This window comes from Lygodium microphyllum, chromosome 8, assembly GCF_053477565.2.
Source record: "Lygodium microphyllum isolate KBCC chromosome 8, Lygodium_microphyllum_v1.1.10, whole genome shotgun sequence".
In the NCBI taxonomy this organism is placed as follows: domain Eukaryota; kingdom Viridiplantae; phylum Streptophyta; class Polypodiopsida; order Schizaeales; family Lygodiaceae; genus Lygodium; species Lygodium microphyllum.
In genome coordinates, this window is record NC_141142.1 from 129,073,295 (window position 1) to 129,217,473 (window position 144,179).

The 144,179-nt window shown below is 42.7% G+C and overlaps 1 protein-coding gene across 2 annotated transcripts; it reads left to right on the plus strand.

Moving 5' to 3' along the window:
- Positions 1-7,599: 7,599 nt before the first annotated feature.
- On the plus strand, positions 7,600-98,237 carry LOC148032850 (P53/DNA damage-regulated protein). 2 transcript variants are annotated; one of them, XM_087683518.1, is made up of 4 exons: positions 7,600-7,643; positions 7,789-7,881; positions 58,398-58,647; positions 97,837-98,237. In XM_087683518.1, exons 2-4 carry the CDS (start codon positions 7,798-7,800, stop codon positions 97,980-97,982), a joined length of 480 nt encoding a protein of 159 aa, XP_087539644.1. In that variant the 5' UTR covers positions 7,600-7,643; positions 7,789-7,797; the 3' UTR covers positions 97,983-98,237. The 2 variants fall into 2 exon arrangements, with proteins under 2 accessions (XP_087539644.1, XP_087539645.1); XM_087683519.1 differs by lacking the exon at positions 7,600-7,643 and adding an exon at positions 7,648-7,666.
- Positions 98,238-144,179: the final 45,942 nt, after the last annotated feature.

Genomic DNA, 144,179 nt, shown 5'->3' on the forward strand with positions numbered 1-144,179 from the left:
TTTCAATCTATACCTAAATTGGCTCATAAAAGAGACAACATAACTTTTATCATCCAAGGTGCTAGTAGAGATAAGGCTCTTCGTGAGAGCCAGTACATGACATATATAACAAAGAGTGAACATGCTGTCTAAATCAAAACGTAGTTGGATATCACTAATACCAATTATCTCCAATGCCAGGTTATTATCCAAATGGACAGATCCAGTCATATTGTGATAGGAGTGAAACCACTCTCTATGAGGGATCACATGAAAGGAAGCCCCTGAATCTATCAACCAACATTGAGTACATCTTCACCAAGCATCAATTAGCTATGAAGCATTCAAAGAAGAAGCTATCAATATAAGATCATCAAATACATTAGGATGCACCACATTTATCCCCTCAATCTCGACACTAGACTTTTTAGGCACAATGTTGCAATCATCATTCTTGTCGTGCACTTTACCATTTTCCTTTTCCTTAAACTTGTCTTCGTGTATTTTATGGCACTATGGAAAAATATGACCTACTTTTCCACAATAATGACAAGTATAACCAGACTTATGGCCATGGGACTTACTATGAGATGATCCACATGTCCTAGACTGAGACCTATTAGATTCTCTACCATGACCATTTCCATGTTGTCGGCCTCTCGCAGTCAATGCATGTGACGTACAAGAAGCATCCATATTCTTTCTATTCACCTCTTTTATCAACAGGGCACTCTCAATATCTTGCAATTTTAGCCCATCCTTAGCATTGAGAGCCATACGAAAAGTGTCCCACGACTCAGGTAGAATACCAATCAAAAATAAAGTATACATACTATCCTTGAACTCAATCTCCTACGAAGCTAAATGGCTAATGTTGGAGTGAGACATTCAAGTGTGCAAACATAGAAGTCCCTTCCTTCATGCAAAGGCCAATCAACTATTTTAGCCAATGTATTTGAGATGCAGGACTTTGCTTTGCCATATAGATTTTTAATCTATATCCAAAGCTCATATGCAGTTTGATTTCTAGTTACAACATTGTAGTGAACCTGCTTAGAGAGTGGTAAAATGATTGTGGACTTGCATAGCTCATCTAGTTCATCCCAATCCTCGAATGCAATGTTTTTGGGTTTGGCATCCCCATTTTTGAGTGGTCCAACTTGCAATTTTTGCACTAAAACTTGCCACATATGGGTCTTCCAATAGCTGTAATTGGTCCCATCAAGTTTCTCAATATTAAAGATAGCACTATCTCGATGACAACCACTAGCCATAACGAGACCAAGCAAGTACAAAGAAGGGCAAGATAGCCTGCTATAATACCCTACAAATCAGCCCTAAAACCATTGCTAAATCGAGAAAGAGACTAGAGATACTGCCAAAGTAATGAACTATCCATAAACTGTGAGAAAAAGACAGTCAAGTCCAGGTGACTACCCTCAAAATAGAATACATAAACTAAAATGATAAGCTATTGTAATAAACTACTGCAATATGCTAACAACCAACTATGAGTAACCAAGAGGGAAGAAGCCAGGAACAACATACACTGAAGACTGTCACAACTACAGTGTGCCAAAAAATGTATATGCAATGGACCTAGACATCATGCATAGAGTAGGTCTCAACGGTAAATGAAGAGAACTGTCAGATGCATAATCCACAAGCAAAGGCTCAATACATAACCTAGAAGCATATAAATACCACTAACAACACCTTGACATACATGAGTACCAGGTCCAATCCAAGTGATCAAATCAGCCCATGATAGGGTTACTACATCCAATAAATATCAAGAAAATATGTACATATCACAATGAGTCCCGCTGTCTCACTGCAATAAGCTCAAGCTCAATTGCATAAACCAAATGATCTATACTACGTTCAAATGCCAATGTGGCTCGATACATAAAGCTAAGTAGCTTCCATTGAAGCAAAAGTTGAATGCCAAATGAGCAAGCAAAGCTCAAAACATCATGTGAATGACATCTGAGTGTCTAAGATCCATAGAGCATACATTTAGAAAAGCATTGAATGCAAGGAGTCTACAAGACTTTGACTGTAGCATCCAAGGACAAAAATGGCATCCAATTTCAAAGCATCCAAGCTCTAATCTCAGCTTAGGAGCATGTCACAAACATATCCATAGGCATACATGACAACCAAACTATTGGTACATCCAATATGTGGTATCCAAGTAGCTTCAAAGCATAATGAGCATGATCTTTATCAAACTTGTTCACTATGAATAGCAAGGATATGACAGTCAAAACGAAGTGAATACGAGCTCAATCCAAGCCTAAAAGCATTCTAATACATGTGTCAACTATTTCCAAGTGTTGAGCAAAACATTCGGGTATTAATGCCAAGTCCTAGAAGTATCAAGTGACAAGAGACATATGCCTTTCCCAGACAAATGGCATTTAGCCCTGTTATTACAACAATGACATCCTTGAGAAAATTGAGTCAAATGTGTGCTCAAATCAGCCCAAAAGCATAACCATACCATTCGGGCACCAAAATAACATCCATGAAGCATCGAATATGCATTATGGGATTTACTATTTGCTATCCAAACTAGAATAGTTGGGTTTTGTATGAAATAGAGAACAAAAAACTACACATAATCAACTCTGTGAGTGCTCAAATTTGTAGCTTTCATCGCACTCTTCATTTGTAGCTATAGAATGCATAAATCTAATGCCATATGCAAAAGTTATGGCCAAAATACAATAGTAATGTCAAGTTGCCATAGCTCTCCATGACTTCTGTGTAGAATGCTTTGTATCCACTCAAAATGGATAAAGTGGTGGTTGCTCAGCTCAATAAGCACTCAACAAGGCTAAGCTAAGCCTTGGGAAGCTCCTCAACAAGCATGAAGCAAGCTGGAACAAGCCGGAAGAAGGAAATACTCAATGCATACCTTAAGAGAAAGAAACAATGGCTACCATGAAACCTCGAGTTGAAGCTTTAAATCTAAGCTGAAGCAAAGGATAAAGAGGCTCCTCAAATGTTTGACTCTTATACTAGTTGAAGGGAGTGAGCTTGGAATGGAAGCATGCGAGTGGAAGTAAGAGCTATGGTGGAGAGAGAGAGAGAGAGAGAGAGAGAGAGAGAGAGAGAGAGAGAGAGAGAGAGAGAGAAGATGTGGGAACTCCATCAATCACAATGTGATTGGCCTTCCCTTTATTTACCACTAAAAGAATAAAGAATGAAGTGATAGTGATAAACGCCCCCCCTATATTGTACAAATATGCGGGTACTGTTAGTGTAGTAATACATGGGTGGCTAGGCATAGGTGCCTTTACCCCTAACATTACTAATTCAAAATGGGAGGCATCATCATCCATAAGAACCACAATCACATATTGGAGTAACAATGGCTTTCAAAAGGAAAGGACATGGAGACCAATTATATCCTTTCCAAGCAAAAACGGAGCTAGCGATTCCCTGTTGATTGTAACTCTTGCTAAGGCATTGCCAAAAAGTATTGATACAAACTTGATGAGTCTCCTTTCTAAACCCATGCAAGGAGGGATTACAAGATTAAATTCTATTTGAGCCTATCATAAGCTTTATCAAAGTTTATTTTTAGAAACTCATAGTCATGATTGGCTTTTGCACATAGTCTAGCCCTTCCCTCAAGTTTATGATTGTGTCTAAGATCTTTTGTCCTTTTCGAATCCATGCATCTACATGTATAATAAGCTTGCATGATAGAGATTTCGAGAAGATTCATAAGTTGACATTAAGCATGTAATCACTCTCTAATTTGTTGAGAGGTATTTGTTGTCTTTTCTGTCAACGAGTTTGACAAGCCTCTCATTGATTAGAGATAGCATAGTTACATAGAGGATTGCTTCTTTCCATACAAGAGGGAATAATGATTTCTTCATACATTTGGTAAATTTTGTTAGCTTACAAGATTTGGATTTGGCTAAGGAGTTTATGGTATTAGCCAATTCTACTCTTGATAGCAGCAAGTCTTATATTATTGGCTATGTCTAGTGCAACCACTACATCTAGAAAATCTAGTGTCCAAGGAATCAAACGTGTTGCTGGAGGCATGAAGTAGTAGTCATGGGTTGTTGCTAGGTTGTCCCCATGATTTAGCACAAATGATCCATCATTTTTTCTTATCATGGGAATTTGAAGGAATTGGGAGTTCTCTTTAGTGTGGGATGGTCCGTCTTTCCTACCCACCATTTCCTAAAATAGATTTGTAAGATTTCTACTTCAATTGCCAATCTAGCCTTCCAAGCTATAGAGCACATTGTGATTCATAGTCAAAGGTGGATGTTTTGTAAAGCATCCACCTCTATTGAGCCTAACAAGAAATCTAGGCCCATCATGGGTTATCCTAAGCACCCAACTTGAGCCTCTCAATTCCTCATGAGGTGTCAATCCCCTAAGAATCTTTGTGCCTAGATGACCACCCAATGCTTTAAGAGAACCCTCATGCTACACCTTTGATCTCAATTGATTTACCTAATGAGCAAGATCTTGTTGTGTCGTGCTTCAGGATTAGCAACCACAAGCCAAAATGACCGATGTTGCTACTCAATCTACGAAATGATTCTAGTCATAGTTTGTTTAATGGAGTTGAAAATTTGTTAGGACTCTCTAATTGCCACATGCCATGCCTTGGTAGGGTTTCCACAGGGTAAAGGTACTAATACTATGGCACCTAGCTTTGCCATCTCTAATCTCCAAAAGACACTAGTGATTGTGTGGCATCTTACACTAGATCTCGTTGCTTCTTCATCTTGTGTTTGCAAAAGAAAGGGTCAATTTGATGCTCTTTCACCACACAATGGATATTGATCTCATGCTGAATGAGTATTCGATGTTAAAAAAAGGGCATGTTGAAATGATATGCCTAGGAGCCTTTGAAAAATGTCATGTAGTGGCCAACAGATGAGAGAGAGGATCAAGCTCCCATCAAGCAATCAAAAGGTCTATTTGCTTTGCTACGCACCATTACAACAATTGCAAGTGTCATGTTATTGCCCCTACTTATAATAACAAAAATCACTATTACTAGGGGCCACTTTGGACATGGTTGAGTTGAAATAGGATCAAGTCCACATGGAACCATACTACTTTTAGGTGAATAGGAGGACAAACAAGTGGACATTTGTGATACCATTCTCATCATTATTCGTATCAATGGTAATATTAGAAATTTTAATATTATAATTATTTTAAACTTTTAATTAATAATATATTATTAATTACTATTCTATTATGAATTAATGATATTAAATAATATTTAATATTAATATTATGCTAATATTACAATACTAATATTACAACATTTAGTTAAAAATATAAATATTAAAAGTTCAAAATTTTAGTATTAAGACATGTTAATAATTTAAATATTAAAAACATTAAATATTTGGTGTAGGGTCTTGCATGTAACATACCTGCTCCTCGCAAATTCACGGCCCTTTGTTTCTCTTTCACGGCAATAATCATGTTTTACAAGTTATGATATAGTATTTGCAGCTTAAAACATGTGTTAGGGGCCACTATACACATTTACTCATGTGTGTGCACGCGTGCACACACACACACACACACACACACACACACACACACACACACACACACACACACACACACACACACACACACACACACATAGAGGAGGAAGGGAGGGATTGCTAGTGATTATACCAAAGGATGCACTACTGGTGGTCTAATCACATGAGTATATATATGGTTGTATTGGTAATTACATACCATAAATATCCAATTCTATTGAAGGTTTTTGTACTGCCTTTCAAGGATTCTAGAGAGTTACATGTTTCTTCAAAAAAGGTCTCATATGTATTACCATACACATATGCCTAACTAAAGCACATTATTGGTTACTTATGCTCATTGATAATTTTGAAGTTTGAATAATAAATTAGTTGTTTGCATTTTTTGTTTGTGTTGGTGTAGTGTGAAGCTCTTTGAGCTCTTACTCAAGACATAAAAAAAGCTTTTGAAATTTCTTTTTGGCAACCTTATGAGAGTCTATGAGCTTTGGTTCGATAGTATTTAGATCTCTTGTTTTTCGTTGGCTTTATGTGTTTATAGAGTCTAAAAGGAAATTTCAATGTTCTCTCGCAAACATGCATTATGCTTGCATATAGAGTCTAAAAGGAAATTTCAATGTTCTCTCGCAAACATGCATTATGTTGTTGTGGGAAATAATATGAGAGGGTGGTATATTGTTTGCATATTGCAAGAAGTAAGTTTAGGGTTTGGGGTATACTTAATGGGAAAGGCGTTTAGAAGGAGAAGGGAAGACAAACGCACGCGCGCGCACACACACGCGCACACACACACACACAGAGGAAAGAGGGGAATTTAAACACCATTACTTTATAGGTGCCCTAATGACTCGTGGTTCTGCAAGTCCTAGCATGAAGTGCTACTAACTAGTTATATTGAGAGAAAGATAGTATATACTAGCCTTCTATATGAGATTATTTGTCATAGCACAAATATTTACAAAGGGCCTTTTGGGCAACTAAGCACACTCGAAAGATGGGTAGATAACAACACATGGCCCAAGAAGCTACACACTTCTATCTTTTTCTTTCAATACACATTTTGTGTATGGATAAAGTAGTAAATTGAATTGAATGAGAGAAAGTTAGTGCATACTAGCTTGTAACAATAGCCTTCTTATCTATATCTATATTACTATATTATTTTTTGGTTGTACGTTTGGGAAACCTCAACCTCCAGAGGGTTTATTGAACCTACCCCCTTCCCAAACCTCCCTTTTAAAATTAAAACCTTCCCCCCTCTCTCTTTCCCCTTCCCTTTTTAACTAAACCCCCCTCTCTCACATGTGTAGGCTCTCTCTCTCTTTTAATTAAATCAAACTTTTTTTAACTAAAAAACTTCTCTCTCTCTCTCTCTCTCTCAGTTAGATTAAACCTTTTAATTTGAACTTCCATCTCTTTTTTTTTCTTTTTCCTTCTCTTTTAGTTAAATTCTAGAGTTTCGCAGAAAACACTAGGCCACTTCATAGGCGGCAACTTCGAAGCAACAAAGCAAAGTTGCTGTGCAGGGGAGAGAGAGAGAGAGAGAGGAAAATAGAGGTGAGAAAGAAAGAAGGAAAAGAGAGGAGAGAGGGGGGAGAAGAAAAGGGGGAAGAGAGAGAAAATAAAAGGAGAGAGATAGGAGAATAAAAAATTTAAAGAGAGAATGAAAATAGAGAAAGAGAAGAAAAAAGGAAAACGTAGGAGAGAGAAAGAGAAGAAAAGTGGGGAGAGAAGAAAAGGAGAGGAAGAGAGAGAAAGAATAAGAAAAAGAAGAAAAAAGAGGAAAAGAGGGGAAAAAAGAGGAAAGGAAAAAATATTTTTTAAATAAATATATTTTGATAAATTTTGGCGAGAGAGAAAGAGAGAGAAAATAAACTAAAATAAAAGGCATAAAGAGAAAGAGAAAGAGAAAAAACTTCACACATAGGGAAATGCGATGAGAGAGAGAAAGAGAAAGAGGGAAAAAAAACAAAAAAAATAAAAAAGGAGAAAAAAAAAAGGAGAAATGGATTGTTAAAGGAAGTTGCTCACTTCACTTGCCGTGCCAGAATGAGATTACTCGTCACAGCACAAATGTCTTTTTTGGGTCTATGAAACGGGCCGAGTCCCATCGGGGTACATCATATTCCTCTGACTTCGTAACATCCGTGCCTTTGCTTTCACACCAAATAGTTTAACCAAAAATCCTCGTACATTCGACGAATGGAATTCATCATGTTTCCTGTGGACTTTCATGCCGACTGTTAAGCGTAAATTGCAGGGGGGTTAGATGGACGAAGGTGTGCAGAAGTTAAAGGAGGATCTTGCGCAAGTTGAATATGAAGCAGAGCGTCTGCTGCTTGCACGCCAAGAGGTAGAGCCGACTCTTATCCGTTTTAGGAGTGCAAGAAGGAGGTACTTTAGCTGCCTGATTCGTTGCCCTATCTATCTGCTAAACCAAGGGGCAGGTCAATCGTGGCACATTGATGTTTTAGGAGCCCATCTAAATTAGTTTAATTTGCATATCCTTGTGTCATTTATCACCGCCAACATATGCGGAGGCTTACTTATGAACTGACCTACCTGTGTAGGTAACATGGATCTCTTCTGAGTTATATGAAGTCTCCACAATGTAGGTTAACATGGCCACTTGACTAAGCCGAAGCATGGTCTAGCCCTGACTGGTGAAGTGCTCATCTAGATGATGAAACTTGGATAAATGGCACACCATTGCATGCTCATGTTTTGTCATCATTTGCCACCAACTGAATACTCAAAATGCCCATCTCAAGGCTCACTACCGTAAATATTGTACTTGATGGGGGCCTAACTTTTGTACTCTTGAGATGTGTATGGCTTCCATACACATCTCAAGAATACAGAAAGCAGACAGAACACATAATATGACATCTGTGAGCTTGCTTTAGAGTAAAAATTGGCTTCATAGGCTTTATGCAGAAGGTGCTAGCACATCCCTGGGCAGCAAGCTAGTTGATCTAGCTCATGCGTTTTAAGGAGAAAATGGGTATAAACGGTTAGCAGGCATGCATGTCTTGTATGGTCAGCTTTTGAGCCTTAGTCTGAGACTTGAGTCAGTCAAGGACATTAAGAACTTTGACAGTGTATTTGTAGGTCAGTTCATTTGTCCTAGACACTTAAGAAGTTAGGGTGGAGATCTTTCCTTGCATTTGTCATGTGGCAGCCTGTTTTCCTCATTTCTGTGCAGGCATGTATTGCCATGGGCAGAATGGACATTATTGGCAAGGTAGGTAGCATTTAGTGCATTGCATTTGGCATTAATGACATTGTATGCAAGTCTGACTTGCATTAAATGCACTACGAGCAATTTCAGCATTTTGTCCTGTTTATAGCTCCCCTCCCGCTCCACTGTCTGTCACTCTCAGTTCTTGTGCCAGCCCTCCTCATTATCATCTTCATCTGCTGTCTCTATCTGGTGCGCTCATTGACGCAGCATGCTCCGTGGTGTGTGCAGGGGCTGACCAAGACCAGCCTTGTATTATCTAGATTTCTGTCAGTTTTGTTCCTTTGTGGTGTGTGCAGGGGCTGACCAAGACCAGCCTTGTATTATTTAGATTTCTGTCAGTTTTGTTCCTTCGTTTCACTGTGTTCCTCTGATTCACTTCTTCTCTATTCACTCCATGTTTATGGTTCCACAGTCTCACATGGTATTATTCACCTTGGTGGGAGCCAGAGTTGATTGAAGAGGAGCATTGTTTGCTGCTGTCTACTGCTGGTTGACATCATTGGGATTTTGATCAGTTGTGTTTCAAGCAGGGTGGCTCTTTTCTTTGCTGTGCTGATCAGAAACAGCCTTAAACGGGCTGTGTTTTCTGTCTCCTACTGACATGCGTTTTGCAGCAAGACACTCCCAACCTCTGCATTTACTCAATCGAACCCTCCCCAGCCTGCACAGCAGGCAAGAGGGACTCTTGCAGGTTGACATATCTTTTTCAGGTCCTTTTTATCATCAGCAGCATCATTTCTTTGTTTTTGCAGGTATTTTTGAAGGACTTAGATGGCATACGAGTACAATTGGTAGGATCAAGCGGATCAAGACCGCAAAGTCTGCCATAGTGATGACCAAGTCCTAGAAGACTAGTGTTCCGACTATTTTGGTTGTGAGGATCGTTGCGTAAAGTGTGCCAAGATCGAGACAGAGATCATGATGCAGATTGACTAGGCAAATTGTGATTAGGTTCCCTCCCGACCATCTTCATACCATGCATGCATTTGATTAATTCATCCACAACATCACCTTTGAGAGCCAGACAAAGAGGTATAGCCGGTTGTTCTGCCATAGCCACAAGCACCTTGGCTGCAACTTCAGCCCCCTTATGAGCACTGGCAGGTGTGGTTCTTGTACCCCATCTTAATTTCATCCACTCTCTCTTTAGAAATATACGTATTGCCTCAGTTATATTAACCCAATTTGATTTTAGCCCCATCTCAAAAGAGGCAGCTTCTAAATGATCAGTCAGCTTCTCCTACAAGACAAGATTTGTAGCCTTCAGAATCAAATCAATTTTCTGACTCTCCAACGATTGCTGATCATGGCACCATTTGTTCAGGTGCCCATCCTACCCTCTTTCCTTGCTTCTAAAAAGCTCAATGGGATGAATTATTGTCTTTGGTTGTGCAAGGTCGAATGCACCCTTGATACTTTTGACCCATGGGAGTTCGTTGTCCCTCATTATTGATGTTTGTGGATCCCCTATTTGGAGTGACCTAGGACTTCACAAAGTTATGGGCTCAGCTCAATGCTAGCCGCTTATTTCTCTTTTTGAGTTGTATAGATCTTGTGCTTATGCATGTAAGATGTATCCACATTGTTGCAGGGATTTGGACCCAATTGGTATCCTTATATCAAGTTTGGACTTTTAGGTATTAGATTACCATCGAGTTGAAGCTACAGCATCTCTTTATCATAGATTCCCCAATGATGAAAGACCAAATTAACAAGATGGAGAAAATTTAGGATGAGCTAGCATCCTTGGGAAAGATTGTGAGTTTGAAGGACCTTGTTGTGATGTTGTCACATCTCTTGTAACCAAAGTAGGATGTCTCTTATACAAGTCTTCTCACCTCTTGTACATGGGGCACTATCATTTGGGAGGAGCTCGTCCCTAACTAGAGCAAGATGTGCCTCACATGAAGACGGATTCTTGCGGAGGTAGTGCGTGCAAAGCTGTGCATTTGTGACACCATTATTGGGTAAAAGGACAATCCAAGCAGAATGGAAGGAAAAGTTCCAAGGAATTGGAGTCATCTTTTGACTTTGATATTGACATAGAGGTAAAACACAAAGGATATTCCAAGTGTCCAAACAATGGGAAGATCTTGCATCTCGAGGAGAAGTGCTAGAAGAAGTATCCTCACCTTTGTGCAAGAGTAAAGAAAGGAGTGATGACAAAGTACCTATCTATATGCACCATTATGATAGTGTCAGTTTTCCTTTACTTCCATCAGTTGGAGTTGCCTTCTTTGGCTATCATGTCTTTAGAGAGGCCTTGGCTGATCGACAACAATGCTTTGAGTCAAAATGACACCTTGAGGAGATTGGCTTGAGGATCTTTGTTCTCAAGAGGCTACACTCATTGTTGTTGATATTGTTAGCCTACCTTATTTTGTCCGTTTGTCATCTTCTAGTTGTGAACCGAGTTAGAGTCTAATAGGGACATTTGGAGCCCTGGTTGTGTCTTTCTTCTTAGTTTTGGTGTGTTTGTTAGTTGCGCTGCCCTCCTAGGGTGATAGTGATTTTTTCTTGCTACCTGAGTGCCATGTCAACATTTTCGTGACTTGCATTTAATGTAGTTAGCCGGCATTAGTTAGCGAGTTTTTGAGTTTTTTTGCTATATATAGTAGACGCAGTCAGTGTGTGTAGATCGTGTCTTTCAGGTTCTTCGTCATCGTCACCATCTCCATGACCTTCAAAGGTGTTATAATCATTATTCGGTCTAGTCCGGCGCCCTCATTGATGCCTTGGGCTGCATGTAGGAATCAATCCTTATTGTATTCAGTCTTCCTCTTTGTTCAATATAGATCATTCTTCTCTTTCTGCTTTCTCTTCTTCTCTTCTTTTATCTCCGTGTTTGTGATTCTCTTCTGTTGCGCACTCTCACATGGTATTATTGCCTACATGAGGACACAGTCTCTCAAGCCAATGAGGAGACCATACTGTTGCTAAAAACTCAAATTGCAGCCTGCTGTTCGCTACTGTAAACACAATTTTTTTGTGTTTGAGAGGTGACATCCAACCAAGCCGGGACATCCATAACTCTCTTCTTGCAGGTGTTGCTGATTTTCTCTTTGGTAGGGCTCTCCTACAACAAAATACAGCAGCCTTTGTGTATTTGGTGTGCGCAAAGAGCACTGTCTATTCTGCAGATAAGCCCTTTAGGGATTGTCCGCTGCTATTTTGGCCATCCGAGGTCATTTTAGGCCCCGTTTTAGACTCATAAGGTTGCGGATAGTAGTTTGAGGTATCCTGTAATTTCAGCGGTATACAGGTGCACAGGTTACAGATTTCAGATCTGTAAGTTCAAAGGTGTTTATCAACAAATAAACACAAGGTTTATCTGCAAACTGGTTGCAGATTGCATGTATTGTTGTGAAAAAGGCTGTCTGGTGTATTGTTGTGCACTGCAGGTCGAGGGTTGTAGAAGATTTGCTTGCTGTTTGGTATTAGTTTTGTGATAATGGCAGAGAACAGTGGAAATCCCATCATTGAGAAGCTCGACAAGAACAACTACCCTTCATAAAATTACCTAAGATGGCGTTTGAGGTGCTTGTTCTTTCTTCTTTATCCAAAAAGGACCTACTGGATGATTCTAACTATTCGCTTTGGTTTTGTAAGATGGAATGTGCATACTTGACACCTTCGATCTTTGGAAGATTGTTACCCTACCTATACCCTGTCCTATGGAGGATCCTTGTGAATAACAATGATGGATCGTGTAGGCCTACAGAATTGGCTCTACCAAGGGAGCCCAAGTGATTACCCCAAAGAGGACCAGGGTGCTTGTCGGTTGCCCAAGGGCCGCGACCAAGTCCTGCAAAGATGCACGGAGTCAACAATGGTTTTTGTTGAAAAAAAAAAAGATTTTAAAGGGCTTTGTGTTAAGTGGTTCACAAGATTTATCATTAAGTGAGGGTTTCAAATTAGTGTTCTTCCTATTGTGTCACTGTCACGAGGACGTGAAAATTTGATGCTTTGCTTATATTTAATTGACATTTGATTAAAGGTTTAATCAAATGTGCAATTAAAAGATGCACATATGTTGCACTTGTGAGGTGTAAGCTACTTTTTTACAGTTGAAGGCCCAAGGACCCTGTGAAAAAGATGGGTGTCAAAGGCAAAAATTGTAACAAGTTACACTTATTAGATTCTAGGTGAATTTTGGTGTCAGTTTGCCCCTAAGGCCATTAATTGGCCATTAAGTGTCAGTGGTGACACTAGGGACTAGGCATTAATTAATGGATTAATGCTTGTCCAAGGATCAATTAATGCATGGGACCACTTTGGTTGCAAAAGGCCTAGCCAATTAATTTTTGTATGGGCAAGGTCAATTTTCTAGGCATGGATTAAGGGCTGAATTAATTTTCAGAATTAATTAATTTTGAAAATTAATTAAATGATTGGAAATTGCTGAAAATGGATTAAGAAAGTTGCCACTTTGCAAACCTTTCCCATGCAAGTGGAGGAAAGGCTAAATAGGGCTGAAGGGAGAGGAAAATCTCGTTTTTTCATTTTGGAGCTGTTGGAAAGAGGTGTTGGACTGTTGCTGCCAGCTTTTGGGGCCATTTCCCAGTCATTGGAGACCATTTTGGTGATGGAGATTGCATATTCTTGACCTTGGGAAGCTGGCAATTGCTGCTGATGCACTTTCTCTTGAAGATCACAGTCTCTGATGCTCCTATTGTTGTTGGTGCATTTGTTTGGGGTTGGTACAGCAGGGCAGCAGCTGATTTTGATAAGTTCTTCGCGACAAATCTCAAAATTTTCTCTCTCTACAGCATTCTCTCATCTCAAAATTTGTTTGGGCTAGCCAAGGGTCAAATTGGAGAAGAAGTCCTGGGTGAATCAAGGGACAAATGACCCAAAAGGCTTGCTGGTCATTTATGACAGCAAGAGCAATTGGTTAGCAGGAGGAGATTGAAGAATCTCAAGTTGTACTCCTTCCAATTGAATGAAAGCTAAAGAAATACCGCAAGGGGCGCCAATTTTGGGGCCCACAGGGTGTCTACTATCCAAGAATGTTATGGTAAAGTGTGTAATTCATTTTAAGTGCATTTATTTATTGCTGTAATTAATTTTTAAATCAGGTTATCACCACCCATTCCAAGAAGGAAGGTTGGTTTCAAGGTTCCATTGCCGGGGTACATCAAATCTCTTGATTTGGTGGGCCCGAGGCACCTGATTGCAAGCCAAAGCTTTGTGCTAGTGTTGATCTTTGTGCTCAGCTAAGAAATTATAGCAAGATGTCTTCATACAGTGGGATGCAATCAAGCAGTAATGATGCCTCTCATGATGCACATTCACATGGGGAAGAAGGAAATGCAATGCGTGATCTTGGACAAGGCACGAATCATGGACAACATGCTGAAAATGTGGCTGAAGGCCAAGATGTTGGACCCTCAATGCAGAAAGAGGATGATGATCAACAAGGGGAAATGGAATTCGATGATGCATTCAAGAATTGAATGAGGGCAGCAGCCAATATCTTTGCTGAATTGGTAAAAGATCCTCGGTTTACTCTTTTTTTGAACACTCCTACGAATGACAACAAGGGCAAGACGAGAAAATCCTCTTCTAGAACTTCGGGATAGCAAGATGCACCGAAGAACAAGCCAAAGCCTTCTCAAGATGCTCATGGTGAAAAGCAGTTGGTGCCAATTGGGCAAGAAATGCAAATGCAAGTTCATGATGTAAATGCTAATCCTATGGTTTTTGGACAGCAAGGTTTGCATGAGAATTTGGGGCAGCCAGCTTACTTTGGTGGTAGCATAATTTTTCATGCTATGGTGGGTGAGGGTGAGCAATCGAATTTGGGAATGTATGGCACATCTCCCCATAACTTTCAGCAACCAATGCATGGCTTGCATAACCCAATGTATTCGGGTATGGCTCATGGAATGCATAATCCAATGTATGGCGGGATCGGTATGATACCTGGTGTGCAAAATCACGCATATGGGCAAGCATCGGTACCTTGTCGTGCTTTTGGGGCTCAAGGAAAAAGTGCTGGTTATGCAAATGCTTCGTTTAATGCTGGCTATCATGGAAATACAACAAATACACCCTTTTTGCAGCAGCTCGTATATGACAATTTGACCCCCATAGGTCCAGCAATGGACTATGATGAGGGAGGTAAAAGTATGAAATTTGAACCGTTTAGTGGTGCACAAGATAGGCTGAAAGCTTTGATTTTCATTCAACAGTTTGATGCAGCCTATTCCGGGGGAAACTTCACCGAATCCTCTAAGATTCGAAAGGCAACCACTTTCTTGAAGGGAAATGCATTGCAGTGGTGGTCCATGCTCTTGATGCAAGGTAGAGCACCATCAACATGGGTACAATTCAAGCAAATGTTTTCATCGAATTGGTTGACTAGTACCTTTGAGGTGGACATCATGACAGCTTGGAACAAGCTTGATGCAAAGGAATGCAAGAATTTAGAGCAATACAATAAGAAGTTTTGGGATGCATTGCTGCTCGTCACTTCTTATCGGTCAGTTCCCCTTCATGGGCAGGTGGAGAAGTATGTATGTGGTTTGCCTAAAGGAATCAGGGATTTTTCCATTAATCTGCTGTTTCAAGCATGTCTCAGCTTATAGAAACTGCTACTACAGCTGATACATTGCTGTGTGGAAAAGATGCCGGCTTTCAAGACCATGATGAGCCAAATGTCAAGGAAATGAAGGCTGAGAAAAATGGCAGATCTGAAAATCAGGCTGAAAAGAGGCAAAAACAGCAGCAAAGACCTTCAAAAAGTGTGGCAGAGCATAGAGAATAGAGGGCTGCTAATAAATGTTACATATGTGAACAGGAGGGACACATTGCTAGGAACTGTTCTAATCAACAAGCTGATAATGATAATAGCACACGAGAGAATCAGTGATGTATGGAATATCACACTGGGTTGCATGTGATGAAAGATCGGACATGCATTGTATGTTAGCAAGTGAAGCATGGTAGGCAAAAGATGCCGCAGTTTATTACAGCTTATGTAAAGGATAAAGTATGCGTTTCAGAGAACTTAAGGAACGTAAAAGGGAGTAGTTGATCACCATGGATGTGTTTTGTATTTTCCAAAGGGTGATTATATATTGCTGCGTTTTGAAAAGGCAAGGCTGACAAGATGAAAGGGCAAAAGCAAATGTATCCGAAGTTCAGAATGAAGAACAATGGACCTTTCTAGGTGTTAGAGAGGATCAGCGATGCGGTATATCGGCTGACATTGCCTCTACACTAGCGGATACACTATGCCTTTCATGTGAGCTTGTTGAGGCCTTTTTATGGTGATGTGCCTAAGGATGTATTTGCTGAAATTCAGTCCAATGTAGAGGAGCTGAATAAGATATTGGTATCTGAGCAGATTTTGGCACATAAAGAGAAAAGGTCAAAGGTGAAGCTTCCATAAGCTATTGGGTGAAGTTTCACAATTGTTCACCAGGTGAAGTTTCACAATTGTTCACCAATGGATGCTAAATGGATGGAAGAGGATGACTTGGCAGACCATCCTCAGTTGTTGCAGCTTTACCTTGATGCCTTTTAGTTAGAGCCGACTTTGGATCATGCTCTTTCAGGTCAGCAGGGCAAGGGTCTAGAGTACCACTTGATATTCAAGGGGGAGGTAGCACTTCCACTCCTCCAGGAATGGACTGCTCTCGTGTACAGTGGATCTCGGATGTATTCAGCATGCATCCAAGGTACTGTGTTGAAAGTATGTTTGCCATGAGGTCACTATTTAGTATATAGTCACTGTGGTATGTATGGAGATGGGTATGGTTTTCACTGCAACTCTGAAACTGTACATTTGCATTAAGTTATGATCATGAGAGATTGATTACCGAGTGCTAGTTTTCAATATATGATCATTAGTTTCAGTAGTATTTAGTTGGTTCTATGGACAACAGCATGTGTACTGAATGCCATTGACAATTCGGCCATGGTTTTGGCTCGCTTTATGCTTTACTATGGTTGTGTACATTGTAGTCAGCATTGTTGAGAAACAAAAGTTTGGGATGCATCCGATGAGTTTTTACAACAGTTTTGGACTATTGTTGAGCTTTATGCTATGTTTATGAGGCCGGAAATTTTCAGCAAATGGTGGGCATATGAGATAGTTAGCTAGTAGTGGCCAGTGTTGTGTTGACTATGATGCCTTGTGAAAATTCCAGTGCAGTATTGTTTACTTTAACACATTACAGTGCAATCGAGGACGATTGCAAGGATTTCAAGGGGGTGGTCTGTCACGAGGACATGAAAATTTGATGCTTTGCTTATATTTAATTGACATTTGATTAAAGGATTAATCAAATGTGCAATTAAAAGATACACATGTGTTGCACTTGTGAGGTGCAAGCTACTTTTTTACAATTGAAGGTCCAAGGACCCTGTGAAAAAGATGGGTGTCAAAGGCAAAAGTTGTAACAAGTTACACTTATTAGATTCTAGGTGAATTTTGGTGTTAGTTTGCCCCTAGGACCATTAATTGGCCATAAGTGTCAGTGGTGACACTAGGGACTAGGCATTAATTAATGGATTAATGCTTGTCCAAGGGTCAATTAATGCATGGGACCACTTTAGGTTGCAAAAGGCCTAGCCAATTAATTTTTGGATGGGCAAGGTCAATTTTTTGGGCATGGATTAAGGGCTGAATTAAATTTCAGTTAATTAAATGGCTAGAAATTGTTGAAAATGGATTAAGAAAGTTGCCACTTGGCAAAACTTTCCCATGCAAGTGGGGGAGGCTAAATAGGGCTAAAGGGAGAGGAAAATCTCGTTTTTTCATTTTGGAGCTGTTGGAAAGAGGTGTTGGACTGTTGCTGCCAGCTTTTGGGGCCATTTCCCAGCCATTGGAGACCATTTTGGTGATGGAGATTGCATATTCTTGACCTTGGGAAGCTGGCAATTGCTGCTGATGCACTTTCTCTTGAAGATCACAGTCTCTGATGCTCCTATTGTTATTGGTGCATTTGTTTGGGGTTGGTACAGCAGGGCAGCAGCTGATTTTGATCAGTTCTTCGTGACAAATCTCAACATTTTCTCTCTCTACAGCATTCTCTCATCTCCTTCAGTCTATGCTTAGCCATTCTCAGCCATTCGGAGGAGATCTTAGCCATTTTTGGTGGCCTGATCTGTAATTTCTGCAGTAAACCCTAATTTACAGTAGAAATTAGGGTTTAGCAGCCACCTTGGGATCCGTGCCAGAGATTGAAGGCTCAAGGGACTGAAATCAGCAGCTGATAACTGAAGATTGTTAAGGGATTTCAAGAGCGAGCCCATTCCAAATTGATTTGGGACAGCATTTGGCTAGCCAAGGGTCAAATTGGAGAAGAAGTCTTGGGTGAATCAAGGGGCAAATGACCCTAAAGGCTTGTTGGTCATTTATGATAGCAAGAGCAATTGGTTAGCAGGAGGAGATTGAAGAATCTCAAGTTATACTCCTTCCAATTGAATGAAAGCTAAAGAAATACCGCAAGGGGCGCCAATTTTGGGGCCAACAGGGTGTCTATTGTCCAAGAATGTTATGGTAAAGTGTGTAATTTATTTCAAGTGCATTTATTTATTGCTGTAATTAACTCTTAAATCAAGTTTTCACCACCCATTCCAAGAAGGAAGGCTGGTTTCAGTCACTGTGCCCTGAAGTACGAGAAATAAGTATAAAGAGCCCCATAACCTTCACAAAACAAGTAAAACAATCCCATACACTATTAGGGAAAGTACTTAGGATTCATAAGTATTGTATGTGTGTGAATCATACGAATAATAGAGGGAGAGATAGGCAATACGACGTGGGAGCAAGCAAGACAAGCAAAGCCAGCATGCAAATATAGGGATTTGCTTGTGGAGACTGCAATGTGCAATGGCATGAGTATGGTGGATCCGGAGTTGACCACTCCAAGGGTGACCGAAAAGGGATAGGGATAGATGTGTACAGATGCATGTTTATATGAACAGAATGTTGATGCATGGGGGAATACAAAGGGAGGTGTAAGGTTTTATGCTCGTGCAAAATGTGATGCAATGGTGCCACTTGGACAATGTCCTTACAGGGGAATCGTTCACTTGTCCAAGAGCCCTTTTATAATCATGCCATCTTGGCAGTGTGGGTAAAGTTACAAATGCCCATAATATACAATACAAAGTAAATAAATATCAAAGAGTGAAAAACTGTATGCATTATCATTGTCACTATCAAGAGAAGAAAACTACCCCCTCTCAAATTGGAAGGAGAAGTAAAAGGGAAGCACCCTTTGTTGAGAAACCCTTCACCCTTCACCCGCAGTTTGCGTTTTTGCGTTTTGCGTCTAGGGTTTGCAGCCCCAAAAAGGGGTGCCATCCTAGAGTGACTGTGCCTATTTATGGGCCACTCTCTCATTCATTCCTCACGGCTGATTCATTCAGTTCGTCACCTCTTTTCTCCAGCCTCTCCACTACCCTCACACCCCTTCAGGAGGACATTGCGGTTCGTGGTTCGTGGAAACCCTTTACCCTTCACCCGCAATTTGCGTTTTTGCGTTTTGCGTTTAGGGTTTGCAGCCCCAAAAAGGGGTGCCATCCTAGACTGACTGTGCTTATATACGGGCCACTCTCTCATTCATTCCTCATGGCTGATTCATTCAGTTTCGTCACCTCTTCTCTCCAGCCTCTCCACTACTCTCACACCCCTTCAGGAGGACATTGCGGTTCGTGGCTATCTTCATGATCTTCCTTGTGCTACGACACCCTTGTTCCCTTGTATGACATTCACTCCATGATTTAGATCTTCATCGTTCCATTCATCAGAGTTTCTTCTCTCTTCTCTTCTGTTCTCCATGTTTGCTGAGTTCACTCCGTGTTCCTCCTCACAAACCCTACTGTCTCGCTGGTATGTCATCTTTTGACACCCTCTTCTTGTTAATTAGAAGAAGTAGAGGAGGGTGTATCTAAGCCGATCCGTGGTAGAAGGTATTGTAGAATTGATCCATTGATCTCCTTAGCTAAAATATCTTCAAAATTGTCATTGGATGGCACAAACTCTAGGTGAATAGTGCCTAGCTCAACTTGGTCTCTGGTGAAATGGAAATGAACTGCTACATGTTGTGTTCGAGGGATAATGATAGGATTTCCCTTAAGGGCAATGACACTCTAGTTGTCGTAGTAGACAACTGTAGGCAACTCATAAGGAAATCGAAGTGTGACCAATAAGTTCTTTAGATAGATGGCCTTCGTAGTACCATCCCGAAGAGAGTTCGATTCTCTGCCTTGGCCATGGAAGCCACCACTACGGTCTTCTGCTTATGGCTAGCCCAAGAGATGGGTGCCGTGCCCAAGGTGGTATGGTAGCTTCCATGGGAACGCCGGATGTCAGGATCTCCCGCCCGATCAAAATTAGTGTATCCTTGCAAGCATAAACCATGGTTATATATTAGTCTATAATTATAGGTACACCTTAAATATATTGACATACGAAGACAAGCAATCCAATGAGACATTCTAGGTGCATTAAAATATTGACTAAGTAGACAAATTGAGTATGCAAGATCTGGCCTAGTATGAATCAACCAAAGTAATTTTCTTGCAATAGAATAACATGTGTGAGTATCAAAAGGTGTCAACCCAAGGTATCCTTGTGTAGATGGATAGTGGGATCAAGAGGCGTGGCCATTGGTTGTATTTGATACTATGCTTTGGGTAACTAGCCACTTATGATTTGTCAACTATGCAATACTGTTCCACCAGCTAAAGGGCATACTTTTTGTCACAACTCTATAGAAACAGAATTTGTATCCTTTTTCATTAATTTGTCTATATAATGATTTATTAAATTTGTTTCCTTTGTACTAATTAGATATAAAGAAAAGTGCATTGGAGCTAGCCATTGATGAGTGGTCACAGGTTATGGTGGACCCACGCGGTGGGTTAGAGAAAAGATAGTTCACACTTCCACCGATATGGCCCGATTGGGCACCTGTGACCAGAACTCACGCATATTAGGGGTAGACTTGCACACAGAAAGGGTTGATGCCTTGAAGTGTGGGCTAGATCCCCCAGAACAGACAGTTACAATCAACAAGATGGCATGATCATGAAATGCTTGTACAATGTGCATGTGTGGACTGAAAGCTTGAAATGCACATTTCTTTGCATAGGAAAGTCACATGAAGATTCTGATACCGTTTTTGCGATGTACACAGAAAAAGCTTTCATATGACACCCATATTGGGAGGGTCCCTAAATTTTAGGAGGTCCCTAAATTTTAGGAGCCTCGAATTAGCCAAAAAATGCTAGTCCTAAAAAATAGGGATGTCATTCTAAAAATAGTAATTTTTGTACTCTGACTGTGCTTACTAAATTTGGTTGTTCTATTCTTGACAGTATTTAGCCCAAAAAGGAAGGCCATAGAGAAGAGACAAGTGTCAAGACACTTGTCACACAAGTTTCCAAGTGTCTTACCACTTGTCACATCTCATGACATGTGGCTGGACACTTGTCTTGTGCTACTTCACTTTCCCCTTTTGTACTAGCTCTTCCCTCTCCTATAAATAAGAGCTCGTTTTTCTTCATTCAGTATCATTTTTCTTTGCTGTAAACTCATGTACAGCACCCACAGATAGCCAGAAATTGGCCCCATCCATCCCCATCATCATTCCTCACTTCTCCATTATCAAATTCCTCCATATTCCCTCTTCTATCACTGCTGTTTTACAGGACAGCAAGCCTGTAAATTCATTACAGCACCTCCTTCTCGAGCTCTTTCTTCCATTTTAGTAACAAGAAGCAAGCCCTATCCATGTACTGCTGATCAACAATGGAGAAAGGCTGATTTCCCCTCTTTCTTCTCTCATACTATAAAGAAATCAGTTCTTATCATTGCATAATAGATAATGCATGTGTGTTTGTACATCTTTGCATGATCTTGTGAGAGTGAGAATTACTTCTCCTCACTCTCAGGTTGATTGTAACTGAGCTCTTTCCTAAGGGACTTGGGTTGAGCAGAAATACTTTTTTTCGGGGGGGGGGGAGGGGTTTGCCCATCTTCAACCCTCAATCTTGTCTCTATTACTTTTACATTTTCATGGCTGTAATTTTGTGAGTAATTTTCATTTTCAGCTTTAAGTGTTCATTCTCTTTTATATTAAATCTCGAAAACAAGCGAATATCATAATTGTTAAGCATACTACGTTGTTCGGGGCGTTTACACTTTTGCTGTGATAGAAAGACACCTCTCTTGAATCTAATAATTTCCATCCCTAAGAAATAAGACAATAAACCTAAGTTTGTCATCTTGAATGTAGAGCAAAGGTTTGTATTAATATTTGCTATAGCCATAGAATTTGAGCCAATGGGTAATATCTCAAACATACAACATGATATAGCTAAAGCCCATGCTAGTGGTGCACACATGTAGATTTGGATCATAAGGGGTAGAATGGTATCCATGAGTCCAAAAGAACTCGTCTATCTTGAGGTACCAAGACCTCAGTGCTTGTTTTAGCCTATAAAAAGCTTTTTGTAAGCAAAATACCTTGTTAGTTTGGTTAGTAGAAGAAAAGTTGGGAGGTTGCTCCGCATAGACTTCCTCCTCCAAATAAGTGTTCAAAAAGACACTTTTGACGTCCATCTAATAGATTGGCCAACTATGGTGAGCGATGAGTGTAACCAATAAATGAAATGATGTCAACTGAGTGGTAGATGCGAAGGTTTCTTCATAGTCAATGCTGTGCTTTTGCCTGAAACCTTGCACTATAAAGGCGAGCCTTCTATTTGTCTAAAGTACCCTTAATCTTTAGCTTGGTTTTGAAAATCCACTTCGTCGCGATGATTGACTTGTGATGAGGACGATCCACCAAGGTCCAAGTCTCATTTCGATCAATACTATCTAGTTCCTTTTCCATGGCCTCATGCCATAACGGGTCTTGGAGAGCCTCTTGCCAACTGTAAGGCTCAAAATATGCAATGTAATCAATTGTAAACAATGATGCATAGTAAGCGTGAGGGGTGAGTTGAACAGACCTTCTAGGGTCCTTTAGAGAGGAATCCTGTGGAAGGATCCTCAAATCCCACATGGTACTAGCAAGGTAATGGGTATTGCGCAGGAGTCTTGGGAGTTGAAGGATTTGCAAGAAGGTTAGGAGTGGAGAGTAGACCTGGCTCAGAAGGCATGATCTCAAATGATGTGAGTGAACGTGAGGACGCAGAGTCCAGTGTAGAAGATTGCACTATGTCCCTCTCATAAAAAACGATGTCCCTCCTAACGATCATCTTGTTTGTTTGAGGATCAAACAAATGATAGGCTTTTGCTTTGAAAGAATAGCCCATAAAGATCAAGAGATCTGTTCAAGGGGTGAACTTTCCTATCTTGTTATCAGAAGTGTGCGTATAAGCATGACTACCGGAAACTCTGAAGTGAGAAATAATAGGTTGAGAGCTAAAAAATGCATTGTACAGAGTCTTTTAGGAACCGTTGTAGTCGAACATCGGTTAAAAGGATGTACATTGAAGTGTTAATAGCCTCGACCCAAAGGTGCTTAGGGAGATTTGTTGGGGAATAGCCCTCAACCATTCCTTAAGTGACGGCTCATAAAGAGAGTTATAGACAAGATGTCCTAAGCGGAAATGCCAAAGACGCTCAGAGTCCATAGGCTCTCCTGTAGTTGCCAAGGCGTGGAATGATGGAATTTTGAATCATCAAAATAGTCAGCTCGGCAAGAAAATGTGTCATGTGGTAAAGGTCTTTAGGCTATGCCTTGCCTCGGGTAATCACTAAATGAGTTTGAGAGTTTATGACCTCGACTATGGTTGCAGTGAAGAAAATTACTTGCCCCAATTGGCGAAGTTGATGAACAAACAATGAGTTGACTCCTAGCTAGTGGATATGATAGACATCATCCAACGAAGCTAGATTTGGCTCTGGTCAGTGGGAAAACTAACGTGACCTTAGGCCTAGATGCGAGGAGTTGTTTTTGATGTGGACACTTTCTGTTGCAAGGCTCAAGAAATGAAAATATTCGCTATAGGAGTAATGTGATGGGTAGCTCCATTATCCGCAAGCCAAACATGTGTTGAAGAGCTTGATTGTGACGAGTGGGCCTCTGTAGTCACCTCATTAGAAGGCAACTCACATATGTGAATGAGAGTTGCATCCGATGTCTCTAAGGAGACGATATGGGCCTCTGTAGACTAGTCAAACAAACCCTTTGGAGTTAAGTAGTTTGCCAATTGTGATGGCTAATTGGTGGCAGTGTGGGTTTGGCTGTGCCATTGTCTCTATTGGGGGTTGCCACCACCCTACTTTTTCTACTGGGGATTACCCAATTTGGGTGCGGAGGGTCTGATGTTTGGATTTTGGTTGTGTGCCTCTTGCCTTAGATTGACACTCATCGTCATAATGGTCAGTCTCTTGACAATGCTGACAATACCGATTCTTCTTAGGTACATTTTGCCATCTAGGTTTTAGAGTAGATTGAGCGATTCCTTGGGATTCACTAGTCTTGTTTTGATTTTGATTTTGATTTGAGTTTTGTCTGTTCTTGCCTTTTTTCCCCCTTTGAGAAGATGCAACAAGAGCCCCCTCTATTGAGGACATGTAATGAAATTGATCGAACAACTGTGTGTAATGCAACAATTGACACTTAAACCACGTAAAATGTGGGCATTTGAGGTTGTGAAATCAATTGCTACACAAAGTGGAAATATTTTCTTGGCAGCTTGTTAAGGAATAGGGTAACCTGATTGTTAGAGGACTTAGGAGCACCAATGGTTGAGAACTCAGTGAGGAGATGTTGATATTGAGTCAATTTGACTTTCAAGTCATCCTTGTCTGTGATTTTAAAGTTTTGGACCTCATGATCCAAATTAATGCGACAAGTCCTATCTTAAGCCGCATAGTGGTTAGTCAAATGTGCCCAACACTCGGATGCTAAGTCGAAATGTTGAAGTTGAGGGTAAAAATCAAGCAATAATCTGTGCATAAGCTCTACAATTAGCGAAGGTGTTACGAGCCTTCCATGAGTGAACGACCTCATATGGAACAAGTGCAGGATCAAGTTAGGGTTCCAACTTGTGTACTAAATCCGATAGGTTTTGAGAGTCTAAGACATGCCTCATTAAGTGCGGGATCAAGTTAGGGTTCCAACTCGTGTGTGGAATCAAGTTAGGGTTCCAACTCGTGTACTAAATCCGATAAGTTTTGAGAGTCTAAGACATGCCTCATTAAATTCGACCAAGTGGTATAGTTTGACCTGTTGAAAAGAGTCTTATCATCAAAAGCATGCTTGGCGGATGAGGAGCTAGAACCAAGAGGTGTCTGTGAAGAGGGAGAAGTGGGGTAAGATAAGGAGGAAGGGATAACAGGGGATAGGTAGAAATATGTTATTGATGTCCAACGAGTGCCGATTGTTGCGGAGGTACTAAAATGGACATAGATCCATATGATATTGTAGGTGGAGGTGGAGGCATTGTTGGAATTGGAAGGACACAACTGAGAGAGTTTGAGATTGAGCAAGAGTGAGTGTATGAGTGTGACGGCTGGAGAGAGTGTGAGCAGAGTGAAAGTCCGAGACAATAAGAGTGTACCAACAATGTGTTGGTACACAAAGAATAAAATGTATTTATACTTGGGGCACGTAAAGGTTGCGCTCACATGTACAGTGTGCGTGTACTATATACACAGAGTTCACCGGGCCTTTATATCCTAACAACCTCCCACTTAAAGGTCCGATATGAACCTCTAGCTAACCAACTCCCACTAGTCGACTGCAATGCTCGTGTTGAGCTTTGCTTAGACTTTTAGTGAGAACATCTGCAGGGTTATCTTGTGTTTTAATTTTGGTCAATGTGATTTGACCATCTTTCAGAATCTATCTGATGAAGTGATATTACACATCTATATGCTTTGTGTGTGAATGATACATGGCATTCTTAGCCAGATACACAGCACTTTGGCTATCACATCCCAAAACTGCAGTACCCATAGACGTGCCGAGATCATTTGCAAGTTTGCTCAACCATATAGCTTCCTTAGAAGCTTTAGTAGCTGATATGTATTCAGCTTCAGTGGTACCCTATGCAACAATGTTTTGCAACATGGAACACCAAGAAACAGCCCCACTAGCAACTGTAAAGACATACCCGCTGGTGGACCTACGAGTGTCCAAGTCACCTGCCATGTCTACATCACAATAACCCTGCAAACTAAGTGCACCTTGCCCATAGTAAATACTTTTTCTTTGTGTACCCTTAAGGTATCGAAGAATACACTTGATAGCCTTCCAATGTGCTTTGCCAGGATTTGACATAAACCTGCTAACAACTCCCACTGCATGAGCAATGTCTGGACGAGTAGCAACCATAGCATACATAAGAGATCCACAAGCTGATGCATAAGGAACTCCCTTCATAGCATTTGCTTCCACGTCATCTTTCAGGTTGTTGGCTTTGCTAAGCTTGAGATAAGGAGGTAAGGGTACCCCAAAAGGCTTAGCTTCAGCCATGTTAAATCTGTCCAGTACCTTTCCAATGTACTTTTCTTGAGATAAAAACAGCAATTTCTGCATTCTATCTCTACGAGTCCTCATGCCCAAAATATGCTCTGCATTCCCCAAATCTTTCATGGAGAAAGCTGATTTCAGCTGATTTTTGAGAGCATTCAAGCTAGTCTTTCTTTTCCCAGCTAGTAACATATCATCCACATACAAAACAAGTATTATGGGGTTGCCACCTGTATCCTTTTTCATGTACAAGCAATGATCTACATGGCTGCGTGTAAACTCATGAGATAGCATAAAAGTATCAAACTTTTTGTACCACTGCCGTAGTGCTTGCTTCAGCCCATACAGGCTGTGTTTTAGCTTACACACCATCTGCTCTTTTCCAGGAACTACAAAGCCCTTGGGCTGTTTCATTTAGATTTTCTCATCAATGTCACCATGCAAGAAAGGTGTTTTTACATCCATTTGATACAGCTCTAAATCCAAAACAGCAGTAAGAGCAAAAAGCACACGTAAAGTGGTCATCTTCACAACAGGTGAGAAGACCTTTTGGAAGTCAATCCCTTCCTTTTGTGCATAACCTTTGGCAACTAGCCTTGCCTTGTACTTGGGTTTCCCATCAACTGTCTTTGACTTGGTACACCCATTTGTTTGGAAGTGGCTTCCTTCCCTTTGGTAATGACACAAGATCCCAAGTATCATTTGCATATAGAGATTTAATCTCTTCTTATAGCTAGCTCCCACTTACTGCTGAACTCACATGACTTGGCCTCTTTGTATGTAAGAGGCTCACCCTCATCTGTAAGCATCACATAATGCAAGGAGGGGTCAAACCTATGTGGTTGCCTTCTTACGCGTGTAGATCTGCGTACCCAATTGAAAGGTGAGAAGGATCGAAGCTTGCACGTGAGCTATGGCGGGAGAGCAAGAGCAAGAAAGAGAGAGACAAGAAATGGGAACTCCAACAGTCACAATGTGTGACCGGGCCTTCCTTTATTCAAACTGTCACTAAAAGAATAAAGAATAAAGTGACGTGACGGGTGCCCGCCACCTGCAGTGTGCAGTGGCGGGTACTGTCAGTGTAGTAATACACGGGGCGGCACGGCGGAGGCGCCTTTACCCCCAACAACCTCCCACTTAAAGGCGAATCTGCCCTAGTGAGAGAGAAAAGAAAAAAGAAAAGACAGTACAAATGTACATAGGTACAAGGGATGAGGAAAGGCGACATCTCATCCAACGCCCATCAACCTCCTGAGGAAGGCAAAGCGCTCAGTAGTGAGGCTCTTCGTGAGCAGATCTGCAGGATTCTCGTCAGTGGAGATCTTGACAAGGTCAACAGACCTGTCCTCCACGACACCACGTATGAAATGATACCTCACCTCAATGTGTTTCGTCTTCGCATGGAAGACCAGATTCTTAGCCAACTGAATGGCACTCATAGAATCCGAATGCAGTGTAGGTGTAGCATCAATCCCAAGGTCAGCAACTAGACGGCCTAACCATATGGCCTCCGTGCAAGCCTCAGTGGCTGCAACATACTCGGCCTCAGTGGTAGACAAAGCCGTACACTTCTGAACCCTGGATATCCAAGAGACAGCCCCTCCAGCATAGGTGAATACATAGCCAGAAGTGGACTTCCTACTATCTGCATGTCCTGCATAATCGGAGTCAGTGTACCCCACGACCCCTGTATCCTGGCTGCCATAGCAAATACACATATCTGCTGTGCCCTTCAGGTACCTCATGATACCCTTCACGGCATCCCAATGTCTGCTGCCAGGTGTAGCCATATAGCGTACCACAACACCAACTGCATGCGCAATATCTGGACGAGTGGCTATCATGGCATACATCAAACTGCCCACGGCTGAAGCATAAGGGATCTTGGCCATCTCGGCCCTCTGCTCATCTGTCTGCGGACAATCGGCCTGTGATACCTTCACATAAGAAGGTAATGGACAGCCAATAGGCTTTACGTCCTGCATGCGGAAGCGCTCAAGGACTTTATGAATGTACTCCCGCTGTGAGAGATACAAAAGCCCCTGATGCCTATCGCGCTTAATGCGCATCCCAAGTATATGTGAGGCCTGTCCCAAATCCTTCATCTCAAAGCTCTTCTTCAGCTGAGATTTAAGAGCATCTAGCTCATCATGAGCTTTCCCTGCTATCAGCATATCATCAACATAGAGTACCAAGATAAGCAAACTGCCATCACGGGCTTTCTTCGTGTAAAGACACGGATCCATAGCACTCCTGCTGTAGCCCTGTGACTGCATAAAGGCATCAAACTTATGATACCATTCCCTAGGTGCTTGCTTCAAGCCATACAAGCTCTTCTTCAACTTGCACACTAGGTGCTCCCTGCCAAGTTCTGCAAAGCTCTTAGGCTGATCCATATAGATCTCATCATGCAAGTCCCCATGTAGAAAAGCCGTTTTGACATCCATCTGATATAGATCTAAGTCAAGCTGTGCAACCAAAGCCAAGACTAAGCGCAGGGTGGTCATCTTAACCACAGGAGAGAAGACCTCATCAAAGTCCACACCATGTTCCTGCTTAAAACCCTTTGCTACCAATCTAGCCTTGTATGCCGGCTTGGGGTGTCCAGGGGTACTTTTCAGCTTGTACACCCACTTGCATGGCAAAGCCTTCTTGCCCTTAGGCAAGGCAACCAAATCCCAAGTCTCATTCTTATGCAGGGAGTCTATCTCAGACTGCATAGCCCTCTCCTAGGAGTGACTGTCACCCCTGCGCATAGCCTTATCATAAGTGAAAGGCTCTCCTGCATCTGTAACCAAAACATAATGCATAGAGGGCTGAAATCTGTCAGGTGGACGTCTGTCTCTAGCAGACCGTCTCACCGCAGGCTTTGCTGCCTGTCTAACTGCCTGTTCAACACCCTGGCCCTGTGGAGAAACTACTGCAGGCTGTACTACTGGCTGTGCTGGAGCTCTAGGCTCCTCCTGAAAGATCACTCTGCGGATCTCAACCACCTTCTCAGGCTGCCTGTGCATCTTGTCTTCATGGAAGACGACATCATGGCTGCGTACTATTTTGCGCGCCTGCGGATCCCATAGGCGATAGCCCATCTCTCCTGACTCACCATAGCCAAGGAATATGCATTTAATGCTCTTTGGATCCAATTTACTCCTCTTGTCCTTGGGCACATGGCAGAATGCCTCACATCCAAAGACACGGAGATGCGCATAAGAGGGTGGCTTACCAGCCCAAACTTCCTCTGCAACCTGGAAATCCAATCCACTGGAAGGCGATCGGTTTATGACATGCACTGCCGTACTAACTGCCTCAGCCCAAAAGCTCTGTGGTAGGCCTGCATGGCTAAGCATAGAGCGGACACGCTCCTGAATAGTCCTGTTCATGCGCTCAACCAAACCATTCTGGGCGGGGGTGTAAGGGACGGTCAACTGACGCTTAATACCCCTGTCATCACAAAACTGCTCAAAAGCACGTGAGACATATTCTCCCCCATTGTCAGTCCTAAGGCATTTCAGCCTATACCCAGTCTGGTTCTCAACAAGAGCAAGCCAACGCTGAAAGACTGCCAAGATATCGGACTTTTGCTTTATGGGATGAGCCCACAGTTTCCTAGAAAAATCATCAATGAAGGTAACAAAGTACTTCGCGCCACCCATAGACATGCAAGGCATAGGCCCATAAACATCGGAATGCACTAATGCCAAGGGCTCACTCATGCGTGGCCTACCCGATTTCTTATGCGTAGACCTATTCTGCTTACCATAAAGACAATGATCACACGAGTCAAAATGTGCATAGTCCAAAGGCGGAAGATACTGCAAACCAGATAACATTTTCATTCCCTTCAAAGACATATGCCCCAAACGGGCATGCCAAAGTGATACATGTGGGATAGAGCCCACTGCCAAAACATGGTCTACAGAAGACCCAGATACAACAAGAGGATAGAGGCTGCCAGCCTTGGCGCCTCTAGCAAGCATAAGTTTGCCTTTGGTAATCTTCCAGGCAGAATCCCCAAAACAGACATGAAACCCTGCATCATCCAACTGTCCTGCAGACATAAGATTGCGCGTAAGCGCAGGTACATGACGTACATCCCTAAGTAAAAAGGAACTGCCAGTGGAAAACTGCAACTGAATATCTCCACAGCCCACAATATCAAGAGACCTGTCATCTCCAAGTCTGACTGATCCAGATACAGTACGGTAAGAGTGAAACCACTCACGGTAAGGCGTCACATGGAAGGACGCACCTGAATCCAATAACCAGCACTGTGCATACATACTAGGTGTCTCAGTCAAGTGTGAAGCATCAGAAGAACTAGCTGCAAGTATGAACTCATCACTACCATCGGAATCCTTGGTCTGCATGACATTAATTTCTTCAATCTTGACGCTGGACTTCGCAGGTACTATGCTGCGATCAGAGGACTTCTCCTGCACTTTATCTTTCCCCTTATCCTTGCGCTTCTCATTGCGCAACTCATGACACTGTGGTCTAATATGGCCCTTTTTCCCACAATGATGACAAGTGACATTTGCATTGCGCCCACGCGACTTACTACGCGACTTGCCACGAGATTTAGACTGACCCTTCTGCGAGTCACGGCCTCGGCCATTACCACGGTCATACTTGTCATTCCTGCCTCTAACTGTCAAAGCATGACTACCATGAGAGGCATCCAAGTTTTTGCGATTCACCTCTTCCTGAAGAAGAGCACTCTCAACATCTGCCAATTTTAGAGTAGCACTAGAGGCACAAAGAGCAGTGCGGAATATATCCCATGACTCATTCAGAGTCCCAAGTAAGAAAAGAGGAGTTACTTCCTCTCCAAAGGTGATATCCTGCGAAGTCAGGTTCTTCAGTATAGCATGGAACTGGCTCAAGTGAGCAGACATAGTCGCATTATCCTTCATGCGCAGATCCATAAGTTGCTTCAACCAGTACATCTGACTCGCCGGACTTTTCTTATCATAAAGATTCTTGATCTTATTCCATAGATCCCATGCACTCTGTGCTTCCTCAAATACATTATAATGTACCTGTTCAGTGAGAGAATACAATCGTGGACTTGCATAGCTCATCAAGTTCAAGCCAGTCGTCATTGTCCATAGTTTCAGGCTGCTCCCCACTCAACCGAAGTGGCTTAATCTGAGATTTCTGCACCAAAACCTGCCATATTTGACTCTTCCAGTAAGAGTAGTTGGTACCATCCAACTTTGTAATGTTAAAGATGGCACTATCATGTGAAGATGACGCCATTATGCAGGCTGGAAATGCCCAAATAGTCCAAAACTGCTTGCTGTTTTACTGCAGAAACTGCCCAAAAATGACCAAAACGGGGTCCAAAGGGCGAGCAAAGTGTGCCAAAAGTTGCTGCCCACTTAGTACTAGGTGCGGTACACCAAATCAGGATATTTCAGCATGAAAAGTACACCTCAGTCCACCAATAACTGCTTGCTGTAATAAATTGCAGGTATGCAGTCTAGAGAGCAAACTGTCCCAAAATAGGATCCAATGTCAAGCAAACAATGCTAGTTCCAAAGCCGGCATGAAATGGACATAAGCAAGGCCAATGACAGTGAAAAGAACATGAGCTCAACACCGAAGCATGTCAAAATAACATCTGCCAGTGAAAGGCACACCCCCAGACACTCTAGGCAAAGTGTTCCTGTAACTGCCAAAACCTGACACAAATAGGTGTCTGCTCAAAGAGAGAGATCCAAATATGAGACTCAGCTCATAAGCATCCTGTGAACCAAGAGTACATCAATGCATATCCATAAAGATTGGAGTATGATCCCAAAGTCTCAATGCGTATGTAGCTGCTCAAGACATAAACTGCTCCAAATACATGTAAGTGCTCCAATAGCATGCAACTGTCAAAGGTCAAGCAAGCATGTAAAATGCTCCCACTGGCACAAAAGGCGTACAAAGCGAGCTCAGAAGCTCAAACAACCCAAGAGAAAGCACCAGTGATAAGTGACCCTGCCAATGCATCAAGCGCATCCAAGAGAGCATGACATACATGAAGCACCGGTCGTATGAACCATGAAGCAATACATAAGCCCAAATAAGCTCTCGGTCAACTCAATGACATCCAAATAGCAACCAAGATCAGTGATCAAGTAAGCCAGGAATGCTCAAATACATCCAAATCGCTCCAAATGTCGGTATGGCATACACGAACCAAATAGCATATGTCACGAACCAAAGCATGTAATGCAAAAGCCTAACTGTCAAGCACAGACATGAGGCATAGGCGGTCCACGAGCATGCCAAGTCGGTCCAAATGCCAGTGAAGACGGAGCTAATGCGAAGCTCAAAAGCATCCCATAATCTCATACATATGCTCCAAGCCGTCCCCAAATGTCAGAGACATCATGTCAAAGCTCAAAGCATACATCCGGTATCGGTAGGTAAGTGCCAAAGCATGTAAAGTACCTTCAGCCCACTGTTATTCCAGCATGTATTTACTGTTTTAAACAGTAGATTTCAGCCCCGAATTCAAGCCAAAATCATGGTCAAACCAAATGCATACATCCCCAATACATCCGGGTAGGAAGTAGACCACATATGGGCATCAAACAAGGTAACCGGAGTAGAGTATAAGCATCAAATGCCAATGCCAAGTGTGGCTGCCCTGTTTCCAGCACTGTATAACAGTAAATAACAGTCCTAAATCAGCCAATATTTCAGGCCAAAATCATGGCATAATCATGTGCATACATTCCCAAGGCACTAGGCATCATGTAGACCGCATACGGGCATCAAATAGCACAACCGGAATGGAGTATAAGCAACAAATGCTAATGCCAATGGTGCTGCCCTGTTTTCAGCCTGTTATGATAGTTTATGACAGTCCCAAATCTGAAGAGATCAGCCCCGAATGATCAAGACCAATGCCCAAAGCTTGAATGACATCAAACATGAAGTCTATAGCCCTCTTGATCAAGGTAGAGAGCAAGAAGCAATGGCCAAGTGTGGAGCTGAAGTAGATGAGTGCTCACAGCCTGGAAAAAAATGATGCAATCTGCCCTGTTGGTGCTGAACTTGCTGTTGCTCCACATGGGCTGAAAAGGGGGTAATGGGGGGCTCAAGAAGGGCCTATCAAAGGCCTATGACAAGCCTCTTTGAGCCTTGATAGGTGTAAGGCACAATATGACGGGAATAAGCTTCAAGGGTTTGAAGCCATGGCTGCCCTTGCTGTTTGCAACCTGTAGACTGAAATAAAACCCTGAAAAAATGATCAAATACCTCAATATCAATGCCTTGAAGGTGCCTCAATAGGCCGGAAAGGTGCTCGGGAAGCCGGGGAGTGACGGGAGCTCGGGGAGATCGGATATGGCTGCCGGGATGGAGATCCAATGCGTGAAGGGAGTTGATGCGAAGGTAGAGAAGCACCGAGTCGAGCTCGAGCAAGAGAATGCCAAGCTCTGATACCAGTTGAAAGGTGAGAAGGATCGAAGCTTGCACGCGAGCTATGGCGGGAGAGCAAGAGCAAGAAAGAGAGAGACAAGAAATGGGAACTCCAACAGTCACAATGTGTGACCGGGCCTTCCTTTATTCAAACTGTCACTACAAGAATAAAGAATAAAGAATAAAGTGATGTGACGGGCGCCCGCCACCTGCAGTGTGCAGTGGCGGGTACTGTCAGTGTAGTAATACACGGGGCGGCACGGCGGAGGCGCCTTTACCCCCAACACCAATGATCAACATTGTCAAGAATTGGGTCTACATCAGGAGGTATATTATTTTCGGCTTTCATTTGCTGCTGTAAACCATTTTCAGCATGCTGTTCATGCTGTACAGTACCTTCATTTTCATTTCCAGCACTTGCATTTTCATAATTAGCAAGCCTATCTTGCTGTCGATGACCTCCTTGTGCTTCTATTTGCTGTCCATCATCATCTGGCTCAAAAGTAACCGGCTGATCATCAGTTTCAGCCTGTGGTACAACACCTTGAGGCTCATTTTCTGAAGTTATGGGTGGCTGCAAACTCTGAAATTTCACCTTTTTCAGATCTTCATTAGAGGCTAAAGAGCCTTTCAGCAATTTTACCTCATTAAACACAACATTACAACTGCGAATAATTTTCTTGGACTGAGGTAACCACACTTTGTAACTAAATTCACCCTCATCACCATAGCCCATGAAAATGCCTTTGGTGGATTTTGGGTCAAGTTTGTTCCTCAGCTCATCCCTAACATGTACAAAAGTATCACAGCCAAATATACGTAAATGGTCATATGAGGCCGATTTGCCAGACCAAACCTCCTCAGGGATGCCATTGTTTAAGGACCTATTTGGAGAGTTGTTGCAAATGTGAACCGCGGTTTTGAGTGCCTCCCCCAAAAATGCATGAGGGAGATTGGCAGTGGACAGCATGCACCGCACTCTTTCACATAAAGTCCAGTTATATCTTTCAGGCACCCCATTTGAAGAAGGACTGTAAGGGGCTGTAAGCTCCCTCTTAATACCGTGTAAGTCACAAAATGACTTGAATTCAATCGATGTGAACTCACCCCCATTATCAGTTCTCAAGCATTTCAGCTTTCTATCTTTTTGAGTGGTCACAAATGCATGAAAAGTTTTAAAAATAGCAAACACTTCACTTTTCTTTTTCAGCAAGTATACCCAAATCTTCTTGGAACAATCATCAATAAAGGAGAGAAAATATGCAGCACCACCCAATGATTTTAGGGGCATACTACATACATTAGAATGCACTAAGTCCAAGACGTTGGACTTACGAGAGACACCAGAGTAAAATGAATTTTTTATTTGCTTTCCAAACTGACACTCATTACAAAAATCAAGTTTAGAGCCTTTTCCATCAACCCTCTTCAAAGAGGTAAGAACATCAAGCCCTTTTTGGCTCATATGGCCTAATCTCTTATGCCATAACTCCAAGTGGCTGCAAATTTCAGCAACTACAAGAAACTTGCCATTCAAGGCTTTACAATGCAAACGATACAATGTGCCCTTCTTGGTTCCTTTTGCAATCAGCATGGAACCCTTTTTTACTTTCCACAAACCACCACCAAACAGTGTGGTGTAGCCATGCAAGTCAAGCTGACCAATAGATAGCAAACTCTTTTTAATGCCAGGCACATATCTGACATCTTTCAACACAAGCTCTTGACCATTGTCTAAAGACAACTGTACGGTGCCAATCCCATCAATGCTGCAAGCATGGTTATTTCCAAGGTACACCTTTCCATAACTACCTGCATTGAACATAGCAAAACACTCCAAGCAAGGAGTTACATGGAAAGAGGCACCAGAGTTTACAATCCAAGTCTGAGTGACACCATCATCAACTGACAAGAGTGCATCAATCACATCAGCCTTGGTAATCTGCATATCGTGCATGTGACATACAAGGGTATCATAATCAACTGCACATAATACATCAGCCTCTGTATCTGAAAGCTCCTCTATGACCACACTGGAGGCCACATTGGCCTTTTCTTTGCCTTTTGATGTCTCCAATGCATCTGTCTTTTCTTCCTTCTTCTTTTTATCTCCTGCATTCTTCTTTCTCTCTTGTTCCTTCTTGTAGTACCTGCAATCAGGTTTCTTGTGGCCCTTCCGACCACAATGATAGCAAGTAATGTCATTCTTATCCTTTCCTTTGCTCTTGCTCCTGTTTCTCTGCCATGCATATGCATTTTTCTTTTCAGCCCTGCCTTTTACATTATAAGCTGAGTTGCTGCCTTCTCCACTAGTCATACGTTTAATTTCTTCATTTAAGATAGAACCCCTCACCCCATCATATGAGAGATTGGGGTTATTGCTGAGTGAAACCACCAAGGTCTCCCAAGAGTCAGGCAGTGTCATAATCAAAAAGATCGCTTTCAACTTATCATCAAAATCCAAATTTGCATCGTTAAGCTGATTTAGAATTCCTGTAAATGCACTCAAGTGCTCAGCTGCAGGCTTTGACTCATCCAGTAGCATATTCACCAACTTGCGCATTAAATGCACCTAATTAACAGGTGTGGTGATCTCATAAGTAGTCTTCAGCTTCTCCCATATTGCATAACCTATGTCAAAACCCTTAATGTTTGTCAGAATGTCATCAGTGACACCCATCTTTATGTAAGCCACAGCCTTTTTATTCACTCTGGCCCAATCTGCATCAGACATTAGTGCGGGTTTATCTTCCTGCAAAGCATTCTCACAATCCTTCAGGAACAAAATGCCCTGCATACGGTCTTTCCAAAGGTCAAAGCCATGACCATCAAACCGTTTGATCTCCATCAAACTCTTGATGTTTGAACTAGAAGAAGTTACAGCCATTTTATCATGAACACAAGAGTAAATGCACTAATCTGCGGAAGCACAAGCTGAACCAGCAAAGTACCTTGCTGTTTTTCCTCAATCAGAAATAAATCTCTGCTGTTTATATACTAACCAGCCACTGCACGGACAAAAGATGCAGAAATTTACCAAAATTCTGTGCAAATCCCCAAAATTTCAAGTCCAAAATTGCATGAATGTCAGTCCATCTGACCCAGCTGAGTAAAGCTTTGCCAATACATGAAAAGCCCCAAATTTCTCGGATCTAATATCATGAAATTTTACCCAAAAATGTAAATTTTTGACAAAATGGGCAAAATCCCCAATTTAATTGAGGTCACCGCTTGCGATGTCTGCAATTTCTGACTCAAAAGTCATTGACAGGCATGAATGATGCCAAATCTGGGAAAAGCCCCAAATTTTGTGGCCAGATTTGGACAGATTTTGAAGCTGTGCCTCTGGTGTGTGAACTCCCGCCAAGGAGGAGGGATTCAAGAAAAGATAAAAAAAAAAAGTCTGGGATTTATGAAATGATGAAGGGGGGGGTCTGTTGACCCTGCCCTGTCACGTCTGACGTGGCACTTGCCCGCCGGTGCCGCTTGCCTGTCGCCCATCATGTGACCTTTGCGCCCCGTCACGTTTGACGTCGCACTTGCTCACTGGCGCCGCCTGCCTATTGCCCGTCACGCAACCTCTACAAGTCGTTGTGACTCCTGCCAGGTCTCCGCGCTACCAGTCGCTTGCTGCTCGCAGAGGTTGCTGCCTGTCGCCTGCGCAGAAAGTCACTTGCTGGTCCACGACATGAAAGCTCAGTCGCCCACCTGCTGGTTCACGACACAAATGCTTAGTTGCTCTCCTTTTGGTCGTTTTCGACTGGTAAGACGTTGGAAAGAGTGCATAGAACCTTAGGCCTTTGATACGAGTTGTTGGAATTGGAAGGACACAGCTGAGAGAGTTTGAGATCGAGCAAGAGTGAGCGTATGAGTGTGACAGCTGGAGAGAGTGTGAGCAGAGTGAAAGTCCGAGACGATAAGAGTGTATCAACAATGTGTTGGTACACAAAGAATAAAATGTATTTATACTTAGGGCACGTAAAGGGTGCGTTCACATGTATAGTGTGCATGTACTATATACATGGAGGTCACCGGGCCTTTATATCCCAACAGGCATTGGGACACGAGCCTTGTCCAAATATCAACTAGGACACAACATCATGACCGGATGGTCCACTAGGTAATGCCAGAGAGGCAAACTGCGGTACCAAACAATTCACACTCGAGTATGTTTTGGGATGCACTTCAAAGCGATAACTTAAAAGTGTGTATGGGAGGTTGAGTCTTTGTTATAGGTACACCACCCGCAAATGGGTATGTAGAGGTCCTAAAGGCTGTGCCTAAATGTGCAGAACCCCCCGGTGTGGTGGATAATGTGATGCACTTAATGGAAGCGGAAAGGAAGGTGCAACAAAAGATGAGAGAGGAATGGGTGGTAGCCCAAATGGATTTGTGATGGATATTGTTGTGGGAAACATAATTGGTTTCTTTTGTCCATTAAATGCATTAGATGAAGATGCACCTACTCCAAATTGACCATGAGAAATAAAATCATTTGGAGGAAAAAGAAGGGAAGGAATACTTACAAGTTTTTCTTTCAGCTTCTTATCTAGTTTTGAGTTCATAAAGAAATACATGTGTTTCTCATTTCTCAAAAACCAAAGGTTGTTTTGAAGAGTCTCTTCTTGATGAGCATCCTTGAATCCAATAGAAAATACATAATAAGTTGACATAGAATTTGATATAATAGGATTCGTACCTGGAGTTGGAGAAAAGATATACTATGGAAGTGATTTGTAATTCGAGCCAGGTTCCACTTGTGGATGCTAGTCTGTAGTGGAGATTTCGAAGGTCTTGCAAGATCATTAGTTCTGTGCACCGAATCTAAAGGAGAAAACTCAGGCTTACCTTCAATCTCCAGTTGAACCCTATGCATAGGGATGAGATCATACTCAGTGGTAGTGTAGAGCTTAGAGGTAGTGCGAGGATCGAGAGACACAATGCTTACACATAGCAGAGAGATAGAGAGTGCGAGAGAGTAGAGCAGAGAGTGTGCACGATTTTAGGTACAATGACGAGTGTACCACTTTAGGTTTTTGATAGATATATATATGTAAGTACAAGTGCTAAGGGTGTGTTCACACTTGAGCACATTTAAAGGCACGAGGGCCTTTATTCCCAACAACCTCCCATCTAAAGGCAATGTACCTTAAGAGGAGAAAAGAATCAGCTAAGTCTAGGTATGTACAAAGCTGAAATACATATATCTATCCAACTCCCATCATTTGTCGGCAGTGAGCAAACTGCTCTGTTGGAATACCCTTCGTGAGAAGGTTTGCAAGATTATCATCTGTATGCACTTTGAGAAGCTCAATGCTCTTGTTGTCAAGTACATCTCTAATGAAGTGGTACTTCACCTGTATGTGCTTTGTCTTTGCATAAAAGATAGGATTCTGTGCTAGCATGATAGCACTCTGACTATCGCAATGAAGAACAGGTAACTAACTCTGTGATGCCAAGCTCTCCCACCAGACGTGAAAGCCATAAAGCCTCTTTGCATGCCTCAGTGGCAGTCACATACTCTGCCTCTGTAGCAGACAATGCAACACACTTTTGTAGCATGGAGATCCAAGAGACTGCTCCTCTTGTGAAAGTAAACACATACCCAGAAGTGGACTTTTTGCAATCCGCATGACTAGCATAGTCTGCATCCGTAAAGCCAACAACAGATGCCTTCTGCTTTCCAAAGCAGATGCAGAACTCCTTTGTGCCTTTGAGGTATCTCATAATACCTTTCATTGCAGCCCAATGCTTTTTGCCAGGATTTGCCATGTACTTGCTAACCACTCCCAATGCAAAGGCAATGTCAGGACGTGTAGCAACCATAGCATACATCAAACTGCCAACATCTGAAGCATATGGTATCTTGGCCATTTCAGCCTTCTCATCATCAGATGTAGGGCTGTCCTCTGCACTGAGTTTCATATATGGAGGCAATGGAACCCCAATTGTTTTTCCCCTCTCCATATTGAAACGCTACAAAACCTTGGAGATATACTCCTGCTGAGATAGATAGAGTAAGCCTTTTGATCTATCTCTGAGTATTCACATGCCAAGAATGTGATTTGCATCACCAAGATCCTTCATGCCAAAGCTGCCATAAAGACTTTGCTTCAATGAATCCAAGGCATGAGTATCCCTGCCAGCAATCAACATGTCATCAACATATAAAACCAAGATAATCAGGCTGCCATCCGCTGCCTTCTTGGTGTACAAGCAGTGATCCACTTGACTTCTATAGAAACCTTGAGACTGCATGAATGTATCAAACTTATGATACCATTCTCGTGGTGCTTGTTTCAGCCCATACAAACTCCTTTTGAGTTTACATACCATCTTTTCTTTCACCTTTTCAACAAACCCTTTAGGCTGCTGTATATATATGTCTTCATGCAGATGACCATGTAAAAATATAGTCTTTACATCCATCTGTATGAGCTCCATATCTTCACCTGTAACCAAGCCCAAAATGGTTCTCAATGTAGTCATCTTGACTACAGGAGAGAAAATCTCATCAAAGTCAATTCCATGCTCCTACTTGTATCCCTTTGCAACCAATCTTGCTTTGTACTTTGGTGAGGAACCAGAAGTGACCTTCATTTTGCAAACCCATTTGCATGGAAGTGTTTTCTGCCCTTTAGGCAGCTGCACCAAGTCCCAAGTGCCATTTTTCTCAAGAGTTTCCATTTTTGACAACATGGCTTTATACCATTTCTTGCTGTCCTGTCTGTCCATTGCTTCCTTGAAGCAAGACGGTTCACCACTGTCTGTCAACTTTCATTCCTGTTTGACTCATGTGTTCCAACCGGCCATGCCACAAAGAAACACTTGGCTGCTCGGTCACGGCAACAACATGGTCACACACACTAGATACATAAAGTGGATACAAAGTATCACTCTTGCAACCTCTGGCAATAACCCTAGATCCCTTACAGATCTTCCATTTTCCATCACCAAAGGTGGTATGAAAACCATCATCATCTAGCTGCCTTGTGCTAATCAAGCTCTTCTTGAGCTGAGATATATGCCGTACATGTTGAAGTGTGAAGATAGAGCCATGCTGAAACTACAACTGCACATTGCCAATACCTGCAATGTCACATGCATAGTTGTCCCCAAGATGGACAACACCATGTCGACCCCCTGTATAGGCAGAGAACTACTCACGATGAGGGGTGACATGAAAGGAAGGACTTGAATGGAGAATCCATGTATGCATGTCATCATGTGTATTTGCAAGTAAAGCATGTGCACCAAAGTGCGAAGAGACAAAGAGTACGTCACTCCCACTATCACTGCCATGAGTGACTACATTCATCTCTTCAATTTTGACACTGCTCTTCTTAGGCTGTCAGTCTTTCTTCTCTTCCTTGCTATCATTTGTCTTCTTGCCCTTTTCTTTCTCTTTCTTCCATTTGTAGCCGGCACGTTTAAAGTGACCCTTCTTGCCACAACGATGGCATTCAACATCTTTGCCACGTGATTTACTGCATCCCTTGCTATCATATTTGCCTTTCTATTGTGATCTGCCCCTAGTATGCAAAGCACTGGAAGACTTATTGGATGCATTGTTTTGCCGATTCATTTCTTCTATGAGTAGAGCACTCTCTACATTAGCATACAAAAGGATCACATTAGAATTGCTCATAGCAATCCTGAATGTATCCCAACTCTCTGGTAGAGTGCAAAGCAAGAAAGTAGCCTTAAATTCCTCATCAATCATGAACTTCAAGGCAAGGAGCTGGCTGAAAATAGAGTTAAACTTACTCAAGTGAGTAGACATTGCTGTACCCTCTTTCATACGCAAATCCATAAGCTTTTTCAGTCAATACACTTTGCTTGCAGCACTCTTCTGTGCATACAGTTCTTCCAGTCTAGTCCAAATAGCATATGGAGAATCCAAACCTTCAATGTTGAACAAGCCATCAGAAATTGATAGCTCGATGGTTGAGCGTGCAAGCTCATTTAACTCATCCTAATCGTCCTGCTCTATATTTGCGGGCTTTGCCCCTTGTGTCTTAATCGGCTTTGCTTGCTTCTTTTGCAACAGGATATTGTAGCACTGTCTTTGCCAAACTGCAAAGTTATGTGCTTCTTCAAGCTTCTTTATGTGCATGAAATTACTACTGTCACTGCCGCCAGCCATGATTTTCAGCCCAAATGTGACAAAAAAATCAGCAAATGCAGGCCCAAAATTGTCACCCAAGTGACCAAGGTACAAACAAGTACCAACCAACAATAAATGACCACATAGAAGCAAAGATTTCAGATCTGTAATTAAATTTTCAGAAGCACCAAACCATGTGCTACAGCATTCCACAATTGATTACAGCTGTTCCAAGGACAAACGCATCACATTACATGAGAAATCCCAAAATTTAGCTGCAATTTCTGTTGTACATGTATCCACGGGCATAAAATTTGACATGTATGGTCAAAAGCCCCAAAATTTTTGTGCTCAAAGCATCAACCACACATCTGCATTTTCTCTGTTATGCATAGAACTCGCCAATTCTGCCAAAATAGAGCAATTTCAGCAAAAACCCCAAATTTTACAAGTGTTGGATGTCCAAATTGCATGGAATTGAATCTGCATGTACATAAAATGACCTAATGGTGCACAAATTTTGCCCAAACTACAAAAGCCCCAAATTGCACGGGGTCCAATGTGCATCAATGTCAAGAAATTGGGTAAGTTTCAGCCCAATTTGTGCATGTACATGAAAAGCCCCAAATGTCGGAGACAAAATGTCACAAATTCCTGCAATTTTTGAGACAAATTGTCTTGTCCTGCATCACAATTCTCAAATCCGAAAAAAGCCCCAAGTTTTTGGGCCAAGATTGCACAGATTTCAGTGAAATTGACTCATCCAAGAAAAATCTCACTTGCATTTGAGAATCCCCAAAAAAAAATTTCTGAGACCTGCGCATTCAATGTCTACAATTTCTGGTCCAGAGAACACTGCAATGTGTGTCGGGTACAAATTTGGGAAAACTCCCAAATTTCAACATAGAGATTTGCCTTTTGTGCTTGTATGCGCGAACGCCCACAAAGGAAAGGGGGCAAAAGGGGTTTAAAAAAAACGACTGATTTTTGAAAAAAATGTGACAGGGTCGGTTGACCTGCTCGCCTGTGCCGCCACACGCTAGACCTGTCCCGTCGACTGCTGCCTTGTCACGCACTGGATCGACGTGGACTGGTCGCCAACTGCTGATCCGTTACGCACTGCTGCACTTGATTGCTTCACGCCTGCTAGTCGCCCGCTGCTGCCCGTCGCTATCTACTCGATTGGTGCTCGCTCTGCGTATCAAGTTGTTGCTTGCTCGCCCAACCTGTCGCACCACTGTCACACTCGTGTGACTCCTGAAATGCCACTTGTTGGTTTGTCGACTGTCTCTCCTACACCTGCTAGACACTGAGGACTGTTGCTCGTCGAGTCCACCTGGGACTCCTACAATACCTGAGCTGTCTCTTGCCCGCTCTGATACCAGTTTGTAGAGCTTAGAGGTAGTGCGAGGATCGAGACATACAATGCTTACACACAACAGAGAGACAAAGAGAGCGCGAGAGAGCAGAGTAGAGAGTGTGCACAATTTTAGGTACAATGAGGAGTGTACCACTTTAGGTTTTTAGATAGATATATATGTGTAAGTATAAGTGCTAAGGGTGTGTTCACATCCGAGCACATTTAAAGGCACGAGAGCCTTTATTCCCAACAACTAGTTTGTAGAGCTCAAAGGTAGCGCGAGGATCAAGACACATAGTGCTTACACACAACAGAGAGACACAGAGTGCGAGAGAGCAGAGCAGAGAGTATGCACGATTTTAGTTACAATGACGAGTGTATCACTTTAGGTTTTTAGATAGATATATGTGTAAGTACAAGTGCTAAGGGTGTGTTCACACCTGAGTACATTTAAAGGCACAAGGGCCTTTATTCCCAACAGGTAGAAATCTGATACGGTCTGCGGACTCCATGGTAGTCCGATGGTTCTCTGCCTAGCCCACTCCTGATCGTTTCTGTCCATGTTTGGCCATGGAGACTGGAGCAGTGGTGTGAATATGTTTGAAGTCATTTGATCCTTTTGTTGTTCCTACTTTTTTAGCACAAAGTGTTCATGCCTTTGGTCATTGCAAAGCTGATCATAAACATTAGTAAAGTGTGAATCAACAACATATTGCTCTTTCATGGCATGCAATTCAGTGTGATAAATCATCTTGACTGTTGAAATTTGTGGCTTACGTGACAATGCATCAGCCACAACATTATTTTTACTGTTAGTATGTGTAATCTGAAAATGAAACATAGAGAGAAAATTTGCCCATCTTATATGCTTCTCTGACAACTTGGTTTGTGTTAGAAAGTACCTCAAAGTCTGATGGTCTGTTTGCACTGTAAAATCAATCCCCAACAAATAATGTTTCCATGTAGATAGTGCATGAATTATAGCCAAGAGCTCTTTCTCATAGATTTGCAGATTCTTTCTTGTACCATAGAGAATTCGGCTCTCATAAGCCACAACTTGGCCATCCTGCATAAGAACAACCCCAATGCTGTTACCACATGCATCGCACTGAACTAGAATGACTTCCTTAGATCGGGCAACACAAGCACAAGATCTGAAGTTATTTTTTCCTTCAACTTTTCAAATGCTGAAGTTTCCACTACTATCCATCTATAGGGTACATCCTTCTTTTGCAAAGCATGCAATGGAGATGCAATTTTAGCAAACCCGTGTACAAACATCCTATAGTAGTAAGAACATAAATCCAAGAAGCCGCAGATATCATGCACATTTCTCAAAGGTGGCCATGATCGTATTGCCTCAACCTTTGTAAGATCCATGCGAATACCATCAGCAGATAAATTATGTCGGAAAAAGTGGATTTCATGTAAAAATAATTCACTTTTCTCGTCATTGATAACCAGTCTATGCTCACATAGTTTATTGAACACAATGTCTAAGTGTCTTCTATGCTCTGCTGTTTACCGCAGCACAGAGGAGCGGGAAATGGAAAAAAGGAAATAGCAAAAGGCGTAGGACAAAAGGAAGAAAAAGGCGCCTTAACCGGTAACCAGACCCTGAAAAAATTAAAAGCACGGGCACGACCCTCAGGAAGTCTTAGAGTCGCCCAAGGAAAGTAAAGGAGTAAAAAGCGCATCATTAAGTGTGAAAGCGCTCCCGAATGCTTGTAAAAGAGCGCCAGGCTCACTCCTGTGCAAATTGTATGCATTAGTTGGGAATAGGATAGATTAGAACGGTGGGAAATGAGAAATGGGCCTAGGCTAATGGCCGGCCATGTAAAAAGGGGAAAAGGGGATGACTGCCCAAAAGGGATTTAGGGTTTTGTATATAAAGTTGAAAAGTGAATGAGAAGCTCATTCTTGTGTGTGGCCAAAGCTTCTTCTTCTTCTTCTCTTGTTTCTTGCCTTCTTGCTTGTGCTTGAGAGAGGGATTGAGAGAGTGTGAGGGAGTGAGGGAGTGATTGTGTGAGAGTGAGGGATCTTGGAGAAGAAGCTCTCCATCTTCTCTCTTCATCTTTCCCTCCTCTCTTCTCTTCTCTTGTCTCGCGCGTGGCTATGGAGGATGAAGCTCATGGGAGAGGGATTGAGGTTGCTTGAGCTTGCCTCAAGGATCGTGGAGCTACCGGTGTGCAAGAAAGAGGAGGGTACTCGATCGAGCATCAAGGTAAGCTCACTACACCCGTAAGGTAGGTATTGTGCGTCGGCTATGTGAGAGGTAGCCATGGCCGCTCGGTTCGAAACACTTGAGCAATAAGTGGTTCGTAGGTCTCGGGGTAGAGCTTGTAGCTCCCCTTCATTTTGGTTCCGTTACCAGGACCGACGGAATCGAGCCTTGAGCGCCGCGCGCATCAAATCGAGCATAGAAGTAGGGTTTGCAGCCCGAACCGACGCTCGAGATAGCTAGGAGATTTAGGAGGTTTTAATCCGTGAAACAAGTAAGTGTTTTGGTTTGTTGGAAGCATTAGTGTAGGACTACCATTCTGCATCTCTGTTTTGCATTTTGGCTGCACTAGATTAAGGTTAGATTAGGTTGAAAAAACAGAAAACAGAAGGTTTTGGCTGCTGCTGGAAACAGGGAAACAGGAGACCATATTCAAATTTCTGGGTAAAACAGGGAAAAGGGAACTGACTTTAAGGTTTTGCAGTGCTAGGAAAGGATCTTAAGAGGCTTAGGAGGCCAGGGCAAACCTCATTTCACTGGTTAGCTTTGAGAGAGAGAGAGAGAGAAAGCTTCTGGTTGCTAGGAAGAGGGAGTGCTATCACGATTCTGGGTGCCATGGATTTGTGCTACTCCAGGTGAGTCTGGTACTTCTTAGTAGTGCCCTAATCATATCTGGAAAGTTTCTTGTGATTGTGTATAGCAGGCGTCAAGTGGGATCAAAACGCGTCGAAGCACGTTTTGGCAACTATTGACCTACCATTCTCGGATGAGGAAGAACTATATCGGCAGGCTGCTAAAGCCGCAACCATGCCAATTGAGGAGTCAATTGTGCCACTCTGCATGATGGCAGGAAGCTCACTCAACCCAGGCAAACCAGCCTCGTTTCCATATCCCCAACAACAAACTAGAGCTTCAGGAAATCGTAGAGTATCTGACCAATAAACTGGAAGGCAACTTGGCTGCTAACTTAATACCTCTACGTGATCTATTAGCTAAGCCAGAATGGAAATGGACCAAGGTCCACGACCTGAATTTGTTATATAACTGGGTTTTAGTTACTGATGACAAGGAGACGGGAGAGGAAAGCTTAGGTGATGATGAGCAGTCAGAAGGACAAGACTCTGATGACGAGGAGTATGAGGACTGTCGCTCTACGGGAGAGGCGAGTGAAGAAGAGATAGATACAATAGAGTATGACACGGAAGGAAAAGCGATAGAACAAATCAGGGCAGACTCGAGGCCTAGGAGAGGAAGGACCAGTCAGAACGAAAAAGGAGTCATGCGAATGGAGTGTGACAGATCCTGGCTAGAACACATAGGAGCCCTGGATTACGAGCAAGCCGGAGTGGCACGACCATGGGTAATCCCAGTGCTCAAGATGGATGCACCTACTGAAGTACGACTCCCCGGGGAAACACCCTCCTCAAGTGAGGGATGCGAGTTTAACTCAGAGTCGGAAGTCAGCACTGAGAGTGATCCCGAGACACCACAACCTTCTAAAGTCAAATGCACCAAGGGAGACTTGCCAGTCCACCTAAGGCGCAGGAGACTAAAGGAGAAGGCGAGGAAGCTAGCAAAGGACTCAGAAGCAGAAAGGCAAAAGAAACCGCAGGATCTACCCAAACGGTTTACAAAATTTAAAAAGGGTGACAGAGTGGTGATTCTGCTAGGTGCGAAAAGACAAGGCCAAACTAGTGAACCGATCGAGGGACCCGTCAAAGTCAAGGAAGTTAACTTGGCTGGGGAAGGTGAAAAGCCAAGACCTGTATTCATTGCAGATGACTTGACGGAGGATGAGGAGACCAAACTTTGCACTCTTGTAAGAGTACATTGACGTATTTGTCTGGACATTGGATGAACTTAAGGGAGTCGACCCTAGGATTGTGACTCATAATATCCCAATGGTCCCTGATGCAGTGCCAACGAAACAACGACCTTACCCCATGAATCCCAAACGCGCCCATGCAGTAAAAGAGGAGATTGATAAACTTATGAGGGCAGGATTCATATATGAGATCGAGCATACGGACTGGGTATCACCTATCGTGATTGTCATGAAGAAAAATGGAAAAATCTGAGTGTGCGTGAACTACAAGAAAGTGAATGCCGCTACAAAGAGGGATAACTATCCTTTACCTTACACCAAGCACATGCTTGAGAGGGTAGCAGGTAATGAAGCCTAGAGTTTTCTGGATGGTTTCTCGGGCTATAATCAAGTGCAAGTGTACCCCGACGACAGGCACAAGACTGCCTTTGCCACGGAATGGGGTGTATTCGCCTACATTGTCATGCCTTTTGGGCTGATGAACGCACCTGCGACTTTTCAACGCCTAATGTGCACTATCTTTAAGGACATGCTTAGGCGCGAACTGGAAGTATTTGTAGAAGACTTATGCGTACACTCTAGTTGGGCCGAACACTTAGAGAAATTGAGAGCTGTCTTTGAAAGGTGTAGGTTGTATCACCTCTCGTTGAACCCCTTAAAGTGCCAGTTCTGGGTGAAACACAGATGCATCTTAGGGCACGTAGTGTCAAGGAACGGCATTGCCACTGACTTTTCTAAAGTTAGAGTCATTGTTGACATACCACCACCCGATAACTACAAGGGAGTTCAGTGCTTCTTAGGATACACTGGATATTATCGACGCTTTGTACTAAATTACGCACTAATTGCAAGACCATTGTACAAGCTGTTGATAGTGTTCGAGTGGACTGAGGAATGCTAGTGCGCATATGAGGAGTTGAAAAAGGCTCTTACTACTGCACCAATCTTACGAGCCCCAGACTGGAACATAACATTTCATGTATACATAGACGCCTCTAAGTTCGCTATTGGAGCCGCACTATGCCAGCCTGGTGAACATAACTTAGATTACCCGGCGAGTTTTGCCAGCAGGCAGCTCACAGAGACCGAGATGAACTATTCCACGACAGAAAGGGAGGGGTTGGGCATGGTATTTGCAGTAAAGAAATTTAGGTATTACCTGTTGGCCACTCCCTTTGTCTTCTTTGTTGACCATCAAGTCTTGCTATATCTTGTGAACAAGCCTTGTGCTATGGGACGCATAGCTAGATGGTTACTCCTTCTATTGGAGTTTGACTTCTCTGTGGTTGTACACAAAGGAAAGCAACATTACATGGCTGGCCACATGTCCCGCATACCCACAGGAGAAGCCGCTGGACAAGGCATACTTGGCGATTTACCGGATGCTCATCTCTTTAACCTGTCTAGCGAGAGAGAATTGTTTAAAGCTGATCTGACGCCGTATTGGGCCAATGACATAGTGCAAGTGTTAGAGAGCAGACTACCTGAGAGACCCATTGAGAAGGCCAGGCTGAGAAGACTTATCCTGAAAATTCAGCCATACCAAGTGATAGCCGGCCAACTCTACAGGTTGGGACAAGACGGTTTATTGCGCAGATGCGTATGTGAGCACGAGATGCATGATGCATTGAAAGAAGCACATGGCGGAATCGCTGGAGGACACTTTAGCGGGGACACAACAGCCCGAAAGGTGCTACAATCCCAACTATGGTGGCCCACCCTTTTCCACGATGCAGCTAAATTCGTAAAGCACTGCGATGAGTACCAAAGGACCAAAGTGCCTATGCGGAAAGACAAGATGGAGTTGACTCCTGTCATAGCCCGACAACCCTTTGAAAAATGGGGCATCGATTTTATTGGGCCTATCAGTCCTGCGGCACAATATTCCCAAGCTCACTACATCATAGTGGCAACCGATTATCTAACGAAGTGGGCAGAGGCATGAGCCACGAGGAAGAATGATGCTAGAACCACTGCAAAGTTCTTGTGGGAGCAGGTCATTTCACGGTTTGGCTGTCCAATCGAACTTGTAAGCGACCAAGGCACGCACTTCATTAATGAGGTGATTTCCCACTTGCTCTCTACCTTCCTAATAATTCATTGGAAGTCCTCTCCCTATTACCCTCAGGCTAATGGCCAAGCCGAATCCACGAATAAAATCTTAGTCAACGTGCTTACAAATGTAGTGTCTACTTCAAGAAGTGACTGGGACAACAAGCTAATGGCGGCCTTGTGGGCCTATCGCACAGCTTATAAAACGGTTGTAGGACAGACGCCTTTTAGGCTGACATACGGAACTGAAGCCATTTTACCCTTAGAATTCTTCATCCCTAGCTTAAGGATAGCAGTCCAGGAGCGTTGGGAGGGAAGAGAGGCTTGGACCAATCGCTTAGTGGAGTTAGAGCGCCTAACGGAGACCCGACTCCTCGCTACTCACTCTCTGATTTGTGAGAAGGCTCGACGAAAGTTGTGGTTTGAGAAGCATGTCAAACAACGAGACTTTGAACAAGGGGACCTTGTTCTGCTATACTCTGTAAAAGGACATAAACAGAAGATGAAGTTTCGGGGGCTAGGGCCTTTCAGAGTACGCATGATTGGTAGAACAGGGAATGTTGAGTTAGAGACACTTGAAGGCGAAGGAATAGGCTTTTTTAATGGCAGCCGCATAAAGAAGTACTATCCTCATTCCCATCCATTACATGAGCCACCCATGCTAGAACCCCCAATGAACGTCTGCATGGCTACTATAACCGACCTTACAGATCAGGACGAAGAAGCAGTGGCACCGGCGTATCTACGAATCACAATCACAGCAGGAGCGACGTATTCTTTCGATGCCTTGATTGATGAAGGTGCCGACTACAACATCTTGACGCATGACCATTGGACACGCATTGGTCAACCGAAACTACAGCCCACTAATGCCAAACTCACCCTGTTTGGGGGTAATGCTTATTCACTCCTAGGGAAGTGCAAGGTAGTCGTTTCTATGGAGTCTGAGAGTTTACCAGCTTTCTTTCATGTGTTGCCTGACACTAAAGGAGCCGGTAATATGTCACTATTAGGTCGTACTTTCAAGAAGCAAACGAACTGTAATGTGGATTACAACCTAAACCGCATTCATCTTGCTATAGGCAATGTGCGTATAGTGACGAATTTCAACAAGGGCTGTCCTGACTCCTCCACCATTCTGAAGCCATCGGTAGAAACCCCTACGACCACGCTTCAGCCCAAGTCTAAACAGAAGAAAATTAAGGCCTCATGCCAGGGTCTCGACCCTAGGCCCAAACCCACTAAGAGTGCTCACAAGGCCAAGGAGTCCAAGCTTATATGGGTGCCAAAACGGCAAAGACCACATCCGGGTAGACCACCCAAACGTGATTCTAAACGCCAAAATAATCAGCCATCACGGCCTAAGAGGCAGTCTAGATGCTATCGACGTAGACACACAAACACGCCGCGATGGATCCCCAAAGATCTCTTGCGAGCACAAGGATACTACAAGGGCAACCCCTGGATTTGGGTGCCTAAAAATGGCAAGTTTAAAAGCTCATCTACAAGCAATCTCACCCCAGTGAGGGAGGCTTGCACACATGGTGCCCAGGGCATAGTCAGCAAACCATTGCCCGCTGTGGCTAGTAAGCCCCAGCTCATCTACCGACCAAAGCAAACGCCACAAGCCTTAGACTTACCTAATCCAGAGAACTTAAATACCCCCATGACTGCTCACTCAGAACCCAGCACAACTCCCATGCCCCCAGAGCTTTCTACAGCACCTCAAAGTGCTTCGGAGTGCAAAGCCACACCTGTGACACCAATGATGGAGTCACCACTATCCAGTCCATTTTCACCATTCCCACCAGCAGGTCTTAAACCTTCCTACGCGGTACGACCTTTCCTTTCCTTGGCTAAAGACCTTGCCGCGACTTTTGGGGATGACTTAGTAACCTGCATCAAGATATTGGACAAAACTTTCACTACATTCGCTAGAAGTTATGAGAGGCTAGACCTAGGTCTTCTTGACAAAACACTTGCTTCGGATGTTCGTGCATTACCATGCACTTGGGAAGAATACGAACTTATGACCACTAAATTCCCCAAAATTGCTGCTGAACTGATAGCAAACGACGAAATCTCAAAGGAGCAAGCTGCCCTCAGAAGACTAATTACTTCATATCATAAGCCTCCTCGTTCTGTTCCTGAGCACGAGTTGCAAGAGCTCACGCAGATGGCAAGCTCGCCTTCCACGTTCTTGCAGCAGTGGTTTGCTCTGAGAATCCAATGGGAGAAAAAAGGTTGCCGGATAATGACCAATGCTGAGCAACGCAGGGCAGTTAAAACCATCGAATATGACTCTACTTATGTGGCACCTATCTCATTTAGGGTTTTGGCCATCACCCGCAACCAGCATTTAGACGACCATGTGCTCGCTCACCCTTACATTGACCAATTCCTTACGGAAGAGGAATTACATGTAGCAAGCCGTCTTAATACTGGAGATCTCTTTCACGATGTCTTGACCTATATCTCTCAAGTCTCCATCCAACCATTTGCTCTTGATTGTCATGCCCAACTCGAATACAATCCAAGCTTCTATGATTGGTTATTGGCTAAGTAAGTCAATCCACGAAAAACAGCATTTGCCTCGTATTTCCTGTGCTAATTCTAGGAAGGATTCTTTGAAAGATCCAAGACGGGGGGGGAGCAATGTGAGCAAGAGCAGAGCAAAATGAGAGTCAGCAAAATGAGAGTCATGCCATCTAGCAGAATGTTATGATTAATTGAGTTTCAATGGAAGATACTGCAAAGGGAAAACAATAGCAATTGCTGCTGTGAGTCTGTCTCTAAAATTCAAGCCTCTAAGCAAGTATACCAATTTTTGACACATACATTTTTCTCTCAAAATTGAGTTTTGTTAGAAATAAGCCGATTTTTAAGCATTAATGTTGGCATGGTGTGTTGACAGGTAACCACCATGGCAGGACAAGACAAAGGGGGAAAACTCCCATTTTCTGAAGAAGAGATGACCAAGTTCGGCATCAGCATCGAGACACGAGGATTTAGTCAATTCACCTTCAAGCACACGCTAAACTTGGATGAGGCCATCTTGGAGGAACCTGCAGTCAAAGAATTGGTGGACAGATGCCACCTCCACAAGTATGTGGAAAAGGTGGGGCAGGCCATGGATTACGGCATGTGTGCTGAATTTCTGAGGAACTTTGACAAGGGCAGGAACTGTGGCACTGTCACAGTGAGGACAGGGGAGCAGGAAAGAAGAGTTGAAGTGCCCCTCAATGCGGCAATCGTAAAGAAGGCCTTGGGGCTCGTACCCAAGAAAGAGAGGTGGCCGAGAAGGGATGTTTACGCCATGTTGGGGGTATAGAAAGAAGAGGTGCACACAGTGGATGGAATCAGCTTGGCTGACATCCCGGATCCAGTAGTGAAGGTGCAAGCGAAGATGATCCACACACTCTTCTCGGGCCAAAGGTACAACGCATTGATGAACAGGATTGGGGTCCTGTTGTTAGAAAGCATCGCAGCAGGAGTCCCTGAGGAGGTAGACTGGAATGGGTTCGTGCAGAAAACCATTCAAAGCTCAGCTGCCCTTCTCACTCCAGCGGAAGCACCAGCAGGAGGAGAATCCCCTGCCTCAACAGCACGCTCCACAAGGAAGAAACCTGCCTCAAAGGCGGCCACAATTAGATATGGTGGTGTTTTGACAGCCATCATAGATGAAGCAATGAAGGATGCTGGAGTCATGGAAGAGCAAGCTGCACATCAAAGCCCACCTCACCACGGAGGAGAAGAATCAAGTGAAAGAACGATAAGTGACAAGGAAGAAAGCTCTCATTTGCTTTCCCACGCTCTCTGGACCGGGCCCTGCCTCTAGGAGTCTTAGCCAAGATCAAGGATCTGGCTAATGAACTTGCAAACAGGTGGATTGAAGAGAGGAGCCTGATAATGACTAGGTGGCGACAAGAACCACAGGATTACTAGGAAGACAAGGTCAATCTGGTTCCCAAAACTGTCCAAGGCTACGAGGCACAGCCGAAATGGCGGAGGAGGATTTGGGACATCAATTTTGATGCATGGACCGCCTTTTGTAGTTCACTCCCCGAAGAGCGCAATGATCCTATCTACATGCCCTACCCCCGTAGGCATGGAATGGACTATGTTAGAGACTTGCATGGGGATTACGACTTCCCAAAAATATATAATGTAAATGCTAGGAGCCCTGAGGAATGCTTAGTGTTTAGGTTAGAAGATATACTTCCTTCTATAAATCGTTTTCTTGCAGACTTCTCTTCCTGCCCAGATCCAGCATTTTTGACCACTTGTAATTACCTCCGACTTATTAAATTCCTGCTACTCCAATCCACTACATCCTCCAAAGACAAGGAATTTTTGCATGAGTTGGACATGACTCCATTACTGCAACTTCAGGAGCTTCGTTGCGAAGGTTTAAATGGCTCAACGGATTTCATGTTGCCAATCATCCGCTTACTGATGGCTGCCATGACTGAACCAAATCAAGCAGAAGGAAAACCCAGTGATGGATCTGCCATTGGCATAGATCTTGGAACCTCATCGTCCAATGATCCATGCCCAACGCCTCAAGATCTACGGATCGCTTATTGATTCCACAAGTCTGAAGATCTTCAACTCAAAACTGAAGACCTTCTACTCAAAGACAAGGATCTTCAATCAAGACAACGGATTTTCAATGCAAACAGCGTTCGGGGGGTTTCTCCAGAATAAATCCCTCCAATACCATTCTCCTAAGGGATTGCTTATTGATCAAGCGTTTTTGTTGACCAAAGGATAACCGGCTACCTATTTTCCACCAGCCAATTGGAACCTCTATCAGCCGTCGCAGAATGGGAGCCTACTGTGTGTGAAATCCCGAGCATTTTCATGAAGTCTAAAGCACGCCGGAATTTCTCCTGGTCATCGTCATCAAACTCCATCACCTCTCATTCACAAGCATTTGTGTCATCTACCCACCAGTTCCACCTAGCAACAGCATCATCTATCCCACTACTTCCCACCACAGTGCCATGGAACTGGCACTTGGCTAGGAGGGGGGTAATGTTTACCGCAGCACAGAGGAGCGGGAAATGGAAAAAAGGAAATAGCAAAAGGCGCAGGACAAAAGGAAGAAAAAGGCGCCTTAACCGGTAACCGAAGAAAGAGGAGGGTACTCGATTGAGCATCAAGGTAAGCTCACTATACTCGTAAGGTAGGCATTGTGCGTCGGCTATGTGAGAGGTAGCCATGGCCGCTCGGTTCGAAACACTTGAGCAATAAGTGGTTCGTAGGTCTCGGGGTAGAGCTTGTAGCTCCCCTCCAGCTGCCTCATTCTTTGAATAGACAATCATGTCATCAAAGAAAGTGCCCATAAATCCTCTATGTGGCCTAAAGATGTGATCCATCATTCGATTAAAAGTGGTAGGAGCATTTGTAAGTCTAAGAGGCATAATAAGAAACTCATACAACCCAAAAGATGTCCTTAAAGTTTCCTTAGGCGCATCTTCCAGCATAATGCGTATCTGATGATACCCACTTTTCGAATCTATACAGCTGAATATGGTTGCTCCCTACAATCTATCCATAATATCATCGATCTGAGGAATTGGAAAGCGATTCTTTATCGTGATCTTGTTCAGAGCATGATAATCAATGCACATACGCCATGAACCATCATTTTTCTACACCAAAAGCATTGGAGAACAAAAAGGAGATGAGTTGGGCTGAATTGGTTTTTTTTCTAATAGCTCATTCGCTTGACTCATAATCTCTTGTTGGGTTGCATTGACTTTGTAGGGTGGCTTATTAGGTGGGCTATTTCCAGGGATAAGATCTATGCCATGATCTTCTGGCCTTTCAGGTGGTAGTTACCGTGGAAGTGATTGAGAGAAGCAATCAACATACATTTTCAGAAATGATATGTGATCCTTTTTGAACTTAGACATGTTTCCAACATTCTCACTATCATCTTTATCCTTAGTAAAAACCAAGTACGTTGAAAGATGATTTTTCACACCTTAGAAATGGCAATTTTGCAGATACAACAGGGATAGATTCACCTCTCAACTTTGCATCAAGTGTGATTGCCTTTCCCTTAGCTAAATAGCGATCTTTTTGCACTTAGTTTGTGACCAGCTTGGCATCACATTTGCAGCAGTTAATGACTAGTATTCAAATCAATTTATGATCAGATTATGCTCAGTTTTTAATGGTTTACAGCTGGTTCCATTGACAATAGCATGTTAAGAAATGTGATTGATAGTTTCAACCATGGTTTATGCTGAGTTAATGCTTTACTGTGGTTGTGAAGTTAGAATAGTTTAGAAGCATGTGTTATGGATGCATCCAATTGGCTTCTAGCAATAGTTCTTGACCGATTCTTAGTTTTATGTCATGTTATACTAGCTGCAAATTTTCAGCAAGTTTTGGGCATATGGCATAGTTAGACAATAGTAGCTAATGTTGTGATTGTGATGCCTTATGGAAATTCCAATGCAATATGCTTTTGCTTTGACACAATGTAGTGTAATCGAGGACGATTGTAGGGATTTCAAGGGGGAGATTTGTAATGGGGATATGAAATTTGTGAAATGCTTTAATCTTGCTAGTAATATTTGATTAAGTAATTAATCAAATGTGCAAGGTTGCTAGGCACATGTGATGCACATGGCAATTATTTCATGGTTAATGGCCAAGGACCCCGAGGAGTCAATGGGGATGGCAAAGGCAAAAGTTGTGACAAGTTATGCTAGTTGGGCTTGGATTGTCAGTTGGTGTCAGTGTTAAGCCTAGGACAGTTAATTTGCCATTAAGTGTCAGTGGTGACACTAGGGACTAGGCATTAACTAATTGATTAATTGCCCGTCTAAGGGTCAATTGTGGTTGGGGACCACTTTAGTTTGCAAATGGCATAGCCAATTCAATTATGGATGGGCCCAAAATCTAATTTCGGGTAGGGTAAGAAGGGATGAAATTAATTTTCAAAATTAATTAATTCTAAAAATTAATTTTGTGGCTGAAAGTTGCCAGAAAATGGGATTAGAGGGATGCCACTTGGCAAAAATACCCATGCAACTAAGAAAAGCGTTTTTAGAACTGGTGGAGAGTCTTTTAGTGCATCTAACTTGTGTGAGAGAGGAAGGAGTAGTTGCTGGTTTGGTTTGCAACCAATGGAAGACCTTTGGGGTAGTCAACAGTAGGGCAAGTAGCCTTGCCAAGTGCAGCCGACAATAGCTAGGGGTAGATGACAATATTCAATGCTCTCCCTAGTAGTAGATGATAACATCTAGGGTTGTTCTAGGCAAATAGCAGCCAGTTTTTGTGTTTTTACGCTTGGGAAATTAGGGAATTCTCTCTTTCCAGCATTCTCTCACCTTCTCTCAGAAGGTTTCAACATTTCTTAGCCATTTGGAGCAGATCTTAGCTAGATTTGGTGGATAACATGGGAAATTCTGCTGTAAACCCTAAATTTCTGCAAAAATTAGTGTTTAGCAGCCACCTTGGGACTTGTGCCATCAGTCAAGGGCATCATACACTAAAATCAACACTTGAAATTCAAGTAATTGTCACGGATTTCAGATGCTTGCTCATCCATTATAAATTGGGGCAGCATTTGACTAGTTTTGATGGTTCCACTAAAGCAAGTCTTGGGTGAAAATCAAGGGGCAATTGACTCAAATTGCTTGCTGATTGTTTGTGCAGCAAGGGGCTTTTGGATCAACAAAGGAGATTGTGGAATCTCACCTTGTACTCAATCCATTAGCAATGAAAGTTAAAGAAATACCAAAAGGGGCACCAGTTTTGGGGCCAATGAGGTATCTAATATCTAAGATTGTTAAGGTAAAGTGTGCATTTCAGTTTATGCTCATTTATTGATTGCTGTAAGTGTGTGCTTAATTAGGTATTACCACCCTATCCAAGAAGGAAGGCTCGTTTCAACTGCCATTGATCAGCCCAGTTTGGACAGATTCCACACTTTGATATGCATTTACAGAAGTTGATTGCACATAGAGGTTGCCTACTGCGATTCAGGATTCATTCAGAGTACGACACACTCTCCTATTTATCTCTACCCTCATCCGCTTTGAGACATGGAGGTTTGAGGTCTTGTATTCACTTTGAATAGCACGTTTTTAGCATTCACTCTTTCATTTTGAGTTACTCTTCACCTTTGAGTTCTACTACCTATCACTATGTTTTGTTGTACACTTTGTGTTCATCTTCTTTGCTTGAGTAGTTCTTATACATAAGCAAAGAGAGGACAGATAGGTTGGTAGTTGGGGTTCTAGGTGGGGCTTAAAGTATGACAATGCAGCAGTTCATTATGGTGGTAGACTTCATGCATTTGAAGCTGACCTATTGGAGCACTATGCTTATCCTTGTGTGGTAGAGCCCTGGTGGTCATTTAGGTCTTCGATATGGCATGTTTAATTTTACTTCTTGTTGGTGCCTTTCAGTTTCTTCTACAACCCAATAGCATTGTTTGGTCTAGTGTAAATGTGTAAGTTGAGACTGATTGTGTATAAAGAAAACTATTTCATATGTATTATTCAACTATTTCACTTTGCATATAACGTTTCAAGGCTGAAACCCTTCGTAGTTACATTGGATCCCATGAGAGTGTTCACCTTTGTGTCGAGCTTTGGAGTTCCACTACTCACTCTATTAGAGAATGACATGATTGGTTAGATGGTGATTCACTTGATTTGGATCTCAGATCTTCATGCTGTGAGATGACACCAATGTTGGAGTTTATTTGTGCACGTGTCCCAAGCAAAAAGAAAAAAGAAAAAAAGGAAAAGCAAAGAGAGAAAAGACGTGAAAAAGAAGAGCTGCATTGGGGGGATTTCCATCATCTCGATGTAGGTCCATCTTTGTTATTGATGAGCAGCTACCTTTACACCCTAGCTGTGCTGTTGAGCCTTGTAGCTTCTTGATTTTCATTGACCAACATAACTAGCCATTCTTTTTATTCGCAAAAAATAAACAATTCTATGCTTAAAAGTGTGTTGTGGTTGAAGTCATGTGGTTGAAGTCATGTCTGCATCCTTTCCATCACTGTCGTTTCTTCTTAACTTTGATAGCTCTAATTTGATATTCTTGCTAACTAGTAAGATATCTGCTAAGTTAGGAACTAAAGCTGATTAATATGCTTCCCCAGAATTTCTTATATTGTGCACTTACCTCATTAATATGCTTTTCTCTTGAATATACAGCTGATCGAAAGTGACAAGGCACGCAATGGCAATAGAGAAGCTCTTACAGCCCTTCGACGATTAGCTCGAACCTCACAAAGTAGTGTCCCGATGGTTCATGAGTTTGCAGATGACTCCATAAAGGAGGTGAAAGAAGGTTGTCGAACTTGTGGTGACTATGATGGAGATGAAGCTGTGTGGTATTTATGTCCTGGAGGTGATCTCTTTTTAAGCCTCCCATTTCATGGGACACATTCAAAGCTTGAGAAAGGTGAGATTCACATTTACAAATCATAGCTTATAACAGTTTTATAGTTTTAGGTCAATATGTTCCTAATGCACCTGAATCAAATGGTTATTATTACTTTATGTGTCAAAAATGGTTGGAGAGCGGCAGTTGGCATAAGGAGTTACAGCTCCTTGTGAAGTTTACCAGGTCGGCCGCATTAAATGCCGCCGACTGCAGAAAATTGCTGTCCGACTAGACAAAACTGCTGTCTGACTGTACCAGCGCCATGTGGCATCTTGCCGTACTGCTGATGTGGCATCCTGCTTTGTCCGTACGTTGTTGACGTGTCCTCTACACTCTGCCGTACTGCTGTCCACAGAGAAACCCTAAACCAGCTTGTCCAGGGGATGACTCTACCTCTAATACCCCCTCTCAGATCCTGGACGAGGCATCAGACTAAGGGATCTGGAATGTTGACGAAGTAAAGCCTGGGGAAGCGCCTTCGTAAACAAATCTACAAGATTATCCTCCGTCTTGCAGTACTCTACATCAATGGTCCCATCCAAAAGCTTCTCCCGAATGAAGTGATATTGAATCTCAATGTGCTTCTTCCGGGCATGGAATACAGGATTCCGCACCAAGGCAATGCAACTCTCATTGTCGCACTGCAGAAGAGTAGGACGAGTCTGGGGGCAGCCAAGCTCCTCCAACAATCTCCGAAGCCACACAACCTCACATGTGGTGGAAGATGCAGCCCCATACTCCGTCTCAATAGAAGAAAGAGCTACTGTGGGCTGCTTCTTGCTACTCCAAGAGATAACACCTGTACCCAAGGTAAAACAATAGCCTGTAGTAGACCACTGGTGGTCCACATTACTAGCCCAATCCGAGTCGCTCCAACTTGTAAGAACAAGATCTGAAGCATCTGTACCTGCGGGATAAGAAATCCCTAAGTCAGAGGTCCCTCTCAAATACCGAAGAATCCTCATGGCAGCCTGCCAATGCACTTGTTTGGGTTCACTCATGAACCCTGCCAAAAGACCCACAGCAAAACAAAGGTCAACACGAGTGTTGAGAAGCCAAATCAAGAACCCAATCAACTGACGGTAGCGGGAAGCATCCGTCACGGGAGAATCTGAGTGTGAAGTGGCCTTCCAGTTCGGATCCATAGGAGTAGTAATGGGCCGACAAGTCTCCATCTCGAAAGTTACCAAGAGCTCTTGAATATACCTTTGTTGAGAGATGAAAATCCCCCTATGAGATTGATAAATCTCGTGACCCAAGAAAAAATGAAGAAGCCCCAAATCCGTCATCTCAAATGTTTGATGTAAAGCTGTCTTGGTCTCTCGGACCTTCTGTGCACAATCCTCTGTCAGAATCAAATCATCAACATACAACACAAACAACACACAACCTACCTCGGAAGTGTGCACATAAAGCTGTGGATCGGCCTTGGAGCGTCGATATCCCAACTTCGACTGAAGAAATGAGTCAATCTTCTCGTTTCATGCATGTGGAGCCAATGATCAGACTGCAAAGCCTCCTTCACTGAAGTGGGCTCACGATTCTGCATAACACGGGTCAGCAAATAATAGTTAGATCAAACAAGCTCCGTAGAACGTGCCTAGTTCCTCCGCGATCTCCGCCGTCCATCTTGTGGTTCCCACTCCTGAGGGACTCACGGGCCCAATGAGGAGAATGCCAGACCTCTCCTCGTTGCTTTCTATCTGCAGAAGACTTGGGAACATCCACCGATGGTAGCTCCTCGGGGGTGGCCGATGGAAGTGAAGACTATGAATCAGAAGAAGAATCTCCATCAAAAGACTCTAGCTTCAAAGGAATTGTCTCGGAAGCCCAACTCTCCCTTGGATCTCCAAGAACACGGTGCTCCTCACTCCTCTGTGGTCGGAACTTCCATGAACCGCACATCTCGGCTCGTGTAGACATCTTGCTTGACGAGATCAAACAAAAGATAACCTTGGGACTGGGAGCTGTAGCCAACAAAAACCTGTCGTCGGGAAGCCACCTCGAACTTGTCATGCTGCGTCTTCGGAATGTGCACATAAGTATCACACCCAAAGATCTTGAAATAAGAGACATCAGACTTAGTCCCGAAGTAAGCCTCAAAAGATGTCAGGTGTCTGTCGGTGCTTCATCATGGTGTGCGCCATCTTGATCACACTTCGGTTCTTCCGCTCCAAAATGCCATTCTCTTAGGGAATGTTGATGTTAGCAAATTGCTGGTGAATGCCCCTATCTGCACAAAAACGAGTAAACTCATTAGACATAAATTCACCTCCCTTGTTTGAATGCAAGGTCTTCAGTCGCCGGCCAGAACGGTTCTCCTCAAAGAGAAGCCAATCCTTGAAGTGAGAGAAAGCCTCCAACTTCAAAGTCAAGAAATAGGCCCAAGTCATCCTGCTGTAGTCGTCTATGATCAATATGAAGTACAAGCTCCCCTTCAGGAACTCGGTCCTCATCGAGTCACAAAGATCCGTAGATACAAGCTCCATGGGTGAAGTAGACCGTCTCGAAGCTTTGTTGGGAATTGCATCCCGATGCAATTTCCCACGAATGCAGGAGACACATGGTTGATGGCTCACCACTATATCCAGCAAACCTTGGACAAACGATCCTCGTGACGCCTTCCGAAGGTACTCATAGTTCAAGTGGCCAAACTGAGTATGCCATAGCTCAGTAAGAGGTAAGAAGAAGAGAGGTAAGAGCTGTAGAAGACTTTAATTTGTAGATGCCATCCTCCTCATACCCTGCAGAGAGAACCTTCCTCGATCCACAATCAAGGACTCGAACAGCATCACTATCAAACTCCACCAAGAGGCCAAGAGCACAAATCTTATGGACTGAAAGCAAATGATACCCCAAGCTTGGCATATGCAACACCTCGGAAGTGTGGGTACCACCACATCTATCTGGAATAAGCTGCATCTCACCCCGCGTAGCAATAGACACAAAAGAGCTGTCTCCAATGAGAATCTGCCCACGCGAAGGTCGCAAATGGGCAACACTATTGGAAGAAGGAGTCATGTGCTATGAGGCACCACTGTCCACAATTCACTCTTGAGCCTGGGGAGCTATCATCGCAGCATCAGAAGTCTTCGATGTAGAGTCTTCAATGACTGCTAAGTGTAGAAAAGCAGCTGATGAGGGTGCAGCCACCGCTCCAGAATCCTTCGTGTCCTTCTTCTTGGTGTCCTTCTTGTCTTTATCGGGGCATTCCTTCTTCCAATGACCAGTCTTACCACAATATGGCAAGTCCATTCCTTCTCCTTTTCCTTCTTGGATTTGTTATCCTTCTCCTTCTTCTTCTGGTCCTTCCCCTTCTTCTGAGAGGCTTGACCAACCAATGCCTCCGATTTGGAAGCATTTTGTCCCTTCAACTATTGCTCTTGGTCCAAGACCATAGGAACCAACTCTTCCCACCGAAGAGTCGACTCCCGCCCTGAAGCAATAAGGGCGGAATAAAAAGTATCGAATCGTGGTGGCAACTGGGATAGTAAAGTGATCGCTATGTCTTCGGAGGAAATAGGCTTCCCGGCATTTTGAACCTGCATCTGAAGTTGCCGAAGCTTGTTGATGTATTCCTGAAGCGAAGAAGACTTATTCATAGACAAGGTCCGCATCTGCACCTCCAAAGAAACCCTCTTCATCAGGTTCATTCGATTGTACATTTGGTCGAGCTCCAGCCATATCTCTCGAGCCTTAGTTAACTCCATGTGAGCTATCGTGGCTGTAGTGCAAGACAGAAAAAGAAAAGAACGTATCCTGGCATTCAGTTTGTCCCAATGAGATTGGGCCTTAGTTAACTCCACACGAGCACTGGAAGAGAGTTTGGACTCATCTAGCACTGAGGGCCGGTTGATCTTCTCCAACACAAGCTCCTCCAAATCATAAGACTCCAGAATGGCCAACATCATTATCCGCCAGATGCAGTAATTGTCACCATCAAGCTTCTGATCCGATGGAAGAGCCGGTAGGACAAGCACCTTCCTATCCATGATCGCCTGGAACTCCAAAACAGCTTTTGAAGACATGGTTACCTGCAATGCTTGCACAAACGCAAAAGCAGCCCCCTCTGAGTGTGTAAATGCAGCTTGGTAGGGCTGTTTCCGTCTTTGCCCGTACCTTCTTCACCCGCCGGAGGTGATGAAAATGTAAAATCTGCAATGGAAGACCTAAAACGCAGCCTTCCTTCCCTTCAAACAGCAATAACCTGCAGCAAATTCACCAATTAGACTCCTTTCCCACACGCCCACGCTTGCTTCAGCCTTGAACCGATGCGCAGCCCTCCCGCTCGCCCTCGAATCCTAGAAACACAGCCTTGTGTCGTGCTGAAATCTCCTCTTCATATAGGTTTAGCTCTCAGTCAGTCCATCTTCACCACTCTGATACCATGTCAAAGTGCAGCGATGCGGAAGTGTAGGACAAAGGCTGAGAGAGAGTGAACACAGAGAGGAGAGAGAGAGAAAAGGAGATAGTGTAAATGCAGAAAATCTGCAGTGTAGTTTGCTGTATAACAGTGCAGAATATACACGGGGGCAAAGGAAATATCTGTGTGTCTCTCCGACTTGATGACCTCGATCTCTGTCAGCCCGAGCACAGTCTGTCTCAGCCAACAAATCTCAAGATCAGAACCTGAACCAATGAATATTCTGGAGTGTGCCACAAATTGGCTATAAATAGCCAATAAATAATAAACAACACCACCAGGTCAGCTGCATTAAATGCAGCCGACTGCAGAAAACTGCTGTCCAATTGTACCAGCGGCACGTGGCATCATGCCGTACTGTTGACATGGCATCCTACTTTGTCTGTACGCTGTTGACATGTCCTCTGCACTCTGCCGTATTGCTGTCCACAGAGAAACCCTAAACTAGTTTGTCCAGGGGATGACTCTACCTGTAACCGCGGGTGCCCATTACTGTCACTTCATTCTTTATTCTTTTAGTGACCAATGAATAAGGGGAGGCCAGTCATACATTGTTACCGTTGGAGTTCCCACATCTTGAGAGTCTCTCTCTTGCTCTCTTGCTTAATCTTTCATAGCTTGCACCTCTCTTGTTTCTACTTGCTCGTGCTTGCGCTTGAGCTCTTCCTTCAATTGGTATCAGAGCTGAGATCGAGGAGCTTCACCTGTCATTGCTTCAGCCCGGTTCAAATATTGACAGCCCATCATTCATGGAAGCTATGGCTTTAGCTTCAAAGGTATGCACTTGATCTTCCCCACTTCTCAGCTTGACCAAGGCTCTTTTAGGGCATTGTAGGGGCTTCATTGAGCTCCCCTTGAGCTTCCTTGTGCCACATCTACTCCATTTGTAGCAGCAACAATCCCAACAATAGCAGCGTGATTTGCGCTTGCTGTTGTTGGTCCCATTTATGATATGGTTGATCTCTCCCCAAGCTCCCGAACACTCTTGGCTACCTTGGCAATCATCTTGAAGCTCCCTGGCATTGGCATTTGTCCCCAAGCATTGTTTGTGAGCTCCCCAACCTCTATGCTTATTGTAATATATAGTTCACAGGTCTAGGACAGCATACTCTAAGTGTTTGATACTTTTTCATACTCCGTTTGATGCCTATTTGGTACTAGGATTTTTCAAGGTACAAGTACCTTTGAGGTGGACATCATGATAGCTTGGGAACAAGTTGGATGCTAAGGAATGCAATATAATAAGATGTAAAGAAATAAGGGATTTTTGCATTAAATCCACCATCTCTAGCACATCTTAGCTCATAGAGACTACTACTATAGTTGATGATTTGCTGCGTGGAAAGGATTCAAGCTTCTTAGAGAGTGGGGAGAAGCCGAATAAAAAGTTGTTTGAGATTGAGAAAAGGGGCAGATCTGAAAATCAGCTTGAAAATAGGCAAAAATAGCAAAGAAAGGGCTTGAAAACATTAGCACAACATAGGAAATTGATAGTTGCTAATAAATGTTTTATTTGTGAATAGGAGGGTCACATTGCAAAGCACTGTCCCAAAAGGCAGTAAGTTGGAAAAATAGAGAACCATGGAGATCCCAAGGGAAAGAAGTCTAAAACATTAGTGGGATTGGTGCCTGATATTGTTAGTAATCAACCAATGATGATGCTACGGAGTTGTGCAGAGCATGGGACAAAATTAGATTTCAGCTTGCATTGATATTCTTTGATAATGGTACACGAGCCAACTTTATCTCTATAGACATGGTAGCTCCTCTAAGTATTAGAGAGGATGGAATGAAACCCATGGGGAAAGTTAGGATGGCATGTAAAGGCCATGTAGAGTCCGTTACAAGCTTTGGTTGCATATACAAGGATATGTGGACAATAAAGAGTTCTTCATTGCTCCACTTGAGAGTTGTGATCTATTGTTTGGTATGCCATGGTGTATGTATGCAGTGATTGATTCTCGTGCGTGTAAAAGAGATCACTATTTAGCATAAGGGAAAGATACTTGCACTTGATTTAAAGTTGAAAGGAGAACTTGTTCCTGTTTTATCTGCAACTGCCATTTCTAAAGTAATGAAAGATCACCTTTCAACATATTGGCTTTTACTAAGGATAATGTTGATAGTGAGAATGTTGGAAACATGTCAAAGTTAGAGAAAGATTGCTTGTCATTTTTAAATGTATGCTAATTTCTTCTCTCAATCACTTTCAAGGCACTTATCATTTAAAGGGTATGAAGATCATGGCATAGATCTTATCCTTGGAAGTAGCGCATCTAATAAGCCACTCTACAGAGTCATGGCAGTATACTAGGAGGAGATTATGAGTCAAGTGAATGAGGTGTTAGAAAAAGGGATGATTCAATCCAATTCATCTCCTTTTTATTCTCTAGTGTTTTGGGTGTAGAAAAAGGATGGTTCATTGCGTATGTGCATTGACTATCGTGCTTTGAATAAGATCACGATAGAGAATTGGTTTCTGATACCTTGGATCGATGATGTGATGGATAGATTACAAGGGGCAGGCATATTCAATCATATTGATTTGAAAAGTGAATATCATTAGATATGCATTAGATTGAAAGATGTGCCTAAGACAGCTTTTAAGACATCTTTTGGGTTATATGAGTTTCTTGTTATTCCTTTTGGACTTATAAATGCTCCTTTCACTTTCAATTGGATATTTTCTTTGATGACAAAGCATTTGGACATTGTGTTCAATGAACCATGTAAGCATAGATTGGTTATCAATGATACGAAAAATAAAATTTTTAAACATGAAATCCACTTTGTGGGGCATATTGTAACAGCTTATGGTATTTGTATGAACCTTGCAAAGGTTGAGGCAATGCGATCATGGCCACCTTTGGAAAATGTGCATGAGATCTCTAGCTTCTTGGATTTATATTCTTACTATAGGAAGTATGTACACGGTTTTGCTAAAGTTGTATCTTCATTGAGAAAAATGTGCCATTTAGATGGACAACATTGGAAATTTCAGCATTGAAGGACAAGATAACTTTAGATCCTCTACTTGTGCTGCCTAATCTAAGAAAGTTATTTGTGGTTCAGTGTGATGCATGTGGTAACAACATTAGGCGAGTTCTTATGCTAGATGGCCGAGTTGTGGGTTATGAGAGCCAAATTTTCTATAGTATAGAGAAGAATTTACAGGTCTATGAGAAAGAGCTCTTAGTTATAATTCATGCATTGTCTAGGTGGAAACATTTCTTATTGGGGGTTGATTTTACAATGCAAATAGACCATTAGTCTTTGAGGTACTTTTTGACGTAGACAAAGTTGTCAAAGAAGCATATGAGATGGGAAAATCTTCTCTCTATGCTTCATTTTCAAATTGTACATATTGATGGTAAAAAGCGACAAATTTCAGCCCTCAGCATGGTTTATTTGTTATTAGCGGCCATGATCGTCATGCCTTGTCATCTCTTGCTTGCATGCCTCAGTTTGTCAGATGAGGACTTTAGGAGCTTTGACTTGTTCGTCACTTGTTTTGACGGAGGAGGTAGCTCATTCTAGAGCAGTTAGTTTATTACTTGTTAGTGCATTATCTCCTACAATCGGGATTTTGTGTGCATTTCCTGGGCAATTTTTGCACATGTCAGTTTGTCTCACTTATTAGATATTGTTTACTATTTCTAGGATTTTTTTGAGTACATTTGGCATTTTTACCAGCATTAAATCCTGGTTGGGAGAGGAAGACGTCGCGAACAGATTGATGCCCACCCTCTTTTTTAATTGAAAAAAAATGGTGTCCTCATTATCTCCAAATTTGGCAAATCAAAACAGAAAAAAAATCCTAAAATCTCCCTTCTCAATCTCAACCAGAAAAAAAAAATCCTAAAATCTCCCTTCTCAATCTCAACCAGAAAGCTCTAGCAATCTCCCCCTCTTCTTAGTTCGACGAGAGGCTTGGACTGGTTGGGACCAGCATTAAATGTTGATCGGCCACTTTTCTGGCCCCGATTGCTGGTCGACCAGTTTTGGGGTTATTTGCTATTGATAGCCTTTCCCACTCACTTGGATTATCTTTCTTGTTCCTTGGCAGGTGCATACTCCGACTCTGCTATCTTCCTCTGTCTTCGGTGTTGCCATCATCACCAGCTTGATGTGGTGGCCTCAATGATGCTGTGGGTTGCGTGCACAGACTAATCAATCCTCCTTTTGCATTCAACATTTGTTCCTTGTTCAGTGAAGATTTCGTTTTTTCTATCATTGCATATTGTTTGTCTCTCTCTTGTCTACTAGAAGCTTTCGAGGTCATTCCAAGAATGATAGAGGATCTCGTCGATAATAGAGTCTCTTTCTCTATTCATGTTTCTTCTTCCATTGCGCACTCTCACATGGTATATCGCCAAACAAGAGGACAGAGCGGAGATTGTTGAAGCCATGGCTACCCCAGGCTGAAAATGCAATCATCAGCATTTTCATTTGCTGCAAACGCAGCTTCCTCTGCATCAAGTGACTCCTTTTGATTGTTGGTGACAACTCTTCTTCCCCATGCGAACAAGTTTTTGGGTAGGTGAGAGCCTATCTTGGCTAGGCGGGGCATCACGCAGTACTTGTAGTTGATTTCTCTTAACTATTGAAAATTTCAGACCTTGTGGGTATCTTGCAGGATATTGAAGATGTCTTAGAATCAGTTTTGTAGATTTAGTGATATAGATGAGGAGCATTCTCATCACTCCTCCGAAGGGCGGCGAGATTATCACGCAGATTGTGAAGATGGAGATCATCTGGGCTGTTTGTTTGGAAACCCTCTCCTCCTTGTTCTCTCCATGTTTCACAGAAGGCCCATTCTACTGGCCTCAGAATGCTGTCTATGGCACTCTCAATATAGGTGCATGTACTTCCTTCTTTACCCAAAGAAGACCGACTTGATGGTTCAAACTACTTGCTTTGGTTATGTAAGGTGGAGTGTATCCTTGATATCTTTAATCTTTAGGAGTTTGTTACCCACCCTATTCCCTGTCCAGTGAAGGATTCCACTGTGGGATCATTGATAGATCATGTGGCCTTATGGGATCGGCTCAACTCTAGAGCTTGATCTTTCCTCTTTATGAGCTTATAGGATTCTATCCTAGTGCCTGTTGCAGAAAGCAACAAAAGTGTGGACAAAGCTTACATCTTTGTACCATCAAAAGACATTTCCCCATCGGATTACTCTTGAGAAGAAATTACAGATGCTCGCTATTGATGATTCTCCTTTCATGAAGGATCATATCAACAGGCTGGAGGATATGAGGGATGAGCTTGCATCCCTTGGCATAGTGATCTCTTCAGAGGATATTGCCATGACTTTTTTCACTTAGCTGCCATCTCTCCGATTTGATGTCTTCTACATCAACCTTATTACATCGAGAACCTGTGAGAAGCTTCTATGAGAGGAGCTTACACTGTTTGTTTTGGAGTATGAGGAGCGTGTTAAAGAGGTAGCAAGTGGACTCACCTCCATCAAAGCTTTTGTTGTAAGTTCAGGAGGTGGGAAGAAGAAGAAAGGGAAGTCAAAGGCTAAAAGGTAGGAGAGTTCTTTGGGCTATGACTTCGATTGGGAGAGGCCTAAGTGCTCATATTGTGGGAAGGGGACACATCCAAAGGAGAATGTTGGAAGTATCTTCACCTTTGTTCGGGAGTGAAGAATGGAGCTAGCACATTTGAGCCTTTTACATCTACTCGAGTAGTTATCCATGAGTGTGTGTTTCTTCATATTGTTGACTTGGAGAAGCCTTTTTCCATGGTCGCCTGGTTTTCTGAGGGGGCTTGGTTGGTTGATAGTGGAGCTTCTAGTCATATGAGTCTACAAGGTGATCTATTGCAGGATCTATGCCCTTCTGTGGGTTTAGTCATTGTTAGTGACATTGTATCGGTGCTTATCAGTGGTGTTGGCACTTTGCCTTTGTTTCCTGATTGTGCATCAACCTCCCTTTCATAGACTCTTTTATTAAGCTAAAAATGTATTAGCTTTACTTAAACAGCCCCAAAACTTACTTAATTAATGAAGAAACCTTGTTTATTTAAAACTAATGCAATCCTTTCTGTATCCCATAAGCACAAACCTACTTGGGAGGGCCCAAAACATTCTAAATACGTATGCTGCCCTCCATTCAATCTTCAATCTCGTTTTTGAAGATTTCAAGTGTTTCAGCTTGTTGCCCACACCCTATTTGCGGAGGACATCTCAGAAGCTGTCCATTGTTGTTTTCATCAGTTGGTGCTTGATTTCCAGCCCTCTTCTCGCAGTTTGGAGCTGATCCCAACCAGGAAACTGCTGTTCTTGCACAGACTTGCTGCTGTACTGCCTACCACGTCATCTGCAGTTTGCATTTGACAGCTTTCTCTCTCCTCCAGCTGTCGCCCAGCTTCTGCAGAGGTTGCCGCCAGGCTATCTTGGCAGTTTTCTCTCTCCTACAGGCTGTCATGCTTGGGTTTTTAGTTTTTCTCTCTCTTGTAGGTGCGTCTTTAGTCTCTCTCTCTTCTCATTGCTGTCTGTATCAAATCCAACTTCTCACTTCTGCGTTTGTTGGTGTTCGACATCCGGAGGCTGTCTTGTTGTGATTCGGGATCCGTTCGGAGTACGACACACTCTCCAGCTCATTACTCTTGCCCTCATCCTTGAGATGCAGGAGTTCGAGGTTCAATATTCATTCACTGCATAGTGTGTTTGCTGCATGAGCATTATATATTCAGCAGTTATATCACTTCAGTTGTTTTCTGTGTTCATTGTCTCTGAGTTACCCTAACCCTAACTGTGTTCTTTTATCAATTAGTGCTTTGTCGTACGATTGTTATTTGTGTTTCTATGTCAGAGTATTTTTTTACATCTTTATGTTTCGGACTTGGGCTTTGCACTCCTCTCAGTTTATGGCCTTATTAGGCTTGGTACCTGGGTCACCTTCACTGAGTAGGCTGTTTATATTGAGGATTATTTTACAGGGACTACTATGGCAACAAGCTGGCAGGAGTGCAGGCTTTGTAGGCTTCATTCCCCTTTCCTTATGCAAGGTTCTTTGAGGTAGTTGTCTGTTGCTACACCCATTTCCGCTTGTGCATCATCTTTTCCACAGGTTTCTTTCCATTCCACACCCTCTCCTCTGATGGTTCCGTCGTTTCCCCCATCTCTTTCAGAGGGGGACGATCTCGGTGATGTGGCTGTGGATTCCTTGGCCCCTAGTGTTTTAGAGGGGGATTTTCAGGCTTGTGAGGAGCTTCTTCATTAGCAGTCTTTATCCAGCAGACTTCATCGACATTGGCATTTCTTTGGCCACCCTAGGATCTGTTTCTTCTTTGCCATTTCACCACATCCAAGATTTGAGAGAGCGTATTAGCAATCATCATTGTCATCTCTTGTCTCTCCTGCCGATGAGGCACAAAGTAGCTTTTGATCATATTGATGAATATGTGCTTGATAGAATTCAAAGGCAAAGAGAAGCTAATCAAGTTCTAGACTAAATGCCGTTATGTCTTGCTCCGGAAAATCAATAAAAAGATGATGCCCAACGAAGAATAGAATCCCATATTGACTCTCGTATGATGGGTGAAAGTCTCGAACTACATCCGCCTAATGCTCCTTCTAATGAACTTTGTGAATGGTATTACAGAGATCAAGCTACTTTTAACAACAAGCTGCTTACACTCTCATCTTCTGATGAAGATGGTGACAGTGTTGCTGATGAGGATTTTGTGCCTATTAATCCTCATAGAGCGAATGCTTCTCCTGATACCTTACTTTAAGCTTTGCTCAATGCACATGAAGCTATTGCTGTAAGTACACTACCTTCCCTTCCCGTGAATGCTGGTAAGGCTAAAACTGCTATTATTGTAAATGCATCCTCCTCCTATTCAAAACCATCATATACAAATTTCTATAAGAAAATAGGTGTCCCTGAAAAGGTTGGCTCATTTCCTATTTGGTCCATAGATGGATAATATACTGAGAAGATTAAACTACTCATTTACATGATGTATGCTTATGTGGGACAAAAAATCCTTGACAAGCCACAAACCAGTCGCATTGACATTCTGAATGCCATGACACATGGTTTTGTGGGTGGACTGAAACAATGGTGGATCTCTATCCATCCTCAAGTCAAGCTTGCAATTGTTGAGCATGCTGATCCTGTACATCTCTTCTTTGAATTGCTCCTTGGAGAATTGGTGGGTAACAAATTGGATGATGTACTGGAAGCCCATGAAGCTTTCTTTAAATCTAAACTTTGTGATCCCAGGCAATAAAAGGAATATCTCATTTACATGAGAGATATTTCATGTGAAGGTTTAGGTGCCCATGACAACAGTATGAAGGAACATTTGGTATGTTCTTTGCTTGAACCCATTCCTTTCTATTGCAAACAAAGAATGAAGACTAAAAATAGAGATTTCATTGATAGTCTTGGTCAAATCTTGCAAACTATAGAGCAGATTGTAAAAGAGGTACGTCAATAGCAAAAAATGACTCAACTTAATTAGAAGTTTCCACAGTCTGCTGTCTGTAAATCTGCCACTAAATATGAGGTAGATTTTGGGTGTAAATAATGTGCTTGCTCTGGTGGTGGTCATGGCTATAATGGATGACATCGCTCCTACGGCTCCTCTAGCTATTCCAGAGGTCGTATATACTATTTCAATTGACAAGACAAACAAGAGAATGATCATCATTCTAGAAGATCTCATTGACATTCTCACAGACATGGTAAGAATAGAAATTCTCCTCATCGACATACTGCTCATAAAGCTCAGAATACTGGCCAAGAATAGAAGAAGGATCTCAAATGCTATATTTGTGGTAGTACATCACACTTAGCTAATAAATGCCCGAAAAATAATAAACAACAAACCAATTATTGTAGTGACGACTCCTCGTCAGTGACTGTTTCTACTTTGATTTTGACACTCCTAGCTCAAGTGACAGTGAGTCAGACTATGATACCGATACCTCCTAGTATACTGTTGACACAAGTTCTGCATCTTAGGCAGAATCCCAATCTGAGTCTGAGGCTACTTCTGTCTCTGCTAGCTCAGACTTAGAAACAAACGTTTCTACAGGTGGAGGATCTTCTTCTCGAAGACACAAGGAAAAGAAAAAACAATTTGAATCAGATTTTGATGACTCCTCTATTGATAATGGTTCTTTTGATAAAAAGGCTAAGGATAAAGTACACCAAGAATTTTTTGGTCTATCTGTCACTTGTTTTCACAGAGGCGGTAGCTCATTCTAGAGTGTGAGAGGTAAGAGGATGCAGAGAGATCAAAGCTTCATTGAGAGTACAATTGATAGTGAAGAGAGTGTGTGTAAGTGAAGACATGACTCCTAATACAATAATCTAAGAGTAAGGTGCAAGTACAAAGTACAACCCCTTAAACTTTAGGGTTGCTAAAGTGTGTTCACATCCAAAAGGTATAAAAGATGATAAGTGCCCAAACTATGTAACAAAGGCACATAAAATAAAAGAGAATAAATTTGGAGAAAGAAACCTCTTGTAAGGAGAGTAAAAAATGCCCTAGTGTCCTACGGAGGATCACTGACAATCCTTTGTGAATGTAAGCGCGAGTCAAACCCAAGAAACCCCTTTGGAGTGAAGAGTGATCAATATACAAGGATGGTCTACCAAAGGAGATCAAATTTAAAGCATTGTAGAATGCTTTAAAATTGTCACGAGGAAGAGCTTTGGTGAAGATGTCTACCATATTATTTGTGGTAGGATAGTAGACAAGGCTGATATCTCCTGCATGTAGCCTCTCTGACAAAGTGATAGTGGATCTCGATGCGTTTCGTGCATCCATGAAACACTGGGTTCTATGCCACTGCAATGGTACTCTGACTGTCAATAAACAAAGGAGTAGGCTCCGTAATAGATACATCCAAATCAGCCAACAAATGTCTCAACCATACACATTCAACTGTGGTAGTGAAAGCTGGCTTGTATTCAGCTTCACATGACGATGTGGGAACAGTGGATTGTTTCTTGCTAAGCCAAGAGATGCAAGATAAGCCAAGAAAGAAACAATTACCCCTGGTAGAGTAACATGAATCAAAATCACCAGTCCAATTTGAATCACTGTAAGCATGTAGTTGCAGTGGTCTCCCCTTGATATAAAGCAATCCAAGAGTCCTAGTACCTTGCAAGTAATGAAAAACACACTTCACAGCTTGCCAATGTGACATACGTGGTTGGTGCATATATTTGCTCTGGGTTGAAACTGCAAAATCAATGCCTAGCCTTGTGCTGCATAAATAAATGAAAGTTGGCTTGTAGTTAGTTTCACATGACGATGTGGCAATAGTGGATTGTTTCTTGCTAAGCCAAGAGATGCAACATGAGCCAAGAAAGAAACAATTACCATTGGCAGAGTGACGTGAATCAAAATCACCAGCCCAATCTGAATCAATGTAAGCATGTAGTTGCAGTGGTCCCCCCTTGATATAAAGCAATCCAAGAGTCCTAGTACCTTGCAAGTAATGAAAAACACGCTTCATAGCTTGCCAATGTGACATGCGTGGCTGGTGCATATATCTGCTCAGGGCTGAAACTGCAAAATCAATGCCTAGCCTTGTGTTGCATAAGTAAATGAGACATCCAACTGCAATAGCATATATATGGATATCAAACAAATCACTGTCATCGTGCAAGGACAGCTTGAGTCGAGTTTCCATTGGTGTACAAACTGGCTTGCAATCTTGTAAGCCAGACCTCTCAAGAAGTCTACCAATGTATCTAGGCTATGACAATCCAATGCCTGTAGCATCATGAATGAACTGAATGCCCAAATAATAGTGAAAGGGCCCCAAATCTAACATCTCAAAAGTTTGCTTCAAACTTTGTTTAAGTTTTGAAATGGGATCAGCATGTGTCCTTGTGAGCAGAATATCATCGACTTAAAGACATATGACCAGCAAGGATCCCCACTCTTTACATACGTAAAGTGTAGACTCAGATGAGCTGTTAATGAACCCTTGGCTGAGTAAAAAGGCATCAATTTTTGCATACCAAGCTCAGGGAGCTTACTTCAAACCATACAAAGCCTTTTTCAGCTTACATACCAAGTGTTCGAATCCCACTACTGCAAAACCAATGGGCTGTTGTACATACACTTTTTCTTGAAGTTTCCCATGTAAAAATACAATCTTAATATCATGATGGGCAGCCAAAGCAACCATAGACCGAATTATAGTCGTGTGAGATGTAGGAGCAAATGTCTCCTCATAGTCAATGCCTTTCTTTTGTGCATAGCCTTTGGCTACAAGTCCGGCCTTATACTTGTCAATGGATCCATTTGCATTCCTTTTCAGCTTACAGACCCACTTTGTATCAATGGATTTCTTCCCAATAGGTAAGGTCACTAAATCCCATGTTTGATTCTTTATGATAGAATCAAGCTCAGGTTGCATTGTTGCCATCCAATGCACACACTATGTTGTGCATTCTCAAAACATTGAGGCCCCTCATCATCAAGTGTATGTGTTGTCATAACAAACTCCATGGTATGTGCACCATCATGTAGATGAGCTTGTCTTCTAGTACGACCAGCAATAGGAGGATCCAAATGACCATCTTTCATAGTCTACAAGTACCATCTAGCCATCTGCCTAGCTTCTTGGTTGTGTACAAGCTCCTGCTGAACTTCAAATTCAACATCTTGTTGAATATTCAGATCAGCCATAGATTGATTTTCTGCATTACTCAATGGAGCAGCTGGCTGAACATTATATTCACTTGTTGAAGCTGCAACTGTATTACTAAAAGAAATGGGTAGCAGCTCTTCAAATACATCATTGGTAGCTTGATATGTATCAAAACTAATAGGGATAATTTTGATTTTCATAAAAAACCATATCCCTACTGACAAATACTTGCTTAGAGACAAGATCATACAATCTATATCCTTTGCTCTCATTGCTGTACTTCATAAAAATGCATTTAACATCCTTGTTGTCCAACTTCTTTCTTAGTACCTTGGGAATGTGAGCATACGCAAGATACCCAAAAGTATGAAAAATATCCAACAGAAGGTTTTCGGCTGTTCCAAGCCTCAAAAGGCATGATATTCTTTAATGCCTTGGTAGGGCACCTGTTCAAAAAATGGCAAGCACACATAACTGCTTTCATCTAAAAACTATGTGGCAAACTCTTTGCTTTCAACTTACATCTGGCCATTTTCATGAGTGACCGATTCTTCCTCTCTGCAAGCCCATTCTGTTGTGGAGTATAAACAGTAGCATACTGATGGACAATGTCTTTCCACTTCAAAAAATGATTTAGCATGAAAGACATGTGTTATCCCCTTCGGTCCGAAGGGAGAGTCTTAATCTTGTAGCCAGATTGATTTTCAGCAAGTGCCACAAAAGCCAAAAATGCATCATACACCTCTGACTTTTTCACCAAAGAGTAGACCTAGCAAAGACAAGTAAAGTCATCAATGAAAGTGACAAAATAGTAACCACCACCCAATGACTTTGTCTGCATAGGGCCACATACATCCAAATGCACAATCTAATATTTGGTAATTGCTCTAATAGCAAAACATTAGGAGGAAACGAAAAAGAATGCATTTTTACCAAAATGCATCCTGACATATATGCTCAGGAGGTCTCTCCAAGAGAGGTAAGCCATAGTATCTATGTACGTTGCATAAGCATCAAGCTACCATAGTTAACATGCCCCATGCGAGCATGCCATAACTTTGCCTATGACATAGCGGAAGTAACAGTAGATGCTAGATAGACTGACTGGTCAACTAAATAAGCATTCAACTCATATAGTCCATGACTATGTAGGAGTAGATGCCAGATAGACTGATTGATCAAATGAATAAGCATCCAACTCATATAGTCCATGACATAAAGTGCCAGTCAAAACCAAAGTCATGTGTTCTTTATCTTTGACTATACATCTATCATCATCGAATGTAACTTGTAGATCACACTTTGCCAAAGAAGAAATCAACAACAAATTCTTCTTTATGTTGGGCACAAATAATGCATCCTGCAAACGGAGAATAGAGCCATCAATGGCTATCAACACAATCTCCCCAATACTTCTAACAAGGTATGATGCATTGTTGGCACACTGCATAGACTTGCCAACAGGGTTGCAATAACAAAGGAAAACAAATTTTCTGCGTGATGTGATATGCCTAGAAGCACCACTATCAGAGAACCAAATGCTCGCATCTTTAGTAGAGCTAAATGCTCTATCAGCCCAAGAAGAGTCATAACTGCAAGTGTAGAAACAATAGTCACGGTTTGCAATAAAAGACGCAGACTCAGTAGCAGTACGTGTATTAGAAATAGATATCCGACTCCTTCTCCTTGGCCATGCGCTTCTTATATTCTGTGATTTAGTGATCTAGCTTCTTGAAATAGTGACACTTGCTTTTCTTGGCTTGCATATCCCCTTGTTTCTTGCTATTCTGTGAATTACCTGAAGTCCTAGAGCTTTATGGAGCATTTTTAGCTTGGCTTCCCTTGCCCTTCTGCCTTGCCATAAAAGCTTGCTCAGAGGCTATTACATCCATCCCACTATTCTTTCTTGTTTGCTCTTCCTCTAAAAGCACACTAACCAACTAAAGAAAAGAAATTGGTTGTAGAGAAATTCTCATGGTGAGACTCAAGGCTATATGAAAGGCTAAATACAAGGGCGGCAATGAATTCAAAGTAGTAGAGATCAATTGCGTATCTAAATAATACTCATCTACATTCATAAGCAGCTCACACAAGTTTTGAACTTTATTGATAGAATCACCTTTATCCATCTTCATAGTCTCAAGCTCTTTCTGTAAGAAAGTGATGCGTGTCTCATTTTTTCTAGCAAACATCTGCTCAAGGGTTAGCTATGCTTTTTGTGAAGAAGTTGCAGACCGAATGTGGGGGATGATAGATTGCTGAATTGGCAATGCAATTAGCGATAATGCTTGAGCATCCTGTGTGTCTCAAGCCTTTTGGGTTGTTGATATCTGAGGCATAGTTGCCTTAGTATGTTGTACGGACAAGTTTGTACGGTCCGAACCATACGGTACCGTACAGTACGTATTTGTACGAATTCGTACGACTTTTTGGGCCTATTTGGGCCACGTCGCTTGTGCCACCTGTATCTCACTTGCCGCGTTTTTTGCACCCCCGCTTTTACTCGCTTGCCTGTGTGGCACTTTTTGGGGGGTGGGAAGCCTTGGATACCTCACCCCACCCTCTTTTCCAGCCACGCACTCCCCTCCCCAGCCCTCTTTGGATTCCTTCTAGCTGGCAGCCCTCTCTTTGACCGTCGACCCCTCTTTGACTGTTTGAACTTTGACCCTTCTCTCGTCTACAAAAGGTGCTCTTCTCCTCCATGCTGCCATACCAATTCAGCAAGCACTTGTGACTTACCATTCTCATCTTCCTCTCTTGGATCTTGTCACTTGATTCTTGAACGGACTTGTGATTTGTCATTCTCGAATCTCACCTCCCATCCCCTCTTTCCCGCACCCTATCGAAGCATTTATCATTCTCAAATCTCATCTCCCATCCTGTCTATCCCGCACCCTATCAAAGCATTTGCCATTCTCATCTCCCATCTCCTCTTTCTCACTCTTGCTCTTTCAACTTTACCCCAACCCTCGAGCCCCTCTCTCAACTTTCAAGAGTCAAGACTCAAGTATCTCTCTCTCTCTCTCTCTCTCTCTCTCTCTCTCTCTCTCATTGGGTTAGCTTGTACTGTTTTGTGATGTGTTGGGTGTACCCTCCCTACTTCCGTCTTCTGGGTCATTATTACTCAATCGGTCGCATCCCATAAAATTTACCTCACTTATTCAAAAAAAAAAAAAAGAGTTCCATGTGGTTCCATCTGCCTTTGTAGGGCTTGGTAGGCCACTGGGTTGTCGACGTGCACCCTTTGTTCGATGCCCTGTCCTCCTTGGGGTGACTACTTGGATTCCCTTGGTAAGATAACCATCGCCTCTGTAGTCTTGGTAGGCCACTGGGCTACCGACGTGCACCCTTTGTCCGATGTCCTGTCTGCTTTGGGGTGGGACGCCTTGGGGTAAATAAGCATCACAGTGGTTGGCCTAACCTTTCGGCTCAGTTTTGGGCCTAAGAGGGGGTGTTGAGCTAAAATATGCATTACTTGCTGATTAGCCTCTTAAACAGCCCCAAAACACACTAAAAAATGCTATTTTAGAGTAAAACCCTAAAACGGGGAGCGGTTCAAGAGAGTTCAGTGGAAACCCTAAAATGGGGAGTGGTTCGAGAGAGTTCAATGGAAACCCTAAAATGGGGAGTGGTTCGAGAGAGTTCAATGGAAACCCTAATTTTTGCGGCGCCCTTCCACATCTATAAATAGACAGGCTGCCCTCATTCAGCCTTATTCTGTCTGTGCAGGTTTCTCACTCCATGTGCAGGTTTCAGCCATCAGCCTCCTCCCACGTGGCTGTCCAGCCCTCGAGACTGCTGCCACTCCATCTGTGTTTGCTCTTGTTGCTGGCGCCTTCATCCATGTTGACGCTAGCTGCTGGCGACATCGTCATCTGCTGCGATCTGATCATCTAGTCTTCGCCAGCCACATTAGACACTTTTTCAGCCTGCTGTTTACAGCAATTGTTTACAGCAGACTGCGCGCAGTTTCCAGCCTCTGATCAGCGGTACATTGCTGTGTTTACCAGTTTCTAGCCTCTAGACTGCTGTATTTTGGTGATCAGCCTGTTGCCATTCACTATTCAACACTCCTACACTCCGATTGGTGGTCATAGACTTGGGATCTATGTCCGGTGGATGTCACACTCCGACATTGCTTTGCCCTTGAGCACACTGTACACTCTCACATTCATTTATAACATTCATTCACTTCAGAGTTGTGTTCTCTCTCTCCCTTCTTCTGTTTGTGTTTGAGTTTCTGTGTTTGAGTTTTGAGTTTTGCATTTAGGGTTTGAGTTTTGCTCTCTGTTTATGTGTCTGTCTCTTTGTGTTTCTGTCTTGGTTGTACACTCTGTGTGTCCTCAGTGCAAACGCTAGCAGTTTTTTACAATAACTTCCTAAGAAAATTAGGATTTGCATACTTTGCCAAAGATCGGGCCATATGGATGAGGTGTATTGTACTGAGGCCCAAGGTCTTCTTTTTAAGAAACCTCACTTGACTACTATGATTGCCTCTCCTTTTGTTGGCCAGTCTAGTGGGGCTATGTCTCTTGCTGTTGCTCCATTTGCTCCTTTTGCCCCGAGGGCCATTAAACATGTAGCACACAAATAGCCTCAGCAGCCTATATCTTTCAGTACTCTTGAAGGATTAGTTGATTGGTTTGCTAGCTCCTTACCCATTGCGCTCTTTGTATCCATTCCTAGGTCATCCTTTGCATCTAGGACCACTTTCCCCCCTCATCAAGTATTTCATTGGCAGTAATCTACTGATGGGATGCATGCGATAGTGGCTCCATCCTCAGTTTTTACTTCTTTAGTATTTTTTGGCATTCACTCATACATCAATACTCATTGCATAGTTTTTTCATGAACCTCTCATTTTTATTTTGTTTTGCTTTGGAGCATCTCACTATTGACCTTTTTCAAGGTTTTGTATTTCAGTGTAGGGCTAATATGTAGGTTTGCACTGGTCCATCTTGGGCCGGCCATCTTGGGCCAGAGACATGGGGTGTACACCATTCCTTTTGTGGTTTCATCTTCCTAGGAGATTTGCTCTTCTACTAGCATGGAGGTTTCCCCTCTTGAGATGGATTGTGTAACATGTCTCTCGATGCTATCATGGCAGTGACTTCTACCTTGCTCCTTCAGTCGGGATGCTTCATTCTCATCTTCATCTATCATCATGGTTCTTGGTACCACACGAAGACCGACATTTGGCTCCTCTTTTCCCTTCGGCATCAACATTCAGGATTGAGAGGGCGTTCCTACCCTTTCATGGTATTCTACAGGTTTTAGTACTTGTCTTTGACATTGGCCTTCCCCTTCCTGTTGTACCTTCTTCTTTGTATTGCATGGTTTCATCATCTTTGTAAAGGGTGCTCGAGTAAGTGAACAATTTTCCCATGAAGGACACTGTCCAAGTGGCACCTGTTTCATGCACATTTTTATCATGTAGTATACTATGCATCTTATTGTGCAAAGTACACGGTAGATCTTAAGCTATCTCCCTCAACGGTTCTTCACTACCACCTCACCATCTTTCATCACCCTTTTCTTGTCATTGATACCCTCGAGTGGTTAGGATAGCTTGATTGTTTTGTGGTGTGTTGGACCTAACTATTTCTTTTCATTCTAATTTCTCCCCATGGAACACAATTACTTGAAATGTTGCAAATCATATCTATTCTTAAAAAAAAAAGTTAAGAATGGTTCCATCCATCTTTGCAAGACTTGGTAGGCCATTGGGTATCTGATGAGCACCCTTTGTCCCATGCCCTGTCCTCTCTAGGGTGACTACTTGGACTTCCTTGGTAAGATAACCATCACCTCTTTAATTTGGGTAGGCCATTGGCAATTGGTATGCACCCTTTGTTCTTTGCTGTGGCTACTTTGGGATGGGATACCTTGGGTCAAACTGGGCTTGAGGTTTTTTTCTAGTCTCTTCTTTGTTCCATTTTGGAGCCTTAGAGGGATTGTTGAGCTAAAAATTCATTACTCTCTGATTAGTTGTTTAAAATAGCCTCAAAACATTCAGCTACCAGTTGTTCCTTGCAGTTTGCTCATCATCGACACTTGGATCAACTTGCGGTTACAACTCCAAACTTGGTGACAGACCGATCTCCACTTGGTGATTGTAGCAGCTTGCATTTTTGTAGCTGATATGGTTCCCTGCATCATTCTCCACTTCCTTTGCCATCATCTTGTTCTTCTATTGCCTTGGTGATCAACGCTTTTCAATTTCTTACACTTTGAAATCTTTGACGTGGTTGCAACACTCTAGATCCATCTCCGGTAGACATTACACTCTAACATTCTTGAGCTCTACCCTTTAGCATGTTGTACACTCTTACATTCATTTACTTTGGAGTTTTTCTTCTCTCTTTTTCTTTCTTTGTGTTTTTTTTTTCTGTTTGAGTTTTAAGTTTTGTATTTAGGGTTTGAGTTTTTCACATCATTGTTCGAGTCTTTGTATTTTAGTTGTGGTCATATTTTTTGCGTTCTCTCAATGCAAATCCTAACATATCTTCACATCACCATGTATGGTAGCTTATTTTGAGGGTTATTGCCAACTTCCAAGGATAAAATTTATGGCATGATCCTTAGGGCTTTAAGGCGGTAAGTTCCCTAGTAATGACTATGAGAAGCAATCAACATGCTCTTTCAAAAATGTGATGCGATTTTAGTCTAACTTAGATAGATTGCTCATAGTTTCATTATCACCTTTGTCTTTTGCAAATACTAAGTGAGCTAAAAGGTGATTTTCATTACTTTAGAAGTAATAAAAGTGGTTAAAATGAGAACAAATTCCCCTTTAAGCTTTGCATTTGAAGGATGTACTTTGCTCCTGTGTTGCAGAGTGACCTCTTTGACATGGGTGTTACTCATTGCATATGCATCATGGCACAAAGTCATACCAAGCAATACATCATAACCCTCCAAAGGTGCAATGAAAAAGTCTTCGTTGTCCACATAGCTTTGAATGTGCAAATGCAGCTTTCTAATAACCTCATAGCTAGATGGTCCTCTACTTAGCGGGGTGGGTGGTGAAGTGTTTACTAGTGGTGGTGGTGATACACTCACCTAGGATCCAATGTGCACACAAGAGATGACACAAGCCATATCCACGAATATAAAGGGATTAGACATCTTTTGTCAGAGTGTTTGATCTCAAATATTTAACCAAGTGGAAGAATTGCTAGGATTACTTGGGAGTGTCTACATTCATTGAAGAGTTTTCCCACTTCATTTCTAAGGATATTGTTGAGGACAAAAATCATTCATAAGGGGGGAAGTGTTACATCCTTAGACATCCGGATGGGTGCTAATAGTATTGGTCACAATGGCTATGAAGCAACTAGTACATATGCACCAAGAACACTTCAGGGTTAGGGCAACTGACCCTATTTATAAGACTCAAAACCCTATTGCACACACTATTTTGTGATCACCGCTCTTGGACTCTTGGCCAATAGGCCAACGTGTCCATGTGCCAAGATGGAGTGGATTGGTGGCATGGAATGCTAGTTCTTGGGATGTGTCCATGACACAAGAGTGTTGTAAAAGAAATCTCTAACATAAAAACACAAATCTAATCGTATGACAAAGAACAAATTGAAAAGAACATAGTTAGGGTTAGGGTAACATAGAGACAATGAATATCATAAATGAATGAATCTATATAATACAATGCTCATGCAACAAATACACTATGCAGTGAAGGAATAGTATACCACAAGCTCTTGTGTTTGGAGGATCGAGGTAGAGGTAATGAGCTGGAGAGTGTGTCATACTTCGACGGATCTTGAAATGCAGCAAAGCAATCTCCAAACAGCCTGCTAATGGTGCAGGATTGCTTGGCGATAGCAGCAACTGAAAATGCAGCCCTTTGGTGGGTGTGTAGGCGTTGGTGGCAGCAGACCAGCACCTAACGCAGATTTTGGCAGTGCGTATGGGTGCAGCAGCAGCAAACGCAACGTGTAGGCTGGTCGTCAGGCTGTAATGCAGCCTTTGGGACCAGCACCTAACGCAGATTTTGGCAGTGCGTACGGGTGCAGCAGCAGCAAACGCAACATGTAGGCTGGTCGTCAGGCTGAAACGCAGCCTTTGGAGGAGCTGGCAGCAACAACTTGTAAGAAGAAAGGAGAGATCGAAGCTCAGCTGAGAGTATAGTTGATAGTGAGAAGAGTGTAAGAGTGTGATAGCACGACACCCAATGCAATAGTTCAAAGTGTATAGTGCAAGTACAAAGTACAACCCTTAAACCTTAGGGTTGTAAGAGGGGGTGTTCACACCCAAAGAGTGTAAAACACGATAAGTGCCCAAACTTTGTAACATAGGCATGTAAAATAAAAAAAATAAATATGGGGGAAAAAACCTCTCGTATGGAGAGTAAAAAGTGCCTCAGTGTCCTACTGAAGATCGCCGACACTCCTTTATGAGCATAGGCGTGAGTCAAATGCAACAAAACCCCTTGGAGTGAAGAGTGATCTGTTAGAGATCACAGCCTGATCAGGTGCAGCAGGTGCAGTCGGACAGTTTCTGTCCTTGTGCAGTCGGACTGCACAGTCGGACTGCCACGTGGCAGTGCGACTTGTTCAGACAGTCGGCTGCATTAAATGCAGCCGATAGGCTCTTTCTGCCGCCCTGTTTTTTTGGCTATAAATAGCCGAGGTTTTCAGCAGTCTCCTATACTTCTCTACTTGCAGATCATAGACCGGTGGCACGCGCAGATTCCATCTCTGTTCACAGATTTCAGATAGGAGACAGTATACAGCAGATCTTCATCTTTCACTGTCTCTTTCTCTCTCTTCTCTCTCTTCTCTCTCTGCGTTCTCTCTCTCTCAGTCCTACGCTTCCGCACCGCTGCACTCTGACATGGTATCAGAGCAGTGTTAAAGGGATGATTGAGCGCAGAACCAACCTGAAGAGGAGTTTCTATTGCAACACAAATTTGCGTTTTCAGCGTTTGAGGGCAGACAGGAGGGCTGCGCCTCGGAACAAGGCTGAAGCGAGCGTGGGCGCGCAGGAAAGGAGTCCAGGTGGTGGATTTGTTGCTGTTTACTACTGTTTGACGTGGAGGAAGTTTGAGTTTTCAGCTTTCAAGTGCAGGTTTTGCTTTTTCATCGCCTTCGGCGGGTGAAGAAGTTTCAGGACGTGGAAGAGCCTTAGCAGGCTGAGTTTTCACAGTCAGAGAGGGCTGCTTTTGCGTTTGTGAAGGCATTTCAGGTGACGATGTCTACAGAGATTGACTTGGAGTTCTAGACGATTATGGACCGGAAGGTGCCTGTCTTACCGGCTCTTCCCGCAGATCAGAAGCTCGACGGCGACAACTATCGCATCTGGCGCGTCATGATGTTGGCCATCCTTGAGTCCTATGATTTGGCGGAGCTTGTACAGGAGGAGATCGACTAGCCCTCGGTAAGAGATGAGTTCAAACTCTCTTCCGAGGCTCGTGCAGAGTTGACCAAGGCTCAGTCTCACTGGGACAAACTGAATGCCAGGATTCGTTCCTTTCTTTTTCTATCTTGTACTACAGCCGTGATAGCTCACATCGAGCACTTGACAGTGGCTCGGGAGATATGGCTGGAGCTTGATCAGATGTAAAATCGGATGACCCTTATGAAGAGGGTTTCTTTGGAGGTTCAGATGCGGACCCTGTCCGTAAACAAGTCTTCTTCGCTGTGGGAGCACATCAACAAGCTAAGACAGCTTCAGATACAGGTTCAGAATGCGGGGAAGCCGATTTCCTCCGAAGACATGGCGATCACACTCTTGTCCTAGTTGCCGCCACGATTCGGTACATTCTACTCTGCCCTTATTGCTTCGGGGCGAGAGTCTACTCTTCGTTGGGAAGAGTTGGTTCCTATGGTCTTGGACCAAGAGGAACAGCTAAAGGGACAGAATGCTTCCAAGTCGGAGGCGCTGACAGGTCAAGCCTCTCAGAAGAAGGTGAAGGACCAAAAGAAGAAGAAGGGGGATAACAAGTCAAAGAAGGATAAGGACAAGGACAAGGACAAAGAATCCACATGTCATATTTGTGGAAAGACTGGCCATTGGAAGAAGGATTGCCCTGACAAAGACAAGAAGGACACCAACAAGAAGGACACAAAGGATTCTGGAGCGGTGGCTGCACCCTCATCAGCTGCATTTCTTCATCTAGCTGTCATTGAGGACTCTTCACCGAATGCTTCTGATGCTGCGATGACGGCTCCCCGACGGAGTAAGATGCAGCTTATTCCAGATGGACGTGGTGGTACCCATACCTCAGAGGTCTTGCATGTACCAGGATTAGGGTATCATCTCCTGTCAATTCATAAGATTTGCTCCCTTGGACTTTTGGTGGAGTTTGACAGTACTACGGTGCGAGTCCTTGATCGTGGGTCAAGGAAGGTTCTATCATCCAGATATGAGGAGAACGGCATCTATAAATTAAAGTCTTCCACCGCCCTCTCTACTCTTCTTCTTACCTCTCAGACATAGTCAGAGTTATGGCATGCTCGGTTTGGTCACCTCAACTATGATTATCTTCGGAGGGCGTCACGTGGACAGCTTGTTCGAGGGTTGCCGGATATAGTGGTGAGCCAGTAGCCATGTATCTCCTGCATTCGTGGGAAGCAGCATAGGGATGCCATTCCCCACACAGCTTCGCGGCGGTCTACTTCACCGATGGAGCTTGTATCTACGGATCTATGTGGCCCTATGAGGAACGAGTCCTTGCGTGGGAGCTCGTACTTCATGTTGATCGTAGATGACTACAACAGGATGACATGGGCCTATTTCTTAGCATTAAAGTCAGAAGCTTTCTCCCACTTCAAGGATTGGCTTCTCTTTGAGGAGAACCGATCGGGCCGGAAGTTGAAGACCTTCGGATCCGACAAGGGTGGTGAATTTGTTTCTAATGAGTTTGCTCGGTTTTGTGCAGATAAAGCTATTCACCAGGAGTTTGCCAATACCAACACTCCTCAAGAAAATGGCATTCTTGAACGGAAAATCTGTAGTGTGATCGAGATGGCGTGCACCATGATGGAGCACCGACAGACCCCTCAGGTTCTGTGGGCCGAGGCTGTGGCTACTGCAGTCCACATCCTTAATCGATCCCCCGCTTCGGCCGTTGATGGGATGACCCCTTTTGAGGTTTACTTTGGGACTAAGCCCGATGTTTCTTACTTTAGGGTCTTTGGGTGTGATGCCTATGTTCACATTTCCAAGGCTCACCGTGATAAATTTGAAGCAGCTTCCCGAAGACAGGTATTTGTTGGCTACAGCTCTCAGTCCCAAGGCTATCGATTGTATGATCTCGTCAAGCGGGATGTGTACACTAGTTGCGATGTGCGGTTTGTGGAGGTTCCGGCCATACCAACGGGTGAGGAGCATCCCGTTCTTGGAGATCCAGGGGAGAGTTGGGCTCCTGCTACAGTTCCATTGGAGCCCGTGCCTTTTGATTATGATTCTGTTTCTGACACAGAGTCTACTGTTTCACCGGTCACCCCTGAGGAGTTACCACCGGTGGATATTCCAGAGTCTTCCGCTGATGGAGAGCGACGAGGGGAGGTTCGGCCTCCTCCTCGATGGGCCCGTGACACACTCCGTGATTCAGGGATCGAGGGGGTTTCTGAGGAGTGGGGACCGTAGGATGGTTCGCAGCGGTCACGGCGGCACCAGGCACATTCTACGGAGCTTGTTTGCTCTATAACTATTGTTTGATGACCCGTGTTATGCAGGATCGAGAGTCCACCTCCCTGAAGGAGGCTTTACAGTCCGCACCATGGAAGAAAGCTATGGAAGCCGAGGTGGAGGCTATTGAGAGGAATGGCACTTGGTCACTCGTGCCCCGCCCCCCGAATAAGAAGGTGATTGGCGTCAAGTGGGTCTTCAATACCAAATACCTTAGCGATGGTTCTTTGGATAAGCACAAGGCTCGCCTTGTTACTGAAGGTTTTGCACAGCGCCCAGGGATTGATTGTCATGATACTTTTGCCCCCACAGCTCGTATGGCGACCATTAGAGCTGTTCTTGCCTTGGCTGGCGATAGGAGATGGCCTGTTTACCAGTTGGATGTGAAGTCGGCCTTCCTCAATGGTGATTTGAAGGAGGAGATCTATGTTGAGCAGCCTCCTGGCTTTGGATCTTCAGATGGGAAAGTCTACAGGTTAAAGAAGGCCTTGTATGGTCTCAAGCAGGCTCCGCGTGCATGGAACGAGAAGATTGATTCGTTCCTTCAGTCTCAGTTGGGATATCGGCGTTCTAAGGCCGATCCGCAGCTTTATGTTCACACTTCCGAGGATGGTTGTGTGCTTTTTGTGTTGTATGTTAATGATTTGATTGTCACAGATGATCATGCACAGCAGGTCCAAGAGACGAAGTCCGCTTTACATTGGACGTTCGAGATGACGGACTTGGGTCTACTCCATTTCTTTTTGGGCCATGAGATTTATCAGTCTCAGAGGGGGATCTTCATCTCTCAGCAGAGATATGTACAGGAGCTCTTGGTGTCTTTTGCGATGGAGGATTGTCGGACCCTTTCTACTCCTATGGATCCGAATTGGAAGGCCACTTCCCATTCAGCTTCTCCCTTGGCGGATGCTTTCCGCTATCGTCAGTTGATTGGTTCCTTGATTTGGCTTCTCAACACTCGTGTTGATCTTTGTTTTGCTGTTGGGCTCTTGGCAGGGTTCATGAGTGAACCTAAGACGGTGCATTGGCAGGGTACTCAGAGGATACTTCAGTATCGGAGGGGGACGTCTGATTTAGGGATTCATTATCCTGCAGGGACAGATGATTCAGATCTTGTACTTGCAGGTTGGAGCGACTCGGATTGGGCCGGTGATGTGGACCACAGGCGGTCTACTACAGGTTACTGTTTTACCTTGGGTGCAGGTGTTATCTCATGGAGTAGCAAGAAGCAGCCCACGGTAGCCCTTTCGTCTACTGAGGCGGAGTATCGGACCGCGTCTTCCACCACATATGAGACTGTGTGGCTTCGGAGATTATTGGAGGAGCTTAGGTGCTCCCAGAATCGTCCTACTTTGCTGCAATGTGACAATGAGAGTTGCATTACCTTGGCACGGAACCCTGTTTTTCATGCCCGGACGAAGCACATAGAGATCCAGTACCACTTCATCAGAGAAAAGCTTCTAGATGAGACCATCACTGTGGAGTACTGCAAGACGGAGGACAATCTTGTAGATTTGTTTACGAAGGCACTTCCCCAGGCTCTACTTCGGAGACATTCCAGATCTCTCAGGCTTCTGCCCTGCCCAGGCTTTGAGAGGGGGTGTTAGAGATCACAGCCTGATCAGGTGCAACAGGTGCAGTCAGACAGTTTCTGTCCTTGTGCAGTCGGACTGCACAGTCGGACTGCCACATGGCAGTCCGACCTGTTCAGACAGTCGGCTGCATTTAATGCAACCGACAGGCTCTTTCTGGCGCCCTGTTTTTCTGGCTATAAATAGCCGAGGTTTTCAGCAGTCTTCTACACTTCTCTGCTCGCAGATTACAGACCGGTGGCACGCGCAGATTCCGTCTCTGTTCGCAGATTTCAGACAGGAGACAGTGTAGACTGCAGCGGACTTTGAGGTGAACAGCAGGTTGCATCGTCGAGGTGGAGACTCGCAGTCCAGCGCACTGCGCCCGTGTATATATCTGCATATCTTTGTATTTAGCACACTTTATACAGCAGATCTTCATCTTCCACTGTCTCTTTCTCTCTCTTCTCTCTCTGCGTTCTCTCTCTCTCTCTCAGTCCTACGCTTCCGCACCGCTGCACTCTGACATGATCAAGATACAAGGGTTATCCACCAAAGGAGATCAAATTTAAAGCATTGCGAAATACTTCAAATTTGTCATGAGGAAGAGCTTTGGTGAATATGTCTGCCACATTACTGGTGGTAGGACAGTAGACAAGGCTGATATCACCTGCCTGTAGCCTCTCTTTGACAAAGTGATAGTGGATCTTGATGTGTTTCTTGTGTGTGCATGAAACATTGGGTTTTGTGCCACTGCAATGGCAATCTGATTGTCAGTGAACAAAGGAGTAGGCTCCGTGATAGGTACATTCAAATCAGCTAACAAGCGTCTAAGCCATACACATTCAACTGTGATAGTGAAAGCTGCCTTGTATTTAGCTTCACATGACAATGTGGCAACAATGGATTGTTTCTTGCTAAGCTAAGAGATGGAAGATGAGCCAAGAAAGAAACAATTGCCACTAGTGGAGTGACAAGAATCATAATCACTGGCCCAATTAGAATCATTGTAAGCATGTAAGTGCAATGGTCCCCCGTTGGCATAAAGCAATCCAAGAGTCCTAGTACCCTACAAGTAACGGAAAACATGCTTGACAGCTTGCCAATGTGACATCCGTGGCTGATGCACATATCTGCTCAGGGTTGAAACTACAAACTATATATTTGGCCTTGTGTTGCATAAGTAAATAAGACATCCAATTGCTAGAGCATATGCATGGATATCAAACAAGTCACTGCTATCATGCAATGATAGCTTCAATGTAGGTTCCATTGGCGTACAAACTGACTTGCAATCTTGTAAGCCAAACCTCTCAAGAAGTTTACCAATGTATCTAGACTGTGACAATTCAATGCCTCTAGCACCATGAATGAATTGAATGCCCAAGTAATAGTGCAAAGGTCCCAAATCTGACATCTCAAAAGTTTGCTACAAATTTTGTTTGAATGCTGAAATCTAATTAGCATGTGTCCTTGTAAGTAAAAGATCATCAACATATAGACATATGACTAGCAAGGATTCCCTCTCTTTACATGCATAAAGGGTAGACTTTGATGAGCTGTTTATGAACCCTTGGCTGAGTAAAAAGGCATCAATCTTTGCATACCAAGCTCGAGGAGCTTGCTTCAAATCATATAAAGTCTTTTTCAACTTGTAGACCAATTGTTTGGATCCCTCAACTACAAAACCAATGGACTGCAGTACATACACTTCTTGAAGTTTCCCATATTAAAATGCAATCTTTATATCAAGTTGATGCACAGTCCATCCATAATGGGCAACCAAAGCAACCATAGACCTAATGGTAGTCATGCAGAATGTAGGAGCAGATGTCTCCTCATAGTCAACGCCTTTCTTCTGTGCGTAGCCCTTGCCACAGGCGTGATCTTATATTTGTCAATGGATCCATTTACATTCCTTTTCAGCTTATAGACCCACTTTGTACCCATGGCTTTCTTCCCAACAAGCAAAGGTACTAAATCCCATGTTTGATTCTTTATGATGGAATCAAACTCAGCTTGCATTGCTGCCATCCAATACACACTATGTTGCGAATCCTCAAAACATTTAGGCTCCTCATTATCAAGTGCATCTGTTGCCATAACAAACTCCATGGTATGTGCACCATTGTGTATACGAGCTTGCCTTCTAGTACGACTAGCAATAGGAGCATTCAAATGACTATCTTTCATAGTCTGTAAATACCATCTAGGCATTTGCCTAGCCTCCTGACTGTGTACAAGCTCTTGTAGAATTTCGAATTCAGCACCTTGCTGAATATTCAGATCAGCCATGGGCTGATTTTCTGCATTACCCAAAGGAGCACGTGGCTGAACATTAAGTTCACTTGTTGAAGCTCCAATTTTATCACCAAATGAAATGGGCAGCAGCCCTTCAAATACATCATTAAGCTACCATAGTTTACATGCCCCATGCAAGCATGCCATAACTCGGCCTATGACATAGTAGGAGTGAGAGTGGATGCTAGATAGACCAATTGATCAACTAAAAAAGCATCCAACTCATATAATCCATGACATAGAGTGCTAGTCAAAACCAAAGTCATTTTTTCCTTATCTCCGACCATACATTTGTCATCATCAAAGTTGACCTGCAAACCACACCTTGTCAAAGAAGAAATAGATAAAAAATTCTTCTTTATACCTGGTACAAACAAGGCATCTTGCAAGTGGAGAATAGAGCCATCAATGGCTGCCAACACAATCTTCCTAATGCCTTTCGTAGGGTATGATGCATTGTTGGCACACTGTATAGACTTGCCAATCGGAGTTGCAATAATAGAAGTAAACAAGTCTCTAGGAGATGTGATGTGCTTGGAAGCACCATTGTCAAAAAACCATATGCTTGCATCCTCAGTAGAGCTAAATGCTCTATCAACCCAATAATAGTCATAATTGCATGTGTAAAAACAATAGTCCCTATCTGTAACAAAGAATGTGGGCTCAGCAGCAGTAGATAATGCTATGTGCTTTCTACATTAATTGATGTAGTGTCCTGGCTTTTTGCAATAGTGGCACTCGCCCTTTTTGGCTTGCGTACCCCCTATTTTTTGCTACTTTGTGAAGCACCTGATGTCCCAGAGCTCTGCGGAGCATTTTTTGCTTGGCTGCCCTTGCCTTTCTACCATGCCATAAAAGTGTGCTCTGAGGCTATGACATCCACACCACTATTCTTTCTTGTCTTTTCTTGCTCTAAGAGCAAACTGACCAATTGAAGGAAAGTAAGTGGTTGTGGAGAAATCCTCATGGTGAGGTTCAATGAGTAAGTGGCTGTTGAGGAATCCTCATGGTGAGGTTCAATGCCATATGAAAGGTCAAGTATGAAGGCGGCGATGAATTCAAGGTAGTAGATATCAATTGCGCATCTGAGTAATACTCATCTACATTCATAAGTGGCGTGAGCCCATGCAAGTCTTGAATTTTATTTAGATGATCATGCATAGAATCACTCTCATCCGTCTTCACAATCTCAAGCTCTTTCTTCAAGGAAGAGATGCGTGTCTTGTTCTTTCCAACAAACATCTACTCTAAGGTTAGCCATGCTTCTCGTGAAGAAGCTGCAGACCGAACGTGAGAGATGATAGACCGTTGAATTGCCAATGCAATTAGCGACAAAGCTTGTGTATCCCGTGTGTCCCATGCCTTTTGTGCTGTTGATCTCTGGGGAGTGACTGAGCTGGAGCGGGCTGAACAGGCTGAGTTGCCTGTTGTCCATGTCCTCTTGGAGTAGTAGTAGTAGGAGCCACAACTCTGAGCCTAACTTCTTCACCATTGACATAATTAATCCCAAAGATTCTTTGCAATCAGCACATTCTTCGTCATAAAGGACCATAGGGAATAGTTGTTGCCATCCAATCTATCCTCCTTGGACACATGTAAATACATCACCTTCTTGATTTGCCATGATAAATATCACTGATCAGAGAGCAAAAGAGCAATATTTCAAGTTGGACCAACTTGGAAATCTCAGAATTTCTAGAAATTACAGCAAGTACTTTATTGTAATTAGCAAATTTAATCACTTTGTTAAAAAACTGTTTGAAATGCACGCAGTCCAAGGTGCAATAAATGCTCAGCAGCATTGAAAATGCAAAAGCCTCAAAATTTCTTGTCCCAGAATGCACGAAATCAGTCTATTTCAGACTGTCACAGCATAGTGGCATTTGTACTACGTATGGACTAGTTCTTTTTGTATGGTTCGTACCGTACCGTACCGTACCGTACAGTACATATCCGTACCAATTCGTACAAAAAAAAGCTATTTTTGGCCTATGAAGACTAGACTACACAATATCTTCCAACTCCTAAGGCCCCCCCTCCCTCTCTCTCACACACACGCACACACACAAAAGAATGAAGAGTTTCTTTGTCCATCCACCCTACACTTTGCTTTGTTGTATGATGTATTACGTATACACTCCCATTTGTCTTCTAGTAGCGCATTGCGCATGTTGTGCATGAGGTTTTACCTTGTTACCCTCATGTATTCATCTTGTTAACTCAACTGACATTGCTATTTTAGCTCTAAACATGTGTTCTATTATCTATATTCCAAAATAACCAAGTTGTTGTTTTTGTTTTTGTTTTTGTTTTTTTCATACTAATATCGTACCGTATCTTATAGAATCATAAGGTACCAATTAGTACTGTATTTTATCGTATCATACCGTATCATATCTTTCGTACTTGACAACCGTGTCACAGATGTACATTTGCCAATCTTTGAGCTGACAGTAAAAGTCCCAAATGTCTGACCCAAAATTCACAAAATCTCTATAGTAATTGTATCCAAGACACATGCACGAACAGAGGTTACCTGTCTACACAAACGCCCTTTCCAGAGGATTAAGTTTGAATGAAAAATTAATAAATTTTTCTTTTTACCTCTGCTGCAGGTTGTGCGGAGCTGAACCTGGCAGAGCAGGTGGTGGTGCTGGCAGTGAAAATGTTGGTAGTCTTGGTGAGCTGGTGGCGCGGAGAATCAGGCGCGTAGCATTTGGCACAGGATTCGCAAGCGAGGAACAGGGCGCCAGTGTAGAACTGGAGTGTTGGAGGTACATGTGTAGTGGGTAGGCTTATGAGGGCTAGGGTGGTGCTGCTGAAGGCTTTGCAGGTGGTGCTTGTGAGTGCAAGTGGCGGACAAGGTAGGCAGCAGAGGCACAGGCAGCGGGCGTGCTGCTGGTGACACTAGCAGCAGCTGGCGATGTCTAGCTGGAGCAGGCGGCTGCTTTTTAACTTGGTGGTGACGCAGACAACTGCTGTAGATAGAGGCATCATCTCACCAAGCTGAAGGTTGAGGAGGACAATGGAGTGCTAACTGAGTTGAACTCGACTTTGATACCACATGTAAGAAGAAAGGACAGATTGAAGCTCAGCTGAGAGTATAGTTGACAGTGAGAAGAGTGTAAGAGTGTGATAGCATGACACCCAATGCAATAGTTTGAAGTGTGTAGTGCAAGTACAAAGTACAATCCTTAAACCGTAGGGTTGTAAGAGGGTGTCCATACTTGAGTGTAAAACATGATAAGTGCCTAAACTGTGTAACATAGGCACATAAAATAAAAGAAATAAATTTGGGGGAAAAAACCTCTCATACGGAGAGTAAAAAGTGCCCTAGTGTCCTACTGAAGATCACTAACACTCCTCTGTGAACGTAGGCATGAGTCAAACCCAACATAACTATGGATGTAGGCAGCATTGGAGGGCTGGAAATAGGTGTTGAATGCTGCCTCGGGCAGCTTCGGCTGAGATCTCCTCCACGAACGAGGCATGGGCAGCAAAGCTACAGTGCTTGAAACTTGCAAAAGGAGGTTAGATTGAATGGGAGGGCAGGCTGTCTATTTATAGAAAGTTTGGGGCCTCCCAAATTAGAGTTTACATATGGGACTTTAAAACTCTTGAACCACTCCCTGTTAAAAGAATGGTTAAATTTCATTAATTAACTTGAGTTTTGGGGCTGTTTAATGAAAGCTAATGGTAATGTAGTTAAACACCCCCTCTCAAGCTCAGAACTAGAACTAGAAACGGATTGTAAACAAGCCCAAACACTTTTTTTTTCTTTTGCCCAAGGTGTCCCACTCAAAGCAGCTAGGGTAACAGGCAAAGGGTGCACGTTGGTTCTATCGAGTAACCTACCAAGACTATAGAGGCGATGGTTATCTTATGAAGGAAGCCCCACTATGTGCAATGCCATGAATATGGTGGATCCAGAGTCTTCCACTTCAAAGTTTGAAAAGGGATAAATGTGAACAAATGCATGTCTACAAGAACAGAATGCCAATGCACTGGAGTTATGCAAAAGACAATGCAAGGGTGATCATTTTATACAAAATGCTATGCAATTTTGCCACTTGGATAGTGTGCTTGTAGGAGAATTATTCACTTGCCCGGTCATCCTGATGATGCGGATGAAGATACAAAGTACAATATACATAATGTTTGAATAAAAAACTATAATCAACACCTTGTTACCATCAAGAGAAATAAGCCGCCTCCTCTCAAACTAGAAGGGAAAGCTAGAGGAAAGCATTCTCTCTTCGTCAATTTGAAGAAGTAGAGCAGGAAGCATCTAAGCTGATCCTAGATAGTAAGTACTGAAGCACCGGTTGATTGACCACTTGGTCAATATGTGTGCAAAATTATCTAATGAAGGCACAAACTCTAGGCAAATGATGCTTAACTCAACCTGCCCTCTGGTGAAATGAAAATGTATGCCAACATGCTGCATTCGAGGTGTAATAATGGGGTTACGAACTAGTGCAATTGCACTTTGGTTATTGCGATAGAGGATAGTTGGTATTGCACACAGAAATTGAAGTGTTGCCGGTAAACTTCTCAAGAAGAAGGCCTCAGTGGTGCCATCAAAGAGAGTGCTATACTCAACCTCGACCGTAGAAGCCGCCATTATCTCTTGCTTATGGTTGATCCAAGAGGTGGAAGCTGTGCCTAAGGTAAAGTTGTAACTGCCATGGGAATGTTGGTTGTTAGGATCTCTTGCATAATTAGAATATGTTTACCCCTGTAAACATAAACTAGAACCATAAGTTAGGCCATAAGAGTAGGTACACCGCAAATATCTCATAACACGAAGACATATAATCCAATGTGACATCTTAGGTGCAATGAAATATTGATTGAGCAAACTAAGTGAGTATGCTAAATCTAGTCTAGTATGATTAACCAAAGCAATTTTCTCACTACAAATCTATAAATATGCTCATTGAGGGGCTGACCCAGGGTATCCTTAGATAAGTGGACAACGGGATCGAGAGGTGTAGCCATTGATTGTATCTGATTCTAGCAATATTGATTTACCAATTGAAGAGCATACTTTTGTTGTGACACAAAAATACATCACCTAGAATGAACTACTTCTGTCCCCAAAAAGTAAGAGAACAAATTGAGGCTTGTCATCTCAAATGTAGCACAAAGCTTAGCCTTAATTTCTGCTATGGCAGCAAAATATGACCTAGTGATAAATAAGTCATATACATATAGTAGGATATAGTTGACCCCCTCTAAAGTGATACGGACATATAAGTTTGGATCATAAAAGGTAGAATGGTATTCATGAGTTTGAAGAAACTCATATATCCTCAAGAACCAAGACTGCGGTGCTTACTTCAATCCATAAAGAGATTTCTCTAAGCGAAAGACATTATCTTTCCGATGAGCAAAAGAAAACCAAGATGGCTGATCCACATATAATTTCTTATCTAGATAACTGTTCAGAAAGGCACTTTTGACATCCATTTGATAGATCGGCTAGTCTTGGTAAGTGGCAAGTACAAATAAGAAATGGAACAATGTCAACTGTGCAATAGGAGCAAAGGTCTCTTCACAGTCAATGCCTTGCTTCTTTTGAAACTCTTGCACGATAAGGTGAGCATTGTACTTGTCTAAAGTTCCATCAACCTTTAGCTTAGTCCTAAAAATCCGCTTCATCGTGATGGCTTTCTTGTGACTTCCATGATCCACCAAAGTCCAAGTCTCATTTTGGTCAATACTTAGCTACAAACGACGATGCAAAGGAAGCATGAGGTGCAAGCTGGGTGGATCTTCTAGGCTCCTTGAGAGTGGAATCCAGTGGAAGGATTTTGGAGTCTTGCATGGTTTGTTGATGCCAACGGGTCTCGCAGAGGGGGACTTGGAAGCGGAAGAATATACAAGAAGGTCAAGAGTGGTAGTAGACCCAGATCAGAAGGCACGACCTCCAATGGAATAATCTGAGGAAAGGGAGTAGAATATGGTGTAGAAGACTACACAATGTTTCTTTGATAAAAATTACATCTCTCCTAATGATCACCTTGCTTATCCGAGGATCAAACAAATGGAGGAGTAACCTACAAAAATCAAGAGATTAGCTTGGCAAGTGAGCCTTTCTATCTTATCATCAAGGGTGTGCATGTACGCACAACTCCGAAAGACTCTAAAGTGGAAAATGATAGGCCGAGAGCCAAAAAAATCTCATACGGAGTCCTTAGAGAGAGATAGCCCTAGTCGGATAATGTTCTGGTTGAGGATAGCCTCGATCCATAGGCGTTTGGGGAGCTTTGCTGCGAATAGCATAGAGTGTGCCATGTTCACAATGGTTCAGTTCCTATGCTCTCTGACTCCATTCTGAGAGGCAAAGTTGGTAGAGGTAAGTTGGCGATAAATGCCATGCTCCTATAGAAGCTCCAAAAACTCATGGGAGGTAAAATCACCACCACTATCACTGCTCATGTATCCTACACGAGGACCAATTTGGTTATGAACTAGTAACACCCAAGCAAAGAATTATGTAAATGCGTCAGACTTATGCTTGAGAAAGGACACCTATATGTATTTAGAATGATCATCCACTATTAAAAAGAAGTACATCGTGCCGTTTAGGGCCGCCGTGGATGTTGGCTGTCAGAAAGAGCAACATAAATCAAATCTAAGAGGTGTCTTAAATCTATGTTTTGGATTGTTGAGGAAATGGGGTACCTTGTTGTTTTCGGAGTTGACAAGCTTTACAGATATCTTGAGATAGCTTTTAGCATGGAAGGTTCTCAACCATATGACGACGTGACAACTCATAAAGAGAGTCGTATTCGAGATGTCCTAACCAAAAATGCCATTAGACGCTCAGTGTTCGTAGGCTCTCGTGCAATGGCTAAAGCTTAGAAGTGGTGGAACTCTGATCCGTCGCTTGTCAGCTTGGAAAGAAATTGGGTTATGTGGCACAAGGCACTAGGTTGTGCCTCACCATGAGCAATCACTAAATGAGTTTGAGAGTTAAAGACCTCGATCGTGGTCGTCGTAAAGAAGACCCTCGTTCCAATTGGCAAAGTTGCTGAACAGATAATAAGATATTGATACTGAAATCATCAACTGCGAATGGTCCTCGTAAACACAACCCAAGGCAAGGGGAAAGAAGGCCTTGGTGGGATCTAATGTCCTACTCATCTGTGTTTCCCTCTGCACATAAGTATCAGCTGTGGTGTGCTTGGGTAAAGCCCAATATTAAGGGCAGTCCATGGAAAAATTTATTGCTGTAATTGATCATCTTTAATATTGTTCCATCATCCAAAAACAAGGTGAAAGAGCCTTAAATATTCAAATCAAATTGTCCTTATCATGTTCCTTCATGGTGGAGTCTTTAATGTTTCAGCTCTCATGGGTCAGGTTCGTCTGCTTCGAGTAAAACTAGTGTACTTAACATCTCTTTCAGAATTGTCTCACTTGCTGCTGACAACTAAAGAAAGTTAGTGTGGTAATCCGTCATGTGCTGACATTTGTCCCACTCTTCCATGGCCACAGCTTGTCATAAGCATGAAGTCTTGTCTACTCTAACTAATGGAGGTTTAGAGCATAACTCTGTTATAGAGCTTGTGATTACATTGGTATCTAATCATGGACCAGTCTGTTTTCAGATCAAGAGCACTTGGAACTAGCCATCAAGAAGCTTCAAAGTACAATAAAAGATAAAGCGTTATCCCTTTCAGATAAAGGTGCTATTGCAGACAAGATTGGGCCCAATCTAATGAAAGCTCTTGTAACTTTGAAAGACAACCATTGAAGGAGCTGTGTATGAGGCAGGCTCCACAACTGGCTAAGCAGTTGCCATACAAGTAGATAAATTGTTGTCACATGGATATTTCATTTGCTTGTATTCACACAACTAATGCCATAATTTGCATAGATGACGTATTAAAGGTTTGGGCTTATCAAGTTACAAATATATTCAATTTTGGTCATTTGTATCTTAAGCTTTTTACTGTTAGGAATCAGAATGATTAGCTTATTCAAGGACACTGTAGTAAGAGTATGTTTTATTTATGATGGTTACAAATATATTCAATTTTGGTCATTTGTATCTTAACTGGTTACTGTTAGGAATCAGAATGATTAGCTTATTCAAGGACACTACTACAGAGTATGTTTTATCGATGATGGTTCTTTTTGAGAGTTCACTAAACAAAACTTGTCTCAGGCTGATAGTGATCATTGAAGTGCCATTATGCTTTAATACCAGTCATTTTCTGGTTGATGATAGATCTTGGATTACTTTTGCACCTTTTAGGATTTCTGTAAATTTTCATCTTACCAGCATGCCACCTAAGGACATGACCTTCAGGTCCAAAACCTAGTTAAAAATTGTGTGGACTCATGGCTCATTGCTTTAGGAAAATAGGTTTATCATATAATCAAATCATCCCACTAGTTGTTTCTTCAATATTGGCAATCCTTTTTGAGAATTCTACAACCTTAATTTTGGTCTTCGCATTAAGGGGTGATAGGTATGTCTCTAGTGAAATCAGAATCTAAACTTAGAAAACTTATTTACTGTTCTACATAGATTGAAACATAGTTTTGAGGGTAAATTTGTGAATAAACCTTGGCAATTATATGATTGCAACATGTAAATGCAATTAAGGTTTGTGTTTATGTATAAATGCAATATGCAAGGGATTTGGCTAGAAAAGCTAGAGAATGCTCTTTGACAGTATAAAAACCATGTCAAAGGAGCTCTTGCTTAACAGCTGTATACAAATCATTTGTGTAATTTTATAAAGTTTGACATGCAGTGAGCTGCTGCTGCTGCCTTCATGCTGCTTCGCCTCACCTCCTGTTGCTGTTGGCTGTGTCTGCAGCTCTGATTGCTGTGCCTGTTGTGCCCCTTCTTGCTAGTGGCTTGTCCGCTGTGTCTGCACCTCCACCTGTGCACCAACTTGCACTGTACCTTTGCCCCTCCTGCCAGCCATTTTGGTCATGTGACGGATCCTCCTATACTTTTTCCAGCCACACTTTCCCAGCTTATTTCCAGCTGTTTCCTTCTCTGTAGCAGCATTCCCCCAGGTTTTCATCAGACAGCAGCTTGCACAGGTGGTCTGAGGAGTAATGCATGTTATGGCAACCTGTGGTCTCACACCAACACTACCCATATATGACCTCCAGTCATATGCCTTGTGTGGGGTCTTGTCTGAGAAATAGCTTTAAACAGTCAGTGCCGTGGAGAAGATGGAGGAGATGGTGATCTTTGGAACGATGGTGAGCCACTCATGTTCCTAGACACAACTACAAAATTGGCTTCATTCTACCTTCCACACTGGTACTTCATGCAATGCAGAGGTAGTGCTGATGGGGCAAGGCATCCTCATGGTGTTAGCAATGTACATTTCATGGGTTTTAGACACTTTTATAGGCTGTTATTTTGGGCGCTTGTATGGGCAGCTATGCAGTCCATTTTGAGTCTGACCTGTTATCTTGGGCCTTGTTTCCAGTGGCCTATTTATAGGCCCCTCCACTCTTGTTTGTATCCTTGCATCATGACACATCCTTCGAGAGAGTGTTGGTACCTTGGTGAAACCAGCCATGGTCCTTGGAGAGCATGGTTATAGCCTAATTAATCAATAATTATAGCAAGTAAATAAATCACATAAACTGAAATGTATACTTTACCACTTTAATATTGGACAATGGACAGCTTGTTGGCCCCAAAACTAGTGTCGCTTGTAGTATTTTTAAATCTTGCATTGCAATTTGGATGGAATACAACGAGATTCCTCAAGTCTCCTTTGATCTCCAATTGTCTCTTGCTTATCAAACTTTTAAATCAATCTGCCCCTTGGTTTGCTCAAGGATTAGCCTTCAATTGTATGCCTTGAGTGATAAATTCAGCCCCAAATATTTGTTGGTTGAATGGCCACTTAATCTCTTGCAATGGCTCCAATTTAAGTGATTGAAATTGAAGTCTCTATTTCATTACTAAGGGATCGCCATTAGCATGGATTGCCACTTTTACTTGCCAATCTGTCCCATCTATCTTGACAATAGCTTATATTAGTACTATAATGTTTGGATTCTTGAAGATTTACAAAATTAGAGGATGGTGCTATTAGAGATATTTAAATGAAGCTTCACTTGCTTGAAGACCTAGGTACTTCGAGATGGTCTTATTAGAGACATTGATACGAAGATTTGTCCATTAGAGAGTGATAATAGACCTTTAATTTTTTAGTACACTTTTCAAGATGATTGTTGAATCCTAATTTTGGCTATAAATTAGGGTTTACAATAGAGATTAGTTAAAATCTTCACCTTCAATGGTTGATTTTGTTAGAAATTGTTGGCGAAGAATGAGAATAGGCTAGAGGATGAGAGATAATGCTAAAGAGAGAACTCAAACTTCCATGGATGGAAGAAATCAATTGTTATCTCATCTAGATAGCTATGAGAGCTATCTTCACTTACAGAGCACCTCGAATATGATGTTGCTTGGTCAAAAGAGTCCTCAAACTATTGTCATCAATTGTTGTACTCTCTATAAGACATGTCACTAGCTTCTAAAAGATCTCTTGTTGGCTGGAAATGACGTGTCAAGAGTTGCAATAGTAATGATAGCTCGCTCCCCCCTCTCTCTCTCTTTGACTCTCTCCCTTCCTAGCCTAAATGTTTTTTTTTCACTTGTATGGATAAGTTTTTAAAAAATAATTTTTAGAATTATTCAATTTTATTAATTTTTAGAATAGTACTTTTAAAAATTGATTTAATGATTATTTATGGATAAGAAAAATAATGTGACAAGTCAATAATTAAATTGATTAGGTCAATTTATTAGCCAAGTGGTCTTGAGCACTTATTGGTTCACAACAAGTATTAATTAATTAATTAATACAAATTTTTCAGTATCACTCTATTGTGAAAAGATGCAGGATCTAGAGCATGTCAGTAGCTATGGTGGATCGAAGATGAAGATTAAGCTCATGATGATATAGACAAAAACTTGATCTGTTACTCAAGTGAATTAGGTTTCAAGATTGAGATTTGAACTCATAATAAACACAATCTTGTGTATTAGACTGACAATGATCAAGACACTAACTGAAATGGAAAAGCATCATGATATTGCATTCATCATATATGAAAAAGTGGTAAAGTACAATGCTTTATAGTTGTTGGACGGGTAGAAGTTTCCCTTTCTGTGCCTATGGGATTCAGTCTGTCTGTATAGCGTAAGCCTAGAACTGCCTTATACAAAGAGACCACAGTGGGTGTGATTGTAAATCTCAACACCCCTCCTTAATCACAACTAGAAAGTACAAAGTGTGTAGAGGCTTTAATGAGAGCAACACGTGCAAAGTGTGGGCACACTATAAACATAGCAAAACACCAAAGGCTATCGTAGAAAAGGTTAAGTGTGGGTACGACAAATATGGTGGACATCCAGAGGTTGTAACAGGGGCCTCACAAAGTGTACAGAGGATGTAGTACAAAGCTACATGAGGAGTTTACAAGCTTATGTCAGAAGTATTAGAGCTAGGCATTACAAGGCTAAAACAGTCTAGTAAAAAATTGGGTGAAGGACCAACAGGCCCTTGCAGTTTTTAGTATTTCTTTTTGTATAGATCTTCAATTTATTATAGGTCTTCTTGTCGGTGTAGTCTAGCTTGCTCTTTTTGATCTTGTACTTGTTTTTCACTTTGCTTGTAGCTTCAGTGTCCACTGCTTTGATATTTTGGTCCTCTTCTTCTAGGTCCTCCTGGTCTTCTTCTTTATTGACTTTGCTTGCAATAGTTGCATTAATCTTCATGTTCATGTCCCCCTCAAGCAAAGGTATCATCTTTGAGGCAACGTAAATGACTACTCTTGCACTTTCTCCAAGGTAGTAGGCATGTCTTCAAGTTCTTCAAATGAATACATTGATTGCTCTTTAGTGTAGGTTGCTTCATGTCCTCCTACAAGTGGATCACAAAAATCTTCTATGTATTATAGATAAGTAACATAAGTCATGTTACTCTTCATGAAGTGTATCCACATAGAGATCTTATTGTTTGTCATTGACATTAGCATCAAGTAAGTGAGATCAGACCAATAATGAGTTGATTCTTAAATATGTCAAAGGACACAAGACAGTAGTATGAAGGCACACTGTAGTATCAAGAGATACTAGAGTTGAAGATGATGATTCTTGATATTGATCTTAAATCTTTAAATCTTCCAAGGTCTCCCCTCCTCACTGATTTGATGGACAATGAGTAAATTTCAGTGGTGGTAGCTAGGTCTAAGTGGCAGGAATGAGAGAATGAAGTAAACTTGAAGCTTTGGTGCTTGTGGCTATGGAAGTGAGCTGTGGATGCTTGATCTTCAAGTCTTCCAAAAACACTTTCCCTCGATGATTTGAGTGGTGAATCTTGCTTGAAACTTGAGAAAATCAATGGATTAAAGTGGCCTTAGTTGGGTAGGAGAGAGAGAATAAAGAGGAGGTAAACTAAAAAGCTTGAAGTTGAAAAGCTATGGCTTCTCTGTCGTTAGGATTTTGACCCGATTGGTTTTTTATTCCGTGCAGCTCATATAGGCAAGTATAGCATGAATGGTTTGGTGGAGAGTAAGGTAGGCATCATTAGCCCCATGAACATTAATGGATTCACGCAGCGCAGGAGGAGAATGAACTGTATGACCATAGAGTGCGCCTGTTTTGACAGCGATCAGGAAAAAACGTAATGTTGCACCACAGAGTGGATAATGTCTAATTGTTTTGTGATACAGAGAAGTGCCTAGAGTCGGGGAATGTTTCTCTAGAAAGAAGCTTCCAAAGATATGGCATATATGATGAGATATGAAAGCTCCAAGTACAGCAGGTCCTGTCTGGCTATGGAAGATTCAAGGTCAAGATGAAGATGAAGTTAAAAATGAAGCCTTGAGCTGGATGTGAGCTGGGTAGAGATGATCAGAGGCGAGAAGAGACTGGAGAGGTAGTGCCATGCTCACCTGAGCCTTGATACCATGTGAAAAGATGCGGGATCTAGAGTATGACAGTAGCTATGGTGGATCAAAGATAAAGATTAAGCTCATGATGACATAGACAAAGACTTGACCTATTACACAAGTGAATTAGGTTCCAAGATTGAGACTTGAACTCATAAACACAATCTTGTGTATAAGACTAATAATGACCAAGACACTAATTGAAATGGGAAAGCATCATGATATTGCATCCATCATATATGAAAAAGTGGTAGTCAAGTACAATGCTTTATAGTTGGATGGGTAGAAGTTTCCCTTTCTGTGCCTATGGGATTCAGTTTGCCTGCATATCCTAAGCCTAGAACTGCCTCATACAAAGAGGCCACAGTGGGTGTGATTTTAAGTCTCAATATCTATTGACATCAAGGTCTAGTTAAATATTATAAGCTAAGTTCAGACATCGAGTATTACCTAGTACCTGTCAAGCATAACTTATTATAACTTTTGCCTTTGGCATCCATTGATATCTCAAGGTCTTGGGTCCCACATTACGAAAAGTTAACTTGCATCTCATATGTGTAAGTCACATTTGCACATTTGATTAACTTTTAATCAACTACAAAGCAAAGTATCAAAGTTTCGCGTGATTGTAACACATTTTTGGTATTATCCAGTACATGCTTTTCTTTATGGTTTTCACTATCCATTGATTCTAAGTTTGTGTTCTATCTCTTTGTCAATGATTATACTTTGTTTTTATCATGTTTTTGTTCATTTGCACATCTCACATAGTATCAAATGGCTAAAATCTATGATTTTGGCGGTGTTTTTTTGTTTTTTATATGATTGTCGCAAATTTGTAATATTTACATTTTTCTATTGTTGATCCAATATTTCTCACATAGGTATTTTGCTTTTCATATTAAGATGTATCGATTGTTGTGCCTGTAATAGTATACACTTTAATGCTATAGTTGTCTCTGTACTTTGGTTTTTTGACCACGTGTGTTATTGATCTCTTGAACTATTGCTTGGCCTATTTGACCACAAGCACCCAAGGTATCCTTCTCAAACCCTTTCTCATTCCATCTTCATTCACTCTTAAATGACACCTTTGTGTACTTCTATTTGAACTATTGTTATAATGGTGTGGTTTGTGCAAAAGTGATTATGGTACATGTCTTGATCAGTTCCTCACCCTCTTAAAATTGATTCCTTGTCCTTAATGAGCATCTCTACTACCATTTGGTTGGGTTGAGAAAGACTTGTGGTCATTAGTTTATGGATCATTGGATTTTATGGATAATTGGCTTTCATGGTCATTAGTTTTCAATAGTATTCAGCTAGTTTTTATGGATAGTAGCATGTGAAGTAATGGCATTGATAGTACAACCATGACTTATGCTTAGTTTATACTTTACTATGATTATTTTCTTTAGAACACTTTTGAGACAAAGTTAATGGATGCATCCACAATGGTTTAGACATTAGTTAGAGTTTCTTTTGGGTTAGTTATGATTGAGTTATGGGGGCTTACAATTTTAGCATGAGTTGGGCAATAGCATAGTCGAACAACAATGAACTAATGTTATTTGACTACGATGCCTATGCTTTTTTCAAGTTCAATATTAGTTTGCTTTTGTCACTAGTAGTGCAATCAAGGATGATTGCAAGGATCTCAAGGGGGAGATATATCATGAGAACCTATATTTTTAATGCTTAGCTTTGGTATTATTAAGTAGTGTACATGTGAAGTACACATGTGAAATGCAAATGAGTTAAGTGACAATGAGACTTAGTAAGCTTAGTGGTCAGTGCATGACATGGATAAAAGTTATAATAAGCTACACCTAATAGGTACTAAGTGGTATCTAGTGTCAAAACTTGGCCTAGAATATTTAATTAGCCATTAACATTAGTATGGAGATACTAGGTTGCATTAATTAACTATTTAATACAAGTTTTGTGCTAATGAGTGCTTAGGATCACTTGGGTGATAAATTGGCCTAGTGAATTTGATTGTTGACTAATCATATCATTTTTCTAAGCCATAGATAGTTATTAAATTAATTTTGAGAATTAATATTTTGAAAATTAATTTAATAAAGCTAAAAATTAATTTGAAAGGAATTTGGCAAAACTCGCCCATACAAATGGAAAAAACGTTTTCGCAGAGAGAGAGAGAGAGAGAGAGAGAGAGAGAGAGAGAGAGAGAGAGAGAGAGAGAGAGAGAGAGAGAGAGAGAGAGAGAATCATTCTAGCCTTGTGCAAGCTGAGAGAGAGAGATGTAGAGAAGGCTATTGTTTCTATTGCAACAATTGATATGCCATTTTTAACCAACATGAGACCCTCCAAGAGCTTGTAACATGCCCAAAAGAGACTACAACAATAGGTGACAACAATTTGAGAGATGTTTCAAACAACCAACATCATATTTGGGGTGTTCCATCTATGGAGACAACTTGCATGGTTGTCTAGACATGGTAGCAGTTGATTATTTTCACTTTCTCAATATTGAAATATGGATTTTCTCTCTCCTTAGTATTTTTCTCTCAGCCTTTTCTCATCCTTCCTCAACAATTTCCAACAAAAACTGCCATATTGGAGGTGGAGATTTTGACTAATCTCTACTGTAAACCCTATGCTAACTCAAAAATCATCCTTAGAAATTGAATGCCTAGAGACTTGAATTTTAGCCACTAAAATTGGGGCAATTTCAAGTTCAACTAGCAAACATTTGGGGTTGAATTTGTCACTCAAGGAGTGCAATTGAAGGTCAATCCCCAAGCAAACCAAGGGGAAAATTGGTTTGAAGGCTTGTTCGTCATTTATCATGGAAAGAGGCAATTAGAGAGCGAAGGAGATTCATGGAATCTCATTGTATTCCATCCAAATTGCAATTTAAGATAAATGCTATAGGGGGCGTTAATTTGGGGCCAATAGGTTGTCCATTGTCCAAGATTAAGTGGTAACATTCACATTTTCATTTTATGTGAATTTACACTTGTTGTATTTGTTGATTAATTGGGTCATTACCACCCTCCCCGAGAAGGAAGGCTAGTTACAAAGTATGCCCTAAAACTAAATAGCCATATATACAAGACCATAGAAAAAAGTACCTCGATGGTCCTAAGTGTGTTCACACACATGACTACCAAAATAAGTAACACCTTTGTCCTTCCATCCACAAATAAATGGGGGAAATCTAAAGAGGTAAGTTCCACAATTCTAGATCTCTTAAGTTTCTATGTATCAAAGCATAAGACAACAAGAGGATTACTTGCTTTTGGTAGAGTTTGCATATAATAATACAATATATAATTCCACGGGCAAGACTCTATTTGAGGTTGTGGAGGGCTACAAGAAGGTGCCTCTTATTTTACACAATAAGGATAATATCTTCAAGGCTAATCATTATTTGTAGAACATGAATGCAACCTATGAAAAGGTTAAGCGTGCACTTAAAGATCCTAGGAAGAGAAAAAGAGAATCACTCATTGTGGTAAATGTGCTTTGCAATTTACAAAGAGCGATTATATATTATTGGATTTTGTAAAGGCAAGGCTCAAAATGATGAAAGCCAAAGAGAGGTTATATATGAAGCTGAGTAAGAGAAACTATGGCCCCTTCCAAGTGTTGGAGAGGATTAGTGATGTTGCTTATAGGTTGGAATTGCCTCCACATTGACCAATACATAATGCCTTTCATGTAATCTTGTTGAAGCCTTTTCATGGTGATGGGCTAGAGGATGTATCCATTAAAATTCAATCAAAGATTGAGGAGCTAGATGAGGTATTGGTACCCAAGCATATTTTGGCATATAAATAGAGAGAGATTAGAAGTGAAGTTTTGAAAAGACACTTGGTGAAGTTTCAAAATTACTCACCAATGGATGCTAAATGGATGGAAGAGAGTGACTTGGGAGACCACTCTCACTTGTTACAAGTTCACCCTAATGCGTTATTTTGGGCCCTTCCAAGTGTTCAAGAAGATTAGCAATCTTCCTTATAGGCTTAAATTGCCTCCACACTAGTGATACATAATGCCTTTTGTGTGGGCTTGTTGATACCTTTCTTGGTGATGTGTCAAAGGATGCATTTGTTGAAATTCAAACACAGGTTGAGGAGCTAGATGAAATATTGGTACCCAAGTAGATATTGGCACATAGAGAGAAAGTTCAAAAGTACAGTTTTTGAGAGATACTTGATGAAGCTTTGGAACTATTTACCAATGGGTGCTAACTGGATGAAAGAGAATTACTTAATAGACCACTCTTACTTGTAGTAGCTTTATCTCAATACTTTTCAGTTGGAGCCATCTTTGTATCGAGCTTAGCCAAGTTGGCTTAGTTAGGTTCAATAGAGCAAGGGTCCAATAGCATTGTCTGATGCTCAAGGGGGAGGTAGCACTTTCACTTGAGTGATGGATAGCTCTAGCGTATAGTGGAACTCCAATGCATTCACTATGCATCCAAGATATTCTTCATTGATAGTACGTTTACTATGGGATCACTATTGTGCGTACCACTTACTACAGTCGGTATGCATATGCTATGGTTTTTTATTTGCAGCTCTGAAACTATGCACTTCCTCAATTTATGATCATCAAAGGTCCATTACCATTTGCTAGTTTGCAAAGGACCATCATAAGTTTTCAATGGTATTCAGTTGGTCTTATGGACAACAATATATTCTATGAATATCATTGATACTCCAGCCATAGTTTTCACTTAATTTATGATTTACAATGGTTGTTGGCCATAATAGTTGAGATGGATAATCCTACGAGTTTCTCGCAACAAATTCGAATTCTTTTTGAGTCTTATGTTTTAATTATGTTAGCTAGGAATTTTCAGCTGATTGGCAATAGCATGTTTGAGCAATATCAACTGATATTACTTCTCTTTGATGCCTTATGAAAATTCTAGTGCAATATTTTTTAAAGAACGCATGGCAATGCAATCAAGGGTGATTGCAAGGATTTCAAGGGGGAGGTTTGTTAAGAGAACATAAAAATTCGATGCTTTTCTAGCATTTGATTTAGTTATTAGAAAGCTATCACTTGACAAAACTTGCCCATACAAGTGAGAAAAGGCTGGTTGAAGGCTGATATATATATATATATATATATATATATATAGTTGCGAGAACGAATGCGTGGTTTGCGCGTAGCGAATGGAAGAAGCTCCCTCTTTCTCTCTTTTACTAATAAAATTGCATACGACTCATGAGAAATTGAAAAATAGACTAAAAGAAAAGGTAAAGTAAGATGAACGACTCAAGACCCCGCGACATGAAGTGTGCAGCTCCCTTCATGCCGTCCCCTTTACAATCACTCTTTGCATAAAGAGTTTGAGTGAACTAAAAAAGAGATAGAGTAATCTGAATTAGTGGATGCTAGTAGTTGTGTATCCCACAACTCTCTAGAACCATTAATATTTTATTGGACATATCTTCTAAAAATCTATTTTGCTAATAAATATTTACATAGAGGCTATGCGCACGCTTTATAAGAAATAGCGGTGCGTCTAATACAATAATCCAATAAATTCTTGGGAAAATAATCTTTAGAATGCTTGCGCATGGCGTGCTTTTCTAATTCTCCTTGCTCTACACATGAGCTCTGCCAAAAATTCAGAAAATCATGTTAGAATAATAACTAACTAAATAATTACAGCTAGCCACATAAATCAATTAATTGGGAATTCCATACAATAATTAGTTCACGAAGATGTTAATACTCGTGTGGATAAAATGGTGCCACCCACGTTCACGCTTGCATCGACACCCGGAAAGGATAGGCGTCCCCATTGACCTTCCGCTTAAGACAATTCTTATGAACGTGCCCTGCATTGACGGAGAACCATTAAAGGCGCTCATCCCGCCAACATACACACAAAGGAACCATTTAAGGCGCTCATCCTGCCAACGTACACACAAAGGATAACCATTTAAGGTGCTCATCCCTTTGCGTAGGTGCCACCTGGCAACATACCCCCGGGGTGGGATAGCAATTGTCCTCAATTGCTATTGGCTGGATGTGGAGACAATAAATTGAAAAAAAGATCGCAAATCACGAGCATGCATCCATTGAGCTTCCTCAATAGGGTGATTGTGGAATTTAACAAGATAACGAGGACAAGTATTTCCAGTTCTAGTAGTCATATAGTCAACATCAATGATTGTTTCAGGAATTAGGATTTCATGGTCATTGGCAATCAAGTGTGGTGAGTCATAAACAGGGTGAGCAGGAAGAGAACCTTTGAAGGGACGTAAAAGACTAATGTAAAAAGTGATGTGGATTTTCCAATGATGAGGTAACTCTAATTTGTAAGCATTAGGATTAATACAATGGAGAATTTTAAAAGGTCCATAGAAATGAGGAGCTAATTTTACATTTGGGTTCTTTTCTACACTATGAAGTCTACGTTTTTCAACACGTAACCAAACACAATCTCCTCTTTATAAATCATAGCTTGCCTCTTTTTATTTGCTTGTTTCACATATGATTGTTGAGCCTTTGCTAGTATTTGTTTAACTTGCTCATAAATACTGTGAATGATTTTGAATCCAATCATCAATAGAAGGTATTTTCTGAGTTAGACGAAATGTGGGAGTTGGCAATTTGTGACCATAAACAATTTCAAAAGGTGCCTTTTGTGTAGCAGTGTGAGTGGTATTATTGTAAGCAAACTGTAGAAGGTGCAAATGATTATCCCATGTGGTTGGAGAAGAAATTGTGTAAGCACGGATTAAATCCAAAATTGTGCTATTTGTGGCCTCTGTTTCACCGTTAGTCTCTGGATGAAATGCAGAACTAAAATCAATCTTAGTTCCTAAGTTAGTAACTAAGGTAATCCAAAAATTATTACAAAATTGAGAATCTCGGTCGGACACAATTATTTTCCGCAATCCACGGTGCACAAAAATATGTTTGAGAAATAAGTTAGTGGCTTGTGCAGCAGTTAAGGTCTTTTTACAAGCAATGAAGTAAGCTTGTTTACTAAATCTATCAACTATGGTCCATATCATATCATTCTGTGAAAAAGTTTGTGGTAAACCTATAATGAAGTCCATAGAAATCTACTCCCAAGGTGAATTAGGCATAGGTAATGGAAGTAATAAACCATATGATTTACCATGATGTCTTTTTATGCGTTGACATACAATACAGTCAGAAACAAAATTAGAAACATCACGTTGCATATTTGGCTAGAAAAAATCTTCATGTAAAATTTTAAGTGTGGAGATAATACCACGATATCCCATATAAGGAGGTTCATGTACTTCTTACATAATGAAATGACGGAAAGGATTAGTAATACATAACCGTTTTTCATAAAACAGAAAACCATCGGAAACAGAAAAGTTATTAGTAGGGATCCATTGATTGTTAGATAAATTTACCCCAACATCATGAAAATCGGGATCTTGAAGATACGTATTTTTCATTGTGTCTAATGAAGAAGTAGAAATAACAGAAATATTGTTTAATGATGGTCTACGGCTAAGTGCATCGGCTACTACATTTTCCTTACCTGGTTGATATTGAATGAGTGGATGAAAGGATTGAATAAATGATGCCCACTGTATGTGTCTATCAGATATTTGTGGTTGTGACAATAAATGTTTAATACTTTGTTGATTGGTTTTAATCATAAATTTCGAACCCATTAAATAATGCTTCCATATGCGTAATGCATGAACTACGACTAGTAATTCTTTGTCATATGTACTATATTTAACTTCAGACGGTTTCAATTTACAACTAGAGTATGCTATAGGGTGATTGTCTTGCATCAATACTGCACCGATGCTAGAGCCACTTGCATCAATAACCACAAGAAAGAATGTCTATTGAAATCAGGTAACTACAAAACTGGTGCGTGTGTGAGTGCATGCTTAAGTATTTCAAATGATCGTTGTTGGCTGTCACCCCAACGATAAACAAAACCTTTCTTTAACGAAAGAGTTAACGGTAAAGCAAGTAATGAAAAGTTTCTAACAAATTTTAGATAAAAGCGAGCTAGTCATAGAAATGAACAAACTTCATGGACATTTTTAGGTGTTGGCCAAGACTTAATTGCTTCAATTTTACATGGATCTACATGTATGCCTTTGGCAGACACGATATGACCTAAATAGATTGAAAGAAAGAACTTTTGTGAGGGTTAGCATATAGATGGTTTTGTTTTAATAAACTAAACACCAAAGATAAATGTTCTTCATGTTCGTTTTCAGTTTTGCTGAAAACAAGAATGTCATCGAAAAAGACTATTACACAATGTTGAAAATGCAAAAAAAATCTATTCATCATTCTACTAAATGTTGTCGGTGCGTTGGTAAGTCCAAAGGGCATTACCAAGAATTTATAATGTCCAAATTGTGTACGAAAATCTGTCTTAAAAATGTTAGAAGACAACATATGTTACCGTGTTTCCCGCAGCACAGAGGAGCGAAAAATGGAAAAATTGGAAATAGCAAAAAAGGCGCAGGATAAAAGCAGAAAAAGGTGCCTTGACCGGTAACGAGTCCTTGAAAAATTCAAATGTTCGAGCACGACCCTTAGAAAGCCGCGGTGTTGGGCCGAGACAACAAAAGAGAAAAAGGGCGCACCATTAAAATGTGGGAGCGCCCCCGAATCTTTGTAAAAGAGTGCCAGGCTCGCTCCTGTGCAAAGTGTACGCATTAGTTGGGAATAGGATAAATTAGAATGGTGGGAAATGGGAAAAAGGGCCTAGGCTACGGCCGGCCATGTAAAAGAGGGAAAATGGGATGACCACCCAAAAAGGATTTAGGGCTTTGTATATAAAGATGCAAAGTGAATGAGAAGCTCATTCTTTGGTGTGTGGCAAAAAGAGTCTTCTTCTTCCTCTCTTCTTCTCTCCTTCTTACTTGTGTGTGCTCTTGAGAGAGGGAGTGTGAGAGTGTGAGGGAGTGAGTGTGTGTGAGAGTGAGGGATCAAGAGGGTGAAGCTCTTCACCATCTCCTCTTCTCTTCTTCTCTTCTCTTCTCTTCTCTTCTCTTAAGCGCGCGGCTATGGAGGATGCAGCTTGGAGATGGAGGAGGCTTGAGGATGCTTGAGCTAGCATCAAGAATCGTGGAGCTACCGGAGTGCAAGAGAGAGGAGGGTACCTGATTGGGCATCAAGGTAAGCTCACTACACTCGTAGGATCGACGGCGCATCGGCTAGGTGAGAGATAGCCATTAGAGCTCGCTTCGAACCCTTGAAACAATAAGCGGTCCGTGGGTCTTGGCGGTTGAGCGAAAGCTCCCACATTTTGGTTCTGTTGCTGGGACCAACGGATTCAAGCTTGAGCACTTGCGCGCCTCACATCGAGCATCGAAGTAGGGTACTCATCCCCGAAACGGAGCGTGAGATAGGTAGGAAGTTTGGTGTTTTTGATCTTCAGAACATGTAAGTATTTTTGGATATTCTGGTTGTTTGGTGACTGGAAAACATGGAGAAATTAGTTCAGTGTTTTACTTTCGATTTATGTTGTGTTTAGAGTAGGTTAACAGTAGGAAATCACAGACGAGAGGCAGAGGGTTTGCTGCTGTAAAACAGGGAGAAAATTGGGGAAAACAAGGGAAAAATGGAGGAAATGCGCATTTGAATGTGTAGGAATCTCTAGGAGAGTGATCTGTAGCATTCAGGGAATGACCAACAGGGTTATAAGTTTTGGAAGGCTAAGGGAATCCTCATTTGCAAGCAGCTGAGAGAGAGAGAGAGAGAGAGAGAGAGAGAGAGAGAGAGAGAGAGAGAGAGAGAGAGAGAGAGAGAGAGAGAGAGAGAGAGAGAGAGAGAGAGAGAGAGAGAGAGAGAGAGAGAGAGCTTGGGCGACCGTTCGATCGATCAGGGCACGGAGTGACGTTGCATTCAGCGATCCCCAGGTACATAAATCTCTCCCCCACCACTCCAACATCATTACTAGTGAATTTTGTGGTCTATAGTCATAGATATCTGGAGATTTTGGACGAATCCATGCTCGAAAGTTCATTGAGTCGGCGGAATCGGATACCCGAATCAGTGTCCGATTCCCAGAATCATTACTAATGAATTTTGTGGTCTATAATCATAGATATCTGGAGATTTTGGACGAATCTGTGCCCGAAAGTTCATCGAGCCGGCGGAATCGGACACCCGACTCAGTGTCCGATTCCCAGAATCGGACGTTCGATTTTGAGAATCGGACGCTCGTGGACAACCGTCCGATCGGACCAACCCATCCGACTCGGACACTCGGACACTCATACTTGGACACTCGGACTCGGATGCTTCGACTCGGACCAACCCCGTCCGATTGGACGAATTAGGACACGTCAGCAATCGAACCACCCTGTCCGGTCCGATTTCCAAAATCGGACTAGCCCATAATCGGACCACCCAGAATCGGACACTCGGGCCAACCCCATCCGATTGGACCACTTGTCTGATTTTTAAAAATCAGACACCTAACCCCCGTCCGATTCTGAAACTCGGACCCACCTGGTTCGATTCCTAGAATCGGACCACTGGTAAATCGGACGTCCAATTCCCAGAGTCGGACACACCCAAAAAAAATGAAAAAAACATCAAAACTTGACCCCCACGAGCGACTGGAAGCATAACCCGCTCCAGGACGACATGGTGAACGCCTTGTAGGCAGTTCCCGATGTAGGAGTCAAGACCAAGGGACAGTGCTGGAGCACTCCCCAGCAACCTACCCCCTAGTGAACGGTAAGAAGCAGCCCAGACCCTAGAACCCATTAGAATGGCCAGGACTTGAGCAACAAAGCCTGTCAGGCCCGGAATGAGCGAGAGTGAGTAAGACACCGAGGAATTGCTTGCGGCACTCACATTGAATTTCCGCACTTGAAGCACACTTAAAAAAGCTGAAAGCCTGATTGGGCACAAGCGCACGAGAAACGACAGACTCACCGAGTGACCAAAACTTGAGGTTTGTACTCAATAATCAAAGGAACTCACTCAAATAAATCACTCAAGGAACCCACCAATAGGAGAGGACCCAAGAAATAGACAAACAAGTGAAGTGCAGGGTAGAACCAAGCAAGGAGCGCCAATGACGAGGATCTGTCACGACTATTCAACCTGATCGATGGCGCAGTAGGGCGCAAGAATTCGACCATGACGGAAGAAAGCTCAGACCATCGGTCTAATGAGGAGCTCGATTTGAGTGTATTTCCAGATGCTATACAGCAGATGGTGAGCAGTTACGATGCGCACGCCCGGTACGACCACCGCGGCAGGATGACATATGCAATCATTGCAGACTTAGAGGAGGAGAGAAGGCTAGCCCGCAAGGCATTGCAGGGCATAGCTGATTATAATAGGGATCAACAGGCTAGGAGCCAAAGGCAAAGCATGGAGCTGCATGAGGTGCAGCGAGTGCTGAATTTGGCTGGCCGAAACCGAACAGACCATGAGAGAGCGCTAGAAGGAGACGTGACATTGAGCGAGCTCCTCATGAAACGGCTGCTCGATAACACCGCAGTAGAGCAGAGTGCCACCGCACTAGCGATGTCTCTGCTTGCAGGATTAGGGGCAAACCAGGGCTCAAAGAGCCAGGCCAAAATACTGATTGTTGCCAAGCAACTTGACAAGTACAAACCGCATGACGATCCATACAGCTTTGTTGAGCAGTTTGAGCAAGTCTGTGAAGCCAACGGCCTCAATGACCAGACTCAACGTTCGCAAGCATTCAGGCTTTGCTTAGGCAACAAGGGTAGGACGTGGTATACAAGCCTGGATACCGTGGAACGAGCCAAATTCAATAATCTCAAGGATCTCTTCGTCAAGAGGTTCGCCGAGCCCAGATACTCCGATAACATGCTAGTACACTTGATGAATGTCAAGCAGAAAGAGGAGGATATCTCCGACTACGTGACCCATGTGAGAAGTCTCAAAAAAGAGAATCCCTCTAGGCGAGCAACCGACTGACAGAGCAATTTCAACTGTATTCATTAGTGGAATTAGAGACGAGGAGTTATATAAGGCATTGGCAGGCAATTCAAGCTTGGAATGGGACGTGGTGGCTAGAGTTTTTGAGGAAGCCATCAGAGTCGATGACCAGCTGAAAGAGCGGAGCTCTAGGAGCTCAAATCTAGAAGAGACCAACCCGCGAAGCTTAGAGAGAACGTCAGCCTCTAATGAGCGGTCAAACCCATCATCCCAAGATAAGGGAAAGGCCACCGAGACAGACCAAGGCTTGGCTGAGGTCAAGATGGAATTAGCCAAGATACAAGACATGTTGAGACGACCAACGCGCCCGCACATCCAGTGCGTGTACTGTGGCAGAAACCACTTTCCAGCCGAGTGTCAAGACCCTAGGTCAAGACCTTGCGCTAACTGTGGTAGGTTCGGCCACGATATAGCACATTGCAGACTACCAAGAAGGCTTCCATACTCGCAACCCTACGGCCAGCCTTATCTAGCTAACATGCCGCAGCCATTCTTCGGAAGGGGAGCCCCATTGGCTCTACCCGCGCCTAACGATATGAAACCAACCGTCCCTAGAATAGACATAAATCCCACAGGCATTCCTAGACCGCCTGGTCCTTATGTGACCCACCCATCGAGCGACGCTCCAGTACATTATGTGGAGGAGCCGAATGATGAAGAGACCTACATATACCCTTATGTCTCGCATGATGACGCGGGCAACGCGGTCCTCATGGATTATCAACCCGTGCCGGTGATGGAGTTAGGACGAGGAAGGGGTAGAGGCCTAGGAGGGCAGCCACAGGATCCAGTCACTTGTTGGACTTGCGGACATCCCGGTCATGTCTCATCACGCTGCCCTGAAAGAGAGTAGCAAAACAGGGACAAGGCTGACCAAAGGTGCGCAGAGTGTGGAATCACCCATCTTTTCATTGACTGCCCAAAGCAGAAGCCGTCCTCTAGCTCAGCTAATTTGCCCTCCGTCCCATTGGGGCTGTTTGGTGTAGAAAACCCCAATGGGGAGGCCACACCTATTCCCTTGCAAGTTATGACCCGAGCCCAAACAAAGCAGGCCGGTATCTCTCTGCCAAGACCTAGCAATCTTGACGCAACCTCAATAGGAAAGAAAAGCCGTAGGCGGAAAAAGAAAAGATCGGAAGCTAAGGTCGCATTGAGGACCGAGAGTGCTACGACTTTACCTACTGGGAAGAAAGTCTCAGATGCGTAGGTAGAGACTTCAGCCCCTAAGACAACCAGAAAGGGAAGCGCTAAGATAGGGGAATACCCGCATCCAAAGCAACAATTAGAGGCCATAGAAAAGGTGAAGGAATGGGTGAGGGAGGCTCAACAGCATCTCAAAGATGCTGAATCCATCATAGAGGACGAGATCGATGATCTCTCCAGCATAAGCATGCCGATGTCACCGCCTCAACCTAAGTCGGCCGAAGCCACTATGCTACAAGCAGTACCGCTGAGACCAAGCCTAGACGCAATAGAGCTACAGATGAGCCACGGCCATTGGCCCGGACAATCTAGGCTAAAGGAAGGACGAGTATCTAACGATCTCTTGACCACGCTAGTGACCACCCCTGTAACACTTAGCCTGGGAGATCTGCTTAAGCAGCACCCTGCACTATGGCAAGACCTTAAGCAGTGGGTCGAGGAATCACAAGAGCAGGGCACGGTAGACCCTCGAGACCAGGATGCAGAAACACAATTGCCTAGTCTGACGCTGCACCCCATCCCTAAATCTTTGCACGTCAACGCCTTTTGGGAAGGCTCTGAGATGTACGCAGTCCTGCCAGTCCTAGCCCTGTGTGAGACAACAAGGAAGGGAATCGTAGACACGGGAGCCGGGGTTAGTGTGCTTAGCCACACAGTGCTGCAGACTTGGGAAAACCCGCCTGTCGAAGCTGCTAGGTTTAACATCACGCTAGCAAACGGTATGAGAGTGAAGCCATTCGGGGTCCTGAAGAATTGGCCAGTGAAGATCGCAGGAGTCCAGTTCTCTGTCGACTTTATAGTCATGAAGGGAGTGGACTACGATGTCCTATTAGGCCGACCCTGGATGCGCAATGCTAGAGTCATCGAAGATTGGGGTAACGACTTGATCTTCCTTGGCAATAGAACTGACGCTGTAAGAATAGAGATGGACACTTGGAAGACCTCACTAGTCGACCTGGATGCCATCTCTGCTATGCTCAAAGGGAACACTCAGGTCAGGGAGCCCTATGGGTCCTTGACCAAGTATATCCCATGTCCAGAGGATGAGCGGGATTGGATGCACGTCCTCGCTACAATTGACCTGCCACTCTCTGACCATGAGGCGTATGAGCAGGCCATCAAAACGATCGGCAAGACAAATGAAACACTCTCTACACCAGTCTACATGATGGTAGCAAGCCTCCATGGAAGGCCTAAGCTTGTTACCTTCCAAGTGCCATCCAACAAAAGGGAACTCCAGGGGGTACTGGAATACTTAACGGACCAGCTAGCTGGCAACCGAGCTGCCAACTTCAAACCACTCCAGGACCTCTTAGAGGATTCCAAGTGGCAATGGACCAGGGTGCACGAGCTGAACCTCATGTATAACTAGGCCCTGGTTCCTGACCAACGACACGAGGCATACCAAGCCCTAGGAGACGATGAGCAGTGGAATGATAAAGATTCCTGCGATGAGTACGAAGACTACCAATCCTTCAGTATTGAGAGCAAGGGTGAAGTGGATACCATAGAATACGACACTGAAGGACGAGAAATTGAGCAGATACGAGCAGACGCCAAGCCGCAGAAAAAGTAGGCCCGTAGAATGGACCAAGGAGTCATGCGCATGAAATGTGATCGTGCTTGGTTGGAATGCATAGGAGCCGTAGACTTTGAGCAAGTAGGCCTAGCCCAGCCAGGAATGACATCAATACTTAGAACCGAATCGCCATCTGAACTGCAGCCACCAGGGGAGACCACCTCTTCTAGTGAAGATGGAGGATTTGACTCTGAATCGGAAGTTACTTCGGATAGCGACCCAGAGATCCCTAGGCCGCCCATGACCAGACGCACCAAGGGGGACTTATCCGTCCACTTGAGGCACAGACGGTTAAGGCAGGATAAGGCAAAGCACCCCAGGGATGCACGATCAGAAGAACAGTGAAAACCACAGGACCTCCCTAAACACTTCACTAAATTCAAAAAAGGGGATAGGGTAGTGGTTCTGCTAGGTGCCAAGCATCAAGGGCAAACGAGTGAACCAATCGAAGGACCAGCCAAGGTCAAGGAGGTAAACCTAACCCTAGAAGGGGAGATACCCCGACCAGTGTTCTTTGCCAATGACTTGACTGGTAAAGAAGAGTTGAGTCTTGTCGCTCTCCTGCGGGAGTACATAGATGTATTTGCCTGGTCCTTAGAAGAGCTACGGGGGGTAGATCCGAGTATTGTGACTCACAACATACCCATGACGTCGGATGCAACGCCGGTCAAGCAGCGACCGTACCCCATGAATCCAAAGCACGCTCATGCGTTCAAAGAGGAAATTGACAAGCTGATGAGAGATGGATTCATTTACAAAATTGAGCACACAGACTGGGTATCACCCATAGTCATTGTGATGAAGAAGAACGGAAAAATTCAAGTGTGCGTCAATTACAAGAAGGTGAATGCTACTACGAAGAGAGACAACTATCCCTTGCCGTATACTGAGCACATGCTTGAGAGGGTGGCAGGCAAGGAAGCCTACAGTTTTCTGGATGGCTTCTCAGGGTACAACCAGGTGCAAGTGCATCCTGTAGACAGGCACAAGACCACCTTTGCCACTGAGTGGGGTGTCTTTGCATACACAGTCATGCCCTTCGGGTTGACCAATGCCCCCGCCATCTTTCAACGTCTCATGTGCACCATCTTTAAGGACATGCTTCACAAGGAGTTAGAGGTCTTTGTCGACAATCTGTGTGTCCATTCGACCTGGATTGAACACTTAGACAAACTCCGTGCAGTCTTTGAATGGTGCCGCCTATATCGTCTCTCCTTGAACCCCTTGAAGTGTCAGTTTTGGGTGAAGCACGGATGCATTCTAGGACACGTGGTGTCAAAGAACGGTATTGCCACTGACTTCTCGAAGATCAGGGTTATTGTTGACCTTCCACCCCCAATTAACTATAAGGGAGTTCAATGCTTCTTAGGTCACACAAGATACTATCGGCGGTTTGTGCTGAACTACGCGCTGATCACCAGGCCATTGTACAAGCTGCTGGTTGTCTTCGAGTGGACCGAGGCATGCCAACGAGCATATGAAGAATTGAAAAGGGCTCTAACAAGAGCATCAATTCTACGAGCCCTAGATTGGACCATTACCTTCCACGTGTACATCGATGCTTCTAAGTTTGTGGTGGGGGTAGTGTTGTGCCAACCTGGTGAGCATAACTTAGATTACCCAGTGAGTTTTGCCAGCAGGCAGCTCACAGAGACCGAGATGAACTACTCCACGACAGAAAGGGAGGGGTTGGCCATGGTATTTGCGGTAAAGAAATTTAGGCATTACCTATTGGCCACTCCCTTTGTCTTCTTTGTTGACCATCAAGCCTTGCTATATCTTGTGAACAAGCCTTGCGCTACGGGACACATTGCTAGATGGTTACTCCTTCTACTGGATTTTGACTTCTCTATGGTTGTATATAAAGGAAAGCAGCATTACATGGCTGACCACATGTCCCGCATACCCGCAAGAGAAGCCGCTGGACAAGGCATACTTGACGATTTACCGGATGCTCATCTCTTTAACCTGTCTAGCGAGAGAGAATTGTTTAAAGCTGATCTGACGCAGTATTGGGCAGACGACATAGTCCAAGTGCTCGAGCACGGACTACCTGAGCGACCAATAGAAAAGGCACGACTTAGGTGCTTGATCCTGAAGATCGAGCCCTACTAGCTGATTGCAAGCCAACTCTATAGGCTGGGGCAAGACGGATTGCTGCGTAGGTGTGTGTGTGAGCATGAGATGCATGATGTGCTGTCAGAAGCGCACAGCGGCATTGCAGGAGGACACTTTAGCAGAGACACGACATCACAGAAGGTGCTGCAGTCCCAACTATGGTGGCCCACACTTTTCCGCAACGCCAAGCGATTTGTCAAGCATTGTGATGAGTGCCAACGGATAAAAGTCCCGATTTGTAAGGATCAAGTGGAGTTAACCCCAATTATTGCTCGCCAATCCTTCGAAAAATGGGGAATTGACTTCATAGGACCAATCAACCCCGCGACGTAGTACTCACAAGCCAAGTACATTGTGGTGGCCACGGATTACCTCACGAAATGGGCAGTGGCAAGAGCCACACGAAAAAACGACGCTAGGACAACGGCCAAGTTCTTATGGGAGCAAGTGATCTCGCGCTTCGGTTGCCCCATCGAACTGGTTAGCGACCAAGGCACACACTTCATCAACGAAGTGATAGCACATCTCCTATCCACCTTTCTTATCATCCATCGCAAATCCTCGCCATACTACCCTCAGGCTAATGGCCAGGCAGAATCAACTAACAAAATTCTTATCAACGTCCTAACTAAAGTAGTCTCAGCCTCACGAAGCGACTGGGACAACAAGTTGATGGCAGCCTTATGGGCCTACCGCACAGCTTATAAAACGGCCTCGGTCGGCCAAACCCCCTTTAGGCTGACCTATGGGAGTGAAGCAATTCTACCAGTAGAATTTTTCGTCCCTAGCCTGAGAATCGCACTCCAAGAATGATGGGAAGGGAAGGAAGCATGGACGCAACGCCTGGTCGAGCTGGAACGCCTATCAAAGACTCGTCTTCTAGCCACCCACGCGCTTATCTACGAGAAAGCCCGACGCAAGAGCTGGTTTGACAAGCATTCAAGCAATGCGAGTTTGAACAGGGTGACTTAGTGCTCCTTTACTCAGTTAAAGGACATAAGCAAAAGATGAAATTCAAAGGTCTCAGACCCTTCAAGGTTCGGGCAATCAGCCAAACCGGTAATGTCGAGCTTGAGACCCTGGACGGTGAAGGAATAGGCTTCTTCAATGGCAGCCGTGTCAAGAAGTACTACCCTCCCACTCATCCTTTGCATGAGCCACCAATGTTAGAACCGCCGGTCAAAATACGAGCAGCCACAATCACTGAAATCAATGAGGATGATGAGGAAGCTGTAGAACCCGCCTACCTCCGTGTCACGGTCACTGCCAAGCAAACATGCTCCTTCAACGCCTTGATTGATGAGAGAGCAGATTTCAATGTCTTAACGCACAAGCATTGGATCCAACTTGGCAAACCACTACTTCAACCCACAACTGCCAAATTAAGCCCATATGGGGCTCAATCTTATGCACTTCTCGGCAAGTGCAGAGTCGCTGTTTCTATCGAGTCTGAGACTGTTCCAATGCTTTTTTACATATTGCCGAGTGCTACGGACGCAGGCATGGAGTCACTGCTCGGGCGAACCTTCAAAAAGCAGACTCACTGCAATGTTGATTATGCGTCGCACTGCATCCACCTAGCAATCGACAACATGCGCATTGTCACAGTCTTCAATAAGGGCTGCGTAACACCATCACCGTCCCGCAGAGCCACCGATAGAAACGTCCGTAGGCAAGATTAAGGAGGGGGGTAGTGCGCGTCTGCCGCTCCCCGATTCCCATAAATCGCAAACCGTAGCAACCAAAGTAAGGGCCCAACAGCCTCTCTTCCAATGGGTGCCTAAACAGCCTCGAGAACCACCTAGGACTAGACACACCTGTCCGCATAGGATCCACAACTCTAAATCTAGGAGGCCAAGACACAATCACCAGAAGTGCCGCGTGATTAAGCAAATGTGGGTCCCTAAAACCCTCTTGCGTGCACAAGGCTACTATGAGGGAAATGTCTCACTGTGAATCCCTAAGGCCCCTATGGCCAAAGGCACTAGTCCTACGCCACCCTCAAGCTTGATGAGCCCACGCCCCCCAACACCTGAAGACCATAGGTTGCAGTGCTCTCCAGAGCCTCAGCCATCCGACTCACCTACGCTTCGGCCCAAGAGAGTCGCACAAACCTATTGGCCCAAACAACGGCCACCGTCATAGGTGGCATCATCCGACCCAGTCAACCCGACTCTCCGCAGCAAAGCTGACTGCAGCAACCCAACTGCTGCGTATGACCCTAACCCACCCACCTTGCAAACAGCCCGGTTGCAGGCTCAAGGAGACTCCCAACCGCAACAATGTATTGTCAGAGCCTCTAGTTCTAGCAAACCTCAACCACCCACCGTCGGCCTTACGCCCTTCTATGAACAGAAGTCATTTCTCATACTAGCCGCTGATCTTGCAGAGGTCACCGGAGATGATGTGGTGGACTGCATCAAAGGGCTCGATGCCACCTTTGTGTCACTAGCCCTCAGCTATGACCGCTTGGACAAGCTTGGGTCTATTAGTGGAACCCTTTGCAACAGAAGTGCGCAATATGCCTTGCTCTTGGGAGACTTTTGAATTCGCCTTTGCACAAGCTTCTCGCTCTGCTATGCTGAGTTGCTCGGTAGCGAGGTCTCCAAAGAGCAAGCCATTAAGCAACGCCTCATCACGTCATATGATCCATGGACCACTTCTGCTATCACTGACCAAGAGATCGCAAGGTTATCCCACCTTGCTGATACTGGATCACCCTTCTTAAGGCAGTGGTACGCTCTTAGGTTGCAATGGGAGGTTGATGGATGTCGCATAATGACCAACGCTGAACAACGCCAAGCCATCAAAACGGCAGAGTATGATCCCACCTACGTTGCGCCTACCTCGTATAGAGTGTTAACCACTCTTCGGGGTCGACCCATGGATGAGCATATCATGGGGTATCCCTATCTTGACCGCCTCTTAACAGAGGAAGAGCTCCACATCGCAAGTCGAGTCGACTCTAGTGACTTCCTCATAGATGTCCTCACATACATCACACACGTAGGGATTCAACCCTTTGATCTGGACCGCGCCGCTCAACTGGAATATAATCCCAACTTCTATGCTTGGCTCCTGCACAAATAGAGCAACGCCCTTTCTGCTGAAAGCCTTGGCCTCGCAACTCCAATCTTGGGACGGATTCTTATGTTCCAAAGGGGGAAGGGGTAATAAGGTGGAACGTAGTGGAATGTAAAAAATAAACAAAATACAATCTAAAAAGTAAACCAAGTGTGAAATGTCTGTTAAATTTGAAATGCAAGGGTAAGAGGTGGTGGTAAAAGTCTGAATACAATAGCATAATGACCCAAATCAATGTACCCCTGCTCAACAGCATTGCGGCGCAATCGCTGGACGAGGTGAACCTTAATGGGTTCGTGAGGAAGACAATAGAGGCTTCGGCTAAGGCCCTGGAAATAGGAGGAAGAGCCGTGGGAGGGGAGTCCCCGTCGTCCCGATCGACCTGCAAGGCATCATCCTCCAAGGCCTCCACCATAGGGTTTGGGGGTGTCCTTATGGCAATCATCCAAGAAGCGCTAGGGCAGGGACGAGTAGGAGAAGACAAGAAGGGAGGCGACGAAGAAAGTGACGAGTCACCGCCACAGTCCCCGCCTCACACAAAAGAGTAGCAGAGGTCGTCTGATGAAACGGAGATGGACGCAGACGAAGAGGGAGAATCCTAGGGCACACCACAAAGGCATGCGGAACAACGAACCAAAGCCCTACATGGAAAAAGAGAAGAGGAGCGAAAGAAGAAAGAGAAGGAAGATTTGGAAAGGGCCCGAAGGGAATCAGTCAAGGATGAGGAGGAGAGAAAAAAGAAGACCGAGGAGGAGCTGAGAAGGAAGGAAGAGGAAGAAATAGAGCTGGCAACTCGTCGCTCCATCGAAGAGTAGCATAAAAGAGACAAGGAAGGCGCAGAGGGCCCGCACCGAACGGAGGCACCTGGTCCTAGTACCAGTGTGCCGGAAATCGTACCCCTGCCCCCAGCAGAAGGAAAAGGAAAACATCTGATGATGCCAACTCCCCCCCTCTTCATACCTTCCATGCCAGCTACTCCTATCATAACGATGCCCCTTGCCACCACCACCCAAGGTTCCACCCCCAAAAGTTGACGAGAGCAACGTGGTCACTTGGCTACAATTCTTGGTGGAATGGGAGCTGACAAGAGAAGCTGTCGTGGCCACCCCAGCATCAGGAGCCAAAAGGGCAGCCACGGTGGAACTGGAGCCAAGGCCGGAGTTGAAAAGGCAAAAAATAGAAGACATTGTCACCACCACCACCATGCTCCACCCCCCACCTCCAGCAGGCCAATACGACGAATATGTTACGAAGCTGCTCTCGCAGTTGGAAAGGGCCAGGGAAGAAAGGAGGACAGCCGTGGAGGAGCTGGCAGTAGAACGAGAATCACAAGCCGCTCTCCAGCTGGAGAGAACAAAGAAGATAACAGAATATCAAAGGGAGATCGCTGCGCTCAGGGAGGAAGCCAGCACTAAGGAGGCAGAGGAATTAAAGGCCCTGAAGGAACGTGATGCTGCTTGGGAAGGAAGGAGAAAAATCTTGATGGAGCGTCTAAACGGGGAGAGGGAAACCAATGCCCACCTTCGGTGCAAGAATGATCAGCTATCTGCAGTCAACCTGGAAGCGCAAAGCCAGCTTGACAAGATCAGACAGGAGGCTGCAGAGCTGGACCAGTTAAGGGAAGAACAGGTGCAAAGGATGCAGGTGAAGTTGGACCAGCTCAATGCACAGATCGCCGATGAACACCAGGAGCAGTCCTGCCTGCACCGTGAGCTGGAGGCCCAGTAGCCACAACTCATGGCAATGACCCTCCATCAGGGGGGAGAGCCTGGAAGATATGGAAAAAAGAGCAAAAGAATGGGCTGATCACAATGAGCAGAGAATACGAGACTTAGCACGCCGGCTAGCCAAAGCCGAAGGAGATAGGGTGCTGGCTGAGAATCAGGCAGAGGCGGCCTAACTCTCCATGATAGCCCAGCAGCACACCTTCCTCAATACACTACTCCACTCCACCAGAACAGAAGGAAATGAAGCCAATGATCAGCTGCAAAGAAACTAACCATTGCACATGCAGAGCGCTAACGGCAGGCCTGCATGTGCCGCTGCAGCAAGGAGGCCCGCCGCAGAGCCTACAGGAGCAGAGAAGATATCTTGCACAGATAGGCCTGACGGCGCAGGAAATAGATGAACTCGGTTTCACAGAGGCGAAGGCACAAGAAGACGAGCAAGCAGAAGGGGGTGAACCGGAGTTTGATCTGGGACCTCAGGAGGAGGAATACGTCCCACCACCCCCTCAGCCACAACAAGCAGAAGTGCAGCCCCCTGATACATCTGTTGATAGAAGAGCAGCCCAGGCCAACCGCAGGAAAGAGATGGTAGAGAAGGCAAGGAAAAAGCTGAATGTTAGATCTGTTCCAAGTCAGCCTGCCCCTCTCCTATCGTGTCATCAAGATTTCCTTGCTGAATTCCATGCCGAATTGATTATCTAGGAACAACAGGAATATAATCGCGACCCCTTCGACTTGCGCTTTGAGTTTCCCGATACCTTGAACAGAGTACTGCCCATTCAACTTGTAGAGGATATCATTGCTATGGGTGCAAGGCTCAAGGCCAAGTGGTTAGCGGAGCGCGAGGCCCACCCAACTGCTTGGGGAACTGAGGATCGGGAATTTTGGCAGGATAAAGTCCATCCTCCTAAGGGATTGCTTATTGCTTCAAGCGTTTCGGATAAACTCAAAAGACGACCGGCTACATAGGGTGCCACAACAGTGTGAACGATGCCGAGTATCTTCATGGAGCCTAAAGCATGCCGAAATATTTCCTGGTCATTGTCCTTAAACCCCATCACTTATCATTCACCCAACCACATTGGAAGCAGTGTCAGCCACCTACCTGTTCCACCTAGCAGCCAACCTAACTAGCCACTATGTCCCACCGCAGTGCCGTGGGACTGGCACTTGGCTAGGAGGGGGGTAATGTTATCATGTTTCCCGCAGCATAGAGGAGTGGAAAATGAAAAAAATGGAAATAGCAAAAAAGGCGCAGGATAAAAGCAAAAAAAGACGCCTTGACCGGTAACCAGTGTTGAGATATCGAGCTCCACTCGTGATATGCCAAGGTGACCGTTGTGCATTTATGTCACCGACTTGTTAGTTACAGATGCGGTTGGTACACTGCCCATGAATAATAGCTAGATGACAGCTATCCTTATCTACTCTAGTTTGTGGCTCAGTTAGTATGCCACCTTAGTTAGTTGAGTTTGGTTTGAGACCCATATATAGGGTTCTTCTATTTCTATGCACTTGAGTTCTTTTGGCTTACACAACTAAGAAGAGGAAAACTGTTTTCAGCCTCCACCTTTGTGTGTATTCCCCCATTGTGCAAGCAAGAAAGCTACAAGTGAGACTCCTTCCTTCTCTCCCACAATCTTGACATGGTATCAGAGCCTTGTTCGTGATAAGGAGCTCAAGAAAGCAGACCAAGTTTGCAGTGTTCTGGTAAGAGGACTAGTATTGCTTTCATTTTTCTATTTTGGGAGCAAGTCTCTGCAGGTAGCACAGCCGAAAAGTACAAGAGTGCATTGTCTTAGATTGAGACGCCCTTCGCGGTATAGCAAGAGGGCAGTATATGTTGCGGGTAAGGACTTTAGCCCTTGGTTGCCCTATTTTTTAGATTCGAGGCCATTTCAGGGCCTATTTTGGAGGTGAAAGTTTTTTGCACGCACTCAGGAAAATGCCTTGTTTTATGCTGTGCGACTACTGTTCTACAGGTCGGTGAAAAGTTACTGTAGAAATTGCATCGTATGCCTGTGCACAAAGACATTGGGAGTTACAGAATCATCCTTGTTTCCCGTTGATGCAAAATCGTCACTAGGAAGTGACTGTGTGGTCAAATACCACTTTCGTCAGTTTTGCAGATTTGCCCTTGTGAGGCTGAAGCTGTGTTTTTTGCAGTGACAGAATTTTTTGCAGTGTTCTGTAATGGTGTCTGATTCTCTTTCACAGATTGTCAATGAAAAGCTTGACAAGAACAACTTCCAAGCATGGAAGTTTAGAATGATGAATTTCCTTATGGGAAAAGGATATTGGGAATTTGTTACAGGAAATGAAGAAGAACCAGTTCTTCCTGATGTTCCCAATCAACAGCAAATGTAGGCATTTAAAGCATGGCATGTGAGAGCTAGAAAAGTTATGTACTGGCTGTCTATCAACATTTCAGACTCTATGATTGTGCATATTCAAGATGCAAGTACGCCAAAGGAGGCATGGGATACTTTGTCAAAAATGTATAGCACAAATACGCAAGCCAGGAAAATGCAGCTCAAGCAAGAGTTGCACAATGTGCAAAGAGAAAGTATGAGTATCAATGACTACCACATGAAGGTGAAGAAGATTGCAGATGCACTTGCTTCCATTGGGTCGCCAGCGGAAGATGATGATTTAGTTTTTGTGACCTTGAATGGTCTAGGAAAGGATTATGCATAGTTCCGAACATCCATTTCCGTCCGTGAAAGATTTCTTGATTTTGAGGAGTTGATTGCTCTTTTAATTTCTGAGGAGCAAAGAAATGGCGGTGCATCTTCTTCAGGAGGAACTTCAAAAGAAACTGTCTTCTACTCAAATGCTGGAAGAGGTAGAGGAGGCCGATCTGGAGGCCGTGGTAGAAATCAGAATATGCAGCAAACTCAAGAAAACAAGTCCTATGGAGGAGGACGTGATAACTCTAGAGGTAGGGGGAGCCAAAGAGGTCGTGGTGGATGGCAAAGAGGCCAAAATTCAAACAGCAATTTGAATGCTACTACTGTGGTAAAATGGGTCATATGGCTAAAGACTGCTATAAAAAGCAGAATGACATCATGAATGGAAAATTGCAACAAGGGAATTATGCATTTTCTAGTAGAGAGGGTGATGACAGAAATGAGCATTTGTTTATGGTGCAGCACATGACCAATTCTGTGACACATGTAGAAGAAAGCAATGATGTGTGGTATGTTGACTCAGGTGCATCAAACCACATGACAGGTCATGCAGAATGGATGTAGGATGCAAGGAAAATGGAAAAACCAGGATTTGTGGAGACTGGTGATGATATTGTACATCCTATCGTGCAGATTGGAAAAAATTCCTTTGTCTATGCAGGATGGGAAAAAGAAATACCTATCGGATGTATTTCATGTCCCAAATATCACCAAGAACCTGGTTTCTGTTGGTCAAATGGTTGAGCAGGGCTTGCAGATCAGATTTAATTCTCATGGATGCTTTGTTGAGGATATGAAAAATAAAGGTCGCTTGATAGCAAAAGGAAAGAAGAAGGGTAGAATGTTTACGTTGGATGTAGACATGCCTGAATTGAGTGTAGCAATGTTTGCACATGGGACCAGTGTAGTTGCAGATATTGATATCTGGCATAAACGCATTGGTCATGTTAATGTACATCGACTTAAATCAATGCAAGCCCAAAATATTGTTGCAGGATTTCCAAAATTCAAGGTTGCAGAAATGCATAAGGTATGTGAAGCCTGTCAGTTTCGAAAACAGGCAAGGAAACCATTTCCTAGATATGTTTAAGAGAGTAAGAAGCCATTGGAATTAATCCACTCTGATGTGTGGACTACTAAAGCTGCATCTCTTGGAGGCTGTCATTATTTTGTCACTTTTATCGATGACTATAGCAGAAAAGTTTGGGTGTATTTTATGAAAAAGAAAAGTGAAGTTTTTGGGCATTTCAAAACTCTTAAAGCTATGGTTGAAAAAGAAACATGCCTGCAAATAAAATGCCTAAGGTCAGATGGAGGGGGAGAGTACCTCTCAAATGAGTTTGCAAGGTTCTTGCAAGAGCATGGCATAAAGTAGCAATATTCATGTAGTCATACCCCACAGCAAAATGGAATTGCAGAAAGAAAAAACAGACATATTGGAGAGGTATCTCGTGCCATGCTCAATGAAAAAGACCTGCCAGATTTTTACTGGGCTGAGGCAGTTGCTACAACAGTCTACATAATGAATAGGACTCCCACTGTAGCAATACATGGCATGACTCTAGAGGAGAGGTATATTGATAGGAAACCAGATATTTCTCATTTGAAAATTTTTGGTTGCATTGCCTATGTTCATGTGCCAGATGAGTTGAGATAAGATACAAGGCAAGATTAGTAGTCAAGGGATATGCACAAACATATGGCATTGATTATGAAGAAACATTCAGTCCAGTTGCAAGGATGGCAACCGTAAGAGCAGTCATTGCTATGGGTGCATCAAAGGGATGGACTTTACATCAGATGGATGTAAAAAATGCCTTCTTGCATGGTGATTTGCAAGAAGAGGTCTATATGGAGCAGCCACCAGGTTATGTGCATGCTGTTCATCCTGAGTTTGTTTGCAGGTTGAAGAAAGCCTTGTATGGCTTGAAGCAAGCACCTAGAGCATGGTCTGACAAGCCAGGACAATATCTTGTCACTATTGGTTTTTAGATTTTCAAGGCAGATTTCTCACTTTATGTGAGAAAACAAGAGAAAGATATTATGCTGCTTGTCATTTATGTTGATGATTTGATTATCACAGGTGATAGTGATGAAGATATCCTTCATGTGAAAATGCTATTGAAGCAGAAGTTTGAGATGAAGGATTTGGGAGAGCTGCGTTATTTCTTGGGCATTGAGGTGATTAGATCACCAAGTGGGATATGGCTCTTGTAAAGGCACTATGGATTGGACATGCTATCCAAATATGGGATGACAGGCTGTAAGCCTATTTCAGTTCCTTTGGAGCAAAATGTGAAGTTGAGCACAGATGCAGGTGAGCTTCTTGAAGACCCTACTATGTACAGACGCATAGTAGGAAGTTTGATTTATATGACTATTACCAGGCCAGATTTGAGCTATGCTGTTGGATTAGTAAGTCAGTTTATGCAGGCTCCAAGGAAACCACATTTGGATGTAGCTAGACGCATACTCAGGTATGTGAAGTCCACATTGCAGTATGGACTATTTTATGAGACTTGGATTCAGATACAGTTGCATGGATACACTGATGCTGATTGGGCTGGTAGTATTTCTGATAGACGATCTACCAGTGGATATGTGTTCTCTTTTGGAAGTGCTGCAGTCACTTGGAGTAGCAAGAAACAGCCTACAGTTGCCTTGTCGAGCACAGAGGCTGAGTACAGGGGTGCAGCAATGGCTGCATGTGAGGTAGCTTGGTTGCATAAGCTACTTTATGATATGCATCACTCTATAGATGGGCCAGTTGTCATTTATTGTGACAACATGAGTAGTATACACTTGGCAAATAACCCAGTATATCATGTCAAGATTGTGGGAGAGAAGGAAGGAGTCTCGCTTGAAGCTTTCTTGCTTGCACAATGGGGGAAGAGACACAAGGGTGGAGGCTGAAAACAGTTTTCCTCTTCTTAGTTGTGTAAGCCAAAAGAACTCAAGTATAAAGAAATAGAAGAACCCTCTATATGGGTCTCAAACCAAACTCAACTAACTAAGGTGGCATACTAACTGAGCCACGAACTAGAGTAGATAAGGATAGCTATCATGTAGCTATTATTCATGGGCGGTGTACCAACCGTGTCTGCAACTGACAAGTCGGTGACATAAATACACAACGGTCACCCTGGCGTATCACGAGTGGAGCTCGATATCTCAACACTCCCCCTCGAGCTCAATCCCAATTCCTGCACACCAAGCAGGTCTCTGAACTTGCGCAGCTTCTCTGCGCCCAATGCCTTCGTGAATATGTCAGCTACCTGATCCTCTGTGCTGACATAAACTAGATCAATAAGACCTAGTAAAATCCTCTCTCGCACATAGTGATAATGCACCTCAATGTGCTTTGTTCTAGCATGATAGACTGGGTTATTTTCCAAGTGTATACTACTCATGTTGTCACAATAAATGACAACTGGTCCATCTGTAGACTGATGCATATCATAAAGTAGCTTATGCAACCAAGCTACCTCACATGCAGCCATTGCTGCACCCCTGTACTCAGCCTTTGTGCTCGACAAGGCAACTGTAGGCTGTTTCTTGCTGCTCCAAGTGACTGCAGCACTCCCAAAAGAGAACACATATCCACTGGTAGATCGTCTATCAGAAATACTACCAGCCCAATCAGCATCAGTGTATCCATGCAACTGTATCTGAACCCCAGTCTCATAAAATAGTCCATACTGCAATGTGGACTTCACATACCTGAGTATGCGTGTAGCCGCATCCAAATGTGGTTTCCTTGGAGCCTGCATAAACTGACTTACCAATCCAACAACATAGCTCAAATCTGGCCTGGTAATAGTCATATAAATCAAACTTCCTACTATGCGTCTGTACATAGTAGGGTCTTCTAGAAGCTCACCTGCATCTATGCTCAGCTTCACATTCTGCTCCAAAGGAACTGAAATAGGCTTACAGCCTGTCATCCCATATTTGGACAGCATGTCCAATCCATACTGCCTCTGCAAGAGCTGTATCCCACTTGGTGATCTAATCACCTCAATGCCCAAGAAATAACGCAGCTCTCCCAAATCCTTCATCTCAAACTTCTGCTTCAATAGCATTTTCACATGAAGGATATCTTCATCATTGTCACCTGTCATAATCAAATCATCAACATAAATGACAAGTAGCATAATACCTTTCTCTGTTTTTCTCACATAAAGTGAGAAATCTGCCTTGGAAATCTGAAAGCCAATAGTGACAAGATATTGTCCTATCTTGTTAGACCATGCTCTAGGTGCTTGCTTCAAGCCATACAAGGCTTTCTTCAACCTGCAAACAAACTCAGGATGAACAGCATGCACATAACCTGGTGGCTGCTCCATATAGACCTCTTCTTGCAAATCACCATGCAAGAAGGCATTCTTTACATCCATCTGATGTAAAGACCATCCCTTTGATGCAGCCATAGCAATGACCGCTCTTACGGTTGCCATCCTTGCAACCGGACTGAATGTTTCTTCATAGTCAATACCATATGTTTGTGCATACCCCTTAACTACTAATCTTGCCTTGTATCTGTTCACAGAACCATCTGCATTGTACTTCACCTTATAAACCCACTTACAGCCAATTGCATTTTTACCTTTAGGCAAAGGTACCAATTCCCATGTAGCATTAGCTACCAAGGCATCCATTTCTTCATCCATGGATTTCTCCCATTTTTCTTTTCCCATGGCTTCCTCAAAAGAAGTGGGTTCTGGTTCTTGTATCGCTTTGACCATATATGCATAGTGAATGGCTGTAAATCCATCATATTTCAGCCTATCCACAGGATACCTAGCTCTCGTAGACCTGCGTAAAGTAGGTTCACTCCCAGGTGCTCTCAAAACATCCCTGGTCTTCCTTACTCCAGGTGTAACAATAGAAGGAATACCCAACTCATCATCAATGCTCTGTTCTGAGCCACTGGATTCACCATCCACATAAGAGTGACCTGCATTCACATCAAACATGGGCTGATCAACCTTCTCTTTTCCTTTTCGTGATACATGCATACCACTATCTGCATTGCTTTGAGAAGATTCTCCTGATCTCAATCTGCCTGTCCATGGCGAAGAATGTGAACCACTGCTAGAGGACGCTCCAGGTCCACTAATATTTTGTGACTGCTGCTGTGAATTCTGTGCAGCATTACCATTTTGTGCATCTACATCATCAATCACATTTACTGGTTTATACTAGCTACTCATCTCATCAAAAACAACATCTCTGCTCACTGTAAACTTACGAGTAGAAGGGTTATAACATCTATACCCTTTTTGCTGCAGAGAGTAACCAATAAAGATGCACTTCTCAGCTTTTGGATCCAACTTGGATCTCAACTCATCTGGCACATGTACATAGACAATGCAACCAAAAATTTTCAAATGAGAAATATCTGGTTTCCTACCAGTATACCTCTCCTCTGGAGTCATTCCATGTATTGCTGCAGTGGGAGTCCTGTTCATTATGTAGACTGCTGTAGCAACTGCTTCAGCCCAATAAAAATCTGGCAAGTCTTTTTCATTGAGCATGGCACGAGATACCTCTCCAATATGCCTGTTTTTCCTTTCTGCAATTCCATTTTGTTGTGGGGTATGACTGCATGAATATTGCTGCTTTATGCCATGCTCCTGCAAGAACCTTGCAAACTCATTTGAGAGGTACTCTCCCCCTCCATCTGACCTTAGGCATTTTATCTGCAGGCCTGTTTCTTTTTCAACCATCGCTTTAAGAGTTTTGAAATGCCCAAAAACTTCACTTTTCTTTTTCATAAAATACACCCAAACTTTTCTGCTATAGTCATCAATAAAACTGACAAAATAATGACAGCCTCCAAGAGATGCAACTTTAGTTGTCCACACATCAGAGTGGATTAATTCCAATGGCTTCTTACTCTCTTGAACATGTCTAGGAAATAGTTTCCTTGCCTGTTTTCCAAATTGACAGGCTTCACATACCTTATGCATTTCTGCAACCTTGAATTTCGGCAAACCTGCAACAATATTTTGGGCCTGCATTGATTTAAGTCGCTGTACATTAACATGACCAATGCGTTTATGCCATATATCAATATCTGCAACTACACCGGTCCCATGTGCAAACATTGCTGCACTCAATTCAGACATGTCTGCATCCAATGTAAACATTCTGCCCTTCTTCTTTCCTTTTGCTATCAAGCGACCTTTATTTTTCATATCCTCAACAAAGCATCCATGAGGATTAAATCTGACCTGCAAGCCCTGTTCAACCATTTGACCAATTGAAACCAGATTCTTGGTGATATTCGGGACATGAAATACATCGGACATGTATTTCTTTTTCCCATCCTGCATAGACAAGGGAATTTTTCCAATCTGCACAATAGGATGTGCAGTATCATCACCAATCTCCACAAATCCTGGTTTTCCATTTTCCTTGCATCCTCCATCCATTCTGCATGACCTGTCATGTGGTTTGATGCACCTGAGTCAACATACCATACATCGTTGCTTTCTTCTGCACTTGTCACAGAATTGTTCATGTGCTGCACCATAAACAGATGCTCATTTCTGTCATCGCCTTGTCTACTAGAGGATGCATAATTTCCTTATTGCAGTTTTCCATTCATGATGTCATTCTGCTTTTTATAGCAGTCTTTAGCCATATGACCCATTTTACCACAATAGTAGCATTCAACATTACTGTTTGCATTTTGGCCTCTTTGCCATCCACCACAACCTCTTTGGCTCCCCTTGTGTCTAGAGTTACCACGTCCTCCTCCATAGGACTGGTTTTCTTGAGTTTGCTGCATATTCTCATTTCTACCACGGTCTCCATATCGGCCTCCTCTACCTCTGCCTCTACCTCTTCCAGCATTTGAGTAGAAGACAGCTTCTTTTGAAGTTCCTCCTGAAGAAGATGCACCACCATTTCTCTGCTCCTCAGAAATTAGTAGAGCAATCAGCTCCTCAAAATCAGGAAATCTTTCACGAACTGAAATGGATGTCCGAAACTGTGCATAATCCTTTCCTAGACCATTCAAGGTCACAGAAAGTAAATCATCATCTTCCACTGGCGACCCAATGGAAGCAAGTGCATCTGCAATCTTCTTCACCTTCATGTGGTAGTCGTTGATGCTCATACTTTCTCTTTGCACATTATGCAACTCTTGCTTGAGCTGCATTTTCCTGGCTTGCGTATTTGTGCTATACATTTTTGACAAAGTATCCCATGCCTCCTTTGGCGTACTTGCATCCTGAATATGCACAATCATAGAGTTTGAAATGCTGATAGACAGCCAGTACATAACTTTCCTGGCTCTCTCATGCCATGCTTTGAATGCCTGCATTTGTTGTTGATTGGGAACATCAGGAAGAACTGGTTCTTCTTCATTTCTTGCAACAAATTCCCAATATCCTTTTCCCATAAGGAAATTCGTCATTCTAAACTTCCATGCCTGGAAGTTGTTCTTGTCAAGCTTTTCAGTTACAATCTGTGAAAGAGAATCAGACGCCATTATAGAACACTGCGAAAAATTCTGTCACTGCAAAAACTCAGCTTCACCCTCACAAGGGCAAATCTGCAAAACTGGCGAAAGTGGTATTTGACCACACAGTCACTTCCTAGTGACGATTTTGCATAAACAGGAACCAAGAATGATTTTGAAACTCCCAATGTCTTTGTGCACAGGCATACGATGCAATTTCTACAATAACTTTTCACCGACCTGTAGAATAGTGGTCGCACAGCATAAAACAGGGCCTTTTCCTGAGTGCGTGTAGAAAACTTCCGCCTCCAAAACAGGCCCCGAAATGGCCTCAAATAAAAAAAACATAAGATATCGAGCTCCACTCGTGATATGCCAGGGTGACCGTTGTGTATTTATGTCACCGACTTGTCAGTTGCAAACACGGTTGGTACACCGCCCATGAATAATAGCTACATGATAGCTATCCTTATCTACTCTAGTTCGTGGCTCAATTAGTATGCCACCTTAGTTAGTTGAGTTTGGTTTGAGACCCATATAGAGGGTTCTTCTATTTCTTTGTACTTGAGTTCTTTTGGCTTACACAACTAAGAAGAGGAAAACTGTTTTCAGCCTCCACCCTTATGTGTCTTCCCCCATTGTGCAAGTAAGAAAGCTTCAAGCGAGACTCCTTCCTTCTCTCCCACAATCTTGACAACCAGTCCCTGAAAAATTCAAATGTACGGGCATGACCCTCAGAAAGCCGCAGTGTTGGGCCGAGACAACAAAAGAGAAAAATGGCGCACCATTAAAATGTGGGTGCGCCCCCGAATCTTTGTAAAAGAGTGCCAGGCTCGCTCCTATGCAAAGTGTACGCATTAGTTGGGAATAGGATAAATTAGAATGGTGGGAAATGGGAAAAAGGGCCTAGGCTATGGCTGGCCATGTAAAAGAGGGAAAAGGAGATGACCGCCCAAAAAGGATTTAGGACTTTGTATATAAAGTTGAAAAGTGAATGAGAAGCTCATTCTTTGGTATGTGGCAAAAAGAGTCATCTTCTTCCTCTCTTCTTCTCTCCTTCTTGCTTGTGTGTGCTCTTGAGAGAGGGAGTGTGAGAGTGTGAGGGAGTGAGTGTGTGTGAGAGTGAGGGATCAAGAGGGTGAAGCTCTTCACCATCTCCTCTTCTCTTCTTCTCTTCTCTTCTCTTCTCTTGCGCGCGTGGCTATGCAGGATGGAGCTTGGAGATGGAGGATGCTTGAGGATGTTTGAGCTAGCATCAAGAATCGTGGAGCTACCGGAGTGCAAGAGAGAGGAGAGTACACGATCGGGCATCAAGGTAAGCTCACTACACTCGTAGGATCGACGGCGCGTCGGATAGGTGAGAGATAGCCATTAGAGCTCGCTTGGAATGCTTGATACAATAAGCAGTCCGTGGAGCCGGCAACTGAGTGAAAGCTCCCACATTTTGGTTCCGTTGCCGAGACCAACGGATTCAAGCTTGAGCACTTGCGCGCCTCACATCGAGCATCGAAGTAGGGTACACATATGATTGTTGGGCCTTTGCTAGTATTTGTTTAACTTGCTCATATATACTTGAATGATTTTGAATCTAATCGTCAATAGAAGGTATTTTCTGAGTTAGACAAAATGTGGGAGTTGGCAATTTGTGACCATAAACAATTTCAAAAGGTGCCTTTTGTGTAGTAGTGTGAGTGGTATTATTGTAAGCAAACTGTAGAAGGTGCAAATGATTATCCCATGTGGCTGGAGAAGAAATTGTGTAAGCATGGATTAAATCCAAAATTGTGCTATTTGTGGCCTCTGTTTCACCGTTAGTCTCTTGATGAAATGCAGAACTAAAATCAATCTTAGTTCCTAAGTTAGTAACTAAGGTAATCCAAAAATTATTACAAAATTGAGAATCTCAGTCAGACACAATTATTTTCGGCAATCCACGGTGCACAAAAATATGTTTGAGAAATAAGTTAGTGGCTTGTGCAGCAGTTAAGGTCTTTTTACAAGCAATGAAGTAAGCCTGTTTACTAAATCTATCAACTATGGTCCATATCATATCATTCTTTGAAAAATTTTGTGGTAAACCTGTAATGAAGTCCATAGAAATCTGCTCCCAAGGTGAATTAGGCATAGGTAATGGAAGTAATAAACCATATGATTTACCATGATGTCTTTTTATGCGTTGACATACAATACAGTCAGAGACAAAATTAGAAACATCACGTTGCATATTTGGCTAGAAAAAATCTTCATGTAAATTTTTAAGTGTGGAGATAATACCACGATATCCCATATAAGGAGGTTCATGTACTTCTTACATAATGAAATGACGGAAAGGATTAATAATACATAACCGTTTTTCATAAAACAGAAAACCATCGGAAACAGAAAAGTTATTAGTAGGGATCCATTGATTGTTAGATAAATTTACCCAAACATCATGAAAATCGAGATCTTGAAGATATGTATTTTTCATTGTGTCTAATGAAGAAGTAGAAATAACAAAAATATTGTTTAATGATGGTCTATGGCTAAGTGCATCGGCTACTACATTTTCCTTACCTGGTTGATATTGAATGAGTGGATGAAAGGATTGAATAAATGATGCCCACTGTATGTGTCTATCAGATATTTGTGGTTGTGACAATAAATGTTTAATACTTTGTTGATCGGTTTTAATCATAAATTTCGAACCCATTAAATAATGCTTCCATATGCGTAATGCATGAACTACGGCTAGTAATTCTTTGTCATATGTACTATATTTAACTTCAGACGGTTTCAATTTACAACTAAAGTATGCTATAGGGTGATTGTCTTGCATCAATACTGCACCGATGCTAGAACCACTTGCATCAGTAACCACAAGAAAGAATGTCTATTGAAATCAGGTAACTACAAAACTGGTGCGTGTGTGAGTGCATGCTTAAGTATTTCAAATGATCATTGTTGGCTGTCACCCCAACGATAAACAAAACCTTTCTTAACGAAAGAGTTAACGGTAAAGCAAGTAATGAAAATTTTTTAACAAATTTTAGATAAAAGCTAGCTAGTCATAGAAATGAACAAACTTCATGGACATTTTTAGGTGTTGGCCAAGACTTAATTACTTCAATTTTACGTGGATCTACGTGTATGCCTTTGGCAGACATGATATGACCTAAATAGATTGAAAGAAATAACTTTTGTGAGGGTTAGCATATAGATGGTTTTGTTTTAATAAACTAAACACCAAAGATAAATGTTCTTCGTGTTCGTTTTCAATTTTGCTGAAAACAAGAATGCCATCGAAAAAGATTATTACACAATGTTGAAAATGCAAAAAAATTCTATTCATCATTCTACTAAATGTTGTTGGTGCGTTGGTAAGTCCAAAGGGCATTACCAAGAATTTATAATGTCCAAATTGTGTACGAAAATCTGTCTTAAAAATGTTAGAAGACAACATAAGAACTTGGTGATATCCTGATTTTAAATCAATTTTACTAAACACTGTTGCTCCTTGTAATTTATCTAGAAGGTCGTCTATTCTACGTATTGGATACCTATTTTTAATCGTTATTTTATTAAGTGCTCTATAATCTATACACATGCGATAAGTTTGATTTTTCTTTTTAACTAATAATACATGAGCTCCAAAAGGCGAACTACTTGGACGAATTAATTTTCTACTTAGAAGTTCTTCAAATTGCTTCTGAATCTCTTTCTATTCTAATTAGTTGTGGCGATAGGGAGCTTTTCAAGGTGGTTGACTACCAGGACGTAAAGCAATTTGGTGGTCTTCGGGTCATGATGGAGGAAGTTGTAAAGGTAAATCATTAGAAAAGTAATCAGAAAATTTAGCAATAAAATGCTGTTACTTTGGAGTTAGTTCACTTGTTGTAACATCAACTTCATTAATCCATACTAAGAAAGCTTTTGATTGTTTATGCAAAGCTTGCTTCACTTGTGTATGACTAATAATTGGAAATAATTCAGTTTTTGTTAACCCTTCAAGTAAAATTTGTTTACCTTTGTGCTCAATGTGAATTGAGTGTATGTTGTAATTTATATTGGGGTTGAATTGGTGACGCCATGGCATGCCTAGAATTACGTCAACAGATTGCAAAGGTGCTACTAAAAAATTTCGCTTTTCCTTATAAGATCCAATACAAATTTCTAAATTATGAACATCTTTAGTACCATTATATCGTTGTCTTAGAAATACAGCCTTAATTTTATAGGCAAATGGAATAGTTTTAAGTTGTAAGGTTCTAACTACTTTTTCTGAAACAAAATCATGAGTACTTCCATTGTCATGCAAGATAGTCATATCATTATTATTGATTTAACATCGCATCTTTAATAAGGCATGCAAATAAATTTTACCAGCAAGGTCTTCAGGTTCGTTAGAATTTTTGCCGATAAGTGTAGCCTCATCAAAGTCGGGAATTGCTTCAAGGTCTTCGTTGGATTCTTTAGCTCCAAGAAAATTTAGATCTGCCTTGGGTTTCTTCCAATCACGAGTGTTGCCCATGGGACAACGACTCGCAATATGACCATGACGCTTACAATTATAATAAATTACATTTTTGGAAATGGCATTGGAGACACTTGGGTTAACATTTTTAGGTTCACCAGATTTAGAAAAATTTGAAGGTAGATTGGGAGGTTTAGAATTGGAAACTGATTAACTATGATTATTAAGAACATTTCGCATCCATGGTTGTCGGTTAAAATGACTCTTTCCATATTGAGAATTGAAGTTATGGAAAGAATTAAAACAAAAGCTACCCATGTTGTTACCGTTGGATGTCGAAAATTGCCTTCGGTCTTTAGTCTGCTTCTTTTCAATGTCGTGAGCTAGGGATATGACTTTGTCCAGGTTATTCGGCTTGAACATGTTGACTTCGGCTTGGATGGATGGAATTAAGCTGAACATATACTTTCTCTTGAAGGTAGATTCGGCCATTGGTTCCACCATTTGGAGTTGCAAGAGAGTGCTCCAAAATCTTTCTGTGTATTGAGGGATAGACTCACGTTTCTGTTTCATGAATAGATCCCATTGTTGTTGCATGCGGAGCTCGAATTGTGCAGGGAGAAAATTTGCAAGAACCTTCTTGCGAAAGTCATTCCATGTGAGAGGACAATCAATGCTTTTACGCATGACATCCCACCATAATGCAGCTTTCTCAATAAAATAATGAGATGCACATTTAATTTTGTCACTTTTTGAGTACTTGTCATTGTCAAAATAAGCTTCGAACTAACTTAATCATGACAGAATTTTGCGACCATCTTTAAGACCATCAAAAGAATTAAATTTGAATGTACGCTTGCTTATCTTGGACTCCTTTTGACTAGCGTGGACATCCAAAGTAGCATTGATGGTGCGGACTAGGTTGTCGTCATTGGTAGAAATTTTAGTGGTAGGACGCTTGAGGGACTTCAGTTCTTGCTCCAATTGTACACAGGGTTGACACTCTTCTTCAAGTTGCATGGATATTAAATCCATATGCTGCTCCAAGGTTGGCTCAGGAAGCGGTGATGCAGAGTTGAAATTGGCCATGATTGCTTGATGGAGAAATCTGAAAATTTAGGACGCCTTGCAAATGAGAAGACGCCTTGCTTGTTGTTGAAGAATTTTGGCGTGTAAGACCAAAATTTTAAATGGTATTTGGACAAGAAATTATGGATGGGAATAGGCAAGAAAGGCGAGAATTTTTTATGGAAATTTTGTGAGATTTATGAAGCTGGAAAGAATTGCGCGAGAACTGCCTCTATGGGAGAGATAGTCGGCTGTGACTTGTAAAGATTGACAGAGTCTGTGTATGACACAGAGTAAGAGAGGTTGAAGTTGATCAAGTAGGTTAGTAATATAACTTGCCTAATAAGGCTTTTAAGCCCCCCCCCTCCCCACGAAATTAAAAAAAAAGAGCTTAATCTTGAGCTAAGCTTTTACTTAAGCTTTAATTAAGTTTACTAACCATCTGTAAGCTCCAACTCATCACGAAATATGGTGCCATGATGTAGGAGTGGGTATTCTTCAGTGTCTGGGAAAATAGCATATTTTCTTGACTGTGATAAAGGGGTTTGGGGTTTTGAAGGCCTGGGAATCCAGCCGTGTAGCTAGTTCGAACCATAGAGCCTGTTTGCAGCAAAGGCCTCATCTTCACGCCAGAGGGTAGGCGATTGGAAGCCCAAGAGGTAGGCTGGGCTCTGATACCACTGTTGCGAGCAACAGATGGGTGGTTTGTGTGTAGCAAATGGAAGAAGCTCCCTCTTTCTTTCTTTTACTAATAAAATTGCATAGGACTCATGAGAAATTGAAAAATAGGCTAAAAGAAAAGGTAAAGTAAGATGAACGACTCAAGATTGGGCTCAATCTCCCCTTGAAATGAAGTGGGTATCTCCCTTCATGCCGTATTTATGATAATATTATGAAATGTTTTTTGCCCAAGATTTAGGCCCTTTACAATCACTCTTTGCATAAAGAGTTTGAGTGAACTGAAAAAGAGATAGAGTAATTTGAATTAATGGATGCTAGCAGTTGTGTATTCCACAACCCTCTAGAACCATTAATATTTTATTGGATATATCTTCTAAAAATCTATTTTGCTAATAAATATTTACATAGAGGCTATGCGCACTCTTTATAAGAAATAGCGGTGCGTCTAATACAATAATCCAATAAATTCTTAAAAAAATAATCTTTAGAATACTTGCACGTGGCGCGCTTTTCCAATTCTCCTTGCTCTACACATCAGCTGCCAAAAATTCAGAAAATCATGTCAGAATAATAACCAACTGAATAATTGCAGCTAGCCACATAAATCAATTAATTTGGAATTCAATACAATAATTAGTTCACGAAGATGTTAATACTCATGTGGATAAAATGGTACCACCCACGTTCACACTTGCATCGATGCGCGAAAAGGATAGGCGTCCCCATCGACCTTCTGCCTAAGACAATTCTTAGGAATGTGCCCCGCATTGATGGAGAACCATTTAAGGTGCTCATCCCTTTGCGTAGGTGCCACTTGGCAACACACACACACACACACACACACACACACACACACACACACACACACACACACACACACACATATATAGAGAGAACTTGACCAATTGAGGAGAAGGCTATTGGAGAAAGTCACCAACAACATTTGACGCCCAATTGCAGCCACAAAGAGCACCACCAAGGGTAGGCGATAGTAGCCCAAGGCCATAGGATAGCATTTCACAACTAGGTAGTAGAGTTTGTGGGTAGGTGATAGCCTCTTAGTTGTAGGCAATAGCTTTAGGAATTGTAGTAGCAGGAAATAACAAGGATCACATTATTTTTTGCAACAAAAGTCTAAATTTTCTCTCTCCTTAGCATTCACTCTTATTATCTAGCCATATCTCACGTTCTTAGCCAATATCTACCATTTGAGCCATTGGAGGTGAAGAATTCAAAGATCCACTACTATAAACCCTTAATTTACAATAGAAGTAAGGGTTTGATAGCCACATCAAGAAATGTGCTCAAAATTTAAGGTCTCACATTTGAAATTTTATAGATGCAATTTGGAAATTTCAAAAGTTATCAAAAGGCCATCCAACCAACATTAAGTTTGGGACAAAACTTGTTATCTAAGGAGCATATTAAAGGTCAATCACCAAGCAAACCAAGGGGCAAATTAATTTGATGACTTGTGGTTTTTATGAAGAGTAAGATGTATTGACAATTGAAGGAGATCGAGTTGAACCTAAGTGTACTTCAACCTTTAGCAATACAAGTTAAAGAAATATCCCAAGAAGGGACGCTAATTTTGGGGCCAATTGGATATCCATTTGTCAAGATTGTGGGAGAGAAGGAAGGAGTCTCACTTGTAGCTTTCTTGCTTGCACAATGGGGGAATACACACAAAGATGGAGGCTAAAAACAATTTTTCTCTTCTTAGTTGTGTAAGCCAAAAGAACTCAAGTACAAAGAAATAGAAGAACCCTATATATGGGTCTCAAACCAAATTCAACTAACTAAGGTGGCATACTAACTAAGCCACGAACTAGAGTAGATAAGGATAGCTATCATCTAGCTATTATTCATGGGCGGTGTACCAACCACATCTGCAACTAACAAGTCGGTGACATAAATGCACAACGGTCACCCTAGCATATCACGAGTGGAGCTCGATATCTCAACACTCCCCCTCGAGCTCAATCCCAATTCCTACACACCAAGCAAGTCTCTGAACTTGTGCAGCTTCTCTGCGCCCAATGCCTTCGTAAATATGTCAGCTACTTGATCCTCTGTGCTGACATAAACTAGATCAATAAGACCTAGTAAAACCCTCTCCCGCACATAGTGATAATGCACCTCAATGTGCTTTGTTCTAGCATGATAGACTGGGTTATTTGCCAAGTGTATAGTACTCATGTTGTCACAATAAATGACAACTGGCCCATTTGTAGGTTGATGCATATCATAAAGTAGCTTATGCAACCAAGCTACCTCACATGCAGCCATTGATACGCCCCTGTACTCAGCCTCTGTGCTTGACAAGGCAACTGTAGGCTGTTTCTTGCTACTCCAAGTGACTGCAGCACTCCCAAAAGAGAACACATATCCACTAGTAGATCGTCTATCAAAAATACTACCAGCCCAATCAGCATCAGTGTATCCATGCAACTGTATCTGAACCCCAGTCTCATAAAGTAGTCCATACTGCAATGTGGACTTCACATACCTGAGTATGCGCCTAGCAGCATCCAAATGCGGTTTCCTTGGAGCCTGCATAAACTGACTTACCAATCCAACAACATAGCTCAAATCTGGCCTGGTAATAGTCATATAAATCAAACTTCCTACTATGCGTCTGTACATAGTAGGGTCTTCGAGAAGCTCACCTGCATCTGCGCTCAGCTTCACATTCTGCTCCAAAGGAACTGAAATAGGCTTACAACCTGTCATCCCATATTTGGACAGCATGTCCAATCCATACTGCCTCTGCAAGAGCCGTATCCCACTTGGTGATCTAATCACCTCAATGCCCAAGAAATAACGCAGCTCTCCCAAATACTTCATCTTAAACTTCTGCTTCAATAGCATTTTCACATGAAGGATATCTTCATCACTGTCACCTGTCATAATCAAATCATCAACATAAATGACAAGTAGCATAATACCTTTCTCTGTTTTTCTCACATAAAGTGAGAAATATGCCTTGGAAAT

Coding starts and splice junctions, on each gene's coding strand:
- LOC148032850 (XM_087683518.1), top strand. CDS start 7,798: ATGGACGAAGGTGTGCAGAAGTTAAAGGAGGATCTTGCGCAAGTTGAA. Junction 7,882..58,397: donor TGCTGCTTGCACGCCAAGAG/GTAGAGCCGACT, acceptor TTGAATATACAG/CTGATCGAAAGTGACAAGGC. Junction 58,648..97,836: donor ACATTCAAAGCTTGAGAAAG/GTGAGATTCACA, acceptor GTCTGTTTTCAG/ATCAAGAGCACTTGGAACTA.